Raw genomic sequence first — 144179 nt, 5'->3', positions numbered from 1 at the left:
CCTTGCTTATGTTTTTTTTTTGTTTCATTTTGTTTTGCATAACTTGCTCGAAGGCGAGCAAGGTTCAAGTGTGGGGGTATTTGATAGTTGTGTTATTGTTGCATTTATTAGTGTCATTTTTGTTGTTGTTTTGCATTAGTTGTATGTTTTATTTTAGCATTTTCTTCGTTTTGCATTTTCAGTGTTTGCATGATGAGATTCTTGTTTTTATGGTTAGGTCGCTTATTTTGCGGACTAAGAAGGAACCTCGGAGTAACGGAAGTTTGAAGCAAAGGAAAGGCCGGGAATTTTCTGGAAACCATCTCTCGCTCGATCTGCAGAAGTATGCGGATCGAGCGAGCACCTACATTATGAAGACAGTGGAGGCTGAATTTTCTCTCGCTCGATCCGCAGAATGTTGCAGATCGAGCGAGACCCATTTTCCGCAAGACAGTAGCAGCTGCAATTTTCTCTCGCTCGATCCGCAGAATGTTGCAGATCGAGCGAGAGCCATGTTTCGGGAAAAAATTATATTTTGGAAACTTTGTTAATTTAGTTCCTAGCCTTTATTAGACTATTATTCCGTTTTTATTTTTTTTGATCAGACGTTTTTGGAGAGATTGGAGGCTAGGTTTTCTTCTTCTCTTGGGAATTAGAGTTTTCTGAATTTTTCTTTGATTTTTATGAAATTTGCTATGAATCGTTGTAGCTAAACTCTTTTACTTGGTTGAGGGAGACGAAACCTTGTTATATTTCATTCATGAGATTTGATTCGTAGTGTTCAATCTTTATTAAGTATCAAACTTTGATCTGTTTTATTTTATGTTTGTATGCGAGATTTTAGGATTGGCCATCTTAGGATTTTGTATTGCAAGCGATAGCTAAATTAGAGTTCAAATCCGTAATTGTTTGAATAAACTAATTTGCAAAGCAACTACGTGTGATATATTCTGCTGTTGAACTTATTATTTCGTAGGGTCAATTATTGGATAGGCTAAATACAATCGCTGGTATTGTGTTGTCTAGTTTCGTTAGTTTTACTAGTTTAAATGCTACCGTGGATTTAAATCTAGATTGTTGTTATCGGGTTGGTTCATTGGTAAGGGTTAATTAAGAATGCTTTTTTCTAATTAACTAAAATTATGGTGAAACAGGAATTGAATTTTCAATGACGAATATTTAATAAGATTGATTATTTTTAGAGAATCAATGATTGAATGAATGAATAACAATGGTGTAGTCGACCGATACCAAGTCTCGTCTCCTATTGAATTTCTCCAGTCTTTTATTTAATTTTGCATGCTAGTGAATTTTTAATTGCTTAAATTTCTTAGTAGTTAATCCAAACTTCAAAACCCCCTATTTTATTTATTTAGAACACTTTGAATTTACCTTTCCTCGTGGGAATGATCCCTACTCACACTACTACAATTTTAGTGATTATCTGCTTGAGTTGGGTAATTTGGGCGTGACACGATAAGCGCTTCCATAAAGATTCGCAGTCAGAAATCTCAAACAATCTAATCCTCTTCTCTGCCTCCAAATCAGTTCCGTCTGCAAAAAACTAATACTCCAACTCTTAAGATTAGGAAAGATCACGAAAATCTCCTCATAATACAATAGATAATAGATCTTCTTATCAATAAGATCGTTGCGAGCTCAAAGTCTAGATTCAGACATTGAGTCTCGAGCATCTTCAGCTGTCTTGATGTCTATACTAGAGCGTGATTCCTCTGAATAAGAATACATCCCAAAATCTCATTAAGAAGAATGCCAAGTACTGAAAGATCATCAGTATCAAAAATCAGTATACCGGAGCGCTGATCGACAGAAATTTCATTACCAGATCATAAAATCAAGGAAGACAACTCGATCCAAACAGAATTCAGACATCAAAGAATAGCATACAACTGCTCGGAACCACAATCTGCTATACGATTCTCAAAAGCTCTGAATGATCAGCACAATTCTTATTCCAAAAGGATAAGAAATCATTGATAAGAATTCCTAGTCCCAACTAATTCTTCTGAAAGATCCGGTTAATAGAAATTAACAACACTACTGGAGCATTCGTCAATTTGAACGACTCAACAAAAGTTTAGAGGCACGATAAACATTAAACAGATTCTTCAATAAGAAGGCAAGAGACTCACCAGTATCTATCAGTCAATAAGAGTAGGAAAACCAAAATCGAACGTTTACCTGATATGTCATTCTCGGGTGCAGCCTGAGTATGCGGATCCTCATACAGAGCAAAAACTTGTGCCTGTTGTCTGGGAGGCTGGTTCACATACTGATTACCTTCCTGTCTATTCTGCTGCTGAGGTTGGAAAGAGTGGACCGTAGATGCTTGCCGCTGAGGGTGAGGTGACTGTCTCGAAGAACTCCCACTCTATGCTTGCTCAGAGCCCCTCTGAGGACACAATCTGGAAAAAGTGCCCCGTCTGGTTACAGATATAGCAGCTTCCAAAAATACCTCTACACTGATCAATGGAGTGACGACCTCCGCAATTGGCACAAGACATGCCTGACTGACCCGAACTCTATCCTAAACCAAATTGTTTCGATCCGCTGGAGTTAGAAGAACTGCTCCCAGACTTCTTGAATTGCTTTCCCTTCGATCGAATATGCTTTCTAAAGTCACTCCCTCTAGATCGGTTTGATTGTTGGAAAGGAATCTGCTGCAGAAATTCGGATTTAAACAGACTCCAAGAAATGGACATACCTTGATTCTCTAATGCTTTCCTCCTCGAAATCCACAAACTTTTTGCAATACCTTGAAGTTGATATATAACTAACCGAATTCGACGGTCATCGGTATAGCCCGGAGAATCAAACAACTTATCGATCTCCTGTAACCAGTTTCACAACCAACTGCATGTTCGATACTCTGCAGATTCGGTGAATTAAAAGTCCAAAACCTTAACAGCAATGTTTCCATCGGTGTCGGGGTGACATCCATCTGATCAATCTCTATACTAGCTTGCTCGTTCGGAGGAGTAACTGGCGGTGGGTTTCTGTTAATAACTCGACGAGGACCCATCTAATAATCAAATGTTAGGACACGATATATCTCAATTGCTACCAATCGGTGCCCTTTCAACCTCTTAGAAAATCGGATACCAGTCGATAGACAAAACATTTATATCTCAAGTATATCATGCTTTATAAATTTAAATCACATAGTCATGTAATTCAAATAATTCTCAATAATAAAGCCTGCTCGCATGGAATTAAATAATCGAATAAAATAACTCAAACACACGCGAGAATTCAATTCATGCGGACTCGATCTACCCCGCTCCTTTAATTCAGTCCAAGAAACTTATCGCTCTGATACCACTTAATGAAAGACCTCGGTTCTAAACAACTAATCTCGGATAAAACAACAATTAAGCATACAAGATCCAAAACTAAAAGTAATAGAGAATTTTTTTTTTCAAAGTTGTCGCGCTCGATCGCACGAACTCGTGCGATCGAGCGCGCCCTCCTGCTCTTTCTTCTGTCCAAGAATAAAAGGGGTTGCGCTCGATCGTGCTAATTCATGCGATAGAGCGCACCCTGAGCCCAGAAATACATCAGAAAACAGAACAGGTTTTTCCAACTTTCAACAACAATTAAAATTAGAAATTACAACATACAACATGCATAAATCCAATACAAGGTAGTTCTAAAGTTATACAATCTCAAACTAGTAAAACATGCTTCAATCTACTTATTCAAAACAATACAACAACACGAGTTAGAATACAATCTAATTTCGATTACAAATTCGACTTCCAAAACACAAAGTCTCACTTCTAATCGACTCAACCCTTAGCCATGCTGCCTCTGACTCGGTTTTGCCCCACCTGTTGCCAAGCACACATACAAAGACAAGACAACAGCCGGATAATCCGGTGAGAATAATATTTCCAGTAAAAGAGACTAGCATGCAATATCAGATAAGCATCTCAAAAGAAATACATCCATTTCCAGATATTCAAATATCAACCATGCAATTCCAAGAGAAATCAGAATGAAATGCATGTCTTCAAAACTCTGGGATTATCAAGTCCGGATAATCAAGAAATTGCTGCTCTGATTTTGGGATCCCGAGGATGAGATCACGTAAACAACTCACCGACTCTCCCGATCAAGGTGGTGCTACGTATCTCCATCCTCTAGACTTTGTGATACCATTTAATGTGAGACCTCGATTCTAAACAACTAATCTCGGAGAAAACAACAATTAAGCATACAAGATCCAAAACTAAAAGTAATAAAGAATTTTTGTTTTTTCAAAGTTGCCGCGCTCGATCGCATGAACTCGTGCGATCGACCACGCCATCCAGCAAAACACACTTTCGGGAAAATTGGAGATGTCGAGCTCGATCACATGAACTCGTGCGATCGAGCGCGCCCTCCTGCGCTTTCTTTTGTCCAAGAATAAAAGGGGTTGCGCTCGATCGTGCCAATTCTTGCGATCGAGCACACCCTGAGTCCAGAAAAACATCAGAAAACAAAACATTTTTTTCCAACTTTCAACAACAATTCAAATTAGAAATTACAACATACAACATGCATAAATCCAATACAAGGTAGTTCTAAAGTTATACAATCTCAAACTAGTAGAACATGCTTCAATCTATTTATTCATAACAATACATCAACATGAGTTCGAATACAATCTAAGTTCGATTACAAATTCGACTTCCAAAACACCAAGTCTCACTTCTAATCGACTCAACCCTTAGCCATGATGCCTCTGACTCGGTCCTGCCCAACCTGTTGCCAAGCACACATACAAAGACAAGACAACAGCCGGATAATCCGGTGAGAATAATATTCCCAGTAAAAGAGACTAGCATGCAATATCAGATAAGCATCTCAAAATGAAATACATCCATTTCCAGATATTCAAATATCAACCATGCAATTCCAAGAGAAATCAGAATGAAATGCATGTCTTTAAAACTCTGGGATTATCAAGTCCGGATAATCAAGAAATTGCTGCTCTGCTTTTGGGATCTTAAGGATGAGATCACGTAAACAACTCACCGACTCTCCCGATCGAGGTGGTTCTACGTATCTCCATCCTCTAGAATTTTGTGCGACTATAAGGAGTATGCTGACACTAGGCAAACCTCTACGCCTAGGCCATTCGCTTAAAAGCCCCCAAAACGTCTACTCAAAAGGGCCATTCTGCCCGCTGAAATCAAGGATTTTGGCTCAAGATGAATGTAATGCAAATTATAACTCATTCAATAAGTTCAAGTAATTCAATTAACATGCAAGTATGTGATTTCTACGGAACACTCGAATCACGTCGGATTCGAGTCACTCGTTCCATTCCAATCTAAGTCGTCTTATATCTTTTTCAAACGTCGATGCTCCAACCGGCTACCATCTCTAAAATGATACAAATCCTGTAACCTCGCAACTCAACGGCCTTCAAATGAATGATAGAACGAAGCTCTTGCAGCCGTGATCGCTAATCTGCCTTCAGAAATAATTTCTAACGAACGGATCGAGCTCGGACTGAAATCCCAAAGCTTGGAAGCTCACGTTGGTTCTTCAATGGAGTAGGAGATGGCTTGGAGGAGATGAGGAGGGAATGGACCAAGTCAACCAAGTGAAGATATTATATAAAATCCATTATTTGCGTTTTAGTCCCTGAAAATTCCAAAATTTGCAAAATAGACCCTGATCCAAATCAAGTCGGCTCTTGAACTTTGTAATCTCCGATTATCTCAATAAAAAGTAAATTAAGATAAATTTGGGGCGTTACAGACCCTTTAGGCCCCAGAAGCATCAGGCCCAGAGACCTTAGGACTGCGGATACGCCTTATTTCAAGACATGCCACCGTCCGCACTTTGGGAAGTTCTTGAAGGAGGCAGGATTATGTTTCAAATGCAAGAAGCCAGGTCATGTAGCTAAAGACTGCCCGGAGTTGAGGAGGCCTGTGCAGGGTCGAGTGTTCGTGATGCAGGCCGAGGAGGCCGACCCACACACTACACTCATCATAGGTAAAATCTTATGTTTTTGGTTTAAAGCAGTTAAACGATTCACTGACGCATGTGATTTTAAGTTTTCTTGTTTGGGGTTAACATTTTTTAGCATGTTGCATGTTTGAAGAACTTGACTGTATTAGCATGTGTAGTATCTTATTTGGGATTTGATGACTTAGAATGAGTCTAAGTAGAACTTGTGTTATTTAACTTCAATCTTTTCCATGGATGTATACACCATTAATGCAGGTAGGATTGTAGTAGCCGGTGTAGCCACCAGAGCTTTGTTAGACTCAGGGGCTACCCACTCTTTTATTTCGGAGGATTTTGCCCATAAAAGGGGTATTCAGCACGAAGAATTGACGATTGGGTTTTCAATGACTATCCCTTCAGGGGAAGAGCTATCGACCCGGAGATTTGTGAAGAATCTTGAACTGATATTGCAAGGACAGTCAGTGGTTGCACACTTCATAGTTTTGCCTATGCCAGAGTTTGACTTAATACTTGGGATGGATTGGAAGACGAAGAATGCTGTGGTGATTGAATTCCAGCAGGGATCAGTGATGGTCAGACCGGAGGGAGAAGAACCATTTTGGTTTGAGACTACTAGGAGTTTGAGGAGGACTCAGATTATATCTTTCATGCAAGCCAAGAAGTTGGTGCATGATGGATGTGAGGCATTCTTAGCCAGTTTATCTTTGACTGAGATGCCAGCACGTCCAAGAATTATTGATGTGGATATCGTCAGAGATTTTGGGGATGTGTTCCCAGGCGATGTTGCAGGTATCCCACCTGATAGAGAAGTCGAGTTCTCTATTGACTTGGTACCATATACTGTGCCAATCTCTAAGGCACCGTATAGATTGGCTCCTACGAAAATGAAAGAACTAAAAGAGCAGATTAAAGAGTTGCTTGATAAAGGATTCATATGCCCTAGTTTCTCTCCATGGGGCGCACCAGTCATGTTTTTGAAAAAGAAAGACGTAAGCCTAAGGTTGTGCATTGATTACCGAGGGCTGAATGGAGTGACGGTAAAGAACAACTACCCACTTCCTAGAATTGAGGATCTCTTTGATCAGTTACAAGGAGCCTCTGTATTTTCGAAGATTGATCTTCGTTCCGATTATCACCAGTTGAAGGTGCAGGAGTCTAATATGTTCAAGATGGCGTTTAGCAGAACATCAGATACCTGCAAGATTGCTTAAGACACTCGCTATTCCCGAGTGGAAATGGGAGAATATTACCATGGATTTTGTGGTTGGCTTGCCAAGGACAGTGAGAGGTTCGAATGCTATTTATGTTATTGTTGACCGTCTTACTAAGTCGGCTCATTTCTTGCCAGTGAAGACAACCTTCACTATGACTTAGTATGCGGAGTTGTATATCCGGGAGATAGTCAGACTACATGGTATCCCTGTTTCCATTGTGTCTTATAGAGATCCGCAGTTTACGTCGACTTTTGGAAGAGTCTTCATGCAGCCTTGGGTAAAAAAATTTTGTTTAGTACCGCCTTTCACCCGCAGATGGATGGACAGTCCGAGAGGGTAATCCAGATTCTAGAGGATCTTTTGAGAGCCTGCGTTATTTACTTTCATGATAGTTAGGAGTCGAGGTCACCATTGGTGGAATTTTCATATAACAACAGCTATCAGGCCACCATTAGTATGGCGTCTTACGAGGCACTCTATGGGAGACCGTGTAGATCACCAGTTTTATGGACCGAGATTGGTGAGAGATCTGAGTTGGGACACGAGATTGTTCAACAGACTGCCGAAGTTGTAGCCAAGATCCGTGATAGGATGAGGACGGCATAGAGCAGGCAAAAGAGTTACGCAGATCATAGGAGGAGAGACTTGGAGTTCTCCGTGGGAAATCATGTTTTTATCCAATAGCTCCTTTGAAAGGCGTGATGAGATTCGGGAAGAAGGGGAAATTGGATCCGAGGTTCATTGGACCTTTTGAGATTCTTGACAGAGTGGGGACGTTAGCCTATAGGGTGGCTTTGCCACCTAATCTTGTTGGAGTACACAACGTCTTCCACGTATCCATGCTAAGAAAGTACATCTCGAATTCTTCTCATGTACTCAACTTTGAGCCTCTTTTGTTATCTCCTCACATGACTTATGAAGAGAGACCTGACCGGATTATGGAGAGGCAGGAGAGGAGACTCCCTAACAAGACTATCTCGATGGTCAAGGTTATGTGGTTGAATCTGAAAGAGTGGGTGCCCGGTGAGCCAACTTGTGGCTAAGGGCTTTGATGACTCTATGTATAAACAATCTTTTGTTTAATATAATTTACACTTTTATAATGGCGTTTGCTTTATCTTTTATCATATTATTATGTTGTGACATACTATAAGATGTTTAGATAAAGACCTTGAATATACTATAGTGTATGTAAGATGTGGTAGCACATGGGGATGGCTATCATGAAACACATCTTATAGTCACTGTATATTCTAAACAGTTCCTAGTCGATTGAGCCGTCCGTTAATAAGGATAAGGATCGCTCGAGATTGAGACTAGCATTTGCGATGCCGAGTACCACGTTTCATTGGTATGGAACATAGAGATGTTCAAAGCATGCAAATGGATATTCATATGATGAATGATCGAACTACCCTATCCGGACTTTCCAAGTGGTTATCACTTATCGAGTGGATAAAGTCCGCGGTTTTGGTTGTACACCATTAGTCCTTACTACTTGAAACATCATTGAGACTCTATATGCTAGTACTGTACTTTGACTCGTTTACCGACTCTATTGGGGTCATCAGGTGTCGGGATTGGGTACAGTTACGACACATATAGGAGTCGATGCTTTGTTGTCAAGGATTCACCACATACTTGCGAGTGTGGATATCCTATGCAATCTGAGGAGATATTAGTGTGACGAATCTCTGGCCAGAGTACATGATGTGTTTTAAGAAATGGTTTCTTAGTAGCACATGCGATGTCACTATTTGATATTCAAGATGCATTGCATAGTTATCGAATCTCGAACGACTCTCGATTTACCAATGGTTGTTGATTCGATCGGGATATATGGATGAAGGGACCGTACTGTACGCTAACCAAAATCTATTGGTTCTTGCAGGCACTATCGGTGATACCTAGGGAATCATGGGGCGATGTTGCTAGGCGCTCTTACCATGATTCGATGGGCAAGTCGGAAATTGTTGTTCCGAGTCACAAGGAGTTGTGAGCCCACGGCTAGCTGTATCCCTGAACCATTGAGGGTCACACAAGTAATGGATTTTTAATCCCCGTTGAGATAGTTAAATTTAAAGAGTTAAATTTAATGAACAAAGAAGTAGGACTTCTTATATCAGAGTAGAGGAGTAAGATTTCCTAAAATGACATAGGGATGGGCATTTTTTTTGGAAATCACTGAATTCGGATTCAAAAAATTTATCTTGACTTTAAAAGATGCAGAAATGGTTTCTGTGCACATTGGTGAAATTGGTTTATCAATCTGAGTCACGATGAATTTTATATTAATTTCTGAACATGCGGGCTTTGCTTGTCAGGCTTGAACTTATGACTAATGGGCCCTAAGCTGTTAGCAGCCCACATTATAAATAAGTTATTGCAGTACAGAAATTACACAACAGAGGTCACAATTTTCGAAAACCCTAGCTGTTTTTCTCTCTAGTGGCCGCCCCCCCTCCCTCTCTGCTCGGAAAATTCCAGCCTGTGAATTTTTAATTTGCAGTCTGGTTTAACGGATCAAATTCGTTAATTCTCTTCGTAGAAACTTCTGATAGATTTTCTAGTGCAATCTATTAGAGGGATTAAACTTCTGTTCGTGGACCTGATTGAAGAATTGTTCGTCCATCAGTTCCTGGGATATACAACAAGAGCAGAGTAATCTGTTGGTGTCCATAATCTCGTTTCGAGATTTCAAGGTAAAAATTTAATTGTTATTTAAATTTTTACACGCACAATTTAATCGCAAAGTTTTGATACCCATGATATGGAATCGTTCCATATAAAATTTTAAAACTTCCGCTGCACCGGGTATCAATTCTGATTGATCTGATCACCGTTTTTCCAACAGTGGTATCAGAGCCAGGTTGCTCAGATCAAGCGATTAAATTAATCGATTGTACAAAAATTTTTAAGCCTCGGTTTTTGAAACAAAATAAAAATTTAAAATTTTTTACGGGCAAAACACGGGCAGCGATCCGGGGCAGTGCACAACGCTGCCAAGGGCAGCGACAGGCTGCCCGGCCCGAACCCCTTTTGGGGCGCGGGCTGCCCGGGATCGTCCCGGGCGGCCCGGGAAAATTTATTTTTAATTTTTTAATTAAAATTTTAATATGTTAAAATTCTATTTTTGGTCCGATCGAAAATTGTTTTTGATTGGTCCATGAGGCGTCGGATCGAATTGTTCGAGTCCGAAAATTTTAAAATTGATTTTTGGATAAATTTGAATTTTTGGAAAATTTATAGATTTTATCCGTTAAATCAGATTTTATGAAATTAATTATTTTTGGTACAATTGATGATAAGATATGATCTTATGGATATATTGAGTAAAATATGATTTTATGTATAAAATTGGATTTTATATGTAAAATATGATTTTATTTGATAAAAAGATAAAATATGATTTTGTATGTAAAATAAGATTTTATATGTGGAATATGATTTTATCCTTTTTAATTTAAATTGCCATTGCATGTTATCCAATAAATTAATTTTGAATTAAATATTATTGGATAAGGATGATCGATTGTCATGACCAATTTTGTAGGTGTATGTTAGGGAATTTACATTTGTTTTTATTGTTGTTGGATTTATTAATGGGCCTGGTTTATGGCCCAATATGAATTGTCATATGTAATAAAAGTGGTCCTGGTTTATGTCCCGTTCCCACCCCTTAAAATGTATCCCCTACTTGTCATAGTTATTTATTGTAAATACATTAGACTTAGTGGGAGATGAAGATTTGAAGACGGAGGTGGGCCCAGCAGACAATAAAGACTGATGAAATGTAAATTGGAAGCTCAATGTAATAGGATTGCATTGCATACCTGCATATTACCTAGGATTGGACTTAGACTCGTGATTGGCAACCACGGGTCGATTAGTAATGGAATCGATCATCCTAATATATAATATATGATATTATCGTTGTATGCATGTTTTAGACTAAATTGTATGAATCCCGCAAGCATACAAATTTTAAATGATGAGACAAATTTTCAAAACTAAAATCCCTCATTTTAAATATGATTTAAAATTGATATCAAGATTAAAAGGAAATTTAAATATTGTTTAAATGTTCCTACCTTCCATCAACGATCAATGTATGAGATGCTACCCGCGGATACGGTCCGGCTCATATTATTGGGGGGGGCCGTTCGTCGGAAAGTTGTACATTGGATCGACACATGTTGTAAGTTGGGTGGAACTCCCATGGGATCGGCTCATATTATTGGGGGATCCACATGGAGACCGTCCATCACAACTTAATATTGATGGGTCATCTTGACGTGTCACAATAAACGGCGTCATATTATTGGGCCCTTATTGGACATGAGGTAAAAACGTGGAGGTTTCTTTGGAAGCAATTGGGCTCTACCTTTTGAAAATTATGGTTGGCTGATATTATTCGGGACCATAGTTTGTCAATTGGACTCCATTTTCCCACTAAGGAAAACAGTTTCCCGTTTTCACTAGAGGGTAGTGAAATCGTTAAAATAGTGGGAGTGAGATTCATAAAATAAATTTTGCCTATTTTATGTCTTAGTAAATTAATTAAACAATCACTGATAATTGTCTGTTTCTTTTCAGTATTTCATTAAGATGAATTCGCGCAATCCACTATTCTCTATTCTCGAACAAAATAAACTGACTGACGCAAACTATACGGAATGGTTCCGTAAGTTGAAGATTGTCTTGACCTCGGAGAAGATGCTCTACGTGTTAGAAAAATCTCCTCCGAAGGAAGCACCAGCTGACATAAGTCCGGAAGAGTTGGCCAAACTTGATACATGGTGGGACCATGATATCAAGGCCAAATGCTATATGCAAGCTTCGATGTCTGATGAACTCCAGAGGCGATTTGAGGATACCGTGAATGCTACTGACATTCACGTACAACTCAAGGAACTTTTTGGGGCTCAATCGAGAGCTGAAAGGTTCGCTACTGTAAAAGAGCTAATGACGTGTCGCATGCATGAAGGGACTTTGGTCCGTGATCATGGGGTACGAGTGATTTGGCTCATACAGAAGTTGGTAACGCTTGATTTGGTGTTGGAGCATGAACTCAATGTGGACTTATTACTTCTATCTCTTCCTTCTTCGTTTGACGGATTTGTGGTGAATTTCAATATGAACAAGATAGAGGCCTCCCTTGAAGAGATGGTCAATATGCTTGTAACATATGAAGCCACTTTAAAGAAGGATAAACCAGTTCTCTTGGTGGGCTCCTCTTCTTCAGCTAAGAAGGGGCCAAGTACAAAGGGTAAGAAACGTTCTGCCCCACCCAAGAAAACCGGACCCGAGAAGAAGAACAAGACAAAGGCTTCAAACATGGAAAAGTCCAAGGATGTTTGTCATAACTGCAAGAAACCCGGTAATTGGAAACGTAACTGCAAGGAATATCTAGAGCAGTTGCGAACTGCGAAGGGTATGTTTTATATTGAAATAAATGTTTCACTTAATACTACTTCTTGGGTATTGGATACCGGATGTGGATCTCACATTTGCAATGATTTGCAGGTGATGACAAGAAGTCGCAAGCTTAGAATGGGTGAGACCCAGCTGAGGCTCGGAAATGGTTCCAGAGTTGAAGCCAAAGCTGTGGGAGACGTTTATTTAATTTTGCAGAACGATTTTAAGTTACTTTTGAGAGATGTTTTATTTGTTCCAGATTTGATTAAAAACATTATTTCTGTTTCTATGCTTGATAGAGATGGTTTTTCTTGCAATTTTGTGAATGGGATTTGAAATATTTACAAGAATGAATGTTTGATTGGAAATGGACAACTTGAAAACGATCTATATAACTTAAAATTAAAAGACGTTTCAATAAATTATGTTGATAAACCGGTAACAACGAACAAAAGGAAAATCGATAGTCAAAACCCGGCAAACCTTTGGCATGCTAGGCTAGGTCATATTTCCTCAAGGAGGATGAACAAGCTAGTGGGAGAGGGCATGTTTGATATGTCTGATATTAACTCTCTACCTACTTGTGAGTCCTGCCTGAAAGGAAAAATGACTAAATCTCCTTTCAAGGGGAAACCTGAGCGTAGTCAAAATCTGTTGGATTTGATCCATACAGACGTTTGTGGTCCATTTAGAATTGGTACTCAATATGGCCACACCTACTTCATTACCTTTACTGATGATTATTCAAGTTATGGGTATTTATATTTAATGAAATATAATTCTGAAGCATTTGAAAAGTTCAAAGAATTCAAGGCTGAAGTAGAAAACAAGCTAGGTAAAAGTATTAAAGCACTTCGATCGGATCGAGGTGGAGAATACTTAAGTACCGAGTTTTTGGACTATCTGAAAGAGAATGGGATTCTCTCTCAGTGGACTCCTCCTATGACACCTCAGCTGAATGGTGTATCGGAGCGTCTTAATCGAACTTTGTTGGACATGGTTCGATCCATGATGAGCTTCACTGAGCTTCCACCTTCGTTTTGGGGCTACGAGCTTGAAACGGCGGTATTGTTGTTGAACAACGTCCACACCAAAGCAGTGGATAAAACACCATACGAGTTATGGAATGGCAAAGCTCCTAAGTATTCGTACTTGAGGATTTGGGGATGTCCTGCTTACGTGAAGCAGACAGTGGGAGATAAGTTGGATAGTCAATCCACCTTATGTTATTTTGTAGGGTATCCGAAGAATTCAATCGGATATTATTTCTATCATCCTACTGAAACAAAAGTGTTTGTTTCAAGGAATGTCACCTTCTTGGAGAAGGAGTTCTTATTGGATATGAAAGGCGAGATGATGGAACTCGAAGAAATTCGAGAAGAACCCAAGATACAAAATAATGATCCTACACCTCAGGAACCATTGATGGACACGCCTATACCTAGAAGATCCAAAAGGACTTCTAGTCCTCCTATTCGATATGGTCTTCTTCTTGAAGGGGATCAAGATGAACCCGACGTTGGATGTGATCCAAGAAATTTCAAGGAAGCAATTTCTGATGCGGATTCAAATTTATGGCTTGAAGCTATGCAGTCGGAAATAGATTCGATGCATACAAACCAAGTTTGGTCTTTAGTAGATCCTCCCGATGGAATTGTTCCAATAGGGTGTAAATGGATCTACAAGAGAAAGCTTGGGCCTGATGGTAAGGTATTGACCTACAAGGCACGATTGGTGGCGAAAGGTTATACTCAAAGACAAGGAGTTGACTATGATGAAACCTTTTCACCAATTGCAATGTTCAAGTCCATAAGAATTCTTATTGCCATAGCTGCTTGGTATGACTATAAGATATGGCAAATGGATGTGAAGACTGCATTTCTTAATGGAAACATTAAGGAAGAGATCTATATGACGCAGCCTGAGGGATACACATCCATGGGAAGCGATCATAAGGTATGCAAGCTTCAGAGATCAATCTATGGTCTCAAACAAGCATCAAGAAGTTGGAACCAGAAATTTGATGAAACAATAAAGGATTTTGGTTTCATCAAGAACCCGGAGGAACCATGCGTGTACAAGAAAGTAGTTAAGGATGCGGTAACATTCTTAGTACTTTATGTTGATGACATCCTACTCATTGGGAATGACGTAGGGATGTTGCAGTCAACAAAGATATGGTTATCAGGTAGATTCTCGATGAAAGACTTGGGTGAGGCATCCTATATTCTAGGGATACAGATCTATAGAGATAGATATAAGAGAATGATAGGACTCACTCAATCAACTTACATCGAAACCATATTGAAAAGGTTTTCAATGGATGGGTCCAAGAGAGGACATCTACCTATGTGTCATGGAGTTTCTCTATCCAAGTCCATGTGTCCCAAGACTGGTGAAGAGATAGAGAAAATGACACATGTACCATATGCGTCAGCCATAGGTAGTATCATGTATGGGATGATATCTACCAGACCGGATGTAGAATTTGCTCTGAGTGTCACGAGCAGATATCAAGCTAATCCCGGTCAAATGCATTGGAAAGCCGTGAAGGACATTCTTAAGTACTTACGAAGGACTAAGAATATGTTCATGGTATATGGAGGAAGAGATCTGAAATTGGAAGGCTATACCGACTCTAGCTTCCAAAGTGACGTGGATGACTCGAAGTCAACCTCTGGATTTGTGTTCATGCTCAATGGCGGTGCTGTCTCTTGGAAGAGTTCCAAGAAGGACACCACAGCGGATTCCACCACTGAGGCAGAATACATTGCGGCATCAGCTGCTGCTAAAGAGGCCGTTTGGATGAGGAATTTTGTCCAAGAGTTGGGCGTCATTCCTGAAGTTGTTGGTCCAGTCCCGGTGTACTGTGACAACACGGGTGCCGTTGCTCAGGCAAAGGAACCAAGGTCTCATCAAAGATCCAAACACGTACTGAGGAAATACCACATCATCCGAGAGATCTTGGAAAGAGGAGACATCACTGTCGGGAGAGTGGCCTCTGCAGACAATATCGCTGATCCACTTACTAAGCCCTTGCCAGGACCATTATTTGACAAACATCGCGAAGCAATGGGTCTACGTAGTATGACTAGTTGGCTTTAGGGCAAGTGGGAGATTGAAAGAGTGGGTGCCCGGTGAGCCAACTTGTGGCTAAGGGCTTTGATGACTCTATGTATAAACAATCTTTTGTTTAATATAATTTACACTTTTATAATGGTGTTTGCTTTATCTTTTATCATATTATTATGTTGTGACATACTATAAGATGTTTAGATGAAGACCTTGAATATACTATAGTGTATGTAAGATGTGGTAGCACATGGGGATGGCTATCATGAAACACATCTTATAGTCACTGTATATTCTAAACAGTTCCTAGTCGATTGAGCCGTCCGTTAATAAGGATAAGGATCGTTCGAGATTGAAACTAGCATTTGCGATGCCGAGTACCACGTTTCATTGGTATGGAACATAGAGATGTTCAAAGCATGCAAATGGATATTCATACGATGAATGATCGAACTACCCTATCCGGACTTTCCAAGTGGTTATCACTTATCGAGTGGATAAAGTCCGCGGTTTTGGTTGTACACCATTAGTCCTTACTACTTGAAACATCATTGAGAATCTATATGCTAGTACTGTACTTTGACTCGTTTACCGACTCTATTGGGGTCATCAGGTGTCGGGATTGGGTACAGTTACGACACATATAGGAGTTGATGCTTTGTTGTCAAGGATTCACCACATACTTGCGAGTGTGGATATCCTATGCAATCTGAGGAGATATTAGTGTGACGAATCTCTGGCCAGAGTACATGATGTGTTTTAAGAAATGGTTTCTTAGTAGCACATGCGATGTCACTATTTGATCTTCAAGATGCATTGCATAGTTATCGAATCTCGAACGACTCTCGATTTACCAATGGTTGTTGATTCGATCGGGATATATGGATGAAGGGACCGTACTGTACGCTAACCAAAATCTATTGATTCTTGCAGGCACTATCAGTGATACTAGGGAATCATGGGGCGATGTTGCTAGGCGCTCTTACCATGATTCGATGGGCAAGTCGGAAATTGTTGTTCCGAGTCACAAGGAGTTGTGAGCCCACGGCTAGCTGTATCCCTGAACCATTGAGGGTCACACAAGTAATGAATTTTTAATCCCCGTTGAGATAGTTAAATTTAAAGAGTTAAATTTAATGAACAACGAAGTAGGACTTCTTATATCAGAGTAGAGGAGTAAGATTTCCTAAAATGACATAGGGATAGGCATTTTTGGAAATTAATGAATTCGGATTCAGAAAATTTATCTTGATTTTAAAAGATGCAGAAATGGTTTCTGTGCACATTGGTGAAATTGGTTTATCAATCTGAGTCACGATGAATTTTATATTAATTTCTGAACATGCGGGCTTTGCTTGTCAGGCTTGAACTTATGACCAATGGGCCCTAAGCTGTTAGCAGCCCACATTATAAATAAGTTATTGCAGTACAGAAATTACACAACAGAGGTCACAATTTTCGAAAACCCTAGCTGTTTTTCTCTCTAGTGGCCGCCCCCCCTCCCTCTCTGCTCGAAAAATTCCAGCCTGTGAATTTTGAATTTGCAGTCTGGTTTAACGGATCAAATTCGTTAATTCTCTTCGTAGAAACTTCTGATAGATTTTCTAGTGCAATCTATCAGAGGGATTAAACTTCTGTTCGTGGACCTGATTGAAGAATTGTTCATCCATCAGTTCCTGGGATATACAACAAGAGCAGAGTAATCTGTTGGTGTCCATAATCTCGTTTCGAGATTTCAAGGTTAAAATTTAATTTTTATTTAAATTTTTACACGCACAATTTAATCGCAAAGTTTTGATACCCATGATATGGAATCGTTCCATATAAAATTTTAAAACTTCCGCTGCACCGGGTATCAATTCTGATTGATTTGATCACCGTTTTTCCAACAGAATCATTCGGATGAAGAGGCCACTTGGGTGACAGAAGCATATATTAGGACTCGCTATCCAGAGCTCTTTGGTAAGCTTTAATTTCGAGAACGAAATTCCATATTAGGGAGGGAGGAATTGTAGAACCTAGAATTTCATAATTTAAATTCCATGCCTAAATTCGTTTTCAATATTTATGATTTTAATTGCTTGATTTTAATTGCTTAAGTTTCCTTTAAAGTTTTAGTTGCTTAAATATTTTAAGTTATTTAATATTGAGATTCTTGAGTCAGTGGCTTCCGGTTTCGGCGTTTGGCGATGGTGGATTTCGGCGGTAAATTCCAAGATTTTATTTTAAAGAGTTAAGTAGGAAGGAAGGTGGAAATTAGACGAGAGTTTGAAAGTTAGAAGTTTTTGGGTATCAAAAATCATTTCTTTTATCGCATTCTTGGGCTTATTCTTTAACTTTTTCAAAATTTAGAATTTTCTTAAATCCGGATTAGTAAAATCCAATATAATATTTTAATTTGGGGTTTTTAAACTTATGAATTTTACTAGTGTAAGTTTAGTAGGCAAAAATTGTAGTACTTTAAGTTGTACTTTTAAAACAACACTCACACCTACTTTTTTTTATCCTTACAACTATACTTACACACACATGTACACCTCACATACACCTTTTTTTTAAACCCAAAATAAAGACACAACACAAACCCTAGCCCTAATTCTCTCAACTAGCGCACCCCCCCCCCCCCCCCACTCTCCCATTTCCCTTCCCCCATTAGGCCGGCCCCTTTCTTGAAGCTCCATCCACTGCCGCTGCCCTCCACCACCGTCTTTGTCACCGGGAAGCCACCTAGGGAGGTTCACCTAGCTTCTGGTCAAGTGTTCCAGCCCCTTTCCCCTTCCTTGGTTCGATTTTCGGTAGTTAAAAGTCAAGGCAAGTATAGGCTTTTCTTGGGCATTCAAGCTAGCTGTTATGTTCTTCTGCTAAATCCCTTTTTAATTTCGAAATGCCTATGTTTATATGACATGTTGGATTTGGTTTTAAGTAATTTTCAGCAAGCTAATATGTGAAATTTTCAAAATATGTATATGCATGAAGTTTAAGGAGTTGCATGGTGATTGTGATTGGAGACATGAAGTGTTTTGAATGCATATTGGTGAATTAAAAATTTCAGAAGTTGAGCATGCCCTAAATTCGAAAATTTTATGGTTTGAGGGCTGAGATTGAAGTGTGTTTTGAGCATTTTGTTGATTCCCTTTTTGCTTCATTGGTTGTTCAAGAGTTTATTGCATTTTGGTGCATGATCATGTTGTTTTCGAATTGTGGAGTGGAAGTGTGGTTGAGGGCTGCCTAGGTGCTTGTGTTAATTCCTAAGAGATGTTAATAGGTGTATTTGGGGGTTTGGAAAGAGGTATAGTTAAGGGAAAAGGGGCATGGGGTTGAATTATTGAGGTAGAAGTGAAGTAGAGTGTTGGATGCATTGTGAAGGGGCTACTGAATTCTGGACAGGGGATAGTACTAGGTCAAGTTTAAGACGTTGTGGTCGCGTTGGTAAAAATTGTGCTCGTATCGGTTAAGATTTAGATAGGTTAAGGGTTTTTTAAGTTTAAGGTGTTGGTGCAGAATTTTTAAGAGGAAAAGGGGCTGTCCGGAAATGGTTTTTGTTTGGATTGCTTGGGCTGTCAAATGAAGTCAACACCTAGTCCTATGGTTAGTTTGTAGTGTTTGGAGAGTGTCGGTTCAAGCGAGGTTGAATTCGGTTAAGGTAAGATCGAGTTAAGGGTTTTTCGGTTTGATTGATCGGGTTATGCCTTGTTTGTGAGAATTAGAGCTAAAGTTGGGTAATTCACCTAGGGCCAGCCACTCACTCACCTAATACCCACATTTTTTAGTCTAGTTTCATTTCCTAAAGTTACATACTCGTGTGCTTGAGTCTCTTCTTTGAGCCGATCAAATGTTTACAAAGGAAGTCGCTTCTATTCATGCATGCTAAGTATTTTAAGTCGAGTCAAAGAAGGAAAAGAAAATATTTTTGAACAAAGTGAGTTGATTGTGACAAGATAGGGAAATGTGGGTTGGGAGATGCCTCACTCACTTGCCAAAACGACGTGTAGTACGAGATCGGGAGACATCCTGGGATCCCTACCAAAATAGACGGGTAGTGTGAGTTCAGGAGAAATCTCGGGATCCCTACCAAATAAAAGAAAAAGGGGCAATGTCGCGTCGGGATAAATCTCGGCGTCTTGCCGGCATAGTATACTGCATCCATTGATCGATCAAAAACATAGGGTCACAATTCAAGGATCTAAGTTTTCAGTTTCAGTTTCAGTATCAGTTTGACTCATCTTAATTTATTCAGTTTTCAGACATGCATGAGTTTCAGTTAAGTTAAGAAAGTTCAAAAGTCTTATAGTGTGAGTTGGCATGAGTTCATTTTTACAGGTTGTCTCATTCTCTTGTATCATGCATATTTTCAGTTTAAGTTTCAAAGTATATTATGTACAGTACTTTGAGTATTGCTTCAGGTATTTTAAACTCTTGTTATATCTCTGTTTATACTTGCTGAGTCATTAGACTCACTATGCTTGTTTGATTGCAGGTGAGGAGGAGTATTTAGGGACCGAGGGGTAGGATCCTCAAGGTTGAGGTCGCCGGCGGTGCAAGGCCCTATGACCGTCGCTACTTTTAAGTTCCGCATAAGTCTATGTTAGAAATAAAGAATTTTAATTTGAGTACTTTCAGTATTAGCCAGGATGTGTTTTCCTTGTGCTCAAACATTAGTCTTGGTATTTTGTTATCGCTATTATTGCAACCGTGTGGGGTTGCCTCTCCTTTCGTAGTTTATGATTATCGCAGTTTGGATTTATTATCAGACGTAAATTTCTTTATGATAGAATTGTTGTGAGTGACAGGGTTGCTTTGTTTATTTCAATCAAGTCATGGCAAAATTTTTATAAATCCGTATTTTCTTTATTATTTAATTAAGTTTAGAGGTTAGGGTCGTTTCACACCACAAATGGGTCTTTGTTCCATTTGCCCTCAAGCTTGGCTAGATGTATAAAGTTTAAGCTCGTCACCTCAACAACACTCCATAATATCTGGTAAACATGGGAAGAGAACATGTAGTAACCCGTATCCAAAAGTAATGATTAATAGGTAATTAATCAAGTGATCATGTTTAAATTTAATAAAACATGATTAAAGAAATTCCAAATGGATTAACGGAGCCCGAAAATAGATCCAGGACACTCGAAAATGGTGGGCATGGCTCGGGAGGTTCGGATGCTCCGAACTAGTGTTCGGAGGACCCGAGCGTGATCGGAGTCAGGATCGGAGGCCCGAGGAGTTCGGATGATCCAAAGAGGGGTTCGGAGGATCCAAAGAGGATCAGAGGCTCCGTCGGTGGAATCGAAGGACCCGAACAGGGTTAGGGCTTACATCATCAATTACGTTAGCAAGGTTACGTCATGGCTGACGTCACTGATGGGATTTCGGAGGATCCGAAGTTAGGATCAGACGATCCGATTGTGTTCGGACGATCCGAAGTCATGATCGGAGGATCCGAACCAGTTCGGAGGGCCCGAAGCCGAGTTCGGACGGCCTGAACGCCATCCATAAATAGAGGAGCCGAGGTTCATTTGTGACTCACTCATTTTCTCTCTTCTCTCTCAATTCCTAGGCCTTCTAACTCAGATCTAGGGAGATCTAGGCGTCCTATGGGAAATCCGGAAGTGGCTTTGTGATCTAGATGTCGTCGCGGAGCTGTGGCCTAGTTTTGAGGCTATCAACAGCAAAGGGCTAACGACGGACGCAGGTATAGCTTTATCACCTTTAAATATTTAGGAGTATGCGTTAGCATAGTTAAGGCTTTTAGAGCTTTATTGTTGATGCTTGGATATGTGCATTGTAGTAGCAGTAGACTGGACTAGTCGGCTTGGAGTCTAGACCAGCGGAGCTAGGTTTGACCAGCAGTGATAGAGGTACGTAAGTACTGACCGAGATAGCCGGCATGATAAAATTGCATATATGTTGCATGAGTATGTGCTATATGTCTTATCATGTTTTAGCATGTTTTACCATCTTAGCACATACATGATTTTACGTGTGACTGCATCCGAAGATATGTGAGTCATTGACAGTCTCCATAGGGAACAGTGATCTCATATTGGACTCGAGTCAGGTATGACAATTTCCATATGGGACTTGCATCCTGTTTTGGATTCGGGTCAGGATGGGGGTGGCTTAGCCCTGATATGGAATATACGAGTACCCCACGGAGTAGCTCTCTAGCCGGTACTGTATATTTCCGGCGCCATGAGCAAGTGTTTTCACTTGAGTTTTAAATCATATTGTGTGCGCATATTTGTATTTATATCATTGCTTTCGTATTGAGCGTTCTAGCTTACCCCCCTGTGTTTGGGTATCGTGGTGTACCTTGTGGCGGGGCAGGTTTGAGGCTGGACGGTCCAGGCGGCTCTCAGTATGATTGAGTTTGGGAGAGTGCGAGGTTGTAGAGGGTAGGGATTTGTTTACCCTGAACCTTCGATTTGGTTGTATAATATTTATACACGATTGTTATCGTCGGTTGTATTCTGTCGATTGAATTTGTTGTATTTTAATTATCCGCTTCTTACGCTTTAAGTTTTAATTGCATGCGCTTTTATCGTAACTCGGATTAGTTAGTGGATCCGGGTTGGGTCTCTACATTTTGGTATCTGAGCGCATTGCAGGGAATATTGTAAAGCGGATTAGTGATTATCTGTTATTGTGTAACAGATGGCAGATTACGATGAGAGCCACGATAGCGGAGGCGGCGGTCGTTGGGGCGATCCGAATGATCGTAGACGTCGTCAAGGACAGCCTGAGGAGGCAAGCGAGTGAGCATGCGCAGATTCAAGGAGGTTAGCCCGAAGCCTTTGACGGGAGGTGAGACAGCTGAAGAGGCGGAGGATTGGCTTGAGAGGATGGAGCAGTGTTTCCAGGAGTTCCGTTGCACAACCGAGGATAGGATGGAGATTCTTGCCTTCATTCTTGAGGGACGAGCGAGGAAGTGGTGGAGATCTACTTCCGCATCGTTCATAGCAGCTATAGGAGTAGCCACATGGGCTGAGTTCTGTACTGCTTATCAGAGGTTGTATTTTCCTCCAGTTCTTCGTCAGGCGAAAGCCAGTGAGTTGCTGAGTTTGCGACAAGGGACGATGACGATCGAGGAGTACCAGCAGAAGTTATTTGATCTGCTACCTTTTTTTCCTCATGTTGCTGATAGTTCTATGGCAAAGTTTGACCATTTCCTTCAGGGTTTGAACCCTGATATTCATCGGATGGTTGCTGTGGGCGGCGATGGGACTTATGAGGATTTGGTGGACCATTGTCGCCAGGCTGAGGATAGTATTCGGAGGAACAGAGAACTTTACTCTTCTTCTTCCAGGTCAGCGAGTGCCAGTGCTTTGGGCCCTAGGGGACAGTCTTTCAAGAAGCCAGGAGGTACTTCTTCTTCTTCCTCTGGATCTGGTGGAGTGCATAACTTTGGCGGTCAGAGGAAGAACCGTTGTCGTCAGTGCAGACGCAGACATCCGCCAGGGCAGTGTGGTCGATTGACCAGTGCATGTTTCCAGTGTGGCCAAGAGGGTCACATGAAGAGGGATTGTCCGATGTTGATTGGGGCAGTGAGTGCTTCCGGAGGTCCTCAGGCATCTGTTCAGCCACCTCAGTACCAGCAGCATTTTTTGCAGCAGCCGCAGCAATCTCAGCCACAGCCTACTCAGACTCCTTCTCGGGGTCATTCTTCTTTGAGGCCACGTGCCCAGGGTCAGGTCTTTGCGCTTAACCAGGAGCAGGCAGAGGCTGACAGTGATCGGATGATTGCAGGTATCTGTAGTTTATGTGGTTTTCCTGCATATGTTTTAATTGATACCGGTGCATCGCATTCTTTCGTATCAGCACGATTTGCTAAGAAGTATAAGTTGTCATATATTCCTCTAGACGTGTTATTAGTGGTTTCTACTCCTATGGGTAGCGAGGTTTTAGCCAAGCGTCTAGTTGTGGGTTGTGTTTTGGATTTTGAGGGGCATCAGCTTAGTGCTAACCTGATGATTCTAGCGATGGAGGATTTTGATTGCATCATTGGGATAGATCTATTGACTACCTACCGAGCGATAGTGGATTGCTATCAGAGGTTTTTCAGTTTCGACCAGAGGATGATGAGTCATGGTATTTCTATGGTGAGGGAGCACGACCTCCGATGCCAGTAGTTTCTGCTCTGAAGGCCCGACGTGCTTTAGAGTCTGGCGGGGAAGGCTACCTTATCTACGCCATTGACACATCCTTGGGAGAGCCAGATATCCAAGAGATACCAGTGGTTCGTGACTTTCCAGATGTATTTCCGGAGGAGATTCCAGGTTTGCCACCAGTGAGGGAGATCGAGTTTGGCATCGAGTTACTGCCAGGGACCGCGCCAATTTCCAGAACTCCTTATCGTTTGGCACCGTCGGAGATGAAAGAACTGTAGAAGCAATTAAAAGATCTTCTTGATAAGGGTTATATTCGACCTAGTGTTTCGCCGTGGGGAGCCCCAGTGCTGTTTGTCAAGAAGAAGGATGGTTCAATGCGGTTGTGTATTGATTACCGTCAGTTGAATCAAGCGACAGTGAAGAATTAGTATCCTCTTCCGCGGATAGATGATCTTTTTGATCAGTTACAGGGTACTTCTGTCTATTCGAAGATTGATCTTTGGTATGGGTATCATCAGTTGCGAGTTCGGCGGGAGGATGTTCCTAAGACAGCATTTCGTACACGGTATGGACACTATGAGTTTCTAGTGATTCCGTTTGGTCTGACGAATGCTCCAGCTATTTTTATGGATCTGATGAACAGAGTTTTCCGCGATTTTCTGGATAAGTTCATGGTAGTGTTCATCGATGATATTTTGGTGTATTCTCGCAGCATGGATGAGCATGCCTATCATCTCTACACTGTACTGCAGGTCTTGAGAGAGAGACAGTTGTACGCGAAATTGAGTAAGTGTGAATTCTGGATTGACCGAGTTGTGTTCCTTGGTCATGTCATTTCTCAGGAGGGCGTATCTATTGATCATAGCAAGACAGAGGCTATTCTGAATTGGTCGCGTACGACTACAGCTTCTGAGATTCGTAGTTTCCTTGGTTTAGCAGGATACTACCGACGTTTTGTGGAGAACTTCTCTCAGATAGCTAAGCCTTTGACTCAGTTGACGAAGAAAGATGTTTCTTTCGTGTGGTCTGATGCTTGTGAAGATAGTTTTCATGAGTTGAGATGTCGTTTGACGACAGCTCCAGTTCTTGCTTTGCCGTCTGGATCAGGTGGTTTTGTAGTCTTCACTGATGCTTCTCTCCAGGGTTTGGGGTGCGTGTTGACTCAGATTGGCCACGTGATTGCGTATGCTTCTAGACAGCTAAAGACTCACGAGGAGAACTATCCCGTTCATGATCTAGAGCTTGCAGCCATTGTCTTTGCTTTAAATATATGGCGTCACTATTTGTACGGAGAATGATTTGAGATCTTTACCGATCATAAGAGTTTGAAGTATCTATTCACTCAAGCTGAGTTGAACATGCGGCAGCGTCGTTGGATGGATCTGTTGAAAGATTATGACTGTGAGATTAAGTACCATCCAGGTTCTTCTAACCCCGTTGCTGATGCGCTTTGTCGCAAGGTCTATGTGAGTTCCCTTCGTACCATTTCACTTTCGAAGGCAATAGAGGAGTGTTGTTCTTTGGGATTCACATTTCGTCATAAGAAAGAACAGCAAGGGATTCGTGTTTCTTCTGTGCTTGCAGAGCCAGCGTTGTATCGACGAATCCGTGAAGCTCAGAGTTCTGATCTGAAGACGCAAAAGTTGGCCCGTCTGGCTGAGGGTGATAATACTTCTGGTTTTCATCTGCAGGGAGACGGTCTGTTGTGTCTTTTTGGTCGAGTAGTTGTACCCGAGGATTCTACTTTGAGGGATGAGATCTTATCGCAAGCTCATCGCAGTTGATTATCTGTACATCCAGGCAGTATGAAGATGTATAAGGATCTTCGCACTCGATTTTGGTGAAAAGGGATGAAGCGCAGCGTTTATCAATTTGTGTCCCGATGCCTTGTGCGTCAGCAAGTCAAGGCAGAGTTTAGACGACCCGGAGGGTTACTTCACAGCTTAGAGATTCCTGAGTGGAAGTGGGAGCATGTGACGATAGATTTTGTCACCCACTTGCCTATGTCTTCCAGGAATTGTGATGCTATTTGGGTTGTCGTGGACCGGTTGTCGAAGTCAGCAAATTGTCTTCCCTATAACCGCGATTATACCTTTGATAGGATGGCGCAATTGTATGTGCGGGAGATTGTTCGATTGCATGGGATTCCGTTGAGCATTGTCAGCGATAGAGATCCGAGATTCACCTCGAGATTTTGAGGTAGTTTCCAGCGAGCCCTTGGTACTACTTTGAGCCTGAGTACGGCTTATCATCCAGAGACGGATGGAAAATCCGAGCGTACTATTCGCACTTTAGGGGATATCCTTCGCGCGGCGGTGATGGATTTTGGCCCAGCATGGCATGATCATTTACCCTTGGTGGAGTTCGCTTATAACAATAGTTTCCATCGCAGCATTTGCATGGCACCATTTGAGGCTCTTTATGGACGTCGTTGTCGCACACCTTTGTTTTGGGACGAGGTTGGCGAGCGTCAGGTTGAGGGACCTCAGATGATTCAGCAGATGACTAATGCAGTGGAGTTGATCCAACATAGAATTAAGGCGACCCAGGATCGACAAGCTAGCTACGCGAACACTCACCGGAGACCGTCACACTTCGAGGTGGGAGAGCATGTGTTCTTGCGTGTGTCACCTTTCCGGAAGGTGATGAGATTTGGTCGCAAGGGTAAACTGTCACCGAGATTTATTGGTCCTTTCGAGATTCTCGAGAAGGTTGGGGATGTGACTTATCGTTTGGCCTTGCCACCCGATCTTTCGGAGATTCACGATGTGTTCCACGTGTCCTTGTTGAGGCAGTACGTGGCGGACGAGTCGCATATTTTGCATCCGACCGAGGTAAAGGTAGATCGGGATCTATCATCTGTGGAGAAACCTATGCGGATTCTAGACAGGAAGGACAAGGTACTTCGTAACAAGCGTATACCGTTGGTGATGGTACAGTGGCAGCGCAGAGGTACAGAGGAAGCTACTTGGGAGTTAGAGAGTCGGATGTTAGCCGAGCACCCCGAGTTATTTTGAGATTTTGTACTTCTTTGTATCGAGTTTGTACTTTTTCAGTTGTAATGAAGAATATTCGTGTTGAATCATGTACTTTTCCTCTGACTTTAATTTCGAGGACGAAATTTCTTAAGTAGGGGAGAATGTAGTAACCCGTATCCAAAAGTAATGATTAATAGGTAATTAATCAAGAGATCATGTTTAAATTTAATAAAAAATGATTAAAGAAATTCCAAATGAATTAACGGAGCCCGAAAATAGATCCAGGATACTCGAAAATGATGGGCATGGCTCGGAAGGTTCGGACGCTCCAAACTGGTGTTCGGAGGACCCGAGCGTGATCGGAGTCAGGATCGGAGGCCCGAGGAGTTTGGACGATCCGAAGAGGGGTTTGGAGGATCCGAAGAGGATCGGAGGCTCCGTCGGTGGAATCGGAGGACCCGAACAGGGTTAGGGCTTACGTCAGCAAGGTTACGTCATGGCTGATGTCACTGATGGGATTTTGGAGGATCCGAAGTTAGGATCGGACGATCCGATTGTGTTCGGACGATCCGAAGTCATGATCGGAGGATCCGAACCATTTCGGAGGGCCCGAAGCCGAGTTCGAACGGCCTGAAAACCGTCTATAAATAGAGGAGCCGAGGTTCATTTGTGACTCGCTCATTTCCTCTCTTCTCTCTCAATTCCTAGGCCTTCCAACTCAGATCTAGGGAGATCTAGGAATCCTACGGGAAATCCGGAAGTGGCTTAGTGATCTATACGTCGTCGCGGAGCTGTGGCCTAGTTTTGAGGCTATCAACAGCAAAGGGCTAACGATGGATGCAGGTATAGCTTTGGCATCCTAAAAATATTTAGGAGTATGCGTTAGCTTAGTTAAGGCTTTTAGAGCTTTATTGTTGATTCTTGGATATGTGCATTGTAGTAGCAGTAGACTGGACTAGTAGGCTTGGAGTCTAGACCAGCGGAGCTAGGTTTGACCAGCAGTGATAGAGGTACGTAAGTACTGACCGAGATAGCCGGCATGATTGCATATATGTTGCATGAGTATGTGCTATATGTCTTATCAAGTTTTACCATCTTAGCACATACATGATTTTACGTGTGACTGCATCCAGAGAGATGTGAGTCATTGACAGTCTCCATAGGGAACAGTGATCTCATATTGGACTCAAGTCAGGTATGACAGTTTCCACATGGGACTTGCATCCTGTTTTGGATTTGGGTTAGGATGGGGTTGGCTCAGCCCTGATATGGAATATACGAGTACCCCGCGGAGTAGCTCTCTAGCCGGTACTGTATATTTTCGGCGCCATGAGCAAGTGTTTTCATTTGAGTTTTAAATCATATTGTGTGCGCATATTTGTATTTATATCATTGCTGTCTTATTGAGCGTTCTAGCTCACGCCCCTGTGTTTGGGTATCGTTGTGTACCTTGTGGCGGGGCAGGTTTGAGGCTGGACGGTCCAGGCGGCTCTCAGCAGGATTGAGTTTGGGAGAGTGCGAGGTTGTAGAGGGTAGGGATTTTTTTTACCCTGAAGCTTCGATTTGGTTGTATAATATTTATACAATATTGTTATCGTCGGTTGTATTCTGCCGATTGGATTTGTTGTATTTTAATTATCCGCTCCTTATGCTTTAATTTTAATTGCATGCGTTTTTATCGTAACTCTGATTAGTTAGTGGATCCGGGTTGGGTCTCTACAGAACATCTCTGTGGGCTCTCGGATGCCAACATCTTTTGAAACTGGTATTGATGGAAGAGAAGGATCTTGGGAATGTGGTATGATAATGCTATCGATGAGCTCAAATAGATAGACTCTTGAACTTCGTCATCCTCAAACTTGAGTGGCAACATATTTCCATCATACCCTATTTCTTCCATAACATCTTCCGACTGAGGTTCAATAAGAAGAGAAGACTCAAACACCTCTAAATCTTTAGCATGATTTGATTCGAACTCCCAATCCTGGTTCTCTGATTCATAATCATTGAACCAAATTGGGTTGGTCACTGCTTGAATATCTTGTTTCACTTCCTGTTCTTGGTGTACATAGAGGATTGATCTCTTCATATTCTCTATTTGCTCCACAAGGTGGCATCTAGAATTGATTAGATCTTTTATATATGACTCAGTCGATGCCACAAACTTGTTCATTATCTCCTCTAGCGGATGTAAAATCAATTGAGAACTTCCCTCCTTCTTTTGATTAAGCTCGAATGGTTGGTCTGTAAAATTTGGGTATTGAGTATATTGTGTGTATTGGTGGCTCCATACATATGGTGTAAGATCCCAATATCGGTAATAGTCAAATTTTGCCATATCATCCAACATGTGTTTTATAATATCATCATCTCGTCAAAATAGTGGACTACCGGTTGTGAAAGCTCCATCATTTACCCATCTTCTTGTCACTGCATCCAAACCATCAAGAAAAAATGTAAGGATAGAATAGTTAGAAAAAGAATGATACCGGAATATGGTTGTCAAATCCTTGAATCTCTCCCATGCTGCGTAGAATGGCTCTCCGTGTTGCTGGATAATACTTGCGAATACTTGTATATTTGACATCTCAAAGTATTACACCATAAGAATTCTTCCAAAAAAAAGATTAGAAAACGGTGAATAAAATAAAAACAAAAACACAAATAAATTAAACTCCTTCCTCGGCAACATCGCCAAAATTTGGTAGCTCTTAATCGTATCACGCCCAAATTAACCCAACTCAGTTCAACTAAATAAACATGTAGTAGCGAGAGTATGGATCATTCCCACGAGGAAGATGCAATTTATTGTGTTCTTAAAAATACTGAAAAAAAAATAAAAGGAGATTTTTGGATTTTCAAAATTAACTACTAAAAATTTAAAGCAATTTAAAATAAATTTTATCGCTAGCATGCAAGATTAAGAATATGAGAAATCAATAAATAAACATGTCTTGGTATTGATCGACTACACCCTTGAAATAATTCATTCGACCATCGATTATCTAAAAATAATAAATTCTCATTGAATATTCATCATTGGAAACTTAATTCCTATTTTACCTTAATTTTAGTTAACTAGACACAAGCATTCTAAATTAACTCTTACCAATGAATTAACCCAATACAAGTGATTAAGGTTTAAATCCAAGGTAGCATGCAAACTAGTAAAACTGATGAATCTAGACAACACATACACAAGCGGATGTATTTAATCTAGTCAATCGTTGTTCCTACAAATTAATAAATTCACAAGCGGAAGATTATTAATTGTAGTTGCTTCACAAATTATAGAAATCAAACAATTACGGATTTAATTTCTAATTTAACTTTAGATTATATGAGAAAATTATTATGTGATCAATCTAATTATCTCACATACAAGTATAAAATAAATCCCAAATAACTTTTGATATCCAAATAAAATTAAACACTGAAAATTTGAATCTCACGAACAAATAAATTCAAGGTCTTGTCTTCCTCAACCAAGAATTAAAACTTAGAAAAATTAAATCTAAGAAAAAGGAAGATAAAACCTAGCCGCTAGATGTTTCTCCTCTCTTCAGTCGTCCAAAGATGATTCAAGATCTGATGTTTTATCTTCTATTTATATGGCTTGAAAAGCCCACGAGATAAAGCCCGGAAAGTCAAGGATTTTAATTCCCAAAATTTCCTATTTCTGAATCTGCACGAAGCCTTGCTCGAGCGGCAAAAAGTCTCCGGTCGAGCGAGCAACTTTCTGCCAAATATATTTTTTCCCGCAGCACAGGTCTCGCTCGATCGGTAAAAAATTACGGATCGAGCGAGCAAGTTTCTGTCTAGCGCGCAACGATTTTTAAAAATTCATAACTGGAGTTCTAGCCGTCGATCAAGCTGAAATTTGGACAGCAGCTTCAAAACATCTTCAAATTCATTTTGAATGGTGGAGATTAGATTTCAAAATCTGTAGCATCAAAAATTAGTTTTTGACCATTGCTGCTCCGTAATTCATTATTGCGGCTCTACTCCAAATTCTTCTTTTTTTTTCTGCGCTTTTCTTCTATCCTTTGCTCCATTTATTCTCTTTACCTTCATTAAATCACATACAATGATTAGGAACTATAAAATGAATTTAATAAATCAAAATGCACCTAATCCTGACAATTTAATCCAAGTAAACTTTGGAAAATGTCGACATATCAGTATCTCTTTCAAACACATTGGTTAATGCAGTCGTTGAAATATCAACCTCAGAAACCTTATTTTCCTTAACCACTTTCGTTACAAGATTATTCAACAATTGATCAATCTCATTCAGATCCTCAGTACAAGAATTTTGTCCATCGGCTTCGGTACTTTTCGTTTCCATGTGACCATTTTCTGCATTTTTTCCCCCTCAGGCTCAGCACCAACAGCACCTTTTTCATCTCCCAAGTCATCAACACCTATACTTTTTTTAATCTCAAACTCGGCACAAGCCACACCTTTTTCCTTATCCAATCAGTCACCACATGCATCTTCACCCTTCTTCAATTCACCTATATCTGAAATATTGATCTTATCTAATTCCTGAACATCCACACCTTCTGCATTCAAATTATCATATAAACCAACACTTTCACTCATAAAAATTTGGTCACCATCTGTATTTTTTTCTTTCAACGAATAATCAACGCAATTCTTGATAGACACATCAACAAAATCAAATAAATTACCACCTAGGTCATGTCTCGCACTCAACTCCTCTTCCTCATCGGTCACATTGTTCCATCAACAACGTCATCAATACTTGGATCATTATCAACTACAAGACCCTTACCTTTGCGATTTCGAGCAATTTTTTTCTCCAACACCAGATTTTCTTTCGCATCAACCAGCTTCCTCTTCGCTCCAACTCTCTCATGTTTCAACTATGCACAAATTCGTTTCAATATTTTAATCTTAGCCATTTGTTTATTCACAGTTTTTTCGAGTTCACAATTATCTCTCATGCCTCCTTGTTCCTTCGAAACCGGCAGCAAAAACTACAACAATAAAAAAATTAATGAAGAATGTTTTTTTTTTCTAAAACATGAAATAAAAGATTATACTCAAATTACCTTGTTGTCCAACAAGATTTTCTCCTCCGTAAAGGGATATATCGACAAAACCTGATCCAAAAATAAATATATATAATGCTCCATTATTCGAAATATGATTAGTATAGAAGATACCTTGGTTGAATATATGACATCAAAAATCGCTTCAGCTTTCACAACATTAAAATGGATCTTGCTTTTTTCAAAACGAAACAGGCGGGGGAAGATATGGAAACCACCTGGTACAGCTAATGACGGCACTCTCTCATACAACCAAGCCTAAGCCAAAAATCATATAAGTAAACAAATTCAAAAAATTAATAGCACAATAACTCATATAATTATATACTCACCAGCAATCCAACCGTGCAACCATCCAGATAAATTTTACTTGCTTGATTATCTAATTCATGGTATAGAAACCGAAACGCAGCATCTCCCCAACTAAACTCAAAAAATGTGCTCAGTTAATCAATATAAAGAAAGATAAAACCAGGAGTAATGTAATTACCAGTCGAGAATATTACAAAATTAAATATGAACAAAATAAACATTCGAACAAAATCATCAATGTCAGCTTGGACATTACTCCTCGCAAGTGAAACAAGATTCTCTTTGATAACAATCCTGTGAGTATTACTTATTTTCCCTCCAAAGTGTCGAGACAGGAAGCTTGATTCCAACTTGAGGTCCAAATCAATTTGTTACCCTCTATGATGCAAACCAAGCACGGTGGATAAGTCTCTTGAAGTGAAAGGAATGGAAATATCACCACCAACAATGAACGAGCATGAAGGGCTATCGAATCTTTTAAAAAGATAGTCTACTCTGCCACTACTCATAGGTAGAACTGACATGTCTATCTATTTACCAACTGGAGTATCTTTTATTCTACTCAGTTGTTCATTCCCTATAATCAGCTTCAACTCCTCCATAATTTTTTTACAATAAGCTGGGGACATCATATAAATATTACCTTGTTGTTTTACATCGACTCAACTTCATCACATATTTTCTCCTCATCAGCCATTTTTAATATTTCAAAATCATTCCAAAATATTTTCATTATAAAAATAACAGAATGAAATATTGCACGGAAAAGAACAAAAGCTTCAAATTTGGAAACAATTGGGTACTTATGTACAAAAATTTGTCAATTGTCTTCAACAATATAACACTATCAAATATATATTCAAAAAATCAAAACCATCATATTTCATAACAATATAACATTCATTTACTAAAATTGATCCTTCTTCACAAAGATACTTCAAAAACAAATTCAAGAACAAAACCCTACAAATTGGGGATAAAATATTTAAACTGAGGAACTGTCAAAAATAAATACGAAACTTAGGAATAATGATGTTAATATTTCGACAAATATATGCAAACAAGAACGGTAGCAACCCATTTGAGCTACAAAACCCTAAAATAATGAAAACACATAAATATTAAAGATTCATACAATGATGACCAAAATTATTCCTCTAAACGATAAATTTTCTCATTTACTCGAGACAAATCATATATAGTGGTCGATTTCAAAAATAGAAAACAAAGTTCCCCTATTTTCAATTTTTTCGACTTCTTCACAGTCCCGATTTATTTTTCTTCCTCACTCCACAAGCTCCTTCAACTGACTTATCTTTTGAATGTTTGTTCGTCTCGTCATCGGTGCCATTTTCTGAGCTGAAAACCTTGTCGTCAAAGATCACTGCTTTTCTGGAAGAAGAATCGGTTGGGTGAGGGAGGGAAACTACCGATCGTCCCTATTTTCTGTTATTTTTTTTATTTGAAAATTAAGAGTAAGGGATAGTGTTGGGTATTACATGATTTTAGGGACGTTTTGATAAATTGACCAAAGTAGTGTGTAGAAACAAAGGGCACAGAGATTGGAAACAAAGATTTTGTGAAACCGAGATCAGAGATTTATCACAAATTTCTCCATTTTAAACTCAAATTCTAAAAAAAGATGAAACTCGTCCAAAATCCGACCTTTGACACTCCTCTGGCAACATTTGATCCACATATATTTATCAAACCATCCAAATCCAAATAAAATCTCAATCTTTTGTAAAAATTTTTACTAATATTCTTCACACCAATCGATAAAAAGCAGCGAAAAAATCGATCTTTTACTTTAGCCATGGCTTCTGTGCTTCATTTATCCCTTCTCTTCTCCCAAATTCAATCCCCACAGAACCCATCTTATAATGCATCGGACCCTTCTTTTATCACCTTTAATTCCTCAAGAACTGAGAGATTTCAGCGCAGAAGTAGAAGCTGTAATCTCAAGAATGGCGTTATTTGCAAGTCATCTTTTAGTGATATCCCACTTCTTGAGTCCAAAGATGAGCTTATCGGGTCACTTAAGCTCAAGTTGTTGGTAAAATATTATCCCTTTGCTCTTTTTTTTTTTTGTTATTATTACGATTTTTCTTTAGTGATGATGATATTTTTGTCTGTGAATTGTAAATGGAATTATATTCTATTTTGGTTTTGTTCATGGTCTTTGTGCATTAATTTCTGAATAATTATTGCTAGAATGTTTTTTTTGTGAGGATCCAAGAAGTCTAGTTGGGTGAGAGGTTTATGTAATTTTAACTTTTATGGTCGAAATTTGGTTTCTCTGAAAACATAAAAACAATGATGAAACTTGAATGTTGCATACTCTACTTAATTTGTTGACAAGATGCTTTTTTTGTTGAAAATATGTGCCCTTTTTTCTCTCATAGTTGCTATTAGAAAAGAATGCACAAAAATAATGATAATAACTCAATCCATACGAGATTTCTTGTTTCCGTGTTTCTTTGTGCTCAAACTGCATCTACAAGAGCCTCAGGTCGCATTTAGCATGCAGTATGTTGTTTTCATTTCATATGTCCCAATTGGATCTTGGGCAATGTCGAGATCTTACTATTAATCTTATAACAATGTGTATGACCAAAAGTATCATAAGTCATTCTTTGTTAGAAAAACTCCTATATCTAGAGTACACATTGTACTCTTGCCACAGATTCCTATGGAATGCCCTTGGCAAAACATAGAAGAAATCCATGTGTGTATACGAGTGGCGAATTTCCATCAACGGACAAGCTTCTACTTGAATTACATATACATTGAATTTGTCTCCACGTGACTCTCGTAGAGTTAGAAAGCAATCATAATGCAGGGTCCATTTAGTAAGGCTATTGTATTATTTTGGGTCGCGAGATTAATGTTGCACATTGAACTAAATCCCTACTTGACTAGCGAGAGTTATCTAGGAAAATTAGGATAAGGAGGGACATGAATGAGATAGAAATACAGCCTTAGTCAACGAATTCTTTATGTTTAACATTCGTTGACATAAATTGCATTGTGCTATACATTACACTATGCTTAAATAGCGAGTAGGTCCTATAAACACATGATCCCACAAATTGGACAATGTGTAGAAAATTGACGAGGTCATTTATTTAAATGATTGTCAAACAAAAGTTAATAGTCTTAAATTTTCCTAAGGGTCATTCAATGAACTCATCTCCTCTTATCACTTATCCATGCATGCTGATGAACATAACTAGGTATCAAGAATTTTTGTACTGAATGAGCTAGATAGATATCTTACTTGTCGACTGCTCATCTACTAGGAACACAAATTTAGAAACTGCAGTCTCAAAAAATGTGTCTATTGTTTTCACTTACTATAGAATCGCAGGCCCATGAATTATACCAATCTCAAGGTTTTTATCTAGGCTTCGTTTGGTAGCATTATTATTAATCTATGTATAGTTTATCTTATCTAATCCTACATTCTTTTCGCCATATTATTTATCCTTCTATTAATTATTTATTTTACATCAATCAAATCATTAATTATTTATTTTACATCAATCAAATCATCGAATTTAAATTACTATATTACCCCTTATAAATAATATTAATCATATTTTATTTATTATTAAAAGGACAAAATGATAATTTTGTATTTTTATATAAATTTCAACCAATCAAATAAAATAAACTATAATCTATCAATCAAATCAATTACTATATTCACTATCATTTTTTATTTATTTTTTATTACATTACATTACTTATCTATGTATTATTTATCCTATCATCCATACCAAACTGAGCCTTCATATGCATAAATGGGTATCAAGCTATGGTTTTGCAAAAATAAAATAAATTGTTAATTGAACAAAAAATATGTTGCAAGAATCTAAATCTTAGAGCCATAGGTTGCTTGTTGAGCATCTACTCGAACATTATGTTGTCAAAACCAACATTTGACCAAAAGAAGAATTTTTTTTTTAAAAAAAAAATCATTAAATTTGTCAAAAATACATTAAATTAGGTAAAACTTGTAAATCAACCGACAAGAAACAGGTGTGCTTTGACAGCCAAACAAGAAAAAAATATTATATCATAGATTTAATATGTAGGATCTTGTGATGGAGAATTTGTTATCTCTATTGGAAGTTAAAAAAATCGTGTATTGGTCTTCATTGCAGAGTAGTGTTTCTGGTTTAAATAGGGGCCTTGCCGCAAGTGAAGATGATTTGCGGCAAGCTGAGGCTGCTGCAAAGGAGCTTGAATATGCTGGAGGTGCCGTAGATCTGTCAACTATTGATGGTCTTGATAAGCTTCAAGGACGGTGGAAATTAGTTTACAGTAGTGCATTCTCGTCTCGGACACTTGGGGGTAGCCGTCCTGGACCACCCACCGGAAGGCTTCTTCCTATAAATCTTGGTCAGGTATGCATGCTTGTACCTCGTGTTATGATATGTGCTTATCTTCTATTTTAGAAAGTGTTTGAATTTTAATGCTAATGTAGTTGAGAATACATGGTCTGATGTGTGTAGATTATTGTTCGCATCCATCATTAACGACTTTGTCATCACTTGAAAACTTCTTGTTGCTTTTACTCCAGTTTAATATTTTTATATTTTATCTGAAAATTATACATGAAATTGTTTCCCCCAGAAGCAAAATTGAAATTCAGGTTCGGTCTCTATATTCGTTAAGGAAATCATGTCTAGTACTTGCCACTGGGTTATGCTGGTGGCATAATACCATTCTTTCTTCTTGAAAAGGTATTCCAAAGAATCGACATCTTAAGCAGAGATTTCGACAACATAGTTGAACTTGAATTGGGAGCTCCATGGCCTTTACCGCCCGTCGAATTGACTGCAAGTTTAGCCCACAAGTTTGTGCTCATAGGTTAGTACTTCCCATTCTGTTATTTTGGTTCAAATACTTTCGGTAAATTTTCTCTGTTAGTATTTATTATAATTTGACAACTATTCTTTCGTTTGAAAATTTGCATTTTGATTCTTGCATATGAACAGGAACTAATAGAATCAAGATAACTTTCGAGAAAACAACTGTGAAGGCAACTGGGAACTTATCACAGCTACCACCATTGGATATCCCCCGTTTGCCAGATGCATTTCGGCCTCCATCCAATACTGGAACTGGTGAATTTGATGTCACGTACCTCGACTCTGATACACGTATCACTCGAGGAGATAGAGAAGAGCTCAGGGTTTTTGTTATCGCATAATTTTCGAGGGAGTATTGGAATCATGTATATTTGAATTTGCGATTGATTCCCTTGTTTGTTCATCTTCTTTCATGTTCAAGATTTGTATAGAGCCACAAAACTATATTGAGAAGTGATACAGCCATTTAACAGCTTCGAGGATATTTTTGGACATTATCATACGTTCATAAACGTTATTCCACAGGAGAAAAATGTAACAAAGTATGTTTAAACAGCAACAGGAGGCTGCAATGCTTCAGGAAAAGACTCTCGCGGGACATGGAGACTCCGGAATTACAATGAGCCCAAAAATCCCAGGGATTCAACCATTGCGGATATTCTCCTCCTGGTAAGCCTCGACTATATTTTCCCTGTGTTTCTTGATTTTAGAATGATTTGAGATGGGGGTGATTGTGAAACAAGATTCTTTGCAAAAGTGAGCTGATAACGAAGCTTGTTTTGCTGTAACTTTGCTTGAGACTTGAGCAGCATATCAAATGAAGCTCGACATGTAAACGAGACTACACTGTGTAAGAGAAATAAATGTTGTACATGTCCCCACTACTCAAAATTTAACATTAGATTATCATTCAACATACTGTCCGAGTCATGTAAACGCTTAAATTATCAGGAAAAGGGCGTAGATAGACAGAACACGCAATATAAAAGGGTAGAAGTAATTCGTCGACCAGAAAAATATTCCGGTCTCCCATATTTCTGTTATGATGTTTTCATATTGTCCAATCCAACACCAGCCTGCATCCACGACCATGCATCAACATAGACATGAACTGCTAAACTCTTCTATATTGGTCGAAAGATTTTCGTGCCAATTACAGGATAATACGAGTAAGAGACATATATATACATAGAATTCGATTTTACATGGAAAACGAGATGAGATCTTACAAGAAACTTGTGAATGCTTGAGGTGATCCGTTAGAACTCTGTGCAGAATTTTTGCATGTCTCCATGGATGTCACCTTGTGTGCCGATCACCTCCATGAACTTCTTCTTATCCGGCGCAAGCTTTATTGCAAACTTAATTTACCACCATATAAATTCAAATTTACTTCAGTTATATACACACATATATAATACAATCAAGAATGGATGAATAATTAGAGATGTCAAAATGTGTTAAGTCCGTCGGGTTGACCCCTCATGCCATAAAAATAGGTGGATTTGGTCGACAATTTTTCAACCCACCAAAATGGTTGCAGGCCGGCCCGTACTTATCCACCAAATTACACATAAGTGTTAGAGTAAATGCCCAACAAGCCAACTTGTGGTTGTGGGTTTTATTTATTTTGACGTGTAAACACTCTTTATTCAATTTATTGATTATCTTAATGGTATACCTTTATATTTATACCCATGTAACGACATTAATATAAAGACCTTGAGATTACTATAGTTCATGAGAAATGTGATTACGCAATTGTTGGTAATCATGAAACACATTTCTCAGTGACTGTAGTCTCTGAATTAGTTCATGGTCGATGAGCTTTCAAGAAGAAGGATATTGAAAAGGTCGATTGAGATCAGTATTCGAGTCATGTTGATGCTACGTTTCATTAGCATGGATGTAGAGACATCCACATATTCGAATAGGTGCTTATTGGATAAGTGCACTGAACAACCCTCACCCTATATTCTCTAAGTGGTTACCACTGGTCGAGTAGAGAATTTATAGTTACAGTTGTGCACCATTAATCCTCACGACCCAATACACCACTGTAGCTCTATCTAATGAGCACTCCATTGTGACTTGTTTTCCGACTCCTTGAGGGTCATAAGGTGGCAAGTTCGGTGCATTGTAAATTGGATAGGAGCTTGTGCATTGTAGTTGGGAATTCAGTTGCTCACTTTTAATAGTGGATGTCCTATGTGTTCTATCAAATGAATATCTCAATGAATCTCTGGCCAGAGTAGAATGTATGTTTTAGAGAAAAGAGTTTCTCTAGTTACATGCAAATGAGATATGACATGTTGGAACGTACACATAGTTATTGAAATCAATTGAGGTCTCGACATACCAATGCCCTAGTTTCAATCGGGACATATGAACTGAAAGGATCGTAATGCACGTTAACTATAACTGAAGGTTCTTGCAGGCACTATCAGTTTGTATCTATGAGATCCTGACGCGACGTTGCTAGGCACTAATCACGATTCAGTGGGTTAAGCCGAAATGAGTTCGGACATCGATAATTAAAAGAGTTTAATTAATCAATAAGGACAATTAGGGTATGTCCACAAAAGATTAAATATCTTTAATCTAAAATCGCAAAGAGTTGTGATCCCATGACTAGCATACACCTGAACCATCGAGGGCCACACAAATGAAAGAGTGGGTGCCCGGTTAGCCAACTTGTGGCAAAGGGCTTTTGTGACTCTATGTGTAAACAATCTTTGTTTAATATAATTTACACTTTTATATTGGCATTTACTTTATCTTTTATCATATTACTATGTTGTGACGTACTATACGATGTTTAGATAAAGACCTTGAATATACTAGAGTGCATGTAAGATGTGATAGTAGAATTGAATGACTATCATGAAACACATCTTATAATCACCGTATATTCTAAACAGTTCCTAGTCAATTGAGCCGCCCGCTAATAAAGATAAGGATCGCTCGAGATTGAGACTAGCATTTGCGATGCCTAGGTATCATGTTTCATTGGTATAGAACATGGAGATGTTCGAAGCATGCAAATGGATATTCATATGATGGATGATCAAACTACCCTATTCGGACTTTCCAAGTGGTTATCATTAATTGAGTGAATAAGTCCGCGGTTTTGGTTGTACACCATTAGTCCTTACTACTTGAAACATCATGGAGACTCTATATGTTAGTATTGTACTTTGACTCGTTTACCGACTCTCTGAGGGTCATCAGGTGTCGAGATTGGGTACAGTTACGACACATATAGGAATCAATGCTTTGTTGTCAAGGATTCACCACGTTTGCGAGTGTGGATATCCTATGCGATCTGAGGAGATATTAGTGTGACAAATCTCTGGTCAGAGTGCATGATGTGCTTTAGGTTACTTGGTTTTCTAGTAGCACATGCGATGTCACTATTTGATCTTCAAGATGTATTGCATAGTTATCGAATCTCGAACGACTCTTGATGTACCAATGGTTGTTGATTCGATCGAGATATATGGATGAAGGGACCGTACTGTACGCTAACCAAAACTTACTGGTTCTTGCAGACACTATCAGTGATACCTAGGGAATCATGGGGCGATGTTGCTAGGCGCTCTTACCATGATTCGATGGGTAAGTCGGAAATTGTTGTTCCGAGTCACAAGGAGTTGTGAGCATACGGCTAGCTGTATCCCTGAACCATTGAGGGTTACACAAGTAATGGATTACTAATCCCCGTTGAGATAGTTAAATTTAAAGAGTTAAATTTAGCGAAAGAGAAGTTGGACTTCTTAAGTAAAGGAAGTGAAATTTCCTAAAATGACATAGGGATGACCATTTTTGGAAATCACTGAATTCGGATTCAGAAAAATTATCTTGGCTTTAAAAGGTGCAGAAATGATTTCTGTGCACATTGATAAAATCGGTTTATCAATCGGAGTCAAGATGAAATTTATATTAATTTCTATAAAACAGGCTTGGCTTGTTGGGCTTAAGTTATGACTAATGGGCCCTAAGGAGTTAGTGTCATATTAGACATATAATTAATCCAGTACATAAATTATATATAGTAGATGTAAGAGATTTCGAAAAATACAATTCATTCCAAGTTGGAATTTTTGAAAATACTGCTACACACACATCTACAGTTTTCGGAAAAATCCTAGAACAATTCTAAGGAGATTTTCGAATTCTGACTCCCTTTTTGAGAGAATTCAGTCTGTGATTTTTTCGAAAAATTACATTCTGAATTGACAGATCAAATCTGTAAATCTCTTCGATAAACATCTGATTGATTTCTAGTGCAATCAATCAGAGGGTTTCTGTTTTCTATTCGTGGACCTAATTCAGGAGTTGATCGAGCAAGTCATCAGTTCCTGTGATTTACAACAAGAGCATATTTAATATTTTGGAGTCCATTAATCAAGCCACAGCTTGAAGAGGTAAAATATTAATTGTTATTATTATTTTACTTGTAGATTTTAATCGTAAGAATTTGATAAACATGATATGGAATCGTTCCATATCAGAAAAGAAAAATTTTTAAACTTCCGCTGCTCCGGGTATCAGATCTGACTGATCTAAAAACGTGTTCCAACATTGTATCAGAGCCAGGTTATTCTCAGATCAAACGATTAAAATTTATCGATTGTACAAAATTTTGGCCTCGGTTTTTTGGAAAACAAAACAAAATTTTAAAAAAAAAATTGAAGGGAAACACGGGCAGCGCTGCCCAGGGCAGCGACGGGCTGCCTAGGCCCCACGTGGGCTGCCATGTCCCACGTGGAGGCGGGGCTGCCTGGGAACGTCCCGGGCAGCCCGAAAAAAATTGAAATTGTTATTTTTTAAGAATTTTAAATTTTTGAAATTTTAGTTTTTGGTCCGATCGAAAATTGTTTTGATTAGACCACGAGGCATCGGGTCAAATTATTTGAGTCTGAAATTTTTAAAATTGATTTTTGGATAAATTTGAATTTTTGGAAAATTTATAAATTTTATTCATTAAATTAGATTTTACAAAATTAATTATTTTGGTACAATTGATGATAATATATGATCTTATGATTAAATTAGATAAAATTTGATTTTATCTTTTTAATTATGTTGTCATTGCATGCTATCCAATGATTTAATTATTGAATTAATTATTGGATAAGAGGATGATCGATTGCCTTGACCAATTTTGTAGGTGTATGTTAGGTCGTTTTACATTTGGTTTTTATTATTGTTGTTGAGTTTTATTAATGGGCTTGGTTTATAGCCCAAATTGATTTATTATTTGTAATAAAATTGGGCATGGTTTATGGCCCGTTTCCACCCTTAAATATGTATCCCCTACTTGTCATCGAAATTTATTGTAAATTTATTAGACTTAGTGGGAGATAAAGATTTGAAGACAATGGTGGGCCCAGCAGACAATAAAGACCGAAGAAATGTAAATTGGAAGCTCAATGTAATAGGATTGCATTGCATACTTGCATATCACCTAGGATTGGACTTAGACTCGTGATTGGCAACCACGGGTCGATAAGATCTAGGCATCGATCATCCTTTATATAATATTTGATATTATTGTTGTAGTAACCCGCATTTCAAATTAGTGATTAATGAGTAATTAATTACGTGATCATGTTTAAATTAAGTAAAACATGATTAAGTAAGTTCTTGTTGGGGTAACGGACTTCAGAAATGGATTCAGAGTACTCGAATTAGTTGAATTGGTTCAGCAGGATCGGACGCTCCGAAGTAGACTTTGGAGGATCCGAAGTGGATCGGAAGCTCCGTGCCAGGATCGGAGGCTCCGATCGAGATCGGAAGCTTCGATCTGGACCAGGGCACACGTCATCGCTTACGTCAGCAAGGTGACGTCATGGCTGATGTAATATTGAGCGATCGGAAGCTCCGAAGGTGCGATCGGAGGTTCCGAACCGGGATCGGAGGTTCCGAACGCTGTCTATAAATAGAGGGTCCGAGAATTCATTTTCTCGCACCAATTTCCTTTCTTCTCTCTCGATTCCTAAGCCTTCTAACTCAGATCTAGGGAGATCTAGGCGTCCTATGGGGAATCCGGAAGTGGCTTAGTGATCTAGACGTCGTCGCGGAGCTATGACATAGTTTTGAGGCTATCTACAGCAAAGGGCTAACGACGGATGCAGGTATAGCTTTGGCATTCTAAAAATATTTAGGAGTACGCTTTAGCTTAGTTAAGGCTTTTTAAAGCTTTATTGTTGATGCATGGATATTTGCATTGTAGTAGCAGTAGACTGGACTAGTAGGCTTGGAGTTTAGGTCAGTGGAGCTAGGTTGTCCAGCAGTGTTAAAGGTACGTAAGTACTGACCGATATAGCCGGCATGATATATTTGCATGTATGTTGCATGAGTATGTGCTATATGCTTTATCATGTTTTAGCATGTTTTACCGTCTTAGCACATACGTGATTTTACGTGTGACTACATCCGGAGAGATGTGAGTCATTGACAGTCTCCATAGGGAACTATGATCTCATTTTGGACTCGAGTCAGGTATGACAGTTTCCATATGGGACTTGTATCTTGCTTTGGATTCGGGTCAGGATGGGGTTAGCTCAGCCCTGATATGGAGTATACGAGTACCCCGCGGAGTCGCTCTCTAGCCGGTACTGTATATTCTCGGCGCTTTGAGCAAGTGTTTTCACTTGAGTTTTAAATCATCTGTGTGCGCATATTTGTATTTATATCATTGCTTCGTATTGAGCGTTCTAGCTCACGCCCCTGTGTTTGGGTATTGTGTACCTTGTGGCGGGGCAGGTTTGAGCCTGAACGGTCCAGGCGGCTCTCAGCAGGATTGAGCTTTGGAGAGTGCGAGGTTGTAGATGGTAGGGATTTGTTTACCCTGAACCTTCGATTTGGTTGTATAACAGTACTTATACACTTGTGTTATCGTCGGTTGTATTCTGCCGATTGGATTTGTTGTATTTTAATTATCCGCTCTTTACGCTTTAAGCTTTTGTTGCGTGCGCTTTTACTATAACTCTGATTAGGTAGTGGATCCGGGTTGGGTCACTACATTTTTAGTATCAGAGCGACGCATTGCACTGGGAATATCGTAAAGCGGATTAAGTAATTATTTGTTCTTATGTAACAGATGGCAGATTACGACGAGAGCCACGGTAGCGTAGACGGCGGTCGTTGGGGCGATCCGGATGATCGTAGACGTCGGGGACAGCCCGAGGAGCGCAGGCGAGTGAGCATGCGTAGATTCAAGGAGGTTAGCCCGAAGCCTTTGACGGGTGGTGAGACAGCTGAAGAGGCGGAGGATTGGATTGAGAGGATGGAGCAGTACTTCCAGGAGTTTCGTTGCACGTCGAGGATAGGATGGAGATTTTTGCCTTTATGCTTGAGGGAAGAGCGAGAAAGTGGTGGAGATCTACTTCCGCACCGTTCATAGCAGCTAGAGGTGCAGCTACGTGGGTTGAGTTCCGTACTGCTTATCAGAGGTTGTATTTTCCTTCAGCTCTTCGTCAGGCGAAAGCCAGTGTGTTTTTGAGTTTGCGACAGGGGACGATGACGATCGAGGAGTACCAGCAGAAGTTCTTTGATATGCTACCTTTTTGTCCTCATGTTGCTGATAATTCTATGGCGAAGTTTGATCATTTTCTTCAAGGGTTGAACCCTGACATTCATCGTATGGTTGCTGTGGGCGGCGATGGGACTTACGAGGATTTGGTGGACCGTTGTCGCCAGGCCGAGGACAGTATTCAGAAGAACAGGGGAATTTACTCTTCTTCTTCCACGTCAGCGAGTGCTAGTGCTTTGGGCCCTAGGGGGCAGTCCTTCAAGAAGCCAGGAGGTACTTCTTCTTCTTCCTCTGGATCTGGTGGAGTGCATAACTTTGGTGGTCAAATTCCAAACCGTTGTCATCAGTGCAGACGCAGGCATCCGCCAGGACAGTGTGGTCGATCGACCAATGCGTGTTTCCAGTGTGGCCAGGAGGGTCACATGAAGAGAGATTGCCCGATGCTGGTTGGAGCAGCGAGTGGTTCCGGAGGTTCTCAGGCATCTGTTCAGCCACCTCAGTACCAGCAGCCACCTTTTCAGCAGCAGTATTCGCAGCAGCGCCAGCAGCCGCAGCAGTTTCAGAGACAGCCTACTCAGACTCTTTCTCGGGGTCATTCTTCTTTGAGGCCACGTACCTAGGGTCAGGTCTTTGCGCTTAACCAGGAGAAGACAGAGGCTGACAGTGATCGGATGATTGCAAGTATCTGTAGTTTATGTGGTTTTCCTGCATATGTTTTGATTGATACCGGTGCATCACATTCTTTTGTCTCAGCACGTTTTGCTAAGAAGTATAGATTGCCGTTTATTCCTTTAGACGTGTTGCTAGTGGTTTCTACTCCTATGGGGAGCGAGGTTTTAGCCAAGCGTCTAGTTGTGGGTTGTGTTTTGGATTTCGAGGGACATCAGCTTAATGCTAACCTGATGATTTTAGCGATGGAAGATTTCGATTGCATCATTGGGATAGATCTATTAACTACCTACCGAGCGATAGTGGATTGCTATCAGAGATTTGTTCAGTTTCGTCCAGAGGATGACGAGTCGTGGTATTTCTATGGTGAGGGAGCGCGACCCCCGATGCCAGTGGTTTCAGCTCTGAAGGCCCGGCGTGCTTTAGAATTTGGCGGGGAAGGCTACCTTATCTACGCCATTGACGCATCCTTAGGAGAGCCAGATATCCAAGAGATACCAGTGGTTCGTGACTTTCCAGATGTGTTTCCGGAGGAGATTCTAGGTTTGCCACCAGTAAGGGAGATTGAGTTTGGCATTGAGTTAGTGCCAGGGACTACACCGATTTCCAGAACTCCTTACCAATTGACACCGTTAGAAATGAAAGAGCTGCAGAAGCAATTGCAAGATCTTCTTGATAAGGGTTATTTTCGACCTAGTGTTTCGCCATGGGGAGCCCCAGTACTGTTTGTCAAGAAGAAGGATGGGTCGATGCGGTTGTGTATTGACTACCGTCAGTTGAATCAGGTGACAGTGAAAAATAAGTATCCTTTTCCGCGGATAGATGATCTCTTTGATCAGTTGCAGGGTACTTCTGTCTATTCGAAGATTGATCTTCGGTCTGGGTATCATCAGTTGCGAGTTCGACAGGAGGATGTTCCTAAGACAGCATTTCGTACGCGATATGGACACTATGAGTTTCTAGTGATGCCGTTTGGTTTGACGAATGCTCCAGCTGTTTTTATGGATCTGATGAACAGAGTTTTCCGCGACTTTCTGGATAAGTTCGTGGTGGTGTTCATCGATGACATTTTGGTGTATTCTCGCAGCATGGATGAGCATGCCTACCATCTCTATACTGTACTGCAGGTCTTGAGGGAGAGACAGTTGTACGCGAAGCTTAGTAAGTGTGACTTCTGGATTGACCGACTTGTGTTCCTTGGTAATGTCATTTCTCAGGAGGGCGTATCTGTTGATCCTAGCAAGACAGAGGCTATTTTGAATTGGTCACGTCCGACTACAGCTTCTGAGATTCGTAGTTTTCTTGGTTTAGCAGGATACTATCGTCGTTTTGTGGAGAATTTCTCTCAGATAGCTAAACCTTTGACTCAGTTGACGAAGAAAGACGTTTCTTTCGTTTGGTTTGATGCTTGTGAAGACAGTTTTCGTGAGTTGGGACGTCGTCTGACGACAGCTCCAGTTCTTGCTTTACTGTCTGGATCAGGTGGTTTTTAGTCTTCACTGATGCTTCTCTCCAGGGTTTGGGGTGTGTGTTGACTCAGAATAGCCACGTGATCGCTTATGCCTCCAGACAGCTGAAGACTCACGAGGAGAACTATCCCGTACATGATTTAGAGCTTGCAGCCATTGTCTTTGCTCTTAAGATATGGCATCACTATTTGTACCGAGAACGATTTGAGATCTTTACCGATCATAAGAGTTTGAAGTATCTGTTCACTCAGGCTGAGTTGAACATGCGGTAGCGTCGTTGGATGGATCTGTTGAAGGATTACGATTGTGAGATCAAGTACCATCCAGGTTCTTCAAATCCTGTTGCTGATGCGCTTAGTCGCAAAGTTTATGTGAGTTCCCTTCGTACCAGTTCGGTACGGAAGGCAGTGGAAGAGTGTTGTTCTTCAGGATTCACATTCCGTCATAAGAAAGAACAGCAAGGGATTCGTGTTTCTTCTGTGCTTGCAGAGCCAGCGTTGTATCGACGAATCCGGGAAGCTCAGAATTCTGATCTGAAGACGCAGAAATTAACCCGTTTGGCTGAGGGTGATAATACTTCTGGTTTTCATTTGCAGGGAGACGGCCTGTTGTGTCTTTCTGGTTGAGTTGTGGTACCCGAGGACTCTACTTTGAGGGATGAGATCTTATCGCAAGCTCACCGCAGTCGATTCTCTGTACATCCAGGCAGCATGAAGATGTATAAGGATCTTCGCACTCGATTTTGGTGGAAAGGGATGAAGCGCAGCATTTATCAGTTCGTATCCCGATGCCTTGTGTGGCAGCAGGTCAAGGCAGAGTTTAGACGACTCAGAGGGTTACTTCACACCTTAGAGATTCCTGAATGGAAGTGGGAGCATGTGACGATGGACTTTGTCACCCACTTGCCTATGTCTTCTAGGAATTGTGATGATATTTGGGTTGTCGTGGATCGGTTGTCAAAGTCAGCGCATTTTATTCCCTATAACCGCGATTACACCTTTGATAGGATGGCGCAATTGTATGTGCGGGAGATTGTTCGATTGCATGGGATTCCGTTGAGCATTGTCAGCGATAGAGATCCGAGATTCACCTCGAGATTTTGAGGTAGTTTCCAGCGAGCCCTTGGTACTACTTTGAGCTTGAGTACGGCTTATCATCCAAAGACGGACGGACAGTCGGAGCGTACTATTCACACTTTAGAGGATATGCTTCGCGCGGCGGTGATGGATTTTGGTCCCGCGTGGCATGATCATTTACCATTGGTGGAGTTCGCCTACAACAATAATTTCCATCGAAGCATTGGCATGGCACCATTTGAGGCTCTTTATGGACGTCGTTGTCGTACACCTTTGTTTTGGGACGAGGTTGGCGAGCGTCAGGTTGAGGGTCCTCAGATGATTCAGCAGATGATTGATGCAGTAGAGTTGATCCGACGCCGGATTAAGGCAGCCCAGGATCGACAGGCTAGCTACGCGAACACTCACCGTAGGCCACTTCATTTTGAGGTAGGGGAATACGTTTTCTTGCATGTGTCACCTTTTCGGAAGGTGATGAGGTTTGGTCGCAAGGGTAAGCTGACACCTAGATTTATTGGTCATTTCGAGATTCTCGAGAAGATTGGGGATGTGGCTTATCGTCTGGCCTTGCCACCCGAACTTTCGGAGATCCACGATGTGTTCCACGTGTCCTTGTTGAGGCAGTATGTGGCGAACGAGTCGCATATTTTGCATCCAACCGAGGTAAAGGTATATCGGGATCTATCGTATGTGGAGAAACCCCTGCGGATTCTTGACAAAAAGGACAAGGTACTTCGTAATAAGCGTATACCGTTGGTGATGGTACAGTGGAAACGCAGAGGGACAGAGGAAGCTACTTGGGAATTGGAAGACCGGATGCGAGCCGAACACCCCGAGTTGTTTTGAGCTCCTGTATTTCCTTGTATCAAGTTTATACTTGTTCAGTTGTAATAAAGAACATTTGGTTGGCTATTTATGTTTTCCTCTAAGACTTAAATTTCGAGGACGAAATTTTTTAAGTGGGGGAGAATGTAGTAACCCGCATTTCAAATTAGTGATTAATGAGTAATTAATTACGTGATCATGTTTAAATTAAGTAAAACATGATTAAGTAAGTTCCTGTTGGGATAACGGACTTCAGAAATGGATTCAAAGTACTCGAATTAGTTGAATTGGTTCAGCAGAATCGGATGCTCCGAAGTAGACTTTGGAGGATCCGAAGTGGATCGGAAGCTCTGTGCCAGGATCGGAGGCTCCGATCGAGATCGGAAGCTCCGTCGGTGAGATCGGAAGCTCCGATCTGGACCAGGGCACACGTCATCACTTACGTCAGCAAGGTGACGTCATGACTGAGGTAATATTGAGCGATCGAAAGCTCCAAAGGTATGATCGGAGGTTCCGATCGTGATCGGACGTTCCGAACCGGGATCGGAGGTTCCGAACTCTGTCTATAAATAGAGGGTCCGAGAATTCATTTTCTCGCACCAATTTCCTTTCTTCTCTCTCGATTCCTAAGCCTTCTAACTCAGATCTAGGGAGATCTAGGCGTCCTACGGGGAATCCGGAAGTGGCTTAGTGATCTAAACGTCGTCGCGGAGCTATGGCCTATTTTTGAGGTTATCTACAGCAAAGGACTAACGACGGACGCAGGTATAGCTTTGGCATCTTAAAAATATTTAGGAGTACGCTTTAGCTTAGTTAAGGCTTTTTAGAACTTTATTGTTGATGCATGGATATTTGCATTGTAGTAGCAGTAGACTGGACTAGTAGGCTTGGAGTTTAGGTCAATGGAGCTAGGTTGTCCAGCAGTGTTAGAGGTACGTAAGTACTGACCGAGATAGCCGTCATGATATATTTGCATGTATGTTGCATGAGTATGTGCGATATGCTTTATCATGTTTTAGCATGTTTTACCGTCTTAGCACATACATGATTTTACGTGTGACTGCGTCCGGAGAGATGTGAGTCATTGACAATCTCCATAGGAAACTATGATCTTATTTTGGACTCGAGTCAGGTATGACAGTTTCCATATGGGACTTGTATCCTGCTTTGGATTCGGGTCAGAATGGGGTTGGCTCAGCCCTGATATGGAGTATATGAGTACCCCGCGGAGTCGCTCTCTAGCCGGTACTGTATATTCTCTGCGCCTTGAGCAAGTGTTTTCACTTGAGTTTTAAATCATGTGTGTGCGCATATTTGTATTTATATCATTGCTTCGTATTGAGCGTTCTAGCTCACGCCCCTGTGTTTGGGTATTGTGTACCTTGTGGCGGAGCAGGTTTGAGACTGGACGGTCCAGGCGGCTCTCATCAGGATTGAGCTTTGGAGAGTGCGAGGTTGTAGAGGGTAGGGATTTGTTTACCCTGAACCTTCGATTTGGTTGTATAACAGTACTTATACACTTGTGTTATCGTCGGTTGTATTCTGCCGATTGGATTTGTTGTATTTTAATTATCCGCTCTTTACGCTTTAAGCTTTTATTGCGTGCGCTTTTACTATAACTCTGATTAGGTAGTGGATCCGGGTTGGGTCACTACAATTGTTGTATGCATGTTTATACTAAATTGTATGAATCCCGCAAGCATACAAATTATTAAATGATGAGACAATTTTTCAAAATTAAAATCCTTAATTTTAAATATGATTTAAAATTGATATCAAGATTAACAAGAGGGAATTTAAATATTGTTTAAATGTTCCTACCTTTCATCAACGATCAATGTATGAGATTCTACCCACGGGCATGGTCCGGCTCATATTATTGGGGGGGGCCCGTTCGTCGGAAAGCTGTACATTGGATCGACACACGTTGTAAGTTGGGTGGAACTCCCATGGGATTGGCTAATATTATTGAGGATCCATATGGCGACCGTCCATCACAACTTAATATTGATGGGTCATCTTGACATGTCACAATAAACGGCGTCATATTATTGGGCCCTTATTGGACATGAGGTAAAAACATGGGGGTTGCTTTGGAAGCAATTGAGCTCTACCTTTTGAAAATTATGGTTGGCTGATATTATTCGAGACTATGATTTATCAATTGGACTCCATGTTCCCACTAAGGAAACCAGTTTCTCGTTTTCACTAAAGGGTAGTGAAATCGTTAAAATAATGGGAGTGTGATTCATAAAATTAATATCGCCTTATTTTATGTCTTAGTAAATTAATTAAGCAATCACTGATTATTGTCTGTTTCTTTTCAGTATTTCATTATGATGAATTCGCGAAATCCACTATACTCTATTCTCGAACAAAACAAATTTACTGGCGCAAACTATACGGAATGGTTCCGTAAGTTAAAGATTGTTCTAAGTTCGAAAAAGGCTTTCTACGTGTTAAAAAATTTTCCTCCCAAGGAAGCCCCGGCTGATGTGAGTCCGGAAGAGTTGGCTAAACTTTATAAATGATGGGACCATGATATCAAGGCGAAAAGCTACATGCAGGCTTCGATGAGGATGCAGTGAATGCTGCTGACATTCACAAGGCCCTCAAGGAACTTTTTGGAGCTCAGTCGAGATCCGAGAGGTATGCGACTGTCAAAGGGCTCATGACATGCCGCATGCAAGATGAGACTTCGGTCCGTGAGCATGGGGTACACATGATTGGGCTCATTGAAAAGTTGGTAACACTCGATCTGACATTGGAGCACGAACTGAATGCGGACTTATTACTTCTATCTCTTCCTTCGTCGTTTGACGGTTTTGTGATAAACTTCAATATGAACAAGATAGAGGTCATCCTTGAAGAGATTTAGGTCATATTTCCTCAAGGAGGATGAACAAGCTAGTGGGAGAGGGCATGCTTGATATGTCTGATATTAACTCTCTACCAACTTGTGAGTCCTGCCTAAAAGAAAAAATGACTAAAACTTCTTTCAAAGGAAAACCTGAGCGTAGTCAAAATCTGTTGGATTTGATCCATACAGATGTTTGCAGCCCATTTAGTATTGGTACTAAATATGGTCACACCTACTTCATTACCTTTACTGATGATTATTCTAGGTACGGGTATTTATATTTGATGAAATATAAGTGTGAATCATTTGAAAAGTTCAAAGAATTCAAGGCTGAAGTAGAAAACAAACTAGGTAGGAGTATTAAAGCACTTCGATCAGATCGAGGTGGAGAATACTTGAGTACCGAGTTTTTGGGCTATCTAAAAGAGAATGAGATTCTCTCTCAGTGGACTCCTCCTATGACACCTCAGCTAAATGGCGTTTCGGAGCGTCGCAATCGAACTTTGTTGGACATGGTTCGATCTATGATGAGCTTCACTGAGCTCCCGCCTTTGTTTTGGGGCTATACACTTGAAACGGTGGTATTGTTATTAAACAATGTCCACACTAAAGCAGTGAACAAAACTCCATATGAATTATGGAATGTCAAAGCTCCTAAGTATTCGTACTTAAGAATTTGGGGATTTCCTGCTTACGTGAAGCAGACAGTGGGAGATAAGTTGGATAGTCGATCCACCTTATGTTATTTTGTAGGGTATCCGAAGAATTCAATCGGATATTATTTCTATCATCCTACTGAAACAAAAGTGTTTGTTTCGAGAAATGCCACCCTCATGGAGAAGGAGTTCTTACTTGATAAGAAAGACAAGATGATGGAACTCGAAGAAATACGAGAAGAACCTGAGATACAAAATAACGATCCCGCACCTCTGGAACCAATAATTGACACGCCTCTTCCTAGAAGATCCGAGAGGACTTTTAGACCTCCTATTCGACATGGTCTGCTTCTTGAAGGGGATCAAAGTGCACCCGACATTGGATGTGATCCAAAAAACTTCAAGGAAGCAATTTCTGATGCTGATTCGAACTTATGGCTTGAAGCTATGCAGTCGGAAATAGACTCGATGTATACAAACCAAGTTTGGTCTTTAGTAGATCCTCCCGATGGAATTGTTTCAATAGGGTGTAAATGGATCTACAAGAGAAAACTTGGGCCTGATGGTAAGATACTGACCTACAAGGCACGATTGGTAGCAAAAGGTTATACTCAAAGACAAGGTGTTGACTATGATGAAACTTTTTCACCAGTCGCAATGTTCAAGTCCATAAGAATCCTTATTGCCATAGCAGCTAGGTATGACTATGAGATATGACAAATGAATGTGAAGACTGCATTTTTTAATGGAAACATTAAGGAAGAGATCTATATGATGCAGCCCGAGGGATTCACATCCATGGGAAGCGAGCATAAGGTATGCAAGCTTCAGAGATCAATTTATGGTCTCAAACAGGCATCAAGAAGTTGGAACCAAAAATTTGATGAAACAATAAAGGACTTTGGTTTTATCAAGAACCCGGAGGAACCGTGCGTATACAAGAAAGTAGTTAAGGATGCTATGACATTCTTAGTACTTTATGTTGATGACATCCTACTCATTGAGAATGATGTAGGGATGTTGCAGTCAACAAAAATATGGTTGTAAGGTAGATTCTCGATGAAGGACTTAGGTGAGACATCCTATATTCTAAGAATACAGATCTATAGAGATAGATCTAAGAGAATGATAGGACTCACTCAAGCAACCTATATCGATACCATATTGAAAAGGTTTTCTATGGATGAGTCCAAGAGAGGACATCTACCTATGTGCCATGGAGTTTCTCTATCCAAGTCTATGTCTCCCAAGACTGATGAAAAGATAGAGAAAATGACACACATACCATATGCGTCAGCCATAGGGAGTATCATGTATGGGATGATATCTACCAGAACGGATGTGGCCTATGCTCTGAGTGTCACGAGCAGATATCAAGCCAACCCCGGTCAAATGCATTGGAAAGCTGTGAAGGATATTCTTAAGTACTTAAGAAGGACTAAAAATGTATTCATGGTTTATGGGGGAAGAGAATTGAAATTGGAAGGCTATACCGAATCTAGCTTCCAAAGCAACGTGGATGACTCGAAATCAACCTCTGGATTTGTATTCATGCTCAATGGCGGTGCTGTCTCTTGGAAGAGTTCCAAGTAGGACACCACAACGGATTCCACCACTGAGGCAGAATACATTGCAGCATCAGCTGCTGCTAAAGAGGCCGTTTGGATGAGAAATTTCTTCCAAGAGTTGGGAGTCATTCCTGAAGCTGTTGGTCCAGGTCTGGTGTACTGTGATAACACTGGTGCCGTTGTTCAGGCAAAGAAACCAAGGTCTCATCAAAGATCCAAACACATACTGAGGAAATACCACATCATCCGGGAGATCGTGGAAAGAGGAGACATCACTGTCGAGAGAGTGGCCTCTGCAGACAATATCGCTGATCCACTTACTAAGCCCTTCCCAGGACCATTATTTGACAAACATCGCGAAGCAATGGGACTACGTAGTATGACTAGTTGGCTTTAGGGCAAGTGGGAGATTGAAAGAGTGGGTGCCCGGTTAGCCAACTTGTGGCTAAGGGCTTTTGTGACTCTATGTGTAAACAATCTTTGTTTAATATAATTTACACTTTTATATTGGCATTTACTTTATCTTTTATCATATTATTATGTTGTGACGTACTATAAGATGTTTAGATAAAGACCTTGAATATACTAGAGTGCATGTAAGATATGATAGTAGAATTGAATGACTATCATGAAACATATCTTATAATCACTGTATATTCTAAACAGTTCCTAGTCAATTGAGCCGTCCGCTAATAAGGATAAGGATCGCTCGAGATTGAGACTAGCATTTGCGATGCCTAGTACCACGTTTCATTGGTATAGAACATAGAGATGTTCGAAGCATGCAAATGGATATTCATATGATGGATGATCGAACTACCCTATTCGGACTTTCCAAGTGGTTATCATTAATTGAGTGGATAAGTTCGTGGTTTTGGTTGTACACCATTGGTCCTTACTACTTGAAACATCATGGAGACTCTATATGTTACTACTGTACTTTGACTCGTTTACCGACTCTCTGAGGGTCATCAGGTGTTGAGATTAGGTACAGTTACGACACATATAGGAGTCAATGCTTTGTTGTCAAGGATTCACCACACGCTTGCGAGTGTGGATATCCTATGCGATCTGAGAAGATATTAGTGTGACAAATCTCTGGCCAGAGTACATGATGTGCTTTAGGTTACTTGGTTTCCTAGTAGCACATGCGATGTCACTATTTGATCTTCAAGATGTATTGCATAGTTATCGAATCTCGAACGACTCTCGATGTACCAATGGTTGTTGATTCGATCGGGATATATGGATAAAGGGACCGTACTGTACGCTAACCAAAACTTACTGGTTCTTGCAAGCACTATCAGTGATATCTAGGGAATCACGGGGCGATGTTTCTAGGCGCTCTTACCATGATTCGATGGGCAAGTCGAAAATTGTTGTTCCGAGTCACAAGGAGTTGTGAGCCCACGGCTAACTGTATTCCTGAACCATTGAGGGTTACACAAGTAATGGATTACTAATCCTCGTTGAAATAGTTAAATTTAAAGAGTTAAATTTAGCAAAAGAAAAGTTAGACTTCTTAAGTAAAGGAAGTGAAATTTCCTAAAATGACATAGGGATGGGCATTTTTGGAAATCACTGAATTCGGATTCAGAAAAATTATCTTGGCTTTAAAAGGTGCAGAAATGATTTCTGTACACATTGGTGAAATCGATTTATCAATCGGAGTCAAGATGAATTTTATATTAATTTCTATAATAACATGCTTGGCTTGTTGGGCTTAAGTTATGACTAATGGGCCCTAAGGAGTTAGTGTCTTATTAGACATATAATTAATCCAGTACAGAAATTATATATAGTAAATGTAAGGAATTTCGAAAAATACAATTCATTCCAAGTTGGAATTTTCGAAAATACTGCTACACACACATCTACAGTTTTCGGAAAAATCCTAGTTCTAAGGTGATTTTCGAATTCTGACTCCCTTTTTGAGAGAATTCAGTCTGTGATTTTTCCGAAAAAATATATTCTGAATTGACAGATCAAATCTGTAAATCTCTTCGATAAACATCTGATTGATTTCTAGTGCAATCAATCAGAGGGTTTTTGTTTTCTATTCGTGGACCTAATTCAGGAGTTGATCGAGCAAGTCATCAGTTCTTGGGATTTACAACAAGAGCAGATTTAATCTGTTGGAGTCTATTAATCAAGCCATAGCTTGAACAAGTAAAATATTAATTGTTATTATTATTTTACTTGTAGATTTTAATCGTAAGGATTTGATACCCATGATATGGAATCGTTCCATATCAGAAAAGAAAATTTTTTAAACTTCCGCTGCTACGGGTATCAGATCTGACTGATCTGAAAACGTGTTCCAACAACAAATACTAATTGTGATCTACTCGAACAAGATAATTAAATTCAATGAGTTGAATTTAATAGTTAATATGATTAAATTTATAAGCTTATAATTTAGATTATGAGCTAATTTTAAGTTGACACGAAAAATCAAGAAAGTTTTAATTGTTACCATGGAAATATTTTATTTCCTATCTTGGCGATGTGCATATATATATATATATATATATATGGAAGATAATGAGACATTTGATTTATGGAAATCAAATTATTATCTAAATTGATAACTAATAAATAATGATAATATGATTATCATTTTAGTTATTATTAATATATATATATATATATATATATATATATATATATATATATATATATATATATATATATATATATGATTAACGTGAAATCATTATGTTAATCAATAATTGATAATTAATAATAATTTTTTAATGATAATATGATTATCATTAAGTTATTATATTTATTAATTAATCTATATATATATATATATATATACACGTATGTATATCAAAAAGGAAAAATATATTTGATTTGTAAAATCAAATATTTTATATTAATTAATGATTAATGATAATGAGATTATCATTATATTATTACTAAATATAAGTTAATACATAAATATATGGATGCAAGATATACGAGAGGAGGAATAGAATTTTCGGTGGGTGCAGACTTGGAATTCGAATTGTCGGATTTTAATTCTCGAAATTTTCCTCTCAAAATTAAAATTTGGTTTTTCGTGTTCTTAATACAATCTATATATCGTTTCGACCGTGGTTTCGATACGATATTAGATTTCTTGTTCGTATAATTCGAATAGTTGTCTAGTGCCAATTATTCGTGGTAGATCCAATTGGTTGTGGACCGATTTTTTGGCGGTTGTTGCAAAGTCTACCGTTGGGGTCAGATTTGGACAAGACCGGAGAATCCATCCACGACTGAAGGTCGTGTGATAATCTCTTTTCATGCGTTTAATATTTTATGCATGTTATTTTATGAATCAAAGACAACACACGATTGTCTCCGGGATCGATAGATCGAAAAATTTTATAATTCTGCTGCGTATTCGATGCGGGTTCCGGAGAAACCCAACAATAAGTTCGTTGGGCTGCTCCTTATAAAGTAGGTGGGTTGGGTGATGTTTTCCAACCTGCCTAAAAACCGGGCCCGTCTAAAGATGGGTTGCGGTAGGTCATTGGCCAACCCGCACTGTTAGTCCATCACTAACACCTCTAGATGAATTCGAAATCAAATATTACCATAGAACTAGAAGCAGCAAGCCAACCATGCATGCCATTTCTTCAAGGTCTTGGTGTATGAATCGTTGTAAATTTGGGACATCGGCCAATCTTGATGTTGTTCTAGATTGCGCAGCAGCTCGACTAGAAAATCAATCGCTCTGCAGCACAAAATGAGAATAGGTTGATAAAGAATATATACAGCAAAAAGTGGGAAATAAAACAGGTCATTTTGGTCTTCTAACATGTTTTCTCTAGTCTTATAACTAGTCAAACTTGAATTGTTCCGTTAATTTTTAATTTTTAGTTATTTTGATCTAATTTTACAAACATTCCCCATTTTAGTTGGAAATCGCAATTAAGTCTACCCGATAAGTATTTACCTTCGTACCTTGTTTGTCACGCCCCGAGACCGAGACGTGCCACCGGCGTTGTTTCAAATTCACACAAATTATAAAACAACCAGCCTCGTAGTACAGTATAAACCAAACCAGTCTATTATCATAAATAACTTCAAAACAATGTTTTTACAACTCGATAAATCCAAAATAATGAAACGATTGCGGAAGCGTCTAAAAACTTAAATAACAAAATATTAATGTATTAATCCCAAAATAAAACAACCAAATAAACCCTTAAAAATTCTTCTATCACCATCCCCAAAACATATCTTGTTCACGCTCTTCTAAATCATCATCTGCATCATCATCTGCGAGGGAAAAGTAAGGGGGTGAGTGTTTTGGGAAACACTCAGCAAGTGGGGGCCGATCGATCATATCAAATATATACATATATATATATTTATTTCAAAAACTCATAGCATAATTCAAAGCGTAAAAATTTCATATCATGTCTTAACATAGCATAGCATAAACATCATCATAACATAATTGACATGACATAACATAACATAACATAACATAATTTTGGCCAGACACTGAAATTCCTCTCATTAATCGTGGCTAACTGATCAGTCCCCTATATGTAATCCCTCTAAGGGGTGAGGTCATAGAACGGTTATTATTACCCACCGTATCAGGGCCATAACATAACATGGTTCGAAAATTTCCTTTCCACTTATAATTTGAGTCATAACAGTGTCAAAACATACTCTTAACAAATTCATCAAGAATATCAATTACATAGCAAAATTCGAAGGAATATCATGAACGATCGAAATTTTAAATCATACATAAGGTTTTAAAACAAAAGCCCACTTACCTGCAGATGTGTACAAAAATCAATACTTGACAATGCTGGACCGAAACTTCAAAGGGATTCTTCGAAAATCCCACTATGCTCACGTGTTGATAGCTTATAGAACAAGCAAGCACTAAATCCTCTAAATTTCCTAGCCCAAATTCTCGAAAGTATGATGGCACAAGATGACAAATTCCTTTGACTTTTATGGTGAAAGATTAAAAACAAAAAAGAAAAACAGGACAAAGTACTTTCCCAAATGGCAGCCTTATACACGAAAATAATTGAAGAGAAGGGGGTGGATTTCTAAGCAAACTCTCAGCCGAGCTTCGAAAGAACGAAGAGGAAAAGAGAGTATGTTTGTGTGATTTTTCCTTAAACTATGAGCCTCTATTTATAGGCACTCAATAGGAGTTTGAGATTGACTAGGATAGTGACTTTCAAAATTTGAATTCAAATCTATCTCCCAAGATTTGACCACACCTAGATCTTGATCACCTATCTTAATAATATTTTATCAAGATACCCAAAATTATATTCTATCTCCAACACTATCTCGATGACATAAAATATACTAATGTTAATTATCATAAATTAACTATTATCACAAATAAATAATTAAATAATAAAAAATCCTAAACGTAATTTAGAAAAAATTACGGTTTTCACATTCTCCCCACCTTAAAAGAAGTTTCATCCTCGAAACTTTGATTAACTTACTAGTAAGGGTCGCTAAGCTAAATGGTTTGATCGGTTACTCAGGTATAAGCCCTAGCATCTTACGAATCTCTTAGATGTAAACGAATGGGTGGCGCCAAAATCGAACGAAACAGATAAAGAAACATTGTTGATTAGAATGGTACCTTCCATGACTTTGTTTGCACCGCCTGCTTCTTCTTGAGTAATTGCATAGACACGAGCATTGGGTTTATTTTCCTTTGGTTGGCCTTGGGTAGTAGTACTAGTATGTGGTCCTGTCCTTGCCTTCATGGTTTCGGGACATTGAGCAATTCGGTGTCCGAATTTTCCACAGTTGAAATAGGCACCAGTGTTTCGACGATATTCCCCTTCATGTCGGAGGTTGCAGGTGGGGCATAGCTTGATCTGTGGACAGTTTGGAGCAGCATAAGTTTCCTTGAAGGATTCATCAGAATTGTTCGAACGCTTGGACACATGTTTGTGTGAAGAAGATTGGCCCGTCAGAGGTCGTTTGTTGTGGAAGTCATTCTCACGACGCTTGATGTCCGATTCAGCTCGGATGGCCGCTCCCATCAAATCCGCGAAGTTGGCAGGCTGATAAACTGCTAATGCCGACTGTATACGACTATTCAACCCCTTCTTGAAACGATGCAACTTCAGATCATCGTCTCCCATAATTGTTGGGGCATAGGACCCAAGCTCATTAAACTTGGAAGTGTATTCCACCACTGTCATGTCTGGTGTTTGCGTAAGATTCTCAAAATCGTTCAGCTTTTGCATTTTAACTTCAGCTGGAAAGTACTGCTTCAGAAATGCGGTACGGAACTGCTGCCATGTGATTGCTCCCACAGCTAGCATAGCAGGTGAAACGGCTTCCCACCATTTCCTTGCTTTGTCCTCCAGAAAAGGAATCGTCACCTCTACTTTCAGTGCTTTAGGAATTTCAAGTAAACAAAGTTGGTCCTCCATCTTCTTCATCCAATTTCGTCCCACTTCTGGATCGGAATTCCCTTTGAACATTTCAGTTAGGTTCTTGCGAAGAGCCTCGTAATGGAATTTGACTCCATTCTGGGCAGGTGGTGGAGGTGGCGGATTGCCATTGCCGTTTCCGTTGGTGTTTCCCATCCCTTGGATAGTTGTTGCCACTATTGCTGCAATAGCCGCAATGTCTTCTCTACTAGGATTGACTCTTGGAGGTGGGTTCGAATTATCCCCCTGGTTGTTGTTGTTGTTGTTGTTGTTGTTGTTGTTGTTGTTGTTGTTGCGAGTTCTAGGGGGTGCTCCGGCCATTTCCTACAGTAAAGGTGTTCTAAGAGTTTTTCGAAACATGACACTTTAAGAAGAAAGGAAATAGCGGAATAAATAAATCAATAAATAATCCAAAGGATAAAAATTATTTTATTGATTCCCAAAATTTCATGAAGGTAAACAAAACAAGTCAAGTCTCAAAACACCAAGATATCAGAACCATGCTGAATAAAAATAGTGCTGAATAAAAGGAATAAGCTAGGTGATAGTCTAATCTATGATTTCTCCATCGCCCGTGGCTTCATCTTCTGCCGAAACGTCTTCTGGGTCCTCATTTCCAACAAGGGCTGCCATAAGGAGCTGATCAATGTACTCGAGTGCGGCTAAGTTATGCGCCTCAAGGTTTTGCACAGTGTGTTGCAGCTCTTGCATTTGATTTTTTAAACCTTGGATATGGATTCCCGACTCTTGACGCCTCTCCTCAAGGAGTATGGCTTGAAGTTCCTTCACGTTAGCTAGTGCAGATGCTAGTTCCTTCTTTTTTTCCTCGTGTTCCTTCTCTTCCTTATTGAGGTAATATGCAAACCTTTCAACATCGGATTCAAGGTGGTCCTAATGCTCCTCCACCTCGCTCTTGTTAGCCTTTAGCATTATCATGTTTTCAATCATTTCCTCTTTCTCGTATTGCTCCACGTATAGAGAAGACCTCAATGATTCAATAACTTGATCCTTGCTTTGCACAACGCTTTTGTGAGCCGTAAATTTGGTGCGAGCCATCTTCCTAAAATAAATATGAATGGGTTCAAGTTAAAATTCAAATTGATGAAACTTCAGGCAGAATTGATATAGAACAAGATTTTTAGGCGAATTTTCCAAAAATGGAAATTTTCGATATATTTCCAAGGATCGAAACTACTGATCACAAGGAGTATGAGACAATCGGCAGAAACAAATTTCGAGTTTCCCACGAAAAGTTATAGGCAAAACAAACATTTCCAAAAATAGCAAAAACGCGAATTTGCGGGTTGAAACGACCGAAAAACGTCACTGATCCTACAAAGTATGAGTTTGACTCAGAGGGACGGTTTGGGTTAGGATACGCTAGGCTTGAGTAGAAATTTGACAACGTCAAATTTTTTGGTACGGATTCCCATCCGGATTTATGAACCTGGCGGGCTCTAATACCACTAAAATGTCACGCCCCGAGACCGAGACGTGCCACCGGCATTGTTTCAAATTCACACAAATTATAAAACAACCAGCCTCATAGTACAGTATAAACCAAACCAGTCTATTATCATAAATAACTTCAAAACATTGTTTTTAGAACTCGATAAATCCAAAATAATGAAACGATTGCGGAAGCGTCTAAAAACTTAAATAACAAAATATTAATGTATTAATCCCAAAATAAAACAACCAAATAAACCCTTAAAAATTCTTCTATCACCATCCCCAAAACATATCTTGTTCACGCTCTTCTAAATCATCATCTGCATCATCATCTGGGAGGAAAAAGTAAGGGGGTGAGTGTTTTGGGAAACACTCAGCAAGTGGGGGCCGATCGATCATATCAAATATATACATATATATATATTTATTTCAAAAACTCATAGCATAATTCAAAGCGTAAACATTTCATATCATGTCTTAACATAGCATAGCATGAACATCATCATAACATAATTGACATGACATAACATAACATAACATAATTTTGGCCAGACACTGAAATTTCTCTCATTAATCGTGGCTAACTGATCAGTCCCCTATATGTAATCCCTCTAAGGGGTGAGGTCATAGAACGGTTATTATTACCCACCGTATCAGGGCCATAACATAACATGGTTCGGAAATTTCCTTTCCACTTATAATTTGAGTCATAACAGTGTCAAAACATACTCTTAACAAATTCATCAAGAATATCAATTACATAGCAAAATTCGAAGGAATATCATGAACGATCGAAATTTTAAATCATACATAAGGTTTTAAAACAAAAGCCCACTTACCTGCAGATGTGTACAAAAATCAATACTTGACAATGCTGGACCGAAACTTCAAAGGGATTCTTCGAAAATCCCACTATGCTCACGTGTTGATAGCTTATAGAACAAGCAAGCACTAAATCCTCTAAATTTCCTAGCCCAAATTCTCGAAAGTATGATGGCACAAGATGACAAATTCCTTTGACTTTTATGGTGAAAGATTAAAAACAAAAAAGAAAAACAGGACAAAGTACTTTCCCAAATGGCAGCCTTATACACGAAAATAATTGAAGAGAAGGGGGTGGATTTCTAAGCAAACTCTCAGCCGAGCTTCGAAAGAACGAAGAGGAAAAGAGAGTATGTTTGTGTGATTTTTCCTTAAACTATGAGCCTCTATTTATAGGCACTCAATAGGAGTTTGAGATTGACTAGGATAGTGACTTTCAAAATTTGAATTCAAATCTATCTCCCAAGATTTGACCACACCTAGATCTTGATCACCTATCTTAATAATATTTTATCAAGATACCCAAAATTATATTCTATCTCCAACACTATCTCGATGACATAAAATATACTAATGTTAATTATCATAAATTAACTATTATCACAAATAAATAATTAAATAATAAAAAATCCTAAACGTAATTTAGAAAAAATTACGGTTTTCACATTCTCCCCACCTTAAAAGAAGTTTCATCCTCGAAACTTTGATTAACTTACTAGTAAGGGTCGCTAAGCTAAATGGTTTGATCGGTTACTCAGGTATAAGCCCTAGCATCTTACGAATCTCTTAGATGTAAACGAATGGGTGGCGCCAAAATCGAACGAAACAGATAAAGAAACATTGTTGATTAGAATGGTACCTTCCATGACTTTGTTTGCACCGCCTGCTTCTTCTTGAGTAATTGCATAGACACGAGCATTGGGTTTATTTTCCTTTGGTTGGCCTTGGGTAGTAGTACTAGTATGTGGTCCTGTCCTTGCCTTCATGGTTTCGGGACATTGAGCAATTCGGTGTCCGAATTTTCCACAGTTGAAACAAGCACCAGTGTTTCGACGATATTCCCCTTCATGTCGGAGGTTGCAGGTGGGGCATAGCTTGATCTGTGGACAGTTTGGAGCAGCATAAGTTTCCTTGAAGGATTCATCAGAATTGTTCGAACGCTTGGACACATGTTTGTGTGAAGAAGATTGGCCCGTCAGAGGTCGTTTGTTGTGGAAGTCATTCTCACGACGCTTGATGTCCGATTCAGCTCGGATGGCCGCTCCCATCAAATCCGCGAAGTTGGCAGGCTGATAAACTGCTAATGCCGACTGTATACGACTATTCAACCCCTTCTTGAAACGATGCAACTTCAGATCATCGTCTCCCATAATTGTTGGGGCATAGGACCCAAGCTCATTAAACTTGGAAGTGTATTCCACCACTGTCATGTCTGGTGTTTGCGTAAGATTCTCAAAATCGTTCAGCTTTTGCATTTTAACTTCAGCTGGAAAGTACTGCTTCAGAAATGCGGTACGGAACTGCTGCCATGTGATTGCTCCCACAGCTAGCATAGCAGGTGAAACGGCTTCCCACCATTTCCTTGCTTTGTCCTCCAGAAAAGGAATCGTCACCTCTACTTTCAGTGCTTTAGGAATTTCAAGTAAACGAAGTTGGTCCTCCATCTTCTTCATCCAATTTCGTCCCACTTCTGGATCGGAATTCCCTTTGAACATTTCAGTTAGGTTCTTGCGAAGAGCCTCGTAATGGAATTTGACTCCATTCTGGGCAGGTGGTGGAGGTGGCGGATTGCCATTGCCGTTTCCGTTGGTGTTTCCCATCCCTTGGATAGTTGTTGCCACTATTGCTGCAATAGCCGCAATGTCTTCTCTACTAAGATTGACTCTTGGAGGTGGGTTCGAATTATCCCCCTGGTTGTTGTTGTTGTTGTTGTTGTTGTTGTTGTTGTTGTTGTTGCGAGTTCTAGGGGGTGCTCCGGCCATTTCCTACAGTAAAGGTGTTCTAAGAGTTTTTCGAAACATGACACTTTAAGAAGAAAGGAAATAGCGGAATAAATAAATCAATAAATTATCCAAAGGATAAAAATTATTTTATTGATTCCCAAAATTTCATGAAGGTAAACAAAACAAGTCAAGTCTCAAAACACCAAGATATCAGAACCATGCTGAATAAAAATAGTGCTGAATAAAAGGAATAAGCTAGGTGATAGTCTAATCTATGATTTCTCCATCGCCCGTGGCTTCATCTTCTGCCGGAACGTCTTCTGGGTCCTCATTTCCAACAAGGGCTGCCATAAGGAGCTGATCAATGTACTCGAGTGCGGCTAAGTTATGCGCCTCAAGGTTTTGCACAGTGTGTTGCAGCTCTTGCATTTGATTTTTTAAACCTTGGATATGGATTCCCGACTCTTGACGCCTCTCCTCAAGGAGTATGGCTTGAAGTTCCTTCACGTTAGCTAGTGCAGATGCTAGTTCCTTCTTTGTTTCCTCGTGTTCCTTCTCTTCCTTATTGAGGTAATATGCAAACCTTTCAACATCGGATTCAAGGTGGTCCTAATGCTCCTCCATCTCGCTCTTGTTAGCCTTTAGCATTATCATGTTTTCAATCATTTCCTCTTTCTCGTATTGCTCCACGTATAGAGAAGACCTCAATGATTCAATAACTTGATCCTTGCTTTGCACAACGCTTTTGTGAGCCGTAAATTTGGTGCGAGCCATCTTCCTAAAATAAATATGAATGGGTTCAAGTTAAAATTCAAATTGATGAAACTTCAGGCAGAATTGATATAGAACAAGATTTTTAGGCGAATTTTCCAAAAATGGAAATTTTCGAGATATTTCCAAGGATCGAAACTACTGATCACAAGGAGTATGAGACAATCGGCAGAAACAAATTTCGAGTTTCCCACGAAAAGTTATAGGCAAAACAAACATTTCCAAAAATAGCAAAAACGCGAATTTGCGGGTTGAAACGACCGAAAAACGTCACTGATCCTACAAAGTATGAGTTTGACTCAGAGGGACGGTTTGGGTTAGGATACGCTAGGCTTGAGTAGAAATTTGACAACGTCAAATTTTTTGGTACGGATTCCCATCCGGATTTATGAACCTGGCGGGCTCTAATACCACTAAAATGTCACGCCCCGAGACCGAGACGTGCCACCGGCATTGTTTCAAATTCACACAAATTATAAAACAACCAGCCTCGTAGTACAGTATAAATCAAACCAGTCTATTATCATAAATAACTTCAAAACATTGTTTTTAGAACTCGATAAATCCAAAATAATGAAACGATTGCGGAAGCGTCTAAAAACTTAAATAACAAAATATTAATGTATTAATCCCAAAATAAAACAACCAAATAAACCCTTAAAAATTCTTCTATCACCATCCCCAAAACATATCTTGTTCACGCTCTTCTAAATCATCATCTGCATCATCATCTGGGAGGGAAAAGTAAGGGGGTGAGCGTTTTGGGAAACACTCAGCAAGTGGGGGCCGATCGATCATATCAAATATATACATATATATATATTTATTTCAAAAACTCATAGCATAATTCAAAGCGTAAACATTTCATATCATGTCTTAACATAGCATAGCATGAACATCATCATAACATAATTGACATGACATAACATAACATAACATAATTTTGGCCAGACACTGAAATTTCTCTCATTAATCGTGGCTAACTGATCAGTCCCCTATATGTAATCCCTCTAAGGGGTGAGGTCATAGAACGGTTATTATTACCCACCGTATCAGGGCCATAACATAACATGGTTCGGAAATTTCCTTTCCACTTATAATTTGAGTCATAACAGTGTCAAAACATACTCTTAACAAATTCATCAAGAATATCAATTACATAGCAAAATTCGAAGGAATATCATGAACGATCGAAATTTTAAATCATACATAAGGTTTTAAAACAAAAGCCCACTTACCTGCAGATGTGTACAAAAATCAATACTTGACAATGCTGGACCGAAACTTCAAAGGGATTCTTCGAAAATCCCACTATGCTCACGTGTTGATAGCTTATAGAACAAGCAAGCACTAAATCCTCTAAATTTCCTAGCCCAAATTCTCGAAAGTATGATGGCACAAGATGACAAATTCCTTTGACTTTTATGGTGAAAGATTAAAAACAAAAAAGAAAAACAGGACAAAGTACTTTCCCAAATGGCAGCCTTATACACGAAAATAATTGAAGAGAAGGGGGTGGATTTCTAAGCAAACTCTCAGCCGAGCTTCGAAAGCACGAAGAGGAAAAGAGAGTATGTTTGTGTGATTTTTCCTTAAACTATGAGCCTCTATTTATAGGCACTCAATAGGAGTTTGAGATTGACTAGGATAGTGACTTTCAAAATTTGAATTCAAATCTATCTCCCAAGATTTGACCACACCTAGATCTTGATCACCTATCTTAATAATATTTTATCAAGATACCCAAAATTATATTCTATCTCCAACACTATCTCGATGACATAAAATATACTAATGTTAATTATCATAAATTAACTATTATCACAAATAAATAATTAAATAATAAAAAATCCTAAACGTAATTTAGAAAAAATTACGGTTTTCACATTCTCCCCACCTTAAAAGAAGTTTCGTCCTCGAAACTTTGATTAATTTACTAGTAAGGGTCGCTAAGCTAAATGGTTTGATCGGTTACTCAGGTATAAGCCCTAGCATCTTACGAATCTCTTAGATGTAAACGAATGGGTGGCGCCAAAATCGAACGAAACAGATAAAGAAACATTGTTGATTAGAATGGTACCTTCCATGACTTTGTTTGCACCGCCTGCTTCTTCTTGAGTAATTGCATAGACACGAGCATTGGGTTTATTTTCCTTTGGTTGGCCTTGGGTAGTAGTACTAGTATGTGGTCCTGTCCTTGCCTTCATGGTTTCGGGACATTGAGCAATTCGGTGTCCGAATTTTCCACAGTTGAAACAGGCACCAGTGTTTCGACGATATTCCCCTTCATGTCGGAGGTTGCAGGTGGGGCATAGCTTGATCTGTGGACAGTTTGGAGCAGCATAAGTTTCCTTGAAGGATTCATCAGAATTGTTCGAACGCTTGGACACATGTTTGTGTGAAGAAGATTGGCCCGTCAGAGGTCGTTTGTTGTGGAAGTCATTCTCACGACGCTTGATGTCCGATTCAGCTCGGATGGCCGCTCCCATCAAATCCGCGAAGTTGGCAGGCTGATAAACTGCTAATGACGACTGTATACGACTATTCAACCCCTTCTTGAAACGATGCAACTTCAGATCATCGTCTCCCATAATTGTTGGGGCATAGGACCCAAGCTCATTAAACTTGGAAGTGTATTCCACCACTGTCATGTCTGGTGTTTGCGTAAGATTCTCAAAATCGTTCAGCTTTTGCATTTTAACTTCAGCTAGAAAGTACTGCTTCAGAAATGCGGTACGGAACTGCTGCCATGTGATTGCTCCCACAGCTAGCATAGCAGGTGAAACGGCTTCCCACCATTTCCTTGCTTTGTCCTCCAGAAAAGGAATCGTCACCTCTACTTTCAGTGCTTTAGGAATTTCAAGTAAACGAAGTTGGTCCTCCATCTTCTTCATCCAATTTCGTCCCACTTCTGGATCGGAATTCCCTTTGAACATTTCAGTTAGGTTCTTGCGAAGAGCCTCGTAATGGAATTTGACTCCATTCTGGGCAGGTGGTGGAGGTGGCGGATTGCCATTGCCGTTTCCGTTGGTGTTTCCTATCCCTTGGATAGTTGTTGCCACTATTTCTGCAATAGCCGCAATGTCTTCTCTACTAAGATTGACTCTTGGAGGTGGGTTCGAATTATCCCCCTGGTTGTTGTTGTTGTTGTTGTTGTTGTTGTTGTTGTTGCGAGTTTTAGGGGGTGCTCCGGCCATTTCCTACAGTAAAGGTGTTCTAAGAGTTTTTCGAAACATGACACTTTAAGAAGAAAGGAAATAGCGGAATAAATAAATCAATAAATAATCCAAAGGATAAAAATTATTTTATTGATTCCCAAAATTTCATGAAGGTAAACAAAACAAGTCAAGTTTCAAAACACCAAGATATCAGAACCATGCTGAATAAAAATAGTGCTGAATAAAAGGAATAAGCTAGGTGATAGTCTAATCTATGATTTCTCCATCGCCCGTGGCTTCATCTTCTGCCGGAACGTCTTCTGGGTCCTCATTTCCAACAAGGGCTGCCATAAGGAGCTGATCAATGTACTCGAGTGCGGCTAAGTTATGCGCCTCAAGGTTTTGCACAGTGTGTTGCAGCTCTTGCATTTTATTTTTTAAACCTTGGATACGGATTCCCGACTCTTGACGCCTCTCCTCAAGGAGTATGGCTTGAAGTTCCTTCACGTTAGCTAGTGCAGATGCTAGTTCCTTCTTTGTTTCCTCGTGTTCCTTCTCTTTCTTATTGAGGTAATATGCAAACCTTTCAACATCGGATTCAAGGTGGTCCTAATGCTCCTCCATCTCGCTCTTGTTAGCCTTTAGCATTATCATGTTTTCAATCATTTCCTCTTTCTCGTATTGCTCCACGTATAGAGAAGACCTCAATGATTCAATAACTTGATCCTTGCTTTGCACAACGCTTTTGCGAGCCGTAAATTTGGTGCGAGCCATCTTCCTAAAATAAATATGAATGGGTTCAAGTTAAAATTCAAATTGATGAAACTTCAGGCAGAATTGATATAGAACAAGATTTTTAGGCGAATTTTCCAAAAATGGAAATTTTCGAGATATTTCCAAGGATCGAAACTACTGATCACAAGGAGTATGAGACAATCGACAGAAACAAATTTCGAGTTTCCCACGAAAAGTTATAGGCAAAACAAACATTTCCAAAAATAGCAAAAACGCGAATTTGCGGGTTGAAACGACCGAAAAACGTCACTGATCCTACAAAGTATGAGTTTGACTCAGAGGGACGGTTTGGGTTAGGATACGCTAGGCTTGAGTAGAAATTTGACAACGTCAAATTTTTTGGTACGGATTCCCATCCGGATTTATGAACCTGGCGGGCTCTAATACCACTAAAATGTCACGCCCCGAGACCGAGACGTGCCACCGGCGTTGTTTCAAATTCACACAAATTATAAAACAACCAGCCTCGTAGTACAGTATAAACCAAACCAGTCTACTATCATAAATAACTTCAAAACATTGTTTTTAGAACTCGATAAATCCAAAATAATGAAACGATTGCGGAAGCGTCTAAAAACTTAAATAACAAAATATTAATGTATTAATCCCAAAATAAAACAACCAAATAAACCCTTAAAAATTCTTCTATCACCATCCCCAAAACATATCTTGTTCACGCTCTTCTAAATCATCATCTGCATCATCATCTGGGAGGGAAAAGTAAGGGGGTGAGTGTTTTGGGAAACACTCAGCAAGTGGGGGCCGATCGATCATATCAAATATATACATATATATATATTTATTTCAAAAACTCATAGCATAATTCAAAGCGTAAACATTTCATATCATGTCTTAACATAGCATAGCATGAACATCATCATAACATAATTGACATGACATAACATAACATAACATAACATAATTTTGGCCAGACACTGAAATTCCTCTCATTAATCGTGGCTAACTAATCAGTCCCCTATATGTAATCCCTCTAAGGGGTGAGGTCATAGAACGGTTATTATTACCCACCGTATCAGGGCCATAACATAACATGGTTCGGAAATTTCCTTTCCACTTATAATTTGAGTCATAACAGTGTCAAAACATACTCTTAACAAATTCATCAAGAATATCAATTACATAGCAAAATTCGAAGGAATATCATGAACGATCGAATTTTAAATCATACATAAGGTTTTAAAACAAAAGCCCACTTACCTGCAGATGTGTACAAAAATCAATACTTGACAATGCTGGACCGAAACTTCAAAGGGATTCTTCGAAAATCCCACTATGCTCACGTGTTGATAGCTTATAGAACATGCAAGCACTAAATCCTCTAAATTTCCTAGCCCAAATTCTCGAAAGTATGATGGCACAAGATGACAAATTCCTTTGACTTTTATGGTGAAAGATTAAAAACAAAAAAGAAAAACAGGACAAAGTACTTTCCCAAATGGCAGCCTTATACACGAAAATAATTGAAGAGAAGGGGGTGGATTTCTAAGCAAACTCTCAGCCGAGCTTCGAAAGCACGAAGAGGAAAAGAGAGTATGTTTGTGTGATTTTTCCTTAAACTATGAGCCTCTATTTATAGGCACTCAATAGGAGTTTGAGATTGACTAGGATAGTGACTTTCAAAATTTGAATTCAAATCTATCTCCCAAGATTTGACCACACCTAGATCTTGATCACCTATCTTAATAATATTTTATCAAGATACCCAAAATTATATTCTATCTCCAACACTATCTCGATGACATAAAATATACTAATGTTAATTATCATAAATTAACTATTATCACAAATAAATAATTAAATAATAAAAAATCCTAAACGTAATTTAGAAAAAATTACGGTTTTCACATTGTTAACCAGAGAAGTGCATTGGTGCAGCTAGAGGAAGCAGTGTTGGTCTCCAACTCAGCTTGTACCAAGCTGTACAAGTAGTTAAATCTTGATGGATTTGACTTGTACCTTGATTCCACCCTCTAAAAAATAAAAGTAAAATAATTTATAATTAAATTTGATGGATTATTTTATGAAAATACCAGCTTTTATCATTGCAAAATAAATTAAATTACTCTCTTATAATTAATGAAAATTTCTCGCGAGCTCGACGAAATCTTACCGATATGTTGCTATTGATGTCTACTTTTACGATGGTCATGGTCGCCCCAAATTTATCTATATTTCGAAAAAAATTCAAATTAAAAATTCGAGGAAATACAAATTTATGTCTAGAACCATTCGAAAATCTATTAGAAAAAACACGAAAAATCGAACTTCGCGGAATACATCGGAGATAAAAATGATTAACCTTTAAATTAATAAGATCTTTTGAAAAAATTATGGAGGAGAAATATAGTAATTAAACTGACCTAAAACAGGGATTATGAGTTTGCACGTATCCAAGAAAGGCTTGGTTAGCAAATCCCCTTCATCATAATTCAATTGCTTTATACCTTCCAAACTCGGACTAAACACTGATTCTTCCATTTTCAGCAATTATATATTTATTTCTGTGAGATATTTCAAAATAAAATTCGATAAGTTGTTCGAATACTTTCAATTACACGAAATAAATTAAATTTCACGTCATCCTCGTATTTTTGGGGCAGGTGAATGGCGGATTTGGATACCTACTGTGAGCATACCCCACAGTAGGAGATGCTATGGGGTAAACCCGGGTTTTTTATATTTTTAATGTAAAAAAAATATTAATTTCAAAAATAACATTTAACGGATGTAATTACACAAATAATGTAAAACATCATTATAAATGGCGGACGCCACGGACGGTGCCTTGGCATTTCATGTAAATATATATATATATTTATATATATAGTATATATATTTGTATATAATATATTTATATATACGATATATATTTGTATATCATGTATATATATACGTGTATATATATAGACGATATATATCTATAAATACATTTATATTTTTATATATCTTATATTTATATAGAATATTTAAAAAACTCAAGATATATATATATATATATATATTTATTTAAATATCACTATTTTTATTATCATATTATTAGACTATGTGATTTCATATTGTTAGGTTATTTTTTTGATCAATTATGATAACTAATTTTGTCAAGATGACAACAAATCTAGGGCCAAAAGATCTGAGTGTTCTATATTTACAAATAACACATATATTTCGTCAACATTTTCTACAGAAAATGTTGATAAGATAATTGTAGTCAAACAATCAGAAAATTTGATTTGAGATTTATATAATGAAAATGGTTTGCATAGTCGTGTGATAGCATATTTAAATTACATGGGGATATGTGGTGTTTTGTTGTGTGAGTCTCGAATGTATGATAATCATTTTATTACTGCTCTTGTTGAACAATGGCGACGAGAGACACACACGTTCCATTTTAGATGGAGTGAAGCAGCAAAAGATGAGTGAAAAAACTGTTGATGTTCGTAGACCACCTGCTTGTGGAACCGGTGGTAATCTGTATAAATGTAATTTTCATGAACAATCGTGATATATTTTGTTGTTTTTGGAATTTGATTCATATATTTATTTATCTATTTAGAGTTAATATATTCGTGTGTTGACATTTAAAAATATGTTATTATTTATTCTATCCAATCAAATTTAGTAATAGAAAGATAAAGGTCAGTGGGTGGATGGTTGGAACTTGGATGCCAGGCGGATTATATTTATTAATAGGTTAGACGGAAACATGTTATTTTTGAAATTAATTTTTTTTACATTAAAAATAAAAAAAACCCCAACATTTTCTGTAGAAACTGTTAACGAAATATGTGTTGTTTGTAAATATAAAACACTGAAATTTTCTGGCCCTAGATTTTTTGTCATCCTAACAAAATTAGTTACAATAATTGATAAAAAAAATAACCTACCAATATGAAATCATGTAGTCTAATAATATGATAATAAAAAATAGTGATATTTAAATAAATAAATAAATATATATATATATCTTGGTTTTTTAAATATTCTATATAAATATAAGATATATAAAAATATAAATATATTTATATATATATATATATATATATATATATATATATATATATATATATATATATATATATATATATATATATATATATATGCCATGCCATGTAGGCAGCATCCGCCACACAGTGTGGCGGACGCTCGATTATAATAATCGAGCGTTCGCCATTTACAGTAACATTTTACATTAATTATGTAATTACCTCCGTTTCACGTTATTTTTGAAATAAATTCTTTTTACATTAAAAATATAAATAACCCGGGTAAGCCCACATCCCAATTTTAATTTTTTTTCCTTTTTTTTTTAAAAAAATATATTTTGATTTTTTAATTTTTTTTTCATTGTTGGGGTTTTTATTTTTGCTAAAATTTTGAGTTTTTATTTCTCTCGTTTTTCCCTTTTGTTTTTATTATACATTCTAATTCTTTTTTTTTGGTCAAATTTTCTTATATCATTTTTTTCTTCTTATAATTTATATTTCAATACTACATAATAATGCACAACTAATTATTGTTAATATAGAAATATAAATAAATAATTCACATATTGTGTGCTTTAATTTCAATTGACATAGAAAGAAATACAATTTATTAAAATGTGTATTAGATAAATTTATGTTAAAATTAATAAAAAAGGTTGACCCCGAATAGGACCCCTCCGCATGAGTCAGAGGCCCACTTTATTGAAATTAATGGTTTCAAGAATGAACATTATATCAATTAAACTGAATTAACCGACCGAATCAAAAATTCGGTTCGATTAATTAAAAATTTCGGTTTTATTTTTAGAAAATTTTAATTAATTGGGTTCGATTTTTGGTTTTCATAAAAAATCGATTTACCTAATTAACAGAATTATAAATAATTAGTTATATTTTTTTTTATATGGTATTTGTTAATGTTTATATATTTAATCTTTTTCTTATTTTTAATTGTTTCAAGCATAATGTGTTTTACTATCATAAAAATCACATATTAAATTATTAATTTCATAATTTTTATTTTTAAAATAGTATAAAAAACTAAACCGTAATGTGGTTATCGACCGAACTAATCGAGTTTAATTCGGTTCGATTACGTCGGTTTTAGAAGAAATTCGGTTAGAAAAACAAAAAGTCCGAAAAAAAATATATATATGACAAAATATAAAGAAATAATATTTTGATATAGAAGAAATTTGAAACATCCAAAAACTAAGGAAAAAAAGAGAGTTAAAATATATTAAGAAAAGCAGAAAAAAAGAAAAAAGAAAAAAGAAATAAATAAAATTGGGCTGTGAGGGTAAACTACCCCATAGCATCCCTTACTGTTGGGCCGGTGAGTTGCATCAATACAAGTCGAATTTATCGAAAATTGTACCCAATTATATGTTTCACAATTAGTTTCTGATTCTCTAACAAAATTTCTTTGAAATGACATAAAACAAAGCAAAGCAAAACAAAACAAACAAAACAAAACAAAAATAAAAATGATCGCACGATCAAAAGGCTCGAAAGCAAAATCAATCCGCGATAAAATTGTCTCATAATTCACAAATTGATTGTAAACAGGTAAAACCATGCATGAACATAATCACATGAAAAAGGGTTCCAAAATGCAGAAAATAATAAAGAATCCAATAACTAACATATTGCTTCCGAGAAGAGGTATATTACAAGACGTACCTGAAATTAAGATTTGCAGAGAAACTAAAGTTGGGTATTATTTTCAGGCAAAAAAATCCGAGTTTGTGTGTGATTTTTGTGGTTAAAAAAAAAATAAAAATCATGATTTGTATTTTTATTGAAGGGGTGGAATAAAAATAAATTTAACGATTGGTCCCCTTAAAAATTCCCGCTGTTTATGTGGTGGGTATATGTTTGCTGTGTGGAGCCTCCGTCATTAGGTACCCGCAGTCCTGAACCAAAAAACTCAACTTCAACGTGACATCTACTATAACATATCATTTTTATCTCATACAAAATTTTTACAACTTTTCTCCATAATCCTAAACCCAACAACTAACTTTTTTGAGGGTCCCACTAATCAATTCTATACATATTATTATTATTATTATTATTATTATTATTATTATTATTATTAATATTATTATCTACATTTAAATTCAAAATTTTATAATAAAATAAAATTAATTTTAATTAAATAATGCTAAATACGTAAAAAAAAAAATTTAAAATTTACAGATTTATGTCTTGAATATCTAAATCAATTATTTCTAACATTTTTTTAATAAAAGATTATATATATATATATATATATATATATGCTGACAAAAAAAGTTATATATATATAATTTAATTTTTTTTAATAATATATGAAATTTGTTGTTGGCTTCCCATTTGGAAAGCCAACAGCAGCTTTCAAAACTTGAACCTACAGGCTGCAACTGCATCAGCTTCTTCCCAACTTAAGGTTGCGGATACCCTTAGTTACCACATATATATAACTGGATTACAAGCTTTGTTTCTTACACAAATTAATTTCCGAATTCGCAAAATAGGTACGATATTAAAAAAAAACTCCTATAATATTGTTGTTAGAGTAGATGTCCTGTGAGCAGGGACGGAGCCAGAAGTAGATACTAGGGGGAGCCAATTAGGGTTGTAAACGAACCAAGCCGGCTCGCGAACTTTTCGATCCGGCTCGAAAAAATATTCGATTCGGATTTGAATTTTTCAAACTCGAGCCGAACTCGAACATGTTCGAACTATTAGTCGAGCTGAACTTGAGCCGAACTTGAGCCGAGAATATACTGTCCGAAAGCTCGCGAGCCTTTATTTAATATATATATATTTATTATATTATATAAAATATAATAAATTTATCGAAAGTTCGCGAACTGGCTCGTTATTTTCGAATCTAACTCGAACTCTCTATCGAATCAAACTCAAGCCGAAAATTAAAAAAATTTCGAGCTTCAAACCGAACTTCGAATATCTCAATTCAAACTCGAGCTCGAACTCGAATACTAAAATTTTGTTATAGTTCGGCTCGGTTCGGCTCGTTTACAGCCTCAGGGCCAATATCAAACTCGAGAAAGATCAAATATTTATTATATATAACAATAAAATTTTAAATATATTATATTAATATCAAATATTACATCAACATTCATCATAAAAAAAATATAAATATATCATTATTTCTCGAATCTATTAGAATTTAAATATTTTCTTTGCAAATTATGAATATCGTCTACAACTACAAGTGAACTATATCAACTTTTCAAAAATTTGATTCTCAATATATACCAGCAAACAATCATTAATAATTTCACCTTTCATTATATTATGAAGCATAATTATGACTATATTTATAATATAATTACACATTTAAAAAAATAAGAAAATCAATATATTTCAAAATACTAAGAATCATCTCGAGTACATGTTAGAAATAAATGAAACAAAGAAAGTTATTTTAAAAAACTCGTAATAAAACATTAATGACAATGGAATTTTTTTTTAAAAATGTCTCACAAAAATTTAATATCTTTCAAGAGAGTAAAAAAATTAAATAAAAGAACACCTTTTATTTTGTAGCCTTTAAACAAGATGGAGAGACGAGAAGAAAAAATTAAATACCAAATATTGCATGAAAAAATTGAGATCGACATTACATATATTATGTTTCTCAGTTTTATAAAATTAATTCAAATAAATAAAAAAATATATTACGATTTTGAGATTATAAATAATTATGTAAATTTTTTTGATGAAATAATAACAAAATTACAACAGATATATATATACACGTATATAATAAACCTAAAAAAAAAAAAGTTGGGGGGGTGGGGGGGGGGCAATAACGTGCCTCTGCCCCTGCCTGTGAGCCAACTCCTGACAAGGGATTTTTATTGATTCAAGTGTAATAAACAATCTTTATTTTAATATAATTACTAATTTTTTGGCATTTACTTTATCTGTATATCCATACAAGCTACATAGATAAAAACTTTGAATATACTATAGTAAATAAATATAAATATGAGGTTGTACATGTGATGACAATCATGAAACACATATTTTAAATTAATGTATATTCTAAATCGAATTCCTAGTCGATTGGGCCGTCCAAAATAAGGATAAAGATCCCTCGAGCTCGAGACTAGAATTTGTGATGTTGTGTATCACGTTTCATTGATATGAACATAGAGATGTTCAATCATACAGATTGGTGTTCATGCGATGAGTTCACTGAACTACCTTCTCTCGGACATCCCAAGTGGTTATCATTCATTGAGTGGATAAGTCCGTGGTTATGGTTGTACACCATTAGTCCTTATAACGACCCGAGATAACATTGAGGCTCTACATGCTAGCACTGTGTTTTGACCCGTTTACCGACTCCGTGAGGGTCATCAGATGGCGAGATTGGGTACAGTTGCGACACATGAAGGAACTAGTGCATTGTAGTAAAAAATTCACCGTTCACCTACGAGTGTGGATATCCTATGTGAACTTATGAGATAATAGTACATAAAATCTTTGGCCAAAGTATGAAATGTGCATTAGGATAAAGTGGTTCCCTAATTGCACATGCGATGCCACTATGTATTCTCAAAGATGAATCACATCGTTATCGAACATCGCATGCAATCCTCGATGAATCAATGGTTGTAGATTCGATCGGGACAATGAGATGAAGGGACCGTACTGTACGATAACCATAATCAATTGGTTCTTGCAGGCACTATCAGTGATACCTAGGGAATAATGGGGCGATGCTACTAGATGCTCTTACCATGATTCGATAGGTCTAATCAGAATTGAATTCTTACATTCTCATTATCAAGGTGTTGATGCATAGAATGAGGAGAGTTAGGTAATCCCGCATAAGGGACGATGTCCTGAATCACAGAGAGTTGTGAACCCACAGCTAGTTGTATCTCTGAACCATTGAGGGTCACACAAGCAATTGTTTCCATGTTCCCGTTGAGATAATGAATTAAAAGAGTTGAATTTATAATAAATAAGTTTGATAGAATCAAACGATAAACTTATAAATGAGTTTATAAGAGCTTATAAAAAATTTAGTGCACTTGCCTAATTTCAATAGAAGTGTTCCAAAATTAGCATATGCCCTTCAGTGATTTCAAAAATTAAAATGTGCATCATAATAAAAAGCGAGTTAAAATTGTTACATTGGTGATGTTGTATCATCGATCAAGATTATGGTGAGAGAGCTGTAATGGGCGCATGATTCATGGACTTGTAAGAGTACAAGCTCATTGTGCAAATTAATTAAAGTCTTAAATAGATTTGATTGATTTTTTATTCTAGTTGAACTTGGAATAAAAAGGCCCGTGATCCATACATATAAATGCATATACACGTGTATATATATATATATATATAATATTATATGTATATATATGGATATATGTATGTGTGTGAAAGCGTGTATATGTATATATATTACTATATATATGTATGCAATATTATATATGGATATAATATATGTATATATGTACGTGTGAGTGTGTGATATATATATATATATATGTATATATGTATATATGTATATATGTTGGACGTATATATATATATATATGTGATGATATATATATATTATATTTATAATGAAAATGTGAAGGGTTAAGTTAGATTGGCACTATTCCCATGCATGCTTTCATTTTCCATGCATGACCTTTTGTGTGCCTTTTGACCAAAATATAATATACACATTTCCTTCTCCAAAAATACATACAATGGCCGTCCCCATCTCTTCAAGAATTCTCCAAATTTTTGTCTTTCATTTTTGGGAGAAAAGACAAAAAACATCTCAATGAAAAAATACACTAAATATTCTAGTGCATATTTAGAGTGGATCTAAATTGTCTAGTCATGGACCTAATTCGAAGGAGGAGCTATTTTGAAGAAGACGTTCTCTTGGAAGCTTGTAGATTGTAACCATTTCAAGAGCTAAGTTGCTCATAACTTGGTTGGAGCCATAAATCAATCTTTTGAGATTGATAGGTAAAATCTTCTAAAAAACCCTTTGGATGTTTGATGATTTTGAATGTTACACAAGTGCTCGGTGTTTACTATAAAATTTTGAAATTCCGCTGCATTTTCGGGCACGAGTTAATCGATCCCCAACAGTGGTATCAGAGCCTAGGTTACTCTTTTTTGTGTAGCATTTGTTGATTATTATGTTGAGGTCAATTTGTAACCGCATGAGAAAATCATTTCTTCAACTTTCGGGACTGTTTTGAAATTTTTTTTATGACCATTCCGGGCAGCCCGTTGGCAGCCCAAGGGGTGTTTAGGGCAGCCTACGGGCTGCCCCATTTTATATATAAAAAAAAATTTGGCCGGAATTCGGCAACGGAGTTTTGGTAACGACTATGACGACTTGTGTTTCCAAAAGGTTTTTTGGGATATCAAGTGTCATAGGCCCTAAGTTGTTAAAATCATTATAGTTGATTTTTGTGAAAAATTAAACTTTATGATGTATGATTTTTCTCATGAAATAAATTGTAAAGCCCCGTTTTTATCTTAATTGAGCTTATTTGAGATAATCAGAGTTTCCAGAGTTAACGAGTCGACTTGATTTTTGATCAGGGTCTATTTTGCAAAAATTGGATTTTTCAGGGACTAAAACACAAATATTGAAATTGTTATAATATCTAGCAAGGGTTGAATATTCTTGGCACTCTATCTTCCTCCCCTAGCCGTGCTCCATCATTGAAGACGCCTCCAAGCTTTCTCCAAGCTCTTAAAATCCAGTCCGAACTCGATCCGTCCGTTGGAAATTATTTCTGAAGGCAGATTAGTGACCACAGCAGTGAGAGCTCCGTTATACCGTAAGTATTTCTCCGATCAGATATGTTTTTATTTTTCGGAGGTTCTTAGAATCGATTTAGATTCTAGTATGTTGTTCTTGGCGGAGTTCTGATCGTTTATTATCTGTCGGTTTTGAAATAGAGCGACGTTCGGAATTGTTATGATTTTTGGAAGCTATTTTCGAAAATCATGTTTTTGAGATTTGTTGGGTTTGTATTGTTGTTGTTGTATTAGCATTGAATTGAGTTGATATCGCTATTGAACTGCTGTCTGCATTGCCGGTTTGTTCAGTTTATAACCGTTATGCCGTCGGTTTGAGTTTTGGGGATTTGGAACTGTTTTTGAGTTGTTGGAACTTGGCTTAAGTTGATCTTGGTTATTGATCATTCCTTTGTCTCCGTACAGATTCGTTTGGAGGTATCAAGCCCAGAGTTAGCAGCTGTTTGATCATTTTCAAGATTTGAACAAAGAATGGTATAGAGAATTTCCTTGAACCGTTGCCTCGTTGTTGTTAGATTGTATAGTTGTTGATACAGTCTCTTTTGTAGCGTATCCAGAGTTGGAAGCTACTGCATTGCAAGGTAAAAGCAGTCATCGTAGCGGGATAGCATACTCGGGACTGTGGTTCTCGAGTTTCCCCTTTGAAATCACATACTTGCATTTACACTTGTTCTAGCATGAGGAACTTGTGTCTTGTTTGATTGTATTGGATTTTGTTAAATGACTTATGTGTTATGTTTTTGTTATGCATTCATCTTGAGCCAATCTTGTTTTCAGCGGGCAGAACCGCCCTTTTTGTTTAGACGTTTGGGAACTATGATTGAGTGGCCTAGGTCGTAGTCGTTTCGCCTAGTGCTAGCATACTCATTATAGTTGCTCAAAGTCTAGAGGAGTGAGATACGTGGCACCACCTCGATTGGGAGAGTCGGTGAGTTGTTACGTGATCTTATCCTCGGGATCCCAAAAGCACAGCAGCAATCCCTCGTTTATCAGATTGATATCCCGGTTTAAAAGACATGCATTCATTATGTTATTATTGATTTCCTTGTTGTATTGAAAGCATGTTGATTTTTGTATTAATTGTTATGTTGCTTTTACTGGGAATGTCGTTCTCACCGGTTATCCGGCTGTTGCTTTGTTTGTATGTGTACTTGGCAACAGGTGGGGCAGGATCAAGTCAAAAGAGGCATGGTTAGCTCCGAGAGAAAGTTGTAGCAGTGAGACTCGGTTTAGAAGTCGTGTCAGCATGTCTACTTAGTGTTGTTAGAACATGTTTAGATAACGAACTTCATTATTATGTTGTATTGTCATGCAAGCTTTGCCGTATTGTTATCGTGGCATGTTCTATTTTGGAGTAGTTGTTAAACTCTAGAACTTCATGTATTAATCGGAGGAACTGCAATTATAATGTATGTGTTGATTTGGATTGCATTGGAATAGTTTTAGATGGAATTGCAAAACATGTTTTTTTGCTGTTCTGTTTCTGCTGTAGGGGGCGCCCGAGCTGCAATTTTTAGCAGCCCGAGCGCACCCCACTCTGAGAACTCAGTAGCGCCTCTAACCAGGGCGCGCTCGAGCAGCGGTTTTTGGCCGCCCGAGCGCGGCCCTCTTTAAATTTTTTTTTTCCTTTGCTTTGCTTTTACTTCTTAGATCTTGGATGTTTAATTATTGATTACTCCTTAATTAGATGTTTAGAACCGAGGTCTCACATTAAGTGGTATCAGAGACTTAAAATTCTTGGTTGAACTAGAGTGAGCGGGTAGATCGAGTCTGCGTGTATTGGCTCCTCGCATGTGTTTGAATTATTTAACTGTGTACTTAATTCCATGCGAGCATGCTTTATTGTTAGAATTATTGAATTACATGGTTATGTGATTTAATTTATAAAGCATGATCTACTTGAGATATAACTGTTTCTGTTATCGACTGGTATCCTGTATTCCAAGCGGTTGTAAGGGCACTGATTGTAGCGATTGAGATATCTCGTGTCCTAACCTTTGATTATCAGATGGGTCCTCGTCGAGTGATAAACAGAAACACACCGCCAGTTATTCCTACGACTGAGCAAGCTAGCACTGAAGTTGATCAGTTGGATGCTTCAGCGACTCCTATGGAAACCTTGCTGAAGAGGTTTCAGTCGTTCAATCCGCCGTTGTTGATGGGTTCAGAAAATCCAGTTGACTGTGAGAGTTGGTTGGATGATATGGATCAGTTGTTTGATTCCATTGACTACACAGATGACCGCCGAATCAGGTTAGTAATTCATCAGCTACGTGGTGGTGCTAAGAGCTGGTGGATCATGACAAAGAAAGCATTTGAGAGTAGAGGTACCGAGGTTACTTGGACTCTTTCTAAATCTGAGTTTTATAAGCGGTTTTTCCCTATCTCGTATCGTAAGGACAAGGGAGCAGAGTTTGCAAATCTGAAGCAAGGGAATCTGAACATTGAAGAGTACGTGGCTAAGTTTGATAGTCTGTTGCGTTTTGCACCGCTAATTGCCGGAGATGAAGAAGCTAAGGCAGATCAGTTCATCAATGGTTTGAACCCCGATGTCTTCACGTTGGTTAACACCAACAGGCCTAACAACTTTGCGGATGCCATGAATCACGCAAAGGGAGCGGAAGCAGGCTTGTGGAGGCAAAGAGGTAACCAGGTAGCACCTCAGCAATAGAGGCAGTATCAGAACCCACCATCTCAGTACCAGAATCAGCCACCTCAACATCAGAACCAGCAGCAGAGGTATGAAGGTGGTAGAAGTGGGGGAAACAGAAAGGATCAGTACAAGGCAAGAGGTAAACAGTTCAAGAGGCAGGGGAACAGTTCGTCCAGTTCCAGTGGTTCGAAGCAATTCGGTTCAGGACCGAGTTCTGGGTCATCATCCTTGTACTGCAGCAAGTGTGGAGGAAGACACTCACCGGATCAGTGTGTGGGAGTCTTCGGCAATTGTAACACCTGTCAGCAACCGGGAAACTTCTCTAAAGTATGCCCACAGCGTAACAGAGATAGAGCTCAGAGTGGGAGTTCGTCTAGATCTGCAGCCCAGCCTGAGTGGCAGTCTTCTGCAGTGCACTCTTTCCAGCCTCAGCAGCAGAACAGACAGAGAGGTAGTACTAGTGAAAATCAGCCTCCGAGACAGCAAGCACAAGTCTTTGCTCTGACAGAGGATCAGGCTCAAGCAGCACCTGATGATGTTATAGCAGGTAACTGTTTGATTTTTGGTCATTCTGCTCATGTTTTGATAGATACAGGTGCTTCCCATTCCTTTATCTCTGAGAAATTCGTATTATTGCATGCTTTGCCAACTGAATTGTTGCCTACAGTAGTAGCTGTTACTTCACCTTTGGGTGGAGGAATTGTTTCTGTCAGATTAGTCAGGAACTGTGAACTCTGTTTTGAGGGAAATTTTCTAGAATTCGACTGTATTGTGCTTGGACTGTCAGATTTTGATTGTATTGTCGGTATAGATGCTTTAACCAAGTACATGGCAACAATCGATTGTTTTCAGAAAGTTGTCAGGTTCAGACCGGAAATGGCAGACGAGTGGAAATTCTTTGGGTTCTCGATCTAGAATTCCTTTGATTTCAGTGTTATCTATGACTCGTTTTCTACAGAGAGGTGCAGAAGGATTTTTGGTGTATTCAGTTGATGTACTGAAATCTAGCCCAGCTTTGGTCGATATACCAGTGGTTAGAGAATTTGCGGATGTGTTTTCGGAAGATGTTCCAGGATTGCCACCCATTCGAGAGGTTGAATTCAGCATTGACTTAGTGCCAGGTACTCAACCTATTTCAAAAGCTCCTTATCGTATGGAACTTGTTGAATTGAGAGAGTTGAAGGAACATCTTGAGGATTTGATTGCCAAGGGATACATCAGACCTAGTGTATCGCCTTGGGGTGCTCCTGTTCTATTCGTTCGGAAGAAGGATGGTTCTATGCGACTCTGTATCGACTACCGCCAATTGAATCAGGCTACAGTTAAGAACAGGTATCCTTTACCCCGAATAGATAACTTGTTTGATCAGCTGCAGGGTTCTTCTGTCTACTCTAATATTGATCTGAGGTCAGGTTATCACCAGCTGAGAGTGCGAGAGGAAGATGTTCCTAAGACCGCATTCAGAACGAGGTATGGTCATTTCGAGTTTATAGTCATGCCGTTCGGTTTGACTAACGCCCCAGCGGTTTTTATGGGTTTGATGAACCGTATCTTTCAGCGTTATTTAGATGAGTTCGTCATTATCTTTACCGATGATATTCTTATCTACTCGAAGAACCGTACTGACCATGCAGAGCACTTGAGGACCGTACTGCAGATTTTGCGAGTTGAGCAGTTGTTTGCCAAGCTGTCTAAGTGTGAATTCTGGTTAGATCGAGTTGTCTTTCTCGGTCATATTATTTCTGAAGATGGGATTTCTGTCGATCCCAGCAAGATTGAAGCGGTTATGAATTGGCCTAGACCTACTTCAGTGCCGGAGATCCGAAGCTTCATGGGTTTAGCTGGTTATTACCGTCGTTTCATCGAGGGTTTCTCGTCTATTGCCAAGCCTATTACCCAGCTGACTCAGAAGAATGCGCCTTTTGTTTGGACTCCAGATTGTGAGGCTAGCTTTGTTGATCTGAAGAGGAGACTGACCAGTGCTCCAATTCTCTCTATTCCAAAGGGTACTAGAGGTTTCACAGTCTATTGTGATGCTTCTAACCGAGGCTTGGGTTGTGTTCTTATGCAGCATAAGCATGTGATAGCGTATGCATCGAGGCAGCTGAAACCGCACGAGACTCGTTATCCGGTCCATGATCTTGAACTAGCTGCGATCGTCTTTGCTCTGAAGATCTGGCGTCACTATCTTTATGGTGAGTCTTTCGAGATCTTTTCTGACCATAAGAGCCTTAAGTACTTAATTTCACAGGCAGAGCTAAATATGAGACAAAAAAGATGGTTAGATCTGTTGAAGGATTTCGACTGTGAAATCAAGTACTATCCGGGGAAGTCTAATGCAGTTGCAGATGCCTTGAGCCGAAAGATTTGTTCTTTATCTCTTTCTACTATGGGTGTTTCCCAGTTGATCGATGATTGTTGCACTTCTGGTTTAGAGTTTGAAACAGATAGGGAGACTATCAGAGTGTTTGCTATTCAAGCCGAGCCAGAGTTGTTTGTTGCAATCAGAGAAGCACAGAAGTCTGAGCCGAGCATCCAGATTTCAGTAGAGAAAGTCAGATCGGGTCATCAGTCTGAATTCCAGGTTAGAGATGATGTTTTGTTCGTGAATAACCGTATTGTTGTGCCTGATATTTCGGAGTTGAGACAGCGTATTCTCCGAGAGGCTCATTGCAGTCGGTTTAGTATTCATCCTGGAGGTCGTAAGATGTACAACGATCTGAAGAACCAGTTTTGGTGGAAGAGAATGAAGAGCGACGTAGCGAGGTTTGCATCTCGGTGTTTGAACTGTCAGCAAGTAAAAGCAGAACGGAAGCGACCAGGAGGTCTGTTGCACAGTTTATCTGTTCCTGAATGGAAATGGGATCACATTTCTATGGATTTCATCACGAAGCTACCACGATCCGTTCGAGGATGCGATGTTATTTGGGTAGTGATCGACCGATTGACGAAGTCTGCTTGTTTTATTCCGTACAGGATGATGTATCGTCACGATCAGATGGCTGAGCTTTATGTTATTAATGTTGTGAGATTGCATGGAGTGCCGAAGTCGATCGTTTCAGACAGAGACCCTAGATTCACCTCACACTTCTGGCACAGTTTACAAGAGGCACTTGGTACTCGTTTGCACCTGAGTACAGCTTACCACCCTCAGACAGATGGGCAGTCAGAGCGGACTATCCAGACGTTAGAGGATATGCTACGAGCGGTAGTGCTAGACTTTGGCACTAGTTGGCAGGATTCCTTGCCTCTTGTCGAATTCTCTTACAACAACAGCTTCCAAGCAAGTATCGATATGGCGCCTTTTGAGGCATTGTATGGTAGGAAATGCCGATCTTCGTTGTTTTGGGATGATTTGTCCGAGCCACCAGATTTGGGACCGGATATGCTTAGAGATATGGCAGAGCAGGTTAAGATCATTCAGACCAGAATGAAGACAGCTCAAGATAGACAGGCAAAGTATGCGAATGTCAGACGTCAACCTCTGAGTTTTGAGCAGGGAGACCGTGTTTTCCTTAAGATTTCTCCGTTCAGAGGCACCATCAGATTCAGTAAGAAAGGAAAGTTATCTCCGAGATTCATCGGTCCGTACGAGATTCTCGAGAAGATAGACGATCTTGCCTACAGACGTGCACTTCCTCCGTCTTTATCTGGTATTCACGACGTTTTTCACGTCTCTATGCTGCGAAAGTATCATCCAGATCCTACTCACATCCTTCATCTTGACGAAGCCGAGTTAGACGAGACTCTGAGCTATTTTGAACGACCGATTCAGATCCTTGATCGGAAAGAGAAGCAACTCAGAACCAAGTTGATTTCATTAGTGAAAGTACAGTGGAGCCATCACGGAGTCGAGGAAGCGACTTGGGAGACAGAGTCTGACATGAGACAACATTTTCCAGAGTTATTCAGTTGACGTGAGTTCTTCTTACTGTCTTTAGTTCTTTATTCTATCTTATGAGTTGTGGTTCTCGTTGATTTCGAGGACGAAATCTCTTCTTAGTGGGGGAGAATTGTAAAGCCCCGTTTTTATCCTAATTGAGCTTATTTTAGATAATCAGAGTTTCCAGAGTTAACGAGCCGACTTGATTTTTGATCAGGGTCTATTTTGCAAAAATTGGATTTTTCAGGGACTAAAATGCAAATATTGAAATTGTTATAATATCTAGCAAGGGTTGACTATTCTTGGCACTCTATCTTCCTCCCCTAGCCGTGCTCCACCATTGAAGATGCCTCCAAGCTTTCTCCAAGATCTTAAAATCTAGTCCGAATTCGATCCGTCCGTTGGAAATTATTTCTGAAGGCAGATTAGTGACCACAGTAGTGAGAGCTCCGTTATACCGTAAGTATTTCTCCGATCAGATATGTTTTATTTTTCGGAAGTTCTTAGAATCGATTTAGATTCTAGTATGTTGTTCTTGGCGGAGTTCTGATCGTTTATTATCTGTCGGTTTTGAAATAGAGCGACGTTCGGAATTGTTATGATTTTTGGAAGCTATTTTCGAAAATCATGTTTTTGAGATTTGTTGGGTTTGTATTGTTGTTGTTGTATTAGCATTGAATTGAGTTGATATCGCTATTGAACTGCTGTCTGCATTGCCGGTTTGTTCAGTTTATAACCGTTATGCCGTCGGTTTGAGTTTTGGGGATTTGGAACTGTTTTTGAGTTGTTGGAACTTGGCTTAAGTTGATCTTGGTTATTGATCATTCCTTTGTCTCCGTACAGATTCGTTTGGAGGTATCAAGCCCAGAGTTAGCAGCTGTTTGATCATTTCCGAGATTTGAACAAAGAACGGTATAGAGAATTTCCTTGAACCGTTGCCTCGTTGTTGTTAGATTGTATAGTTGTTGATACAGTCTCTTTTGTAGCGTATCCAGAGTTGGAAGCTACTGCATTGCAAGGTAAAAGCAGTCATCGTAGCGGGATAGCATACTCGGGACTGTGGTTCTCGAGTTTCCCCTTTGAAATCACATACTTGCATTTACACTTGTTCTAGCATGAGGAACTTGTGTCTTGTTTGATTGTATTGGCTTTTGTTAAATGGCTTATGTGTTATGTTTTTGTTATGCATTCATCTTGAGCCAATCTTGTTTTCAGCGGGCAGAACCGCCCTTTTTGTTTAGACGTTTGGGAACTATGATTGAGTGGCCTAGGTCGTAGTCGTTTCGCCTAGTGCTAGCATACTCATTATAATTGCTCAAAGTCTAGAGGAGTGAGATACGTGGCACCACCTCGATTGGGAGAGTCGGTGAGTTATTACGTGATCTTATCCTCGGGATCCCAAAAGCACAGCAGCAATCCCTCGTTTATCAGATTGATATCCCGGTTTAAAAGACATGCATTCATTATGTTATTATTGATTTCCTTGTTGTATTCAAAGAATGTTGATTTTTGTATTAATTGTTATGTTGCTTTTACTGGAAATGTCGTTCTCACCGGTTATCCGGCTGTTGCTTTGTTTGTATGTGTACTTGGCAACAGGTGGGGCAAGATCAAGTCAGAAGAGGCATGGTTTGCTCCGAGAGAAAGTTGTAGCAGTGAGACTCGGTTTAGAAGTCGTGTCAGCATGTCTACCTAGTGTTGTTAGAACATGTTTAGATAATGAACTTCATTATTATGTTGTATTGTCATGCAAGCTTTGCCGTGTTTGTTGGAAAACTGGCGAGTTCCCAGACCAATTACGATTGATACCCGGTGCAGCGGAAGTTTAAAAATTTTTCATGGAACGTTTCCATGGTATGGGTATCAACCGTTCATCGATTGAATTACGTGTGTGTAAAATTTAAATAACAATTAAATAAATTTTACCTCAAATCTCGCAACGAGATTAATGGACACCAACAGAACAATTCTGCTCTTGTTGTCTCTCCCTGGAACCGATGAACGCCTTCAATCAGGTCCACGAACAGAGGTTTAATCCCTCTGATAGATTGCACTAGAAAATCTATCAGAAGTTTTCTGCGAAGAGAATACACGAATTTGATTCGTTATTCCTTACTGCGATTCAAAATCACAGACCGGAATTTTCTCGGGCAGAGTATGGGGAGGGTTCGGCCGATTGCTTTTGAGAGAGAGGAGGGTTCGAAATTTCTGTCTCAAAATAATGACCTGTTGTGTGTAATTTCTGTACTGAAATAACTTATTTATAATGCAGGCCACTAACACCTTAGGGCCCATTAGTCATAAGCTGGGGCCCGACAAGCAAAGCCCGCTCGTTCAGAAATTAATATAAAATTCATCGTGACTCCGATTGATGAAACGATTTCACCAATGTGCACAGAAACCATTTCTGCACGTTTTAAAGTCAAAATAAATTTTCCTGAATCCGAATTCAGTGGTTTCCAAAAATGTCCATCCCTATGTCATTTTAGGAAATCCTACTCCCTTACTCTTATTTAAGAAGTCCAACTCCTTAGTTCATTAAATTTAACTCTTTAAATTTAACTATCTCAACGGGGATTAAAACTCCATTACACTGTGTGACCCTCAATGGTTCAGGGATACAGCTAGCCGTGGGCTCACAACTCCTTGTGACTCGGAACAACACTTTCCGACTTGCCCAACGAATCATGGTAAAGCGCCTAGCAACATCGCCCCATGATTCCCTAGGTATCACTGATAGTGCCTACAAGAACCAGTAGATTTTGGTTAACGTACAGTACGGTCCCTTCATCCATATATCCCGATCGAATCAACAACCATTGGTATATCGAGAGTCGCTCAAGATTCGATAACTATGCAATGCATCTTGAAGATCAAATTAGTGACATCGCATGTGCTACTAAGAAACCATTTCTTAAATCACATCAAGTACTCTGGCCAGAGATTTGTCACACTAATATCTCCTCAGATCGCATAGGATATCCACACTCGCAAGTATGTGGTGAATCCTTGACAACAATGCATTGACTCCTATATGTGTCGTAACTGTACCCAATCTCGACACCTGATGACCCCCTCAGAGTCGGTAAACGAGTCAAAGCACAGTACTAGCATATAGAGTCTCCATGATGTTTCAAGTCGTAAGGACTAATGGTGTACAACCAAAACCGCGGACTTTATCCACTCGATAAGTGATAACCACTTGGAAAGTCCGGATAGGGTAGTTCGACTATTCATCCTATGAATATCCATTTGCATGCTTCGAACATCTCCATGTTCCCTACCAATGAAACGTGGTACTCCGCATCGCAAATGCTAGTCTCAAACTCGAGCGATCCTTATCCTTATTATCGGACGGCTCAATCGACTAGGAACGGTTTTAGAATATACAGTGACTATAAGATGTATTTCATGATAGACATCTCCATGTTCTACCACATCTTACATACACTATAGTATATTCAAGGTCTTTATCAAAACAACAATAGTATATCACAATATAACAATATGAAGTAATATAAAGTCATTGCCATAAAAGTGTAAATAATATTAAACAAAAGATTGTTTATACAAAGAGTCAACAAAGCCCATAGCCACACAGTTGGCTCACTGGGCACCCACTCTTACAATCTCCCACTTGCCCTATAGCCAACTAGTCATACTACGTAGACCCATTGCTTCGCGATGTTTGTCAAACAATGGTCCTGGCAAAGGCTTAGTAAGTGGATCAGCGATATTGTCTGCAGAGGCCACTCGTTCGACACTGATGTCTCCTCTTTCCACAATCTCCCGGATTATGTGGTATTTCCTCAGTACGTGTTTGGATCTTTGATGAGACCTTGGTTCCTTTGTTTGAGCAACGGCACCCGTGTTGTCGCAGTACACCGGGACTGGACCAACAAATTCAGGAATGACGCCCAACTCTTGGACGAAATTCCTCATCCAAACGGCCTCTTTAGCAGCAGCTGATGCTGCAATGTATTCAGCCTCAGTGGTGGAATCCGCTGTGGTGTCCTGCTTGGAACTCTTCCAAGAGACAGCACCGCCATTGAGCATGAACACAAATCCAGAGGTTGACTTCGAGTCATCCACATCACTTTGGAAGCTAGAGTCGGTATAGCCTTCCAGTTTGAGTTCTCGTCCTCCATAAACCATGAACATATTCTTAGTCCTTCGCAAGTACTTAAGAATGTCCTTCACGGCTTTCCAATGCATCTGACCAGGATTAGACTGATATCTGCTCGTGACACTCAGAGCAAATGCTACATCCGGTCTGGTAGATATCATCCCATACATGATACTACCTATAGCTGACGCATATGGTACATGTGTCATATTCTCTATCTCTGCATCAGTCTTGGGACACATAGACTTGGATAGAGAAACTCCATGACACATGGGTAGATGTCCTCTCTTGGACCCATCCATTGAAAACCGTTTCAATATGGTATCGATGTAGGTTGATTGAGTGAGTCCTATCATTCTCTTAGATCTATCCCTATAGATCTGTATCCCAAGAATGTAGGATGCCTCACCCAAATCCTTCATCGAAAATCTACCTGATAACCATATCTTTGTTGACTGCAACATCCCTACATCATTCCCAATGAGTAGGATGTCATCAACATAAAGTACTAAGAATGTTACCGCATCCTTAACTACTTTCTTGTACACGCAAGGTTCCTCCGGGTTCTTGATGAAACCAAAATCTTTTATTGTTTCATCAAATTTCTGGTTCCAACTTCTTGATGCTTGTTTTAGACCATAAATTGATCTCTGAAGCTTGCATACCTTATGCTCGCTTCCCATGGATGTGAACCCCTCAGGCTGCTTCATATAGATTTCTTCCTTAATGTCTCCATTAAGAAAAGCAGTCTTCACATCCATCTGCCATATCTCATAGTCATACCATGCAGCTATGACAATTAGGATTCTTATGGACTTGAACATTGCGACTGGTGAAAAGGTTTCATCATAGTCAACTCCTTGCCTTTGAGTATAACCTTTCGCCACCAATCGCGCCTTGTAAGTCAATATCTTACCATCAGGCCCAAGCTTTCTTTTGTAGATCCATTTACATCCTATTGGAACAATTCCATCGGGAGGATCCACTAAAGACCAGACTTGGTTAGTATGCATCGAATCCAATTCAGACTGCATAGCTTCAAGCCATAAATTCGAATCCGCATCAGAAATTGCTTCCTTGAAGCTTCTTGGATCACATCCAATGTTGGGTTCATCTTGACCCTCTTCAAGAAGAAGACCATATCGAACTGGAGGTCTAGAAGTCCTCTCGGATCTTCTAGGTGCAGGCGTGTCCAGCAATGGTTCCTGAGGTGTGGGATCGTTATTTTGTATTTCGGGTTCTTCTCGAACTTCTTCGAGTTCCATCATCTCGCCTTTCTTATCCAATAAGAACTCCTTCTCCAAGAAGGTGGCATTCCGTGAAACAAACACCTTTGTTTCAGCAGGATAATAGAAATAATATCCGATTGAATTCTTCGGATACCCCACAAAATAACACAAGCTGGATCGACTATCCAACTTATCTCCCACTGTCCGCTTCACGTAAGCAGGACATCCCCAAATCCTCAAGTACGAATACTTAGGAGCTTTGCCATTCCATAACTCGTATGGTGTTTTGTCCACTGCTTTAGTGTGGACGTTATTCAACAACAATACCGCCGTTTCAAGCGCATAGCCCCAAAACGAAGGTGGAAGCTCAGTGAAGCTCATCATAGATCGAACCATGTCCAACAAAGTTCGATTACGACGCTCCGATACACCATTAAGCTGTGGTGTCATAGGAGGAGTCCACTGAGAGAGAATCCCATTCTCTTTTAGATAGTCCAAAAACTCGGTACTCAAGTATTCTCCACCTCGATCTGATCGAAGTGCTTTAATACTTTTACCTAGCTTGTTTTCTACTTCAGCCTTGAATTCTTTGAACTTTTCAAATGCTTCAGACTTATATTTCATTAAATATAAATACCCATACCTAGAATAATCATCAGTAAAGGTAATGAAGTAGGTGTGGCCATGTTGAGTCCCTACTCTAAATGGACCACAAACATCTGTATGGATCAAATCCAACAGATTTTGACTACGCTCAGGCTTCCCCTTAAAAGGAGATTTAGTCATTTTCCCTTTTAGGCAGGATTCACAAGTAGGTAGAGAGTTAATATCAGACATATCAAACATGCCCTCTCCCACTAGCTTGTTCATCCTCCTTGAGGAAATATGACCTAGTCTAGCGTGCCAAAGGTTTGCCGGGTTTTGACTATCGATTTTCCTTTTTTGTTTGTTGTCGCCGGTTTGTCAATACAATTCACTGGAACGTCTTTTAGTTTTAAATTGTATAGATCGTTTTCAAGTTGTCCATTTCCAATTAAACATTCATTCTTGTAAATATTGCAAATCCCATTCACAAAATTACAAGAATAACCATCTCTATCAAGCATAGAAATAGAAATAATGTTTTTAATTAAATCTGGCACAAATAAAACATCTCTCAACAATAATTTAAAACCATTCTGCAAAATCAAACAAACATCTCCAATGGCCGTAGCTTCAACTCTGGAACCATTCCCGAGCCTCAGCTGGGTCTCACCCATTCTAAGCCTGCGACTTCTTGTCATCACCTGCAAATCATTGCAAATGTGAGATCCACATCCGGTATCCAATACCCAAGAAGTTGTATTAAGTGACATGTTTATTTCGATATAGAACATACCCTTTGCAGTTCCTAACTGCTCAAGATACTCCTTGCAGTTGCGCTTCCAATGACCCGGCTTCTTGCAGTAATGGCAAACATCCTTGGATTTTCCATTGTTTGAAGCCTTTGTCTTTTGCTTCTTCTCGGGTTCCACTTTCTTGGGTGGGGCAGAACGTTTCTTGCCCTTCATACTTGGCCCCTTCTTAGCAGAAGATGAGGAGCCCACCAAGAAAGCTGGCTTATCCTTCTTAAGTGTGGATTCATATGTAACGAGCATATTGACCATCTCTTCAAGGGTGGCCTCTATCTTGTTCATATTAAAATTTATCACGAATCCATCAAATGAAGAAGGAAGAGATAGAAGCAGCAAGTCCACATTGAGTTCATGCTCCAACACCAAATCAAGGGTCGCTAACTTCTGTATGAGCCAAATCACTCGTACCCCATGATCACGGACCGAAGTCCCTTCACGCATGCGGCACGTCATCAACTCCTTAACAGTAGAGAACCTTTCAGCCCTCGACTGAGCCCCAAAAAGTTCCTTGAGTTGCGCGTGAATGTCAGCAGCATTCACCGTGTCCTCAAATCGCCTCTGGAGTTCATCAGACATCGAGGCTTGCATATAGCATTTGGTCTTGATGTCATGGTCACACCATGCATCAAGTTTGGCCAATTCCTCCGGACTTATGTCAGCTGGTGCTTCCTTCGGAGGTGCTTTCTCTAACACGTAGAGCATTTTCTCCGAAGTTAAGACAATCTTCAACTTCCGGAACCATTCCGTATAGTTGGCGCCAGTCAGCTTGTTTTGTTCGAGGATCGAGAATAAAGGATTTCGCGAATTCATTGTATGAAATACTGAAAAGGAAAACAGACATATATCAATGATTGTTTAACAATTTACTAAGACATAAAATAGGCGAATTTAATTTTATGAATCTCACTCCCACTATTTTAACGATTTCACCACCCTCTAGTGAAAACGGGAAACTTTTTCCTTAGTGAGAACATGGAGTCCAATTGACAAACTTATGGTCCCGAATAATATCAGCCAACCATAATTCTCAAAAGGTAGAGCCCAATTGCTTCCAAAGCAACCCCCCATGTGTTTACCTCATGTCCAATAAGGGCCCAATAATATGACGCCGTTTAAAGTGACATGTCAAGATGACCCATCAATATTAAGTTGTGATAGACGGTCGCCATGTGGATCCCCCAATAATATGAGCCGATCCCATGGGAGTTCCACCCAACTTACAACATTTGTCGATCCAATGTACAGCTTTCCGACGGACGGGCCCCCCCAATAATATGAGCCGGACCGTATCCGCGGGTAGCATCACATACATTGACCGTTGATGGAAGGTAGGAACATTTAAACAATATTTAAATTTCCTTTATTTATCTTGATATAAATTTTAAATCATATTTAAAATGAGGGATTTTATTTATAAAAATATTTGTCTCATCATATTTAACTTTATTGCATGCATTGCCGGATTCACGCAATTTATGTCTAAACATGCATACAATCATAATATCACATATTATATAGGATGATCGATTCCATTTCTAATTGACCCGTGGTTGCCAATCACGGGTCTTAGTCCAATCCTAGGTAATATGCAGTATGCAAATGCAATCCTATTACATATGCTTCCAATTTACATTTCTTCAGTCTTCATTGTCTGCTGGGCCCACCATCTTCAAATCTTGATCTCCCACTAAATCTAATGTATTTACAATAAATAACAATGACAAGTAGGGGATACATTTTTAGGGGGTGGGAACGGGCTATAAACCAAGCCCACTTTTATTTCATATGACATTCATATCGGGCCATAAACCAGGCCCATTAATAAAACCAACAACAATAAAGACAAAATGTAAATTCCTAACATACACCTACAAAATTGGTCATGGCAATCGATCATCCTTATCCAATAACATTTAATTCAAAATTAATTTATTGGATAACATGCTGTGGCAATTCAAATTTAAACAAGATAAAATCATATTTTATATATAAAATCACATTTCACATATAAAATCATATTTTATCTCCATATCAAATAAAATCATATTTTATCTATAAAATCCAATTTTACAAATAAAATCATATTTTACTTAATATATCATAAGATCATATCTTATCATCAATTGTACCAAAATAATTGATTTCAAAATTCAATTTACGGATAAAATATTAAAATTTTCCAAAAATTCAAATTTATCCAAAATCAATTTTAAAATTTACGGACTCGAACAATTCGATCCGAAATCTCGTGAACCAATCAAAAACAATTTTTGACCGGACCAAAAATAAAATTTTAACATATTAAAATTAATTTTTAATAAAATATTAATTTTTCCCGCGGGCCACCCGGGACACTCCCGGGTTGGCCCGCACCCGGGGCGCGGGCCGGGGCAGCCCGGCTGCCCCCTTAGGGCAGCAACGCTTGCTGCCCTGGCGGCGCCTGGCGCCGCCGCTGGGCGGCGCCGAGCGCTGCCCTGCGCAGCGCCCAGCGCTGCGCTGGGCAGCGCACAGCGCTGCCCTGGGCAGCGCCGTGCGCCGCCCTGGGCGGCGACGGTCGCCGCCCTGGGCGGCGCCGTGCGCCCCCTTTGGGCGGCGCCGTGCGCCGCCCTTGGGGGCAGCGACCATCGCTGCCCCCTCCGGGCAGCGATCCAATCGCTGCCCGGGTTTCGCCCCCGGAAAAAAATTTTTTTTTTATTAAAAATATTTATTTTGTTTCAAAAACCGAGACTCAAAAATTTTGTACAATTGATTAATTCAATCGATTGATCTGAGCAACCTGGCTCTGATACCACTGTTGGAAAACTGGCGAGTTCCCAGACCAATTACGATTGATACCCGGTGCAGCGGAAGTTTAAAAATTTTTCATGGAACGTTTCCATGGTATGGGTATCAACCGTTCATCGATTGAATTACGTGTGTGTAAAATTTAAATAACAATTAAATAAATTTTACCTCAAATCTCGCAACGAGATTAATGGACACCAACAGAACAATTCTGCTCTTGTTGTCTCTCCCTGGAACCGATGAACGCCTTCAATCAGGTCCACGAACAGAGGTTTAATCCCTCTGATAGATTGCACTAGAAAATCTATCAGAAGTTTTCTGCGAAGAGAATACACGAATTTGATTCGTTATTCCTTACTGCGATTCAAAATCACAGACCGGAATTTTCTCGGGCAGAGTATGGGGAGGGTTCGGCCGATTGCTTTTGAGAGAGAGGAGGGTTCGAAATTTCTGTCTCAAAATAATGACCTGTTGTGTGTAATTTCTGTACTGAAATAACTTATTTATAATGCAGGCCACTAACACCTTAGGGCCCATTAGTCATAAGCTGGGGCCCGACAAGCAAAGCCCGCTCGTTCAGAAATTAATATAAAATTCATCGTGACTCCGATTGATGAAACGATTTCACCAATGTGCACAGAAACCATTTCTGCACGTTTTAAAGTCAAAATAAATTTTCCTGAATCCGAATTCAGTGGTTTCCAAAAATGTCCATCCCTATGTCATTTTAGGAAATCCTACTCCCTTACTCTTATTTAAGAAGTCCAACTCCTTAGTTCATTAAATTTAACTCTTTAAATTTAACTATCTCAACGGGGATTAAAACTCCATTACACTGTGTGACCCTCAATGGTTCAGGGATACAGCTAGCCGTGGGCTCACAACTCCTTGTGACTCGGAACAACACTTTCCGACTTGCCCAACGAATCATGGTAAAGCGCCTAGCAACATCGCCCCATGATTCCCTAGGTATCACTGATAGTGCCTACAAGAACCAGTAGATTTTGGTTAACGTACAGTACGGTCCCTTCATCCATATATCCCGATCGAATCAACAACCATTGGTATATCGAGAGTCGCTCAAGATTCGATAACTATGCAATGCATCTTGAAGATCAAATTAGTGACATCGCATGTGCTACTAAGAAACCATTTCTTAAATCACATCAAGTACTCTGGCCAGAGATTTGTCACACTAATATCTCCTCAGATCGCATAGGATATCCACACTCGCAAGTATGTGGTGAATCCTTGACAACAATGCATTGACTCCTATATGTGTCGTAACTGTACCCAATCTCGACACCTGATGACCCCCTCAGAGTCGGTAAACGAGTCAAAGCACAGTACTAGCATATAGAGTCTCCATGATGTTTCAAGTCGTAAGGACTAATGGTGTACAACCAAAACCGCGGACTTTATCCACTCGATAAGTGATAACCACTTGGAAAGTCCGGATAGGGTAGTTCGACTATTCATCCTATGAATATCCATTTGCATGCTTCGAACATCTCCATGTTCCCTACCAATGAAACGTGGTACTCCGCATCGCAAATGCTAGTCTCAAACTCGAGCGATCCTTATCCTTATTATCGGACGGCTCAATCGACTAGGAACGGTTTTAGAATATACAGTGACTATAAGATGTATTTCATGATAGACATCTCCATGTTCTACCACATCTTACATACACTATAGTATATTCAAGGTCTTTATCAAAACAACAATAGTATATCACAATATAACAATATGAAGTAATATAAAGTCATTGCCATAAAAGTGTAAATAATATTAAACAAAAGATTGTTTATACAAAGAGTCAACAAAGCCCATAGCCACACAGTTGGCTCACTGGGCACCCACTCTTACAGTGTTGTTATCGTGGCATGTTCTATTTTGGAGTAGTTGTTAAACTCTAGAACTTCATGTATTAATCGGAGGAACTGCAATTATAATGTATGTGTTGATTTGGATTGCATTGGAATAGTTTTAGATGGAATTGCAAAGCATGTTTTTTTGCTGTTCTGTTTCTGCTGTAGGGGGCGCCCGAGCTGCAATTTTTAGCAGCCCGAGCGCACCCCACTCTGAGAACTCAGTAGCGCCTTTGTCCAGGGCGCGCTCGAGCGGCGGTTTTTGGCCGCCCGAGCGCGACTCTCTTTAAATTTTTTTTTTTCCTTTGCTTTGCTTTTAGTTCTTAGATCTTGGATGTTTAATTATTGTTTACTCCTTAATTAGATGTTTAGAACCGAGGTCTCACATAAATAGTTAAAGTGTGACTTTGATTATTTATAGTAAATTGTGATTTACAAGAAATTCGGTTATAAAAAAATTAATTGGAAAGTAAATAAAGGTGTTTGTTTATTTTGTTAATTTAATTTATAATTGTGGCGGTTAGTGATTGGACCAAGATATATAATATTTGATTAATTGATTATTTTGATAATTAATTGATGGTGTATGATATGTGATATTATGCATGAAGGATGATCAAAAGCCCAAGACCAATTTTCTAGGTGTATGCCAGGATATTTTGTGTTGAATGGGTTGTAATAATTATCAAATTATAAAGTGAGCTTGGTTTATAACCCGTTCCCACCCCATGAGATGTATCCCTATTTGCCATGTATATTTTATTGTAAAATATTTGATAGTGGAAGATCAAGATTGGATGATGGTGGGCCATGATGAATTATGAAGAACCAAGACATGTAAATATTGTAAGCTTATATAACTGTTGCATTTGCATCCCGTGCATTCCCTAGGATTGGATCTAGGCCTGTGTTTGGCTCACACGGACCGAATAGTTTTGGGGTAATTGATCATCCTTATTAATTTACTGTTTATAATATATGCATGATATATTATAAATAATGAGTATGTACGTTATTATTTTATAATAACAAAGTTGCATGAATCCGGCAAACATACGATCAATCATGGCGAGTTTTTAAAATTAACGATGAGACCATTTCAAAATTAAAAAAAACCCTCATTTTGAATTAGATTCAAAATTTATATCAAGCTCAAAAAGGGGAATTATAAATTTGTTTATAATTTCCATATCTTCCATCGACAATGGGTGCATGATGAACGCTACCCGTATTCAATGTTCGGCTCATATTATTAGGGGGGCTTGGATGCCGAAAAGTTGTGACATCCATTGACATGGTGATTTGAACTACGTGAAACTCCCATGACTTCGGCTCATATTATTGGGGAAACTCATGAAGACCATCCATTAAGGTTCGATATCGATGGGTAAGGCTTGACACGTAAAGATAAACGACGTCATATTATTGGGTCCTAATCAAGCGTGAGACAAAAGTTTACGTAAGGGTTGCATGGAGATGCAATTGGAAACTACCTTTTAGAAATTGTGATTGACTGATATTATTCGAGATCATGATTGGCTAATTGGACCTTACATACCTACTGAGGAAATGTGTTTCACATTTTCACTAGAAGGTAGTGAAAATGTCAAAACAGTGGGAGTAAAAATTTATAAAGTTAACGTTCATACTTTATATCTTATTAAATATTTTAAATTAGTCATTAACATTTATTTGTTATTATTTTTCATTACAAATTTTTGACAATGTCATCAATTCGCAATCCGTTATCTGCAATACTCGACAAACATGTACTGACTGGTCCAAATTTCCTCGATTGGCTAAGAAATCTAAAAATTGTCTTGAACTCGGAGAGAATTGCATATACACTTGATAAGTCACCCCCCTGCTGAGGCTCCGACTGGATGTTGCCTTGCTGAGCTACAAACTTTCAAGGATTGGTGTGACCATGACTTGAAAGCCAAGTGTTTTATGCTGGATTCTATGTCTGATGAGCTGCAGAGGCGTTTTGAGGATGCTAAGAATGCTGCTTACATTCATCTGCATCTCAATAAGCTCTTTAGTGAGCATACACGCCCACTTAGGCATGGACATTTTAAGCGTAATTGCAAGGAATATCTTGACCAGAATGGTTCTGGAAAAGGTATGTTCTACATTGAAGTGAACATTTCACTTAACTCTTCTTCTTGGGTATTGGATACCGGCTGTGGCTCACATCTCTGTAATGATTTGCAGGTGATGGCAAGAAGTAGAAGACTCAAGGATGGTGAGACCTTCTTGAGGATGGGCAATGGGGCAAGAGTTGCTGCCAAAGCTATTGGAGATGTTAACTTATTGTTGGACAATGATTTTAAATTAATTTTGAGAGATGTTTTGTTTGTATCAGATTTGGTGAAAAACATTATTTCCATTTCTATGCTTGATAAAGATGGATATTGTTGTTTATTTGGCAAATGTGTTTGCAATATTTACAAGAATGAATGTTTAATTGGTACAGGAGAATTGGAAAACGATCTCTATAATTTAAAATTGAAAGATATTCTGATGTATAATGTCCAAGAGATATCAACAACATCCAAAAGAAAACAAGATACTCTGAATCCGGCACACTTGTGGCATGCTCGATTAGGTCATATATCTTTAAGAAGGACGAACAAGCTAGTGGAAGAAGGCATGTTTGATATGTTTGATATTAATTCTCTTACTACTTGTGAACCCTGTCTAAAAGGAAATATGACCAAAATTCCCTTTAAGTGCCATGTGGAGCGAGCCAATGAACTGTTGGATTTGATCCATACAGATGTATGTGGTCCACTTAGCATCACCACTAAGCACGAACATGCCTACTTCATCAACTTTACCGATGACTTCTCTAGGTATGGGTATGCGTATTTGATGAAATACAAATCTGAAGCTTTTGAAAGGTTCAAAGAATTCAGAAATGAAGTAGAAAAACAATTGGGACGAAGCATCAAGGCCCTTCGATCGGATCGAGGTGGTGAGTACTTGAGTGCTGAATTCCAATAGTATCTTAGGGAGAATGAGATTCTCTCGTAGTGAACTCCTCTTGGTACACCTCAGTTGAATGGTGTTTCAGAACGTCGTAACCAAACTTTAATGGACATGGTTCGATCTATGATGGGGTTCACGGAGTTGCCGCCATCCTTTTGGGGATATGCGCTTGAAACAGCGACACTGTTCTTGAACAATGTACATTTAAAGGCAGTTCATAAGACACCATATGAGATATGGATGGGAAAGCCTCCTAAGTATTCTTATCTTAGAATATGGGGGTGTCCTGCTTATGTGAAGCAGACAGTGGAAGATAAATTGGATGCTGGATCCATTTTATGCTACTTCGTGGGATATTCAAGGAATTCAGTTTGATATTATTTTTATCATCCAAAAGAAACAAAGGTGTTTGTTTCTAGGAATACAACCTTCTTGGAGAAGGAATTTCTATTGGATAGAAAATAGGAGATGATAGAACTTGAAGAAGTTCAAGAAACACCCACGATTGTAGAGCCCCCCGAACAGCCAAGAGAGGAGATACAAGCTCCTAGAAGATCCGATAGGATCTCGAGACCACCTATGAGGTATGGTCTGCTTCTTGAATAGGGCCTAGATGAGCCTAACCATGGATTTGATCCAAGAACCTTCAAGGAAGCATTATCTGATGCTGATTCAACCAAGTGGCTTGAAGATATGGAATCTGAGATGAATTTCATGCATTCGAACCAAGTGTGGAATCTTGTGGATCCACCTGAGGGAATTGATCCTATAGGATGTAAATGGATTTACAAGAGGAAACTTGGAGCGGATGGGAAGGTGGTGACCTTCAAGGCGAGATTGGTAGCAAAAAGGTATACTCAAAGGCAAGGAGTTGACTTTGAGGAAACTTTTTCTCCAGTCGCAATGTTTAAGTCTATAAGGATAATGATTGCCATAGCTGCATGGTATGACTATGAAATATGGTAGATGGATGTAAAGACAACTTTTCTTAATGGGGATATTAAGGAAGATATTTACATGTCTCAACCTGAAGGGTTCACATCTATCGGAAGTGAGAATAAAGTATGAAAACTTTAGAGATCTATTTATGGTCTAAAACAAGCATCTAGAAGTTGAAACCTCAAATTTGATGGTACAATCAAAGAGTTTGGTTTTATTAAGAATCCTGAGAAACCATGTGTGTATAAGAAGGTCAGTGGCAGTGCTGTGACATTTCTGGTACTTTATGTTGATGACATTCTACTTATTGGGAATGATGTAGGAATGTTGCAATCAACTAAAGTATGACTAGAGAGTAAGTTCTCGATGAAGGATTTGGGTGAAGCATATTTTGTATTGGGAATACAAATCAATCGAGATAGATAAAAAAGATTGCTTGGTCTCACCCAGTCTAAGAGAGGACATCTACCAATGTGTCATGGCGTGTCTCTATCCAAGTCTATGTCTCCCAAGAATGATGCAGAGATAGAGGTGCTGACACGCATTCCATATGCATCTGATATTGGTAGTATCATGTATGCGATGATATCTACACATCTTGACGTGAAAATAGCACTGAGTGTTGCAAGTAGATATCAATCAAACCCTCGTAGGACTAAGAATGTGTTCTTGTTCTATGGGGTGGAGAACTAATATTGGAAGTGAAACGACCCAAACATTCTGAAATAATATATGCGGAATTTTTTTTTTTAAATAATACTAAGTAAAATTGATGTACATACATGCCCATACATATATGCACAAAATAAACAGATTTAAAAAATAACATAAATAAAATGCAACATTTTTACTTAAATAACCAAGTCAAACTTAAATAAAATACTGTCAAACAATCCCCTTAAAAGTTTGCATGCAATAAAAATTATTTAATAAAAATAGTACTAAAATTCACCACTGGAAGGACATAAAAGAAATAAATAAGAAACATAGTTTAAAAATTCTTAAAATGTTCATAAAGACTCAGCCGACGGTCACGGGGGATCACTGCATGTCCGCTCATACGTCCTCACCACCGGTAGGAACTACATCTTCCTCTACGCACTCACCTGCACCATATAAGTGTAGTGAGCCTAGAGGCCCAACATGCTAACATAACGAGGGTTTAAAATAATTTAAATCACTGGAATACTAATACATAACGAATACATGAATGAGCATGCTTAAAAATCATGAATTATGACTTAAAATATTACTTAAACTTGAACTTAAATATAATCATATAATACATACATAACATTGTTGAGCATATAATTTTTCTAACATCGCATGATCATATCCGTAGTGTAACCTTAAACTTAAAAGGTTCGACTGATCAGTCTCTTAAAACCAACATACGCGGCGGTGACGAATCACCTCTTACTGGTAGTAAACTACCCTTAAATTGACAGTAAACTGCCCTTAACATGTGGGGACTTGTCCCCCTTAAATTGTCACACTACTTCAACTTTCAACATAAAAATTATTTTCTAGCTCAACCTTAAACATTAAATCATGCCATAAAATTATTTCATGAATGCATGTACTTAAATAAAATGTGTGTCCTTCATATATATTTAATTTAATTTTTATACTAACATATAAATACTAAAATAACATTCATGCATAAAATAATTAAATATATATTTAGGACACATGCAATTTCTCATGGTTTGTACTGAACTGCTGGCCCTAACACTCAAGCCCATTTTCTTAAATTCTGGCCCATTAACACTGAGACTGGCCCATTAACAAAATTAAGCCCAAAAATAAATTTCTAAGCCCAATTAATTTATTCAAGCCCATTAACACACACTTGGCCCAATAACAACTTAATCTGGCCCAATGGGCCCAAAAGCCCAAAGACTGGCCCAATAACTTCCATGGGCCCTCAGGCCCATAAAAATTATTGGACTAACTTAATTAAATTTATTTAAGCCCAATAATAATTAAATTCAACCCAATTAATTAAATGGATCCCAATTAAATTTTTGGATTTAATTAGGCCAATTTAACACTTAATTAAACTTAAAACTTAAAAATAAAAAATACCCAAGCCCGACTCACTTAACCCGGACCCGGACCCGCTAGACTTGACCCATGACTTACTGACCCGACCCGAACCCAACGAACCGACCCGGACCACCCCAAAACCCTACAACCTGTCGCCCCCTTTCCCTGTTCTGCTCGGCCGCGAGCAGCAGCCCTTCTAGGGCTGCTGCCGCCCTGCTCCGGCCGCCCCTGGCCGGAGCTCCACCGCCCAGACGTATCCCACATCTGGGCGGTCCAAACCAGCCCATGGCCCCAGCCCCATGCAGCCTAGACCACCATCTTCGAACCCCCTTCTCAAACCCTAAACCTGCGCCCCATGGAGGCCGATAGAACCAGCTCCAAATCTGGGCTCTTTTGGCTTGAACCATCCGAGCCACTCGAGCCTAAACTCACCTTAGATATCCTAGGGACCTTGACCAGTAGTTGTACGATCCATGGCTAAGAAAAACATGAGTGTATGTCAATCAAGGTGAGAAAAACGTAAGATGCTCAACCACCCGAGCCTTTTTCTGAAAAATTCTTGAAGATCTTGATGCATACACAACACACACATATTTTACTGATATGGCATGAAAATAAGAGAAAGAAGACATGCCTTGCACCATTGAATGGAAAGAAAAAGACGTAGATGACGATTCCGGGACGACGGGGCGATGACAACCAACTTGGAAGCTTTAAAAAAAACGTCTATGGTGCCTTAAGCTTTCTGGCCGATTGGGAAGGTGATTGAGGCGGCTATGGGTTCTTAGGTTGAGAAGGAGATGGAATGAGCGTGTGTTAGGGGATTTGGGCGATGGTTTGGGTAGTTTAGGATAATAATTTTGGAAAAATAAATAATCTAGGAGATAATAGCATAATTAAAAAGGTTCCTAAGTTTGTAAAATATTGATAGCTTAAATAAAATATCACAAATCCCGAAATATTAAATTAGGGGATTTTTAAAGATAATTAAAAGTCAATATTTTGGCTAAATTTGGATAAAAATGGACTCCTAAAATTATATAAAATTAAATACTGATAATTTTGAGGAAATAAAACTCAAAATAATATTTTTGGGCTCCTAAAAGACTCATAAAATAATTTGGGTAGAAATTTGTCATCTTGTCCATCCACGGTCCCGTCTACGCGATAAAATAATTAAATTCCCATAAATCATGAAAATCACTAATTATGGGTTAAATGCTTAAAAATAACTTAAAACATGCACAAATAATTTCACATAATTATTTAACCCGTAATCTAAAATTCTAAATAAATAAAATCCCTAATTATGCATGCGAATTTACGTACTAAAAATATTGGGTGTTACAATTCTCCCCCCCTTAATTTGAATTTCGTCCTCGAAATTAAAGTACTTACCCGAACAACTCCGGGTAGCGAGTCCTCATGTCTGCCTCAGTCTCCCAAGTAGCTTCCTCCTCCGAGTGATTCAGCCACTGGACTCTGACCATCGGTATGAACCGCGTCATAAGTCTTCGCTCCTCCCTAGCCAAGATCCGCACTGGCCTCTCCTCATAAACTAGATCAGGTGGAAACTGCAAGGGCTCGTAATTCAACACATGCGACGGGTTAGAGACATATCTCCGAAGCATGGATACATGGAAGACATCGTGCACTGCCGCAAGCCCTGGTGGTAAGGCCAAACGGTAGGCCAATGTGCCAACTCTCTCCAAGATCTCAAATGGCCCAATATATCTCGGATTCAACTTACCTCTGCGTCCAAATCTCATCACCCCTTTCATAGGTGATACTTTCAGAAACACATGATCACCTACTGCGAACTCCAAATCTCGTCGTCGAGTATCTGCATAACTCTTCTGACGACTCTGAGCAGTCCTCATACAATCCCAAATCTGAGTCACAATGTCAGCTGTCTGCTGCACGATCTCAGGACCAAGTAAAATCCTCTCACCAACCTCATCCCAATGCACAGGAGATCTGCATCTCCTCCCATACAATGCTGCATAAGGAGCCATACCTATAGACGATTGAAAACTGTTGTTATAGGTAAACTCCACTAATGGCAGTCTAGTCTCCCATGAGCCCTGAAAGTCGATGACACAAGCTCTCAGTAGATCCTCGAGAACCTGGATCACTCTCTCAGACTGACCATCTGTCTGGGGATGGAACGCTGTACTGAACAAAATTCTAGTCCCCAATGCTGTGTGCAAACTCTTCCAAAACGCAGACGTAAATCTCGGATCTCTGTCTGATACTATCGACACTGGTATGCCATGCAGTCTAACAATCTCCTTGATGTAAAGCTCTGCATACTGTGTCAACGAGTAAGTAGTCCTCACCGGCAAAAAATGAGCTGACTTGGTGAGTCTATCCACGATCACCCAAATAGCTGTGCACCCTCTGTTACTCCTCGGAAGGCCAACTACGAAATCCATCGTGATGTTCTCCCACTTCCATACCGGAATGGGTAGAGGATTAAGCAGCCCTGCTGGACGCTGATGCTCTGCCTTGACCTGCTGACAAGTCAAGCACTCTGATACGAATCGTGCGATATCACTCTTCATGCCGGGCCACCAATACAAAGTATCCTTATACATCTTCGTACTTCCTGGATGAATGGAATACGGAGATGTGTGAGCCTCTGTCAGGATCTCAGTCCTCAGCTGATCAATGTTCGGGACACACAAACGACCACTGTACTGAATAATGCCATCACTGACAGTAAAAAGAAGATTGCCCTTAGCCTCATCCCTCTGCACCAACCGCTGTAACTCCTCATATGTAGGCTGTCCATCCCTGATCCGATCTCGTAGAACTGGCTGCACCGTCAACACTGACAAGCTCGGTGCATGACCACTCGAGTAAAACTCCAAATCAAACCTCTGAATCTCGCTCTGCAGTGGTAACTGCACTGTCAAACACGATACCACTGTCGACTTCCGACTCAAAGCATCGGCCACTACATTAGCCTTACCTGGATGGTAGCTAATGTCGCAGTCGTAATCCTTCACTAACTCCAACCATCTCTGTTGCCTCATGTTTAACTCCTTCTGAGTGAAGAAGTACTTGAGGCTCTTATGATCCGTGAAAATCTTGCACTTCTCTCCATACAGATAGTGCCTCCAGATTTTCAAAGCGAAGACCACTGCTGCTAACTCCAAATCATGTGTCGGGTAGTTCTGCTCGTGAATCTTCAACTGCCTCGACACATAAGCAATAACCTTACCACACTACATAAGTACTGCGCCTAAACCTAGCTTAGACGCATCGGTGTACACCACTAACTCCTTGTGTGGTACTGCCATCGCCAAAACCGGTGCGGTAGTGAGTGCTTCCTTCAGCTGATCGAAGCTCCTCTAACGGTCTGGACTCCAAATAAACTTCGCATTCTTCTTGGTTAAGGAAGTCAAGGGTACTGCAATAAAGGAAAAACCCTTGATGAACATCCTATAATATCCTGCCAAACCCAAGAAACTGCGAATCTCCAAAGCATTCCTCGGAATACCCCATTTCTGCACTGCCTCAACCTTCGACTGATCCACTGCGATCCCATCTCTCGAAATAACGTGGCCAAGAAATACCACCTGCTCAAGCCAAAACTCGCACTTGCTAAACTTGGCAAACAAACGATGCTCCCTCAAAGTCTGCAAGGCTGTCTGTAGATGCTGCCTATGATCCTCAACGCTCCTAGAGTAGATCAAGATATGATCAATGAAGACTATGATGAACTGATCAAGATACGGCTGAAATACCCGGTTCATGAGATCCATGAAAACCGCTGGAGCATTGGTCATCCCAAATGGCATCACTAAGAACTCGTAATGCCCATAACGTGTCCGGAAAGCAGTCTTGGACACGTCTGCATCTCTAACTCGCAGCTGATGATAACTAGATCGCAGATCGATCTTGGAGAACACTGAAGCTCCCTGCAACTGATCAAATAAGTCCTCTATCCTCGGCAGTGGGTACTTATTCTTCACCGTGACTCTGTTGAGCTCTCGATAATCGATGCACAGTCTCATACTGCCATCCTTCTTCTTCACAAATAACACTGGAGCTCCCCATGGAGAAACGCTAGGACGAACAAAGCCTTTCTCTAATAACTCCTATAGCGACCCGACCCAGATCCACTACCTAATCAGAGTTAAGAGCATAATTAAGCATGCATTAAATAAAATCTCTGCGGAAGACTTAAATACAAGTAGACCGAAAGAATACAACCGGCTAAAAAACTTGATTATACAACCCAATCGAATTACTTAGATAAAAAAACCTACAGCTAAATACTGCTGTCTTCAAGGTCATTGGCTCCTCCAGGCTCCTGGTGCTCAATCCTGCACCTACACCTGCCCCGTCGAATAGGGTATCCAGATACACAGAAAATATTGGACGTGAGCTCTAAGCTCAATACGAAAGCACGGATAAACATACAACTATGATGCATGCAAATGACTGGGTATCCATATAAGGGATAACTGTATACGAACTGCTCAGACTGGCGCCTGGGATATAAGCTCATCACATCGGGGAAGCTAACCACTGTGTGCGACCACTCATTCCCGAATCACGGACGCGGACCATGGAGTCCTTCAAGTATCAGTACCTAAGGGTACTCGATATCAAATGTCCTAACAGGGCTGAGCAACCCTAACTGGCTCATCTCAAAAGATATACAGATGTACAGGCACAAGATGATATGCACATTCCGCATAACAATAATAACATGCAAACACATAAATGCAACATATAAGCATGCATATCCGCTGGCAATCTCAGTCAGTACTTACGTACCTTTCTAAGGCAGTCCTAGTAGTCCCACTCTAGGTTCCAAGCCTATCATCAAGTCTACAATGCAAATACCTATGCATCATTCAATAAGCTCTAAAAGCCTTAACTAAGATATTGCATACTCCTAAATAATTTAAGGAGACCATAGCTATACCTGCGTCCGTCGTCAGCCCACTGATGGCGACTATCCCACAACTAGGGCACTCCCCTGCTGCGAATCCACAGCCTCGAACACGGCTCTACAACACGAGCACTGCTCCGCTACTATGTCAGACACTGTCTGACTATACTAAAATATGTTCCCTACTCCAACTCTAAAATAAGAGTACCCAAAGCCCTAAATAGAGCCTTGCAGTCAAAGGAGAGGAACTCGGAATTGGCAAGAAATGAGGAGCTCGGACCTCATATTTATAGGCATCGATCGGAAGCTCCGTTCCTCGATCGGAAGCTCCGAATGTGCAGATCGGAAGCTCCGTTCCTCCGATCGGAAGCTCCGATGCCACGCGTCAATCCCATCCACATGAAACCACACACCTGTCACCGACGATCGATCGGAAGCTCCGATCGCCGATCGGAAGCTCCGATCTCCTTGCTTCCGATGTGGTTCCGAACTCACCAAGATCAGAAGCTCCGATCCTGGATCGGTGGCTCCGATCCTGCTCAAGTCTTGGGACCCTCTGGACCATTTCCGAGTGTTCTGGATCCATTTCCGAAGTCCGTTAATTCATCTGGAATTTCTTAATCATGTTTTACCTAGTCTCAACATGATTATAATATTAATTACTCATTAATCATTAGTTTTGGATACGGGCCACTACATTCCCACCACCTTTAAAGGATTTCGTCCTCGAAATCTAGAGTAAACCCCGGGAATATAGTATAAACCATTCGTCCAATTCATTAGTAGTTTCGGTTCAAAACATCTGGTCAAATAACCTTTGACAATACCAAACCTCGCTAAACCTATAGGGTCTGTTTATTCACTGAACCGCATCAGATCATAAAGTCGCACGCTTTTAATGATCACTCTGGAAATCACTGCCTACAAATCTTAGCGATGACACTTCTGCTAAGATCTTTAACTAGCCATCAGCTATTCTCTAGACATGCACTAACTCCATCGCTGCCCACGATAAAACCAGATACAACACCTTGTATTTCACTGGTCTAACGGTAACATCGCATCCCTTGACGTTATCGCAAAGTTCTAAACAACTTGATCTAGATTTGACTTTCGGTCAAATCCTAGATATCCTTCTTCCAAGAACTCATGTGAGTTACTCTTTATCACTAAGGATAAAATATTTCTTCCTAAAACAGTAACTTATGCGAATAGAAATGGCAACTACCGGCCACCAGTTCGCAAAGCAATTGCATCACTGCCACCACTCTAACCATCTGAAATCCTCAGACTGATTGCGATAAACCTTGATCCAAATCCCGCTATCGTAGATAGCATCTACTCGATCGCTTTAGTCATCCTTCCATGGATAACAACAAAATCCTGACAAATCCTGGCGTCATAGTACGTAATTTCAGTACTCACTCTGCCCGATGAATGTTTCCCAAAGAACACCAAATAAGTAAACAGATGACAAAATCTTTATACACAATTTCTTGTCTAAATGCATCCTTCGAGGTCGTCGCCTCTAAATTCACTACCATCCTGCTGAAACCCTTAGATGGACCAACACCATGAAAGAGTAGGTGCCCGGTGAGCCAACTTGTGGCTAAGGGCTTTGATGACTCTTTGTATAAACAATCTTTTGTTAAATATAATTTACACTTTTATTAATGAAAATGACTTTATCTTTCTTCATATTGTTATATTGTGATATACTATTGTTGTTTTGATAAAGACCTTGAATATACTATAGTGTATGTAAGATGTGGTAGAACATGGAGATGTCTATCATGAAACACATCTTATAGTCACTGTATATTCTAAAGTGTTCCTAGTCGATTGAGCCGTCCGATAATAAGGATAAGGATCGCTCGAGTTTGAGACTAGCATTTGCGATGCAGAGTACCATCGAGTTTGGATATTCATACGATGAATGATCGAACTACCCTATCCGGACTTTCCAAGTGGTTATCACTTATCGAGTGGATAAAGTCCGCGGTTTTGGTTGTACACCATTAGTCCTTACTACTTGAAACATCATTGAGACTCTATATGCTAGTACTGTGCTTTGACTCGTTTACCGACTCTATTGGGGTCATCAGGTGTCGGGATTGGGTACAGTTACAACACATATAGGAGTCGATGCTTTGTTGTCAAGGATTCACCACATACTTGCGAGTGTGGATATCCTATGCGATCTGAGGAGATATTAGTATGACGAATCTCTGGCCAGAGTACATGATGTGTTTTAAGAAATGGTTTCTTAGTAACACATGCGATGTCACTATTTGATCTTAAAGATGTATTGCATAGTTATCGAATCTCGAACGACTCTCGATTTACCAATGGTTGTTGATTCGATCGGGATATATGGATGAAGGGACCGTACTGTACGCTAACCAAAATCTATTGGTTCTTGCAGGCACTATCAGTGATACCTAGGGAATCATGGGGCGATGTTGCTAGGCGCTCTTACCATGATTCGATGGGCAAGTCGGAAATTGTTGTTCCGAGTCACAAGGAGTTGTGAGCCCACGGCTTGCTGTATCCCTGAACCATTGAGGGTCACACAGAGTAATGGATTTTTAATCCCCGTTGAGATAGTTAAATTTAAAGAGTTAAATTTAATGAACAAAGAAGTTGGACTTCTTATTTAAGAGTAGAGGAGTAAGATTTTCTAAAATGACATAGGGATGGGCATTTTTGGAAATCACTGAATTCAGATTCAGAAAAATTTATCTTGACTTTAAAAGGTGCAGAAATGGTTTCTGTGCACATTGGTGAAATCGGTTTATCAATCGGAGTCATGATGAATTTTATATTAATTTCTGAACATGCGGGCTTTGCTTGTCGGGCTTGAACTTATGACTAATGGGCCCTAAGCTATTAGCGGCCTACATTATAAATAAGTTATTGCAGTACAGAAATTACATACAACAGGTCACAAAATTATTTTCGAAAAAACCCTATTTTTCTAAGTGTGGCCGCCGCCCCCCTTTCCTCTGCTCGGAAAAATCCAGTCTGTGAATTTTGAATTACAGTCTGTTTTAACGGATCAAATTCGTTAATTCTCTTCGTAGAAACTTCTGATAGATTTTCTAGTGCAATCTATCAGAGGGATTAAATATCCGTTCGTGGACCTGATTGAAGAACAGTTCGTCCATCAGTTCCAGGGATATACAACAAGAGCAGAGCAATCTGTTGGTGTCCAAAATCTCGATTCGAGATTGGAGGTAAAAATTTATAATTGTTATTTAATTTTTACACACACAATTTAATCGTAAAGTTTTGATACCCAATATGGAATCGTTCCATATAAATTTTTAAACTTCCGCTGCACCGGGTATCAATTCTGATTGATCTGATCGCCGCGTTCTCCAACACACCACCCTCAGCATTAGTAGCCTATGTCGAATGATTACTTCTATCTCGGAACTAGAGATAGTATCGACGAAAACGATTCCAGTTATCCTGTTCCAGATAACCAATTTCTTGGCTCACTTGCGGGGATAAACAAACTGATTCACCTTGATCCCGCGCATAATCTATCAATACTAGTGGCAATTACGTTATCTAATCCTTTCAATGACACAGCATATCAGAAAGCACTAGGATATCAGTGACAACAATCCTGCTAGACTCAGAAACACAAGTCTCAGCTGCTGTCTCATCCCATGAAACAACTAATGCTAACCTGCTAGTGCTCATTGAAATCCATAAGCACTTGCCGAATCGTCTCTCAAGAACAACTCTCGAGAAATCTGTTGGAAGCACCCCAAGCAAAACACTTTGACCAACAATCCCCAGAATTTGTCCACTGATAATCCTGGGACAATCACTGAATCCTATTTCCGCAAACTGGATAAATCATTGCTAAAACCAAGCAATGTTCAGATCAAATTCCGTCAATGGTAATCTCAGTAATGCTATTAACTAGAAAATGATCACAAGAGCCAACCTATGACTATTCTCATGATCTGTAGAATCCAAAAAGCCCCGATTCTCGCATCTCTGGAGATTCCTTAGCAACTAAAGAATTCCCTAAATGCACTTGAATCGCTATATCAAAGCATACCATACTTATAGTACTATTCCCAGTACTTCTTGATTCACTACATCCCAATCAGTACCGATTGGAATAATCTGATCGATCAAGTTGATCTACTGTAGCTCTCGCTCTGCCTGACGATATCAACCCTAATCAGGCAATCACAGATCAATGAAACTCTCATGGCCGATCAATGTCGATGATCTCACTGCCACACGTCCGCAGATCCCAAATACTTGGAATCAAAAGAATCACAGCTGATTCAATCACTCATCTTTGACAGAGTCAGACAACAGTTACAAGTAATTACTAGTGCTAAACCTGCACCAGTCTAGACATACTATCCACTGCCTATATTCATTCAAGATGATTATAAGGACTTGTTCAACCAAAGCCGCAATACAAGTTTGAAAGATTCCAGCTATCGCTGAACATGCTCCTGATAACTATATCTCTTGCTAAGACTGCAACAAATCGAGACTGAGGTTACTTGTCACGGTGTCCCACCTGAAATCACCACCAAGTGTACATTGGCATAAATCACGCTATCCTCATGCCTCAAATAGTCATGTACAATCCTTAGCATCGGATATAATCTATCACTGAAGGAAACCATCAATGTTGAAACCTACTCATCTCCGAGTCAAATGTTTCAGGAATTTCACAAACCCATATCCTGGATAGCCACTATCACAAGAGAATCCAAACCCCGACTAGATCCACTAGTCTAGCTGTATCAAAAACTATCTGCTCAGAGTACGCACTTGTCAAGGAAATCCCTCCAAGACTGGTCTTAATGACCAAAACTACAAACCAATATCTCTGACGACAGTCAGTCGATATCTAAACCGCTGATACCTAACCAGGCATCTAATCCAATGTCATACCTCGTCGTGACTATTACCAAAACTCTAGACTAGGTAGCCTTCCCACCGCCAATCCTGAAGCACGAAGGCTTCCAGGTATTCTCCGAAGTACAAAAGACTCCCAGAGTAACACTGGCATAGGGTCGCGCTCCATCATGTCTAGTCATGATCATAGTCCACAACTCTCGATATGTACTCAACTGGTTCCTGATGAAATACCATCATCACGAATTCCCAACCTATGAAGGTCAATCAGGATACTGTTCTATGGAAACAACCTAGAATGAAACTCAAAATTTCAAACAAGATCAAAATTCCCATGCCCCTAAATGAATCACCTCATCACTGGCACTAACCCAGTCGAACGACTAATTAGGTCAATCCTAGGAAAACACCTAGACTAACCCCATGTCAATCCGTTATCGCTGGCTTACTCAAAATCCATGAGCTATCCTAGTTGATTAGTCAACTAATTCCAAGCCAAACTTTATAAAATTACTTGAAATCAATCACGAATTGCTGAATAAGTAACACATGTACCATTACTTCAAGTTTGTACAATTTCTTTATTACAATCCCATGTAATATCATTACAGTATTCCGAAAATACAACAACAAGTACATCCAATAACTTTATATGATACAACTAAATTCTGATGATATATTACAACTGAAATACTGTTTACAACTACAACAATAAAGTATTTAAAATCATCAAATCCTATCTTCGTCTCTTGAGCATGAAGCTTCCCATAGACACACGCATCGATACAAGCATACTCCTGTCCAAGTCTCTCTACATGTCCTCTCGCAAAGAACTCCGGAGAAATGGCACGTGATAGCTAACCAGCTATGCTCTGCGTCAGTGCATGTCAGTCGACTTCTTCTGCTCACGATCTACCATCAGCGTTCTTCTTGTACCCAAATCATGCTTTTGAACATGAAGTTTCCCGTATGCCTACCAAAAGCATCGATACAAGCATACCGGCAAAACCATATTCTGCACGAGTTTACAGACCTTACGCTCGAAACCTGTCATGTCTTAGGCACTCAAGGTATCTCCTGTGAAGGTCTATCTGACAATCTCTTCAGCTACGAGTGAAGAATCTTCAAGGACTGGAACCACATGGATTACTAAACACCATTCGTTCCAAAAAGCCCTCAGAGATATCTAACGCGATATACCCGATCTTCTTTTCCAGTCTTCCTTGGCTAGAATCCATATGTTCTTCGATCAACATCCCAATGCATCGAATGATGAACCGTTCACAACAGTCAGTCTATCTATCGATATGCTACTACTGGTGTTCTCATCACTGCTGCATTCCTTATAGTAAAGACTTATGCCGCAAACCTCGGCAATGAAAAACCAAATCTTCTTTCGCTAGGCCTCAATCAATCCTACAAGGATAATCAAGAAGTCTTATTATCAATTTCCTAAGTCCCTTGCATGCAGCTCTGATACCATAAATGTAGCGACCCGACCCAGATCCACTACCTAATCAGAGTTAAGAGCATAATTAAGCATGCATTAAATAAAATCGCTGCGAAAGACTTAAATACAAGCAGACCGGCAGAATACAACCGGCTAACAAACTTGATTATACAACCCAATCGAATTACTTAGATAAAAAAACCTACAGCTAAATACTGCTGTCTTCAAGGTCGTTGGCTCCTCCAGGCTCCTGGTGCTCAATCCTGCACCTACACCTGCCCCATCGAATAGGGTATCCAGATACACAGAAAATATTGGACGTGAGCTCTGAGCTCAATACGAAAGCACGGATAAACATACAACTATGATGCATGCAAATGACCGGGTATCCATATCTGGGATAACTGTATACGAACTGCTCAGACTGGCGCCTGGGATATAAGCTCGTCACATCGGGGTAGCTAACCACTGTGTGCAACCACTCATTCCCGAATCACGGACGCGGACCACGGAGTCCTTCAAGTATCAGTACCTAAGGGTACTCGATATCAAACATCCTAACAGGGCTGAGCAACCCTAACTGGCTCATCTCGAAAGATATACAGATGTACAGGCACAAGATGATATGCACATGCCGCATAACAATAATAACATGCAAACACATAAATGCAACATATAAGCTTGCATATCCGCTGACAATCTCAGTCAGTACTTACGTACCTTTCTAAGGCAGTCCTAGTAGTCCCACTCTAGGTTCCAAGCCTATCATCAAGTCTACAATGCAAATACCCATGCATCATTCAATAAGCTCTAAAAGCCTTAACTAAGCTATTGCATACTCCTAAATAATTTAAGGAGACCATAGCTATACCTGCGTCCGTCGTCAGCCCACTGATGGCGACTATCCCGCAACTAGGGCACTCCCCTGCTGCGAATCCACAGCCTCGAACACGGCTCTACAACACGAGCACTGCTCCGCTACTATGTCAGACACTGTCTGACTATACTAAAATATGTTCCCTAATCCAACTCTAAAATAAGAGTACCCAAAGCCCTAAATAGAGCCTTGCAGTCGAAGGAGAGGAACTCAGAATTGGCAAGAAATGAGGAGCTCGGACCTCATATTTATAGGCATCGATCGGAAGCTCCGAACGTGCAGATCGGAAGCTCCGTTCCTCCGATCGGAAGCTCCGATGCCACGCGTCAATCCCATCCACATGCAACCACACACCTGTCACCGACGGTCTATCGGAAGCTCCGATCGCCTTGCTTCCGATGTGGTTCCGAACTCACCAAGATCGGAAGCTCCGATCCTGGATCGGTGGCTCCGATCCTGCTCGAGTCTTGGGACCCTTTGGACCATTTCCGAGTGTTCTGGATCCATTTCCGAAGTCCTTTAATTCATCTGGAATTTCTTAATCATGTTTTACCTAGTCTCAACATGATTATACAATTAATTACTCATTAATCATTAGTTTTGGATACGGGCCACTACAACTCCTGAATCTGCTCCTTCAACTCTTTCATCTCGGTAGGAGCAAGTCTGTATGGTGCCTTTGAGATAGGCACCGTGTCTGGCAATAAGTCGATACTGAACTCCACCTCTCTCACTGGTGGAATCCCTGCAACATCCTCCGGAAAGACGTCCGGAAAATCACGAACCACCTCTATCTCTGATAATGATCTACTAGCTGGTTTTGAGGCCGTGACAATACTCGCTAGGAAACCTCGGCAACCACGTTTCAACAGCTTCCTCGCCTGAATAAGAGATATCACCTGAGGATTATCACTGCTCTGAGATGCATTAAAAGTAAACGGGTCGCCTCCCGGCGGTTTCACTGACACTGTCCTCCGACGAAAATCAATCGAAGCTCCATTGACTGTCAACCAGTCCATACCCAATATCAAATCAAATCCGCTCAATGGAAAAACCAGTACATCTGCACGAATGGAGTGACCCTGTAGCTCCAACTCCAGCTCTTGAATGACACTATAGGTAGAAATAATCTGTCCTGATGGCATAGTGACATCATAACCACTGTCGGCAATCTCAGGTGTGATGCTTATCCGTCTGATAAACTCTAGGGAGATAAACGAATGCGTAGCCCCTGAATCTAGCAACGCAAACGTGGAGTTGCCTCCAACTAGAATTCTTCCTGCACGCAGAAGAATCCCAACAACTTCATACCACTACTAAACTTTTCCCCAAAGATGAGTCACTAATAACCCTTAATTCTAATCACAAGTAAAACATGCTTCCTATTCTAACATGCAGATAGAAAAATCCCAAATAACAAATTATTCCACAAAGAAAAATCGAAATTCTTAACCAAAGGAAGAAATTATAAAATACTAGGGGTAAGATATACCGGTGATCAAGGAGGTATCTGGGTCTGCCTCCTCAGCCTGCATCACGAACACTCTCCCTGTAGTGTTCTTCTTCCTCGGGCAATTGGTCATCTGGTGCCCTGGCTCTTTACAATGAAAACAGACGCCCGCTCCTAGAAGACATGGTCCTGAATGCATCTTCTGGCACTTCGGGCAAGTAGGATATCCTCCAGCATTAGGGGCCCCGCCCCTAGGCTGCTGTCTCTGCTGCTTTGGCTTCTGCTGATTCGGGCCCTTAGACGGCCCAGTAAACTGCTTCTTCGCAGGAGGCTGCGAAGATGGTCGCTGATACCCAGACTGAAACTGCCTCTTACTCTGCTGCTCCCTCTGGATCTCTATCCTACCCTCCTCAGAACGCAAGGCTCTACTGACTGCAGCCTCATAAGTGGGGACGTCCGCCATGCGGTCATGCTTGATTTCTGCCCTGAGCCCCTCAATAAACTGTCTCATCTTCTCAGATGCACTGTCAGCAATCAGCGGCACAAGGTAATAGCCCCTCTCGAACTATCGGATGTACTCCACAACTGTCTTGTCTCCCTGTCGAAGACTCATGAAATCTCGAATCATGCTACTGCGCACGTCTTCAGTGAAATACTTGGAGAAAAACATCCTCCGGAAGTCTGTCCATCGCAAAGTAGTCAGATTCACTCCCCGTGATGCACTCTCCCACCATAAGTCTGCATCACCTTTCAGCATGTACACTGCGCACCTCACCTTGTCCGCATCAGTCAACCCCATGTAAGCAAAGATGCTCTCCAAAGAAGGGATCCACCCCTCAGCAATGAGTGGATCTGTGGCACCTGCGAACTCCTTAGGTCCCTTATTCTGGAACTTCTCCTCCACATCCTCATCATGGGACAGTCTTGGATGTGCCGCTTGCTGCTCCAACAGAGCAGTAATCCCGGCCATCATGTTTGCATTGGCCTGCTCCAATGCTGATAGAGGGTTTTGCGGAGGTGGGGATCCTCCACGCCTGTTCACTGGTCTCGGAGGCATTCTGCACCACCACATATTTCTTTACGTAAATCGACATGCATAACTAAGTACTTAAAAATTTTCTGCTAACATAAATGCTTAAGTCTTAAACATGATACTACTAAATCATACTAAAAGCAATTAAAACTTACAGACCGATAGCGTGGATTTCTGAGCTCGCATAGCAGTGATGACCCCTCCAAGAACGCGGCTCTGATACCAATTGAAACAACCCAAACATTGTAAAATAATATATGCGGAATTTTTTTTTTAAAATAATACTAAGTAAAATAGATGTACATACATGCCCATACATATATGCACAAAATAAACAGATTTAAAAAATAACATAAATAAAATACAACATTTTTACTTAAATAACCGAGTCAAACTTAAATAAAATACTGTCAAACAATCCCCTTAAAAGTTTGCATGCAATAAAAATTATTTAATAAAAATAGTACTAAAATTCACCACTGGAAGGACATAAAAGAAATAAATAAGAAACAGAGTTTAAAAATTCTTAAAATGTTCATAAAGACTCAGCCGACGGTCACGAAGGATCACTGCATGTCCGCTCATACGTCCTCACCACCGGTAGGAACTACATCTTCCTCTACGCACTCACCTGCACCATATAAGTGTAGTGAGCCTAGAGGCCCAACATGCTAACATAACGAGGGTTTAAAATAATTTAAATCACTAGAATACTAATACATAACGAATACATGAATGAGCATGCTTAAAAAGAATTATGACTTAAAATCTTACTTAAACTTGAACTTAAATATAATCATATAATACATACATAACATTGTTGAGCATATCATTTTTCTAACATCGCATGGTCATATCCGTAGTGTAACCTTAAACTTAAAAGGTTCGACTGATCAGTCTCTTAAAACCAACGTACGCGACGGTGACGAATCACCTCTTACTGGTAGTAAACTACCCTTAAATTGACAGTAAACTGTCCTTAACATGTGGGGACTTGTCCCCCTTAAATTGTCACACTACTTCAACTTCCAACATAAAAATTATTTTCTAGCTCAACCTTAAACATTAAATCATGCCATAAAATTATTTCATGAATGCATGTACTTAAATAAAATGTGTGTCCTTCATATATATTTAATTTAATTTTTATACTAACATATAAATACTAAAATGACATTCATGTATAAAATAATTAAATATATATTTAGGACACATGCAATTTCTCATGGTTTGTACTGAACTGCTGGCCCTAACATTCAAGCCCATTTTCTTAAATTCTGGCCCATTAACACTGAGACTAGCCCATTAAAAAACTTAAGCCCAAAATACATTTCTAAGCCCAATTAATTTATTCAAGCCCATTAACACACACTTGGCCCAATAACAATTTAATTTGGCCCAATGGGCCCAAAAGCCCAAAGACTGGCCCAATAACTTCCATGGGCCCCCTGGCCCATAAAAATTATTGGACTAACTTAATTAAATTTATTTAAGCCCAATAATAATTAAATTCAACCCAATTAATTAAATGCCCATTTAACACTTAATTAAACTTAAAACTTAAAAATAAAAAATACCCGAGCCCGACTCACTTAACCCGGACCCGGACTAGGACCCGCTAGACTTGACCCATGACTTAATGACCCGACCCGGACCCAACGACCCGACCCGGACCACCCCAAAACCTTACAACCCATCGCCCCCTTTCCCTGTTCTGCTCGGCCGCTAGCAGCAGCCCCCTACTCCGCCGCCCAGACGTAGCCCACATCTGGGCGGTCCAAACCAGCCCATGGCCCCAGCCTCATGCAGCCTAGACCACCATCTCCAAACCCCCTTCTCAGAAACCTAAACCTGCGCCCCATGGAGGCCGATCAAACCAGCTCCAAATCTGGGCTCTTTTGGCTTGAACCATCCAAGCCATTCGAGCCTAGACTCACCTTAGACATCCTAGGGTCCTTGACCAGCAGTTGTACGATCCATGGCTAAGAAAAACATGAGTATGTCAATCAAGGTGAGAAAAACGTGAGATGCTCAACCACCCGAGCCTTTTTCTGAAAAATTCTTGAAGATATTGATGCATACACAACACACACATATTTTACTGATATGGCACAAAAATAAGAGAAAGAAGACATGCCTTGCACCGTTGAATGGAAAGAAAAAGACGTAGATGACGATTCCGGGACGACGGGGCGATGACAACTAACTTGGAAGCTTTAAAAAAAACATCTATGGTGCCTTAAGCTTTCTGGCCGATTGGGAAGGTGATGGAGGTGACTATGGGTGCTTAGGGTGAGAAGGAGATGGAATAAGCGTGTGTTAGGGGATTTGGGCGATGGTTTGGGTAGTTTAGGATAATAATTTTGGAAAAATAAATAATCTAGGAGATAATAGCATAATTAAAAAGGTTCCTAAGTTTGTAAAATATTGATAACTTAAATAAAATATCACAAATCCCGAAATATTAAATTAGGGGATTTTTAAAGATAATTAAAAGTCAATATTTTGGCTAAATTTGGATAAAAATTGACTCCTAAAATTATATAAAATTAAATACTGATAATTTTGAGGAAAAAAACTCAAAATAATATTTTTGGGCTCCTAAAAGACTCATAAAATAATTTGGGTAGAAAGTTGTCATCTCGTCCGTCCACGGTCCCGTCTACGCGATAAAATAATTAAATTCCCATAAATCATGAAAATCACTAATTATGGGTTAAATGCTTAAAAATAACTTAAAGCATGCACAACTAATTTCACATAATTATTTAACTCGTAATCTAAAATTCTAAATAAATAAAATCCCTAATTATGCATGCGAATTTACGTACTAAAAATACTGGGTGTTACAGGAAGACTATACCGACTCTAGCTTCCAATGAGATATCGATGAATTGAAGTCAACCTCTGTTTTTGTATTCATGCTCAATGGTGTTGCTGTCTATTGAAAGAGTTCCAAGCAAGACAACAATGCGGATTCCACCTTTGAGGCCGAATATATGGTTGCATCAGATGCAGCAAATGAGGTTGTTTGGATGAGTAATTTCATCCAAGAGTTGGACGTTATTCCTAATGGAGTTTCTCCAGGTCTCATAAAAAATCCGAACATGTACTGAAAAAAAAACACGTCATCCGGGAGATTGTGGAAAGAGGAAATGTAGTGACCCTTACCCGGATCACCTACTAAACAGAACTTAGGCATGCAATTAACTTAAAGAAACATATATCAGAATAAAACTGCGGAAACCAATAACATTATACAATCCCAAGTAAAGGAATCTGTAATTATCCAATAATATACAACCAAATCGAATAGCTGTATAAACCCAAACAACAGTAATAAAGCCTAGACGAAGCTCCAGCTGGCCAACCACTGACTAGCCCCTCCTGGATCCACCCTCCTCGTACAATCGCAAACCTGCCCCATGGAATAGGGTGTCCAGAAAATACAGAGTACGAGACGTGAGCATAAAACGCTCAGTGCGAGAGTATGAGTATACATGCATGCAAAGTGAACTCCCTATAGACTCGAGGTCAAGGATCAGATAACAGAGACAGACCGGGCCCTGATATGTAGCACGCTGTGCCGTCGCTTCAGGAGGTGGCTCCCATACCGAGATAAATGTGGATACGCCGGACCCAAATCGATGGAAGTCCATCCACTAACAGGATAGGGTACAACCCTACTAACAGACATCTCGAAGGAGATACAGCAAGATGCAAATGAATGCAGCATAATATCATGGCATATAAATCATGCGGTCACATAATACATGCATACTCAGTCAGGATATATCGAACAGTACTTCCGTACCTAAAAATACCAGGTAGGCACTACCAGCTCTAAGTCCAAGCCTAAAGTCCGCCTACACAGCAAAATGATACTACTATCATTAAAGTGCTCTAAAAGCCTTAACTAAGCTATTGCATACTCCTAAATATTTATAGGAAGCAAAAGCTATACCTTCGTCCGTCGTTAGCCCTTTGATGTCGATGCCTCCAGAACTTGGGCACAACTCCGCTACGACTACCGAACGCCTCTCCGACCTCCGGACCAAGCCTAAGAAGACTAGAACAGCTCGAATATGACTAGAAATAGGGAGGAAATCCGGAATTGGCAAGGAGAAATGAAGTCTCGGCCTTTTATTTATAGACAACGATCGGAGCCTCCGATCCTCGATCGGAACGTCCGATCCTGCCATCGGAGCTTCCGAAGATCCTGATCTGCCACGTGTCAAAATATCACTTGTTGACTCCAGATAGGGGTGATCGGAGCCTCCGGTCCTGATCGGAGCTTCCGATCCAGCCACACGTCATGGATGACGTAATATCATCGGTGCCTCCGATCCTCATCGGAGCTTCCGATCCCGATCGGAGCTTCCGATCGTCCCTTCGGAGCTTCCGATCCGTCCAATCCCCAATTTATTTAATTAGCATTAATCCTTTAATTACTCAATTAAGGTTCGGGCTACTACATTCTCCCCCACTTAAGATATTTCGTCCTCGAAATCAGATCTTAAGTACCGAATGCAAATACAGAAATCAGAAACATTCTTTATTCAAATCCAACATTTACAGAGTTTGCAACTGAATACAACTTAAAGAATGAAATCAAAACAACTCAAGATGGTCTTTACGCATCCTGTCCTCAAGCTCCCAAGTAGCTTCCTCAGTGCCTCGGCGCTGCCACTGAACTAAAACCAAAGGAATGATTTTGTTCAGTAAAACCTTATCCTTATAATCAAGGATGCGAAGAGGTTTCTCAACATAAGTCAAATCCTTGTCTACCTGAACCTCAGATCGCTGCAGGATATGAGATTCATCCGCCACATATCGTCGCAACAAAGATACGTGGAACACGTCGTGAATACTGGATAGATGCGGTGGCAAAGCTAGTCGATAAGCCAAATCGCCAATACTCTCCAAGATCTCAAACGGACCGATAAATCTGGGAGACAACTTGCCCTTAAGGCCAAATCTGAGAATCTTGCGGAAAGGTGACACTCTCAGAAACACTTTCTCCCCGACCTCGAACTGCAAGGCCTACGCTTGATATTAGCATAACTGGCCTGACGATCCTGTGCAGTCTTAATCCGTTTCTTGATTTGATCAACAATGTCTATCGCCTGCTGGATAAACTCCGGTCCTTCAGCCTGTCTCTCCCCCACTTCTTCCCAGAAAAGTGGAGTACGACAACGTCGCCCATACAACGCCTCAAAAGGTGCCATCCCAATACTAGTGTGATAGCTGTTGTTGTAAGCGAACTCGATCAACGGCAAATGATCCTGCCAGGCTGAACCAAAATCCATGACGCACGCTCTAAGCATATCCTCTAACGTACGGATAGTGCGCTCTGACTGACCATCAGTCTCCGGATGATAGGCTGTACTCAAACTGAGAGTAGTACCCATCGCACGCTGAACACTCCCCCAGAATCTAGAAGTAAACCTGGGGTCCCGATCGCTGACAATGCTCACAGGCACTCCATGAAGTCGGACGATCTCCTGAATGTACATCCGTGCCATGCGATCCACAGAGTACTCTCGGCTATAGGCAATGAAATGCGCTGACTTGGTGAGTCGGTCCACCACAACCCAGATAGCATCATAGTTCCTCGGGGATACCGGCAAATGGGTCACAAAGTCCATAGTGATAAACTCCCATTTCCATTCAGGAATAGGCAGACTGTGAAGCAATCCTCCAGGTCGTCGGTGCTCGGCCTTGACCTGTTGACACACCAAACATCTCGAAACAAACTGATAAACACTGCGTTTCATTCCCTTCCACCAGAAACGAGTACGTAGATCCTTGTACATCTTGTTGCTCCCAGGATGAATACTCAACTTAGTGCGATGTGCCTGAGATAAAATCTCCTCTCGCAACTCTTCATCCTGTGGAATCACAAGCCTACCAGACAAACACAGAAAGCCATCTGACTGATAATGAAATCCAGACGAGCTACCCTCGTTAGCTAGACGAGCTAAACGCTGGGTCTTTGAATCAGACATCTGAGCATCTCGGATCCGCGAATACAAGGCTGGCTCAGATAATATCGCAAACATCAGGATACTCTGCATACCTTTCTTATGCTTGAAGGTATAACCTGAAGTACAACAGTCACTGATCGCACTAGACATCGAACAAGTCTGAAGTGCGGATAGTCGCACCTTGCGACTCAAAGCATCAGCGGTGAGATTAGCAGCTCCCGGATGGTACTTAATCTCGCAATCATAGTCCTTAAGCAAGTCCATCCAACGTCTCTGCCTCATGTTCAACTCCGCCTGAGTGAACAAATACTTGAGACTCTTATGGTCGGTGAAGATCTCAAATTTCTCGCCATACAGATAATGACGCCAGATCTTCAAAGCGAACACAATGGCTGCTAACTCCAAATCATGGACTGGGTAGTTGTACTCGTGAAGCTTCAGCTGTCTAGAAGCGTATGCGATCACATGCCCATTCTGAGTCAGGACACAACCTAACCCCTGAAGAGAAGCATCCGTGTAAACTACATACCCTCCAGATCCAGACGGTAATGCTAACACCGGCGCAGAAGTCAACCGCCGTCGAAGCTCACGGAAATTCTCCTCACACTCGGAGGACCACTCAAAATCCACACCCTTGCGGGTAAGCTGCGTCAACGGTCGAGCTAACTGAGAGAAGTTCAGAATGAAGCGACGATAATACCCTGCTAGACCCAGAAAACTATGGATCTCAGCAACTGTCGTCGGACGCGACCAATTAAGTACCGCTTCAATCTTGCTTGGATCAACAGAAATCCCCTCCCTGGATATGATATGGCCAAGAAAAACCACTCTATCCATCCAGAACTCACACTTGCTCAGCTTGGCGTACAATTGCTCATCTCGAAGAGTCTGCAGTACCAACCGCAAGTGAGAAACATGCTCTTCCGTATTACGCGAATACACCAAGATGTCGTCAATGAAGACCACGACAAACTTGTCCAAATACTCCCTGAAGACACGGTTCATCAGATCCATGAATATAGCCGGCGCATTAGTCAAACCAAATGGCATCACTAGGAACTCGTAATGCCCATAGCGAGTACGGAATGCAGTCTTGGCTACGTCCTGATCACGGACTCTCAACTGATGATACCCAGATCTCAAATCAATCTTGGAGTAAATTGATGTGCCCTGCAGCTGGTCAAACAAGTCATCAACACGAGGCAACGGATACTTGTTCTTCACAGTCACTCGATTCAACTGCCGATAGTCAATGCACAGCCGCATCGACCCATCCTTCTTCTTCACGAAGAGAACAGGAGCTCCCCAAGGAGATACACTAGGACGAATGTACCCTTGTCCAAAAGATCCTGTAGCTGATTCTTCAACTCACGCATCTCTGACGGTGCCAGACGATACGGTGCTCTAGAAATAGGCGAAGTACCCGGCATCAACTCTATGCCAAACTCGACTTCCCTAGCAGGAGGAAAACCCGGAATCTCATCAGGAAACACATCTGGAAATTCATCCACAACAGGAATGCTCTCTATCCCAATACTCTCAGCGGACAAATCAACTGCATAGATAAGGAAGCCTTCCCCGCCAGACTCTAGAGCTCGACAGGCTCTCAAAGCGGATACCAAAGGCATCGGGGGTCGCGCTCCCTCACCATAGAAAAACCAACTCTCACTCCCTTCCGGATGAAAGCGTACTAATCTCTGATAGCAGTCCACTGAAGCTCGATAGGTAGTCAGCACATCTATTCCCAGAATGCAATCAAAGTCGTCCATCGCCAGGACCATGAGATTCGCCAACAGAACATTCCCTTCGAACTCTAAAGGGCAACCCATCACTAGACGCTTAGCCAAAGCAGATTGGCCCGTCGGAGTAGAAACAGACATCACTACGTCTAGTGCAATGCATGGTAACTTATGCCTCTTAACAAAACGTGCAGAAATGAAGGAATGAGATGCACCAGTGTCAATAAGTACAAGAGCAGGTATACCATAAAGCATAAATGTACCTGCGATGACTTTCTCATTCTCCTCCACAGCCTGATCATGTCTCAGGGCAAACACCTGGCCAGAAGCTCGTGGCCTCAAATGAGAAATCCCAGCAGACTGTCCCTGCGACCTCTGCTGAACGGTAGCCTGAGAACCCGATCCTGTACCAGAACCAGAACCACCTCCCCCAGACAGTGGACAATCCCTCCGGATATGACCAGTCTCTCCACAACGGAAACAAGCTCCAGAAGCTCTGCGGCACTTGTCGGATGGATGGTTCTTCCCACAGTGATCACACTTGTCCTTCTTACCATAACGGACAATACCTCCAGAACCAGAGGAAGAAGAAGATCCAGACTTCTTGAAAGTTTGGGCACGGGGACCCAAAGAACTAGCAGGCCTCGACTGAGGGAAAGACCTGTTCCGCCGAATGCTGTCCTCTGCCTGATGACAACGGCTCACCAAACCCTCGTAGGACATGTCGTCGCCAACCGCCACACGGTCATGGATCTCAGGGTTAAGGCCCTGAAGGAACAAATTATACTTCATCTCTGAGCTATCAGCAATCTCGGGGCAATAGGATAGCAGATCAAAGAACCTCTGCTGATACTCATCGATAGACATGGTTCCCTGTCGCAGACTCAGTAGCTCGCCTGCCTTCGACTGTCGGAGTGCAGGAGGAAAATACCGCTTTTGGAAAGCTGTGCGAAACTCGGCCCAGGTGGCTACTCCTCTCGCCGCAAGAAAAGGTGTAGAAGTAAACCTCCACCACCTGCGCGCACGCCCATCCAGAAGATAGCCAAGGGTCTCCACCTTCTGCTCATCGGTGCATTGGAAAGTCTGAAAAGTTGTCTCCATGCGGTCTAACCAGTTCTCCGCATCCTCCGGAGACTCACCTCCAACTAAGGGCTTAGTACCCATAGCTAAGAATCGACGCACAGTGAAACGCTCGTCGTCATGATGACGATGACGCCGTTCTCGACGAGGCTCCCGGTCGGCATCACCCCAACGCCCACCAACACTGCCATGAGAACTCTGGTCGTCACGATTTGACATCTACAAAAATACCTCAAGATGAGACTAAATCCCAAGAAATATTTTGCATGCTCTGATACCATAAATGTAGTGACCCTTACCCGGATCACCTACTAAACAGAACTTAGGCATGCAATTAACTTAAAGAAACAGATATCAGAATAAAACTGCGGAAACCAATAACATTATACAATCCCAAGTAAAGGAATCTGTAATTATCCAATAATATACAACCAAATCGAATAGCTGTATAAACCCAAACAACAGTAATAAAGCCTAGACGAAGCTCCAGCTGGCCAACCACTGACTAGCCCCTCCTGGATCCACCCTCCTCGTCCAATCGCAAACCTGCCCCATGGAATAGGGTGTCCAGAAAATACAGAGTACGAGACGTGAGCATAAAACGCTCATTGCGAGAGTATGAGTATACATGCATGCAAAGTGAACTCCCTATAGACTCGAGGTCAAGGATCAGATAACAGAGACAGACCGGGCCCTGGTATGTAGCACGCTGTGCCGTCGCTTCAGGAGGTGGCTCCCATACCGAGATAACTATGGATACGCCGGACCCAAATCGATGGAAGTCCATCCACTAACAGGATAGGGTACAACCCTACTAACAGACATCTCGAAGGAGATACAGCAAGATGCAAATGAATGCAGCATAATATCATGGCATATAAATCATGCGGTCACATAATACATGCATACTCAGTCAGGATATCTCGAACAGTACTTCCGTACCTCAAAATACCAGGTAGGCACTACCAGCTCTAAGTCCAAGCCTAAAGTCCGCCTACACAGCGAAATGATACTACTATCATTAAAGTGCTCTAAAAGCCTTAACTAAGCTATTGCATACTCCTAAATATTTATAGGAAGCAAAAGCTATACCTTCGTCCGTCGTTAGCCCTTTGATGTCGATGCCTCCAGAACTTGGGCACAACTCCGCTACGACTACCGAACGCCTCTCCGACCTCCGGACCAAGCCTAAAAAGACTAGAACAGCTCGAATATGACTAGAAATAGGGAGGAAATCCGGAATTGGCAAGGAGAAATGAAGTCTCGGCCTTCTATTTATAGACAACGATCGGAGCCTCCGATCCTCGATCGGAACGTCCGATCCTGCCATCGGAGCTTCCGAAGATCCTGATCTGCCACGTGTCAAAATATCACTTGTTGACTCCAGATAGGGGTGATCGGAGCCTCCGGTCCTGATCGGAGCTTCCGATCCAGCCACACGTCATGGATGACGTAATATCATCGGTGCCTCCGATCCTCATCGGAGCTTCCGATCCCGATCGGAGCTTCCGATCGTCCCTTCGGAGCTTCCGATCCGTCCAATCCCCAATTTATTTAATTAGCATTAATCCTTTAATTACTCAATTAGGGTTCGGGCTACTACAGGAAAGGTCTCATTAGACAGAGTCGCCTCCGCAGATAATGTTGCTGATCCACTAACTAAGGCTTTACCAGGACCATTGTTAGAAAAGCATCGCGAATCAATGGGTTTGAAGAATTTGGGTAGTTGCCTCTAATGCAAGTGAGAGATTGTTAGAGTAGGTGCCCGTTGAGCCAATGTGTTGGTCGATGGTCCTTGAGAGAACTTTTGTATGACTATCTTTATTTTAATCATATTTTACATTATTTAATTTGGCACACCTTTATCTATATACTCATGCTAGTTGCATAGATAAAGCCCTTGAATATGCAAATAGTAGAAAGAATATGAGATGGTCATGTGATGACTATCATGAAACTCATATTTGTAATACTGTATATTCTAAACTGTTCCTAGTCGATACAGCCGCCACAAAGAAGGATAAAGGCCGCTCGAGCTTGAGACTAGTATTTGCGATGTGATTACCACGTTTCATTGGTAGGGGACATGGTGATGTCCAAGCATGAAAATAGGTGCTCCTTGTAGAGTGCACTAAACAACCCTCCCTAAAGGACTTTCCAAGTGGTTATTACTTATTGAGTGGAGAAGTCCTAGTTTATGGTTATACACCATTAGTCTTTATGACCCGGGACAACATGGAGACTCTATATGCTAGTGCTTCACTTTTACTTGTTACCGACTCAACTGGGGTCATCATGTGGAAATGTTGGGTGTTGTGATAAAACATATAGGAGTCGATGCATTGTAGTTGGGGATTCACCGCTTACCTACGGGTATGAAACATAAGGGACTTGTTGATCCCGAATCACATGGAGATGTGAACCCATTGGTAGTTGTATCAATGAAACATTGAAGGTCACACAAGTACTAGTTTTCTAGATCCCGTTGAGATTAAAATTAGTTCAATGTGTTAAACAACTTATAAAGGAGTTTATAAGTGAATGAAATTAGAAGTATGACTTCTAATGGAGAATAAACGGGAAAGTAACTTTTAATTTGTGAATGTGTTTCAAAATTAAAAGTTGACTTGAATAAATAATTAGTTTTTTTAAAATGGTGATTTTCAAAACTATTATTTTTAACTTAATTAATTAATTCAAATGTTAAATTAATTTTACACTAGTAGACTTTGTAAAGTTTAAATAATTAAATTAATTAAAATGTTGTATTAATTAAACACTATTGAGTCTTGTAGAGCTCAAAATAAAATAGTGTTGTATAATTATTTTACTAGTGGGCTTGAATGTGTTCAAGTTGGATTTAATCAATTGATTAAAATTAAATGAGTTTAGGTTTAATCATTAATAAAAATTAAGTTCAAATGCCATGTGTATATATGTATATATATATATATATATATATATATATATATATATATATATATATATATATATATAGAGTTTTTTTCAGCTGCCCACCTACCATGCCCACTACCATGCCCACCAATGATATGGCACTATTCTATTGGATGTGATAAAGATGTGATAAATTGTAGGTCCAATAAAATAGTGCCACATCATTGGTGGGCATGGTAGGTGGGCAGCTGAAAGAAACTCTATATATATATATGTATATATATATGTTGGACGTGTATATATATATATATATATATATATGATGATATATATATATTATATTTATAATGGAAATATGAAGGGTTAAGTTGGATTGGCACAATTCCCATGCATGCTTCCATTTTCCATGCATGACCTCTTGTATGCCTTTTGACTAAAATATAATATACACATTGCCTTCTCCAAAAATACATACAATGATGGCCGTCCCCCTCTCTTCAAGAATTCTCCAAATTTTTGTCTTTCATTTTTGGGAGAAAAGGCAAGAAACATCTCAATGAAAAAATGCTCTAAATATTCTAGTGCATATTTAGAGTGGATCTAGATTATCTAGTCGTGGACCTAATTCGAAGGAGGAGCTATTTCGAAGAAGGCGTACTCTTGGAAGCTTGTAGATTGTGTCTACCATTTCAAGAACTAAGTTGTTCACAACTTGGTTGGAGCCATAAATCAATCTTTTGAGATTGATAGGTAAAATCATCTAAAAGACCCTATGGATGTTTGATTATTTTGAATGCTACACAAGTGCTCGGTGTTTACTGTAAAATTTTGAAATTCCTCTGCGTTTTCGGTCACGAGTTAACCGATCCCCAACATTTATATGTTGCATTTTTGTTGCATTATTATGTGGCATGATGTATGATTTACTGCTTTCCATATTCATATGTCATGTATGCATACATGTTGAGCCTATTCATTTGTTATACCTATATTTAGTCCAGAGCCAGATGTACCATTATAGCGGGGGGTTCTAAGAGATATTCTAGAAACGGATGTACCATTATAGTGGGAGGTTCTAGGCATGTGAGGACCTCGATCTAATCATCTAATAAAGATTAAATCATGCAATCATCGACAGAGAGTCAATACAAAAAGGTAAGAATTTTTTTTAAAGAACAATCCCGGACCCGTGCATTAATCTGTAGGGTATAAGGTGAAAGAGTGGGTGCCCGGATAGCCAACTTGTGGCTAAGGGCTTTTATGACTCTTTGTGTAAACAATCTTTGTTTAATATAATTTACATTTTATTAATGGCAATGACTTTATCTTTCTTCATATTGTTATATTGTGATATACTATTGTTGTTTTGATAAAGACCTTGAATATACTATAGTGTATGTAAGATGTGGTAGTACATGGGGATGACTATCATGAAACACATCTTATAGTCACTGTATATTCTAAACAGTTCCTAGTCGATTGAGCCGTCCGATAATAAGGATAAGGATCGCTCGAGTTTGAGACTAGCATTTGCGATGCAGAGTACCACATTTCATTGGTAAGGAACATAGAGATGTTCGAAGCATGCAAATGGATATTCATATGATGAATGATCGAACTACCCTATTCGGACTTTCCAAGTGGTTATCACTTATCGAGTGGATAAAGTCCGCGGTTTTGGTTGTACACCATTAGTCCTTATTACTTGAAACATCATTGAGACTCTATATGCTAGTACTGTGCTTTGACTCGTTTACCGACTCTATGGGGGTCATCAGGTGTCGGGATTGGGTACAGTTACGACGCATATAGGAGTCGATGCTTTGTTGTCAAGGATTCACCACATACTTGCGAGTGTGGATATCCTATGCGATTTGAGGAGATATTAGTGTGACGAATCTCTGACCAGAGTACATGATGTGTTTTAGGTTAATGGTTATCCTAGTAACACATGCGATGTCACTAATAGATCTCCAAGATGTTGTGCATAGTTATCGAATCTCGAACGACTCTCGATGCACCAATGGTTGTTGATTCGATCGGGATATTTGGTTGAAGGGACCGTACTGTACGCTAACCAAAATCTACTGGTTCTTGCAGGAACTATCAGTAATACCTAGGGAATCATGGGGCGATGTTGCTAGACGCTCTTACCATGATTCTATGGGTAAGTCGGAAATTGTTGTTCCGAGTCACAAGGAGTTGTGAGCCCACGGCTAGCTGTATTCCTGAACCATTGAGGGTTACACAAGTAATGGATTAATAAACCCCGTAGAGATAGTTAATTTTAAAGAGTTAAATTTAATAAAAGAGAAATTGGATTTCTCAACTAAAGGAAGTGGAATTTCCTAAAATGACATAGTGATGGGCATTTTTGGAAATCACTGAATTCGGATTCAGAAAAATTATCTTGACTCTAAAAGATGCAGAAATGGTTTCTGTGCACATTGGTGAAATCAGTTTATCAATCGGAGTCACAATGAATTTTATATTAATTTCTATAACAACGGGCTTGGCTTGTTGGCTTAAGTTATGGATTGTGGGCTTTAAGGAGTTAGAGTCCTGATACAATTATAACTAGAAATTATCTATAAATAGAGGTGTTGGGTTCGAAAATCAAACACTTAGTGTCTTATAATTTTCGAAATTACACTCTAAATATTCTAAGGGTTTTTCGAAATCCTTGTCCCTCCCGGAGAAAATTCAGACTTGTGATTTTTGTGAAAAATTAAAATTCTGAATTAACAGATCATATCTGTTTATTCTCTATGCAAAACTTCTGATTGATTTCTAGTGCAGTCAATCAGAGGGTTTCTGTTTTCTGTTCGTGGACCTTATTCCGGTGATTGATCGTGACGCCATCGGTTCCCGGGATATACAAGAAGAGCAGATTAAATTCTGTTGGTGTCCATAATCTCGCTTCGAGATTGGAGGTAAAAGATTTAATTAATTATTATTTATTTTACTTGTGTGATTTAATCGTTAAATGTTTTGATACCCATGATATGAAATTGTTTCATATCAAAGAAAAATAAAATTTTTAAACTTCCGCTGCACCGGGTATCGATTCAATTGATCTGAACACGGTTTTCCAACAGTGGTATCAGAGAAAGGTTGCTCAGATCAAACGATTAAATTAATCGATTGTACAAAAATTTTTGGCCTCGGGTTTTTGAAACAAAACATATTTTTAAAAAAATCAAAAATTTTATTTTTCTGACGGGCAAGAAAAAAGGGCAGCGATCGTCGCTGCCCAGCCCGCGCCCGGTCAGGGCACGGGCTGCCCGGGATTGTCCCGGGCAGCCCGGAAAAATTAAAAATTGATTTTTGAAAATTTTGAATTTTTGAAATTCTAGTGTTTGATCCGATCGAAAAATGTTTTTGATAAGATCACGAGGCATCGGATCGAATTGTTCGAGTCCGAAATTTTTAAAATTGATTTTTGGATAAATTTGAATTTTTGGAAAATTTAAATATTTTATCCGTTAAATTGAATTTTGAAAATTGATTATTTTGGTACAATTGATGATAAGATGTGATCTTATGGATGGATAAGATAAAATATGATTTTATCTTTTAAATTATGATGCCACAGCATGTTTATCCAATAATTTAAATTTTGAATTTAAAATTGGATAATGGGATGATCGATTGCCATAACCAATTTTGTAGGTGTATGTTAGGAATTTACATTTGTCTTATTGTTGTTGGTGTTTATTAATGGGCTTGGTTTATAGCCCAATATGATTGTCATATGTAATAAAAGTGAGCCTGGTTTATGGCCCGTTCCCACCCCTACAAATGTATCTCATATTTGTCATCGAAATTTATTGTAAATTTATTAGACTTAGTGGGAGACAAAGATTTGAAGAAATAGTGGGCCCAGCAGACAATGAAGACTGAAGAAATGTAAATTGGAAGCTCAATGTAATAGGATTGCATTGCATACCTGCATATTACCTAGGATTGGACTTAGACTCGTGATTGGCAACCACGGGTCGAATAGATAATGAGATCGATCATCCTTAAATAATATATGATATTATTGATGTATGCATGTTTAGAACAAATTGTATGAATCCCGCAAGCATACATAAAAATGAATGATGAGACAAATTTTCAAAATTAAAAATCCCTCATTTTAAATATGATTTAAAATTTATATCAAGATTAATAAAAGGGAATTTAAATATTGTTTAAATTTTCCTACCTTCCATCAACGATCAATGTATGAGATGCTACCCGCGGATATGGTCCGGCTCATAGTATTGGGGGGGCCCGCTCGTCGGAAAGTTGTACATTGGATCGACAAATGTTGTAAGTTGGGTGGAACTCCCATGGGATCGGCTCATATTATTGGGGGATCCACATGGCGACCGTCCATCACAACTTAATATTGATGGGTCATCTTGGCATGTCACAATAAACGGCGTCATATTATTTGGCCCTTATTGGACATGAGGTAAATACATGGGGGTTACTTTGGAAGTAATTGGGCTCTACCTTTTGAAAATTATGGTTGACTGATATTATTCGGGACTATGATTTGTCAATTGGACTCCATGTTCTCACTAAGGAAAAAGTTTCCCGTTTTCACTAGAGGGTGGTGAAATCGTTAAAATAGTGGGAGTGTAATTCATAAAATTAAAATTCGCCATATTTTATGCCTTAGTAAATTAATTAAACAATCACTGATTATTGTCTGTTTCCTTTTCAGTATATCGTTACAATGAATTCGCGTAATCCACTATTTGCAATTCTCGAACAAAACAAACTCACTGGCGCAAAGTATATGGAATGGTTCCGTAAGTTAAAGATTATTCTCACTTCGGAAAAGGCTTTCTACGTGTTAGAGAAGCCGCCCCCGAAGGAAGCCCCGGCTAATACAAGTCCGGAAGAGTTGGCCAAACTTGATTTATGATGGGACCATGATATCAAGGCCAAATGCTACATGCAAGCTTCGATGTCTGATGAACTCCAGAGGCGATTTGAGGATGCCGTGAATGCTGCTGACATTCACAAAGCACTCAAGGAGCTATTTGGAGCTCAGTCAAGGTCGGAGAGGTATGCCACTGTCAGGGAGCTCATGACAAGCCGCATGCGATAGGGGACTTCTGTCCGTGAGCATGGGGTGCGCATGATTGGGCTCATTGAAACGTTGGTAACATCGACTTGACTTTGGAGTATGAACTCAGTTCGGACTTGTTACTCCTTTCACTTCCTTCATCGTATGACGGTTTTGTGGTGAACTTCAACATGAACAAGATAGAGGCCACCCTTGAAGAGATGGTCAATATGCTTGTCACATATGAAGCCACACTAAAGAAGGATAAACCGGTACTCTTGGTTGGGTCCTCTTCTAACTCGAAGAAGGGGCCAAGTGGAAAGGGTAAGAAGCGTTCTGCCCCGCCCAAGAAGAGTGTACCAAATAAGAAGGGGAAGGCCAAGGTTTCATATGAGAAGAAGGATGAAAACGTTTGCCATTACTGCAAGAAGCCCGGTCATTGGAAATGTAACTGCAAGGAATACCTCGATCAGTTGCGAACTGAAAAGGGTATGTTTTACATTGAAATAAATGTTTCTCTTAATACTTCTTCTTGGGTATTGGATACCGGATGTGGATCTCACATTTTCAATTATTTTCAGGTGATGACAAGAAGTCGTAAGCTAAGGATGGGTGAGACCCAACTGAGACTCGGGAATGGTTCAAGAGTCGAAGCCAAAGCGATAGGAGACATTTATTTAATTTTGCAAAACAATTTTAAGTTATTTTTGAGAGATGTTTTGTATGTTCCGGATTTGGTCAAAAACATTATTTCTATTTCTATGCTTGATAGAGATGGTTATTCTTGCAATTTTGTGAATGAGATTTGCAATATTTACAAGAATGAATGTTTGATTGGAAATGGACAACTTGAAAACGATCTATATAACTTAAAATTAAAAGACGTTTCAATGAATTATGTCGATAAACCGGTAACAACAAATAAAAGGAAAAACGATAGTCAAAACCTGGCAAATCTTTGGCATGCTAGGCTAGGTCATATTTCCTCAAGGAGGATGAACAAGCTAGTGGGAGAGGGCATGTTTGATATGTCTGATATTAACTCTCTACCTACTTGTGAATCCTGCCTGAAAGGAAAAATGACTAAATCTCCATTCAAGGGGAAACCTGAGCGTAGTCAAAATCTGTTGGATTTGATCCATACAGATGTTTGTGGTCCATTTAGAATTGGTACTCAATTTGGCCACACCTACTTCATTACCTTTACTGATGATTATGAAAGAGTGGGTGCCCAGTGAGCCAACTTGTGGCTATGGGCTTTGATGACTCTTTGTACAAACGATCTTTTGTTTAATATAATTTACACTTTTATTAATGGCAATGACTTTATCTTTCTTCATATTGTTATATTGTGATATACTATTGTTGTTTTGATAAAGACCTTGAATATACTATAGTGTATGTAAGATGTGGTAGAACATGGGGATGTCTATCATGAAATACATCTTATAGTCACTGTATATTCTAAACTGTTCCTAGTCGATTGAGCCGTCCGATAATAAGGATAAGGATCGCTCGAGTTTGAGACTAGCATTTGCGATGCGGAGTACCACGTTTCATTGGTAGGGAACATGGAGATGTTCGAAGCATGCAAATGGATATTCATAGGATGAATAATCGAACTACCCTATCCGGACTTTCCAAGTGGTTATCACTTATCGAGTGGATAAAGTCCGCGGTTTTGGTTGTACACCATTAGTCCTTACTACTTGAAACATCATGGAGACTCTATATGCTAGTACTGTGCTTTGACTCGTTTACCGACTCTATGGGGGTCATCAGGTGTCGGGATTGGGTACAGTTACAACACATATAGGAGTCGATGCATTGTTGTCAAGGATTCACCACATACTTGCGAGTGTGGATATCCTATGCGATCTGAGGAGATATTAGTGTGACGAATCTCTGGCCAGAGTACTTGATGTGATTTAAGAAATGGTTTCTTAGTAGCACATGCGATGTCACTAATTTGATCTTCAAGATGTATTACATAGTTATCGAATCTTGAGCGACTCTCGATATACCAATGGTTGTTGATTCGATCGGGATATTTGGATGAAGGGACCGTACTGTACGCTAACCAAAATCTACTGGTTCTTGTAGGCACTATCAGTGATACCTAGGGAATCATGGGGCGATGTTGCTAGGCGCTTTACCATGATTCGTTGGGCAAGTCGGAAATCGTTGTTCCGAGTCACAAGGAGTTGTGAGCCCACGGCTAGCTGTATCCCTGAACCATTGAGGGTCACACAGTGTAATGAAGTTTTAATCCCCGTTGAGATAGTTAAATTTAAAGAGTTAAATTTAATGAATAAAGAAGTTGGACTTCTTAAATAAGAGTAAGGGAGTAGGATTTCCTAAAATGACATAGGGATGTACATTTTTGGAAACCACTGAATTCGGATTCAGGAAAATTTATCTTGACTTTAAAATGTGCGGAAATGGTTTCTGTGCACATTGGTAAAATCGGTTTATCAATCGGAGTCACGATGAATTTTATATTAATTTCTGAACATGCGGGCTTTGCTTGTCGGGCCTCAACTTATGACTAATGGGCCCTAAGGTGTTAGTGGCCTGCATTATAAATAAGTTATTGCAGTACAGAAATTACATACAACAGGTCATAATTTGAGACAGGTTTTTTGAAAACCCTAGCCTCCTCTCTCTCAAATTCGGCCGCCCCCTCCCTTCTCTGCGTGAGAAATTCCGGTCTGTGATTTTGAATTGCAGTCTGGAATAGCGAATCAAATTCGTTTATTCTCTTCGTAGAAAACTTCTGATAGATTTTCTAGTGCAATCTATCAGAGGGATTAAACCTCTATTCGTGGACCTGATTGAAGGAAAGCTTGTTCATCAGTTCCAGGGAGATACAAGAAGCGCAGAGAAATCTGTGTGGTGTCCAATAATCTCGCTTCGAGATTGAAGGTAAAAATTACATAACAGTTATTTAATTTTTACACACACAAATAATTTAATCGTAAAAGGATTGATATCCACACTATGGAATTGTTCCATACAAAATTTTAAACTTCCGCTGCACCGGGTATCAATACCGATTGATCTGAGAGCCACGTTTTCCAACAGTGGTATCAGAGCCAGGTTGCTCAGATCAAACGATTAAATTAATCGATTGTACAAATATTTTTGAGTCTTGGTTTTTTAAAACAAAATAAATATTTTAAATAAAAATTTTTTTTTTCGAGCAAAACCCGGGCAGCGATTGGATCGCTGCCCCGGGCGGCGCACGGCGCCGCCCAAATGGGGCGCACAGCGCCGCCCACGGCGGCGCTCAGGGCAGCGCTCGGCGCTGCCCAGGGCGGCGACGCAGGGGCGACGCTCGGCGCCGCCCAGGGCAGCGCACGGCGCCGCCCAGGGGCGGCGCCAGGCGCCGCCAGGGCAGCGATTGTCGCTGCCCTAAAGGGGCAGTCGGGCTGCCCCGGCCCGCGCTCACGGGTGCGGGCCAGCCCGGGAATGTCACTAGCGGCCCGCGGGAAAAATTATTTTTTTATTTAAATTAATTTTAATGTGTTAAAATTTTATTTTTGGTCCGGTCAAAAATTGTTTTTGATTGGTTCACGAGGCATCGGATCGAATTGTTCGAGTCCATAATTTTAAAATTGATTTTTGGATAAATTTGAATTTTTGGAAAATTTTAATATTTTATCCTTAAATTGAATTTTGAAATCAATTATTTTTGGTACAATTGATGATAAGATTTGATCTTATGTATATATTAAGTAAAATATGATTTTATCTATAAAATTAGATTCTGTAGATAAAATATGATTTTATTTAATAAAAGGTAAAATATGATTTTATATGTAAAATATGATTTTATATATAAAATATGATTTTATCCTGTTTAAATTTAAATTGCCATATGCATGATATCCAATAAATTAATTTTGAATTAAATGTTATTGGATAAGGATGATCGATTGCCATGACCAATTTTGTAGGTGTATGTTAGGAATTTACATTTGTTTTATTGTTGTTGGTTTTATTAATGGGCCTGGTTTATGGCCCAATATGAATGTCATATGTAATAAAAGTGGGCTTGGTTTATGGCCCGTTCCCACCCCTAAAATGTATCCCCTACTTGTCATTGCTATTTATTGTAAATACATTAGATTTAGTGGGAGATCAAGATTTGAAGATGGTGGGCCCAGCAGACAATAAAGACGAAGAAATGTAAATTGGAAGCTAATGTAATAGGATTGCATTGCATACTGCATATTACCTAGGATTGGACTAAGACTCGTGATTGGCAACCACGAGTCAATTAGAAATGGAATCGATCATCCTATATATAATATATGATATTATGATTGTATGCATGTTTTAGACATAATTGTATGAATCCGGCAAGCATACAATAAATTGAAAAATGATGAGACAAATTTTCATAATTAAAAATCCCTCATTTTAAATATGATTTAAAATTGATATCAAGATAAATAAAGGAAATTTAAATTTGTTTAAATGTTCCTACCTTCCATCAACGGTCAATGTATGTGATGCTACCCGCGGATACGGTCCGGCTCATATTATTGGGGGGGCCCGTCCGTCGGAAAGCTGTACATTGGATCGACACATGTTGTAAGTTGGGTGGAACTCCCATGGGATCGGCTCATATTATTGGGGGATCCACATGGCGACCGTCCATCACAACTTAATATTGATGGGTCATCTTGACATGTCACTATAAACGGCGTCATATTATTGGGCCCTTATTGGACATGAGGTAAATACATGGGGGTTGCTTTGGAAGCAATTGGGCTCTACCTTTTGAGAATTATGGTTGGCTGATATTATTCGGGACCATAAGTTTGTCAATTGGACTCCATGTTCTCACTAAGGAAAAAGTTTCCCGCTTTCACTAGAGGGTAGTGAAATCGTTAAAATAGTGGGAGTGAGATTCATAAAATTAAATTCGCCTATTTTATGTCTTAGTAAATTGCTTAAACAATCATTGATATATGTCTGTTTTTCTTTTCAGTATTTCATACAATGAATTCGCGTAATCCATTATTCTCGATCCTCGAACAAAACAAGTTGACTGGCGCAAACTATACGGAATGGTTCCGAAAGTTGAAGATTGTCTTGACTTCGGAGAAGATGCTCTACGTGTTAGAGAAATCACCTCCGAAGGAAGCACCAGCTGACGTAAGTCCGGAGGAATTGGCCAAACTTGATGCATGGTGGGACCATGACATCAAGACCAAATGCTATATGCAAGCCTCGATGTCTGATGAACTCCAGAGGCGATTTGAGGACACCGTGAATGCTGCTGACATTCACGCTCAACTCAAGGAACTTTTTGGGGCTCAATCGAGGGCTGAAAGGTTCGCTACTGTTAAGGAGCTGATGACGTGTCGCATGCGTGAAGGGACTTCGGTCCGTGATCATGGGGTACGAGTGATTTGGCTCATACAAAAGTTAGCGACCCTTGATTTGGTGTTGGAGCATGAACTCAACGTGGATTTACTGCTTCTGTCTCTTCCTTCTTCGTTTGACGGATTTGTGGTAAATTTTAATATGAACAAGATAGAGGCCACCCTTGAAGAGATGGTCAATATGCTTGTGACATATGAATCCACACTTAAGAAGGATAAGCCAGATTTCTTGGTGGGCTCCTCATCTTCTGCTAAGAAGGGGCCAAGTATGAAGGGTAAGAAACGTTCTGCCCCACCCAAGAAAGTCGAACCCGAGAAGAAGCACAAGACAAAGGCTTCAAACAATGGAAAATCCAAGGATGTTTGCCATTACTGCAAGAAGCCCGGTCATTGGAAGCGCAACTGCAAGGAATATCTAGAGCAGTTGGGAACTGCAAAGGGTATGTTCTATATTGAAATAAACATTTCACTTAATACTACTTCTTGGGTATTGGATACCGGATGTGGATCTCACATTTGCAATGATTTGCAGGTGATGACAAGAAGTCGCAGGCTTAGAATGGGTGAGACCCAGCTGAGGCTCGGGAATGGTTCCAGAGTTGAAGCTACAGCCATTGGAGATGTTTGTTTAATTTTGCAGAACGGTTTTAAGTTATTTTTAAGAGATGTTTTATTTGTTCCGGATTTAATTAAAAACATTATTTCTGTTTCTATGCTAGATAGAGATGGTTATTCTTGCAATTTTGTGAATGGGATTTGCAATATTTACAAGAATGAATGTTTGATTGAAAATGGACAACTTGAAAACGATCTATACAACTTAAAACTGAAAGACGTTCCAATAAATTATATTGATAAACCGGCAACAACAAACAAAAGGAAAATCGATAGTCAAAACCCGGCGAACCTTTGGCATGCTAGGCTAGGTCATATTTCCTCAAGGAGGATGAACAAGCTAGTGGGAGAGGGCATGTTTGATATGTCTGATATTAACTCTCTACCTACTTGTGAATCCTGTCTAAAAGGGAAAATGACTAAATCTCCCTTTAAGGGGAAGCCTGAGCGTAGTCAAAATCTGTTGGATTTGATCCATACAGATGTTTGTGGACCATTTAGAGTTGGGACTCAATATGGCCACACCTACTTCATTACCTTTACTGACGATTATTCAAGGTATGGGTATTTATATTTAATGAAATATAAGTCTGAAGCATTTGAAAAGTTCAAAGAATTCAAGGCTGAAGTAGAAAACAAGCTAGGTAAAAGTATTAAAGCACTTCGATCGGATCGAGGTGGAGAATACTTAAGTACCGAGTTTTTGGACTATCTAAAAGAGAATGGGATTCTCTCTCAGTGGACTCCTCCTATGACACCACAGCTGAATGGTGTATCGGAGCGTCGTAATCGAACTTTGTTGGACATGGTTCGATCCATGATGAGCTTCACTGAGCTTCCACCTTCGTTTTGGGGCTATGCGCTTGAAACGGCGGTATTGTTGTTGAACAACGTCCACACTAACGCAGTGGAGAAAACACCATACGAGTTATGGAATGGCAAAGCTCCTAAGTATTCGTACTTGAGGATTTGGGGATGTCCAGCTTACGTGAAGCGGACAGTGGGAGATAAGTTGGATAGTCGATCCAGCTTATGTTATTTTGTAGGGTATCCGAAGAATTCAATCGGATATTATTTCTATTATCCTGCTGAAACAAAGGTGTTTGTTTCTAGGAATGCCACCTTCTTGGAGAAGGAGTTCTTATTGGATAAGAAAGGCGAGATGATGGAACTCAAAGAAGTTCGAGAAGAACCCGAAATACAAAATAATGATCCTACGCCTCAGGAATCATTACTGGACACGCCTGAACCTAGAAGATCCGAGAGGACTTCTAGACCTCCTGTTCGATATGGTCTTCTTCTTGAAGGGGATCAAGATGAACCCGACATTGGATGTGATCCAAGAAACTTCAAGGAAGCAATTTCTGATGCGGATTCAAATTTATGGCTTGAAGCTATGCAGTCTGAATTGGATTCGATGCATACAAACCAAGTTTGGTCTTTAGTAGATCCTCCCGATGGAATTGTTCCAATAGGGTGTAAATGGATCTACAAGAGAAAGCTTGGGTCTGATGGTAAGGTATTGACCTACAAGGTGCGATTGGTGGCGAAAGGTTACACTCAAAGACAAGGAGTTGACTATGATGAAACCTTTTCACCAGTTGCAATGTTCAAGTCCATAAGAATCCTTATTGCCATAGCTGCATGGTATGACTATGAGATATGGCAAATGGATGTGAAGACTGCTTTTCTTAATGGAGACATTAAGGAAGAAATCTATATGAAGCAGCCAGAGGGGTTCACATCCATGGGAAGCGAGCATAAGGTATGCAAGCTTCAGAGATCAATTTATGGTCTAAAACAAGCATCAAGAAGTTGGAACCAGAAATTTGATGAAACAATAAAAGATTTTGGTTTCATCAAGAACCCGGAGGAACCGTGCGTGTACAAGAAAGTAGTTAAGGATGCTGTGACATTCTTAGTACTTTATGTTGATGACATCCTACTCATTGGGAATGATGTAGGGATGTTGCAGTCAACAAAGATATGGTTATCAGGTAGATTCTCGATGAAGGATTTGGGTGAGGCATCCTACATTCTTGGGATACAGATCTATAGAGATAGATCTAAAAGAATGATAGGACTCACTCAATCAACCTACATCGACACCATATTGAAACGGTTTTCAATGGATGGGTCCAAGAGAGGACATCTACCCATGTGTCATGGAGTTTCTTTATCCAAGTCTATGTGTCCCAAGACTGATGCAGAGATAGAGAATATGACACATGTACCATATGCGTCAGCTATAGGTAGTATCATGTATGGGATGATATCTACCAGACCGGATGTAGCATTTGCTCTGAGTGTCACGAGCAGATATCAGGCTAATCCTGGTCAAATGCATTGGAAAGCCGTGAAGGACATTCTTAAGTACTTACGAAGGACTAAGAATATGTTCATGGTATATGGAGGACGAGATCTGAAATTGGAAGGCTATACCGACTCTAGCTTCCAAAGTGACGTGGATGACTCGAAGTCAACCTCTGGATTTGTGTTCATGCTCAATGGCGGTGCTGTCTCTTGGAAGAGTTCCAAGCAGGACACCACAGCGGATTCCACCACTGAGGCTGAATACATTGCAGCATCAGCTGCTGCTAAAGAGGCCGTTTGGATGAGGAAGTTCGTCCAAGAGTTGGGCGTCATTCCTGAATTTGTTGGTCCAGTCCCGGTGTACTGTGACAACACGGGTGCCGTTGCTCAAGCAAAGGAACCAAGGTCTCATCAAAGATCCAAACACGTACTGAGGAAATACCACATCATCCGGGAGATTGTGGAAAGAGGAGACATCACTGTCGAACGAGTGGCCTCTGCAGACAATATCGCTGATCCGCTTACTAAGCCCTTGCCAGGACCATTGTTTGACAAACATCGCGAAGCAATGGGTCTACGTAGTATGACTAGTTGGCTATAGGGCAAGTGGGAGATTGAAAGAGTGGGTGCCCAGTGAGCCAACTTGTGGCTATGGGCTTTGATGACTCTTTGT

General features: G+C 39.7%; 2 protein-coding genes and 1 pseudogene across 3 annotated transcripts; 2 read left to right on the top strand and 1 right to left on the bottom strand.

Moving 5' to 3' along the window:
- The first annotated feature begins 6194 nt into the window (after positions 1–6194).
- Positions 6195–7175, top strand: LOC140860096 (uncharacterized). The gene is made up of 2 exons (XM_073262879.1): positions 6195–7001; positions 7104–7175. Exons 1-2 carry the CDS (start codon positions 6195–6197, stop codon positions 7173–7175), a joined length of 879 nt encoding a protein of 292 aa, XP_073118980.1.
- A 26562-nt stretch (positions 7176–33737) lies between these two features.
- On the top strand, positions 33738–126027 carry LOC140887318 (plastid-lipid-associated protein 6, chloroplastic). Of its 2 annotated transcripts, XR_012151791.1 has the most exons (5): positions 33738–34200; positions 36314–36556; positions 36896–37022; positions 37151–37477; positions 126016–126027. XR_012151791.1 is itself a non-coding variant. In XM_073294495.1 (4 exons), the coding sequence occupies exons 1-4, from the start codon at positions 33961–33963 to the stop codon at positions 37363–37365; spliced, it is 825 nt and encodes a 274-aa protein (XP_073150596.1). In that variant the 5' UTR covers positions 33738–33960; the 3' UTR covers positions 37366–37900. The 2 variants fall into 2 exon arrangements, 1 of the variants encoding a protein (XP_073150596.1); XM_073294495.1 differs by lacking the exon at positions 126016–126027 and having other exon boundaries at positions 37151–37900.
- On the bottom strand, positions 38065–71561 carry LOC140887324 (glycolipid transfer protein 1-like; annotated as a pseudogene).
- Positions 126028–144179: the final 18152 nt, after the last annotated feature.

The sequence above is a fragment of the Henckelia pumila genome, chromosome 1 (genome assembly GCF_033568475.1).
Source record: "Henckelia pumila isolate YLH828 chromosome 1, ASM3356847v2, whole genome shotgun sequence".
Lineage (NCBI taxonomy): Eukaryota > Viridiplantae > Streptophyta > Magnoliopsida > Lamiales > Gesneriaceae > Henckelia > Henckelia pumila.
Note: the sequence above shows the minus strand (reverse complement) of the source record. Positions and strands in the feature narration are given on the sequence as shown.

Excerpts from the sequence above, each read along its gene's own strand:
- LOC140860096 (XM_073262879.1), top strand. The coding sequence starts at position 6,195 with ATGGATGTATACACCATTAATGCAGGTAGGATTGTAGTAGCCGGTGTA. Across the intron at positions 7,002-7,103 it reads GAGGGCTGAATGGAGTGACG|TTGAAGGTGCAGGAGTCTAA; the intron begins GTAAAGAACAAC and ends GATTATCACCAG.
- LOC140887318 (XM_073294495.1), top strand. The coding sequence starts at position 33,961 with ATGGCTTCTGTGCTTCATTTATCCCTTCTCTTCTCCCAAATTCAATCC. Across the intron at positions 36,557-36,895 it reads TTCCTATAAATCTTGGTCAG|GTATTCCAAAGAATCGACAT; the intron begins GTATGCATGCTT and ends CTTCTTGAAAAG. Across the intron at positions 37,023-37,150 it reads CCACAAGTTTGTGCTCATAG|GAACTAATAGAATCAAGATA; the intron begins GTTAGTACTTCC and ends GCATATGAACAG.